Raw genomic sequence first — 144,179 nt, 5'->3', positions numbered from 1 at the left:
TCGGCCAATGCAATTTTATGCCAGAAAACGCAACACAATATTAGTTGTAATAAATTCTGTTCGCGAACGAACTTTATCAACTGTTGAGTTGTAACTCTTAATGATTGTTTACATCGAAGAATTGTTTGTGTTCGTCCGCAGGGACTGATCAAGAGATTCAGGCCCAAGGCCCAAAAGATTTTCCGGGCCCCCTTACAAAATATTTTGAAATTAAATTACTGAAGAGAATGCTCCATTGAACTGCATGATTCGAGAGAAACAAACTAAGGAAGTTTGAAAGCAGACAATTGAAGATTATTTTTCTAAGAGGAAGTTTACGTATCTATAAATTAAGGCAAAATATGAAAAAACAAAACAATGTTATGTTAAAATAAAAACAGTTGGGTGACCACAAACAATTGAAATCAGTGATTTTTGCTAAGTCTCTGATTGGCTAAATTATTTTTTATTGTAAGCTGTAATTATTTATTGTTTAGTACTTAAACCAACACAAAGCTAGCCCACCTTTCATTAGACTTATTACAAGTTCCTGAGGCCCCTCAAAAATTGTCGGCCCTGGGCCCGTGCCAATAAATCCAGGCAATAATCAGGCCCTGGTCGTCCTTCATCTACTAAAGGTTATTTATAATTTAGTAATTTTCAGTAAACTTTATAAATTTCAATGACAGTACATGAAACATGAAAATATTTGCAGTTTGAAATTTTTCTTTAAAAAGTATGTGATAGTTTACCTGGGAGTGTTTATGAGCTAAACTCTTCTAGTTAATCTCCCTTTTTTTGACGCAGATATCGAAACCGGAATTTATCCATTGAATTTCATTGTAAAGGATATTGAAATTTTTAAAACATTTTCAAAATAAATAATTTAAGTTTCAAATAGATATTCAATGTTTCAATAGTTTTAAATATGGATTTTTTTATTGCGAAGTTTATTATCTTTTACAATATCAGAAATCTACTCAAGAAATCTACTCATCTTCAAGAAATGTACTATGACGAAACTGTTTGTTTTCAAATGCAGAATCTCAGAGCGGATATGATTTTGAGATTGGTGGCTGGCTATTTTGTAATTGGAAATTGCACGCTTTGAAAGTTGGGAGTTTAAAGTTTGATCCTTACAGCAAATGACGCCAACAGTGTGGACATTCAGCAAGGTCCTATTTTTAATCTGCCACGGAGGAAAGTCCTCATGTTGATTGAAGTTTGGAGAGAGAGGGAAACCTGTGAGATTCATCCCTGTTTTGTGATTTTGTGTGGTGCACACATTATTGTTGCTGAACGTTCCATAAAAACTTTCATAAAAGGATTTAATGACTGCTTGGAAACATAATTTCAAGTAAATAAAGACTGAAACTGCATCAAATGGTTCACGAAAAAAAAGTTATGTAAAATAAAAATTATTAGTAGTCATAGTCATTATTAGAAGGAAAATATTTAAATTATTAGTAGTCATGAAAAAATTATATTATATAATAACAATAACGTAATTTTAACTTACAAGGGAAACTAGGGAAGTGTGACTCGCCAATTTTGAAATAAACTAGTGGGATGTATGCCTTGTGAGGAATAATTTCAGAGGGCAACATTCGTTTCGGCCCATAGAAGGTCCTGTGAGAGATAAAAAATAATTCCATGTATAGAAAAATCGGTATTTTATTACTTCAATGCAGACTAATAGTTATTGTAATTATCTCATACTCCAATTAATTTTGTGGTACTTTCACGTACTATATAATGCATATTTATTGTCAAAATGGATTTCGAAAATTTATATATCTGTAGTTTTTCAGAAAAACCTGTTAGGTTAATTTTAAAAAAAAAATTGACATCAAATTTTTTCTTCCAAAAAATTTTCCAAACTAATTGGAGTATGTAATTACAAAACAATTAATTAGTAATTAATTAATTAATTAATGATCGTATAATTGATTTGCTACTTTTGCTTTAATTTGTTAATAAGCAAATCAATTAATTAACCAATTAATTAATAATTGGAGTATGAGACAATTACAATAACTAATAGTCTGCATTGAAGTGATAAAAGACCGATTTTTCTACATATTGAATTATTTTTTATCTCTCACAGCACCGTCTATGGGCCGAAACGAATGTTGCCCCCTAAAATTATTCCTCATAAGGCATACATCCCAATAGTTTATTTCAAAATTGGCGAGTCACACTTCCCTAGTTTCCCTTGTTAGTGTTTTATCAAAAAGTTATCGACATTAATTTTGAAAAATGAAGGTAATTTATTGCATTTACATTGGGATAAAAATTATTTTATAGTATGTTTTGTTTTTAAATAAAATTATTATACTGTGAAATTGTTGTAATGTTTATCATAGATTTTTTTCAATAATGACTGTAGTGTGTAATTTCTTCTACAACTTCGAAATGAATTTTCAAAATTTTTAAAAATTTGATTAGTCAGTTATGATATTTGCATTGTTAAAATTTTATAAAATACAACGTTAGAAAATCTTATAGTAGATAGTGCTTGCGTATCTTGTAAACAGTTGAAAATATTTAAAATTTGGTTATTTTTAATCTTTTGACATGATATCGGAAACAATTTTCTTTTCACTCTGATTTTAAAATCCATCTCAAACTTCTGAGTATTTTTATTATCAACATTGTATTTATTATTTTAAATTTGGATATTTTCACATGATTATTCATTTGAAATTTGAGACAAAAAGTTTATGCTTTTTTATTCTTATCATGTTTGAAATAATATAAATTCAAAATAATTATAATCGTAAAAAGTGCTTTCGACTTATAGTTGACATAAATTCCTAATCAATTTAGAAAAGAATATTGCTTAAACTTTCATCTGGAAGGTCTTGTATATTCTTTGTGAAAACATGCATGATTGCATATTCTTTTTTAAAAAAGTTACATTTAAGACGATTGTCTTTAATGTTATGTTTGCTTTTACTATGTTCGTAGTGCATAAACTCTTAGCAGCGACATGCAAACAATGGAATTGATTGATTTTGAAAAAAAAAATTGTGATAGCAATGTTCTTAAAAAGTATCTGATAGTAGTCAAATTTGGATCATTTATTAAGGCAAGGATTATTTGGATCATTCATACAGAAGGCAACTTATAGTAAAAAAATATATTATGCTTTTTCGTCTCATTATTCTATGCAATTAAATGTTTGTGCTAATTTAATTTTGATAAAATACAATATTTAATACATTTTTTTGGTTTCAAAATTTAAATATTACCTAAATTTTTCCTAAAATTATTGGTTAGTACATAGTACCTATAACTAATATTAAAATCGTTAAAAATTTCTGATGCGCCAATGTAAAATTATTTTATGTTACAAAAAAGTATTTTTAAATTAAAATTCATAAAGGCTTTACTTGTTTCTCGCCCAGAAATTATTTCTACTTATTATTTTGGGTTTTGTTTCAAGTGTTGTATAAGTAAAAGTTTCGATTCTAAAAGGATAAAGTTACGTAAGTATTTTTCCATTTTAATATCAGTGAAAAAATTTAAGCAAGTAAGTAATTTGAATATTTTTAGATTTTCTTTATTGTCTCAATTATTACAAAAAATTACAATTAAAAAATTCGAGTTATAGTTTATTTTAATATTTTTGGAAATGAATGACATAGTTATATTTTAAAAGGAAAAAAAAAAGATAAATTTTCAATTCAAATGTAAATTTAACTTTGCAATTATGTAGTGTGGTTTTTTTTATTATATAAATTCAGAATATAAATAATGATTAATAATTGTGAAATTACAAATAGCTTAAATTAGAACTTTTATAAAATATGTTTTACAGACTAATAAATTCAATTGAAATTTTGATAAAATAGGATAATTTCTAAAAAAATTTAGGAATACATTTTAAAATTAAAGACTTGAAAATTATTAATATAAAATAATTGATAACTAAAATTATTGATATTTGTCACGAAACCCATTGTATGAAGACAAAAAAATATCAATAAAAGTTTTCATATAGTTTTATTTCTTAAATAAATTTGAAGTATTAAACAAAAAAATCAGCTGAACATAATATATATTTTGGAGGGAGGAAAATTGATGGTAGCAGAATTCGCTAATATCATTTTATTTAGTATTTCTGTATTGCAAAGTAAATAATATATGGAATGACATTATAAAACTATTGTTCTATCTTTTACTGCCTCACAGCAATACAGAAAATTAAATAAATTATTCTACTACCATTCAAATCTTCCTCTTGTTTATTCCAAAAATTAAAAAGCAACGCAAGATAATATCAGAAAATCAAAATCTAATATTATATAGCATCAAAACTAATGCAAAATGATATTACGGTGAACTCTGGATGATATTAGTCTGCATGGAATTGGATATTATGTAATGCAGAGCAGACAGCGACCTTTTGTATCTTTCTAATATCGGAAGTTGCGCAAAATAACTTTAGATTTTATTGACTTATGTTATCTTCTTCTTTCAAATCCCCACTTCTAGCCTAGCTAGACAAGGTCCATGATTTTGTTCACCTCCAAAAAATCTAAAACAAGTAAGGGTCCTTCTATAAGGTCTTGTTTCAAAACACAGAGGCAGTCCAGTAGATGTTCAGGGGATGACTGGGCCGAAGAGGTACAAAGGACAAAACACTTTTCTCCTCCAGAGTACCTCAGTGATTTCAGGTGTCCACAATGGAGAAGTGTGATGGCGGTTTGAGACTGACGGTCTTTATCAGCTGTCAAACAGCTATCCGGTCTGGTACCCTGCTGGCACTAATTGTGACTGGGTGTAGTGCGCCATGCTGATTTATTTTTGGCGTTAGAAATGGAGAAGAGCTCTGAGGAGGTAAGAGACGCTGGAGGCGCCGTGGCCTCAGCTGCACCTGCCTTGGCAAGACTATCTGCCATTTCATTGCCTAGTATATCTACGTGTGAGGGTATCCATTGTGCGTGAATTCGACTATATTCGGAGAGGTGTAAAAGTTTATAATGGATGTTCGTGCTAGTATTGTCCCTCACTTTGTGCCAGCTAGCCAAGTGCTGAACAGCACTTCCACTGTCGGTCATGGGTGAAAGCCCTTATATAGCAAGACGGAAAAGAGAAAAACCTGGTACGTAAAACATTTCATTCCAGCATTTTTTTCGAAAAAAATGAAATATCTGTAACTATCAAGATTTCTTTTATAATTCTGGCATATATATAAAACAGCTTCTTTTCCAAGATAAAGTAGATATTGTTGAAAAATTTAAAAAGAGAAAAAGTAAACTCCTCCCCAAAACTAGCTATAACTGAAATGGTTTTATTACCAGCCTTTCCTCTTTTCCGTCTCGCTTTCACCCCTGCTGTCGGTAAGGATCCAAATCTCTTTCGGAATTGAAAGAGACAGTATTGATGCAAGTCCATCATGAATGGCGATAAGCTTGCTCCTAAAAACGGAACAGTGGTCGGGATTCTTTTTCTGGATCCTAATTTCGCTCATATGAGTTTTGAGGAAGATTCCACTCCCGGTGGGATTGTCTTCGTCCTTGCTTCCATCCGTATATAATTGAACAGCCTCCGTTAGGAGAATGTAGATTACTCATCTTATCTAATATCAGGTACTACTTGGAAGTGACAATATTTTTCTTTAAAAAAAAAAAGCTTTGAAAATCATTGTCAATTCTTTTCGGATGAAAAGTTTGTAATTTCAATATTTTTGCTTTATTGAAAAAATGTTTTTAGTGCAAACATTTTCGTGACAATTAAAAAACAAGTCCGGCACAGGGTTGCCGTAATGTTACACGCTTTCCGGGTATGGATGTAAGTGTGTGTTCAGATATTCTAAGACCGCAATTAAATCAGCGACTTGAACTAAATAAAAATTTATCTAAGCAATTAGACTACACTAGCGAGGTTTTTGAAAGAAACTAAATTGGAAGCATTCCAACAGAGTGTAAATAAGTTGCAAACCGAAGATGAGGATTTAAGAAAAGAAACTAAATGAAAGTAAACAAGCAATACTCAAGACAAGTGTCGATGGTAGAAACATATATAGACATATCTTTATATAATATAAGAAGAGAGTGAAGTGATGACAAATAGCCGATGACAGAAGACCTACGGTTAGTGACGTGCAAAAACAGCCAATTAAAATTGAGAACGCATGTGTGTGAAAAAGTAATAATTTTTAATAATGCTGCTTGTTAAAATGTTACAACTAAAGTTACCAGCTATAGCTAAGCGGCGATTTTTATTTTATTTTGAGTGTGTCTAATGATGGTGTTATAGTATTCCATTGTTGTTCGTGCATTTCTATTGACCTAAAAATCACGAGGTAGGATCCAGTTCTTCCTCATTCATTTCAATATTGTTTTGGTTGTCATCAGCATAAACTTAACAAAAGTCGTAAAGGTATTGTTTCCCTTTAAATATTTTTGTATCCCTAATTTAAGGTTATTTCCCAGTACTGCTATTATTAGCGAAAATATTAAATTATGGTTGTGAACTCATCAAATCAAAATGCTAATTTAAAAAATTTTACTTTGAAAAATCACTTCTGTTCACCAAGAGATCTAAATGTTTATAATACTAATAGATATTAATATTTGGACGTGGGAAGTAGAGGCACAAGCGTAAGCAAACAGAATTGCTTTCAGTACATATATGTTAAGTGAGTAATTTTTATTAATTTAAGTGAATAAAAACTGTTTTCTGCCAAGAAAAGACAATTATTGCGAAGCATCATCGGGGTTGGTGAGCGGCAGCGAGCAGGGGGCTTAGCCCCCTAGTGTGTATATATATAGATAGTAAAATCAATATAAATCCATGGAAGTGGGCGTTACCTAACACCTACGCTCCGCCTGCTCACTGATCACTTCAATTGCTCATCGCTCTTACACAACTTTGGACATTATAGAGTAAGTCTGCTGCTTTCTTTACACTTTTACTTATTTTTCTGCGCAAGTTCAAAAGAATCCTCGCAATTCTATCACATATCATGCACAATTGTTTATTTAGTGTCAATACAGAAGTGTTTCCATAATTTTATACAACTCCAGAACTTAATACCAATTTTATGGTTAAAGAACTTTTAGCCTCTTAGCAATATGTGGTTAAATATTATTGATTTATTGCTTAAAATAATTTCAAATCAATAATACTCGTAAAAAAATTAAAATTTCATGAATTATTATTTAAGAAGCACGTTTTCTATCTTTCATTTTTTGATTTTCTAATTAAATATTACATTTCTCTTAAAAATTTAAATTCGTTCTTCAAACCTACCACTTTATTTTAAAATTAAATTATTATAGGTTTTAAAAAATTTTATTGACCAGTACATTCTTATCAAATCATGTTTTATCTTTATTTTTAATTTAAGTCTACAATCAATATTTCTAGTGTTAAGTCAATTTGTCATATTAAATTTCATTGTTTTATTATTTCACAAGCAAACGGCTTAATTTTTTTATGGTTACCACAATGTATTCGAATGAACTTCAATGTATGTCACAATTAAATATGTGCTAGTTAAAATATAGAAATTTAATTAGTGAAATATGTATCAATTTATGTTATTATTTATTTATGTCAACTTATGTATATATATGTCAAATTATGTTTATATTTATATATATCAACTTAGATTCGATGAATCAGATATTCAAATGTTATATTTACTCAAGCAAAGTGCTTGTTTTTCTATTAGCTACCACATCGACTGCTAAATTCAAAATGTTATTACTATAAATTTTCTGTAAATTTCTAGATGTATGGGATAGGGGCCGCTAAGTGGCCCAGGTGCCCAATTTTTGTAAATAAAGTAAGTAAGTAAGTAAGTACGTTCTCGTTCACATTTTTTGTATTTATTTGTATTAACACTTTCGCCAGTTTATAATTATACTGGTAGAAGTTATAATAAAACAATGAAATTTATGGAAGGAGATTCATTCCCTGCTTAACAACAACATAAACATATAATATAACAGGGGTTTCCAACTTACATGAGACCGGGGGCCGCAATTAAAACACCAGTCAAAATTTTATGTAGGACTCTTTTATGTTTGCAGGAACATTAAATAATACTGTCAGATTTTTATCAAGTTGTACAAAACAAACGTGTTGAATTACAAATTAAAATAAGAAGTAGATTTTTAAGCAACACAGATTTGAATGAATATTTTCTTGGATGCAAAACCTGAGAAAATTTTTTTTTGCACCGTTGGTATGTTAAATTTCACAGAAACAACGAAATTAGGTTTCTTATAAAAGAAAAGTATTTTAAGCCTATATAAATTTTTTACGAAATTGTCCGCAAAAATGACAGCTAATATATTTTAGTTCGCGGACAGCCAGTTGATAACCACTGATAAATAATTTATTCTATTTTGTTTGAAAACAACATAAAAATGCAACATCTTAAGATATATATCTCTACTTTATAGTTGATACAAGGATTGGGCTAAGAGCACCAAAAAGTGAAAAGAAAATTTTGGAACAAATATTCAATAAAGTTTTAGGACAAATTAAAGATTTATTGCCGAACATTTCTCCATTATTGCTCAGTCTCATTTTTAGCCTATGTCTGCGCTGCTGCCTTTATCTCACCCATCTGAAATTTTTGATGTGAAGGCAATGGAGTACGTAAATTGAGATAATCAGCGAATGGTTAAGCATAGACGTAAGGTAACGCCCACTTTTGATAGCTTTATCTTTGATTTCATGGTTTGTAAATTATATTCCGTTAGAGTGGGGATTTTGGGATCTCTGAAAAACCTTCTGGCATCAGTGATGATTTTATGCAGCATTTTGTTTTGCCAAATGTTAAGTTTTTTCCCGATGAATTAATAGAATCGCAGACAAAACAGACGAGGTGTATGCGACTATAGGACGGATCATTGAACTTTCATACGGAAGCTTTTTTAGTGTGAGGCTCGTTTAATGAGTATTGATTTGTAGAATACCGGCTATAGGGCTGTTAAATAAAATTAGAAATACCTTTGAAGCGATTCATTAACAATCATGAAGGAGTTACAACTCAACAGTTCAAAAAGTTTTTCTAGTTTTTTATCTTTTGCTAACCGAACTTACTTCCACTAATATTTTTTTGCGTTTTCTAGCATTAAATTGAATTGGTGAAAAATGATATTTTAAGGGATATTTTTATTTATTGTTTACTTTCATAAATAAATGTTTATTTATAAATAATATGTGGTGCCCTTTCGCATAAAAGTGGCACGGTACCAAAATTGATGAAGTAGATCATAATTTTTTAAAAGTTGGAATATCAAATTGAGCACTATTTAATCTTATATAATATTAGAAGACAGGATTCGGGAATCTCGCACGTCAGTATTACATAATACTTTCCCAATGTTATAACATCGTTTTGCTACCTGGGCATAATCGCTGCTGTGTGACTCATTTAAAAAAATGATCATGTGCCATGATGACTCAATGGATAAAGCAATCGCCTTCCAAAAAGGTGAACCGGGTTCGAATTCCAACGAGGGCTGGTCGATACAAATTCCGCACCCTGTTCGCACCGACTATGGTGCTGACGTAAAATATCCTCAGTAATAGACGTATCATGGGCTAGAGTCCCCTTGCCGTCAGGCTAACCATGGAAAGATTTCGTGTTTTTTCTCTCCATGTAACGCAAATGGGGAGTAATTCCATCAAAAAGTTCTACACGAAGACGAACTTCACCCATTACTTGATCTAGGAGTTCCCTTGTCTTCTGGATTGGGTTCAAAATTACAAGATTACGGAGTTAAACATTGGTAGTTGTCCACCCAAAAAATTGGGTCGGCCGTTCAGCAACGTTTATAAAATTAAAAATAAAAACGATCCTTGAAGGGTATATATTAAATATTTATACTCTTATTAAGGTATAAATACTCAAATGTGTGATTCCGGGTGAGTCGGTAGAAATGATATCGTATTTAAAATATTGAGATTTTAAAAACGACGTGAAAATTGTGGATTTGAAAGTGAGACAATTAACGACGGCATAGTTGTAAACTGAGTGCGTCAAAAAGTAATTAGTCAAATTTAAAATCCATGTGTCGTAATTGCATATTAAAAATATCGTTATTTGAAAAACTGTGCGAAGAGTCGTGCTAAAAGAAAAAATGATTACCTAGAAAATGGTTGGAAAATCAGGTAGGTGAATGATGGAATAGTGTGAATTAAACACATGAAAAAGGGATAACTCCAATTCGAAATTCAGGTGTCGAGAGATTAAATTAATCAAAATAACGATTAAAATAATTACTTAAAAATCGAAATTTAATATAACATGTTGAAACAGCCGAAAAATCGGTAGACAACTTCCCAAAAAACGAGGTGGATTTATAACAGAATTGTTTGCGAATTAAGTACGCCAAAAAATTATTACTCAAATATGAAATTTACGTGCCGTAATAACATAAGTAATCGGAATTTGGATGACCTTGTAAAAATGAAAATTAGCTAAAATAACTGCCGAGAAAACTATCAAAAAACGACGTCGAGTAACGACGGAATAACTGCGGGAATCACATGCATCAAAAAGTGATTACACAAATTCGAACTTTGGAAGATCAATATTATCGTACTAAAAATACCAAAGTCTAAAGAACCATGTAGAGATAAAAAAAAAGAAAAAAAAACTTGAATAATTATTGAAAAAAAATGATCGAAAAAATGAGCATTAACAATTATATCGCTTTTAATCTAGAGCGTTAAGAAATGATAGCTCAAATTTGAAATCCACGCGTCGTAATAACATCGTATTAAAACTTTAAGAATATAAAGAATCACTCGAAAGAGGTGAAGAAACGATCGAAAATATAGATCGTTAAAAACCACTAGCAATTTCGGCTAATGTGCTTCTCTTTAGCTAGCATTTGAATTTTTTTAAACTAGCAATTTGCTACTTGCCATGTCGAAGAAATTTCCCCCTAGTCAATTCTTAAAATTAATGAATTATTACAAACCTAAAATATTGTATTCAGCTGAAAAATCCTTTTCAGCAATTTCCAATTTAACAGTTGTCGATATTCCTTGCCAAACAATGACGGGACATTCCAGGTAGGCGAAAGGTTTGACCAAGCGTGGGCACGTTAAACTGTATTCAGTATTTTTCTCTTCTACTGTAACCGTAACTTCATTCGACATTATCTGTAAAATGCAAGCAACTTTTTATTGTTGAATCTAGTTTACCGTAATTGGAATCTGAGTACGTTAATGTAAAGAGAATAAGCTTTTACCCAAGAATTGCCGATGTCATCTTTCGTTATAACTTTGACGTCATATTCTCCTGGAACAGCGTAACGGCGTTTTGTTGTGAATCTAGTACTTGTGTTTTGGTCGTATGTCGATTTCGTACCATCTCCAAAATACACGTCAGCAATCCAATTACAGCTTGCTTCAACTTTGATTTCATACTCAATATAATCATCTGCAAAAGTAAATTATATTAACAATAATAAATTATTATTTCAAATATATTCTGCTTTTCTTATAAGACAACCTGGCATAAACTGCTGAGTTTTTTTTTTTTTAACTAAACAATAAAAACAAAAATCGAGTTTTGTAATAGCTTCTACATTATTTACTTGCGTTTAACCCTCTAACCGCCCTATATCGGCATTATTTTTTTAAATTTAATTCCATGAAATTAGCACGAAAAATTATCAAAAATAAGTCCTATAATAAATTTTTTTAAATTTTAATTGAAAAAATTATTGAAAAATTCTAAGAATATAAAACTAACAAAATCTTAAAATAGTATTAATTTTGTTTTTTAAGACGTTTTAAAGATTTGGAACAACATAGTGATAGGTCACACTTTCCCCAAAAGTAGCATTTTAGTACCAATTTATCCCTTAGCATTGTTTCCAAGTAAGTTATTTGTACGTTTTACGATTTTTTATTATATTAAAGTAGAATATGCAGAAATATCCCACTGTCTAGACGGAAACTGTTCTGCGTAAACCCCAAATCCCTTTCCATAAAAATTTTGAAAATATGGTTCATCACTGTAACAAGCGTGTAATTATCTACAAAGTTGATTTCTTAATGCAATTTTGAGGTAGGTACTTTATTTATGTCGCACTAGAGCTGCACTGTGGGCTATTGGCTAAGGTCTAGATCCCTGAGAATGATTCGAAGACATGCCATCACAATTTTGTAAGACCACTTTCTCAATTTAGACATAGATTTGAATAACAGAGAGAAAAGTTTCACCCAAACCCAAAACGGGATTAGAGTCCCGGATCATCCTGGTACGATCCCAACTTCCAGACAACCATACCGGCCAGTCGGCTTATGTCGTTACTTAATTTGTTGTCCATTCTTTTTTTCTAGTTTCTTCATTCTAGTAAATAACAATATCTCACAATGCATTGCGATGATGTTATGAGTTTCAGGAAATTTTTTCGGTATATATTTGAGAGGTCGCGTTTCGTCATTATTCGCGAGATTTCGTGGTGAAATGATTCTCAAAATTAACGAATCTAGGATTGCTAAATCGCAAAAATGGAGAGTTTTTATTTCTAAAAGTGCATTAACAAAAGTAAGATATTGACACATATGCGTCGTAAACTTTAGTTGATCTTTTTGGATAAAAATAGGATTTTGTAAAAGTGTAATGAATCGCTTTTTGATCTTAGCCAGTTCTTGAATATTGCGTAAAATCAAAATCTTACTATCAAATATTGTAATTACATATTTATATCAGAAGACACCTAAAATTTGATGGTCCAAGAAATTCCGAGAGGGCTCCAAAATTTGATACCTCCTTCTGCCCAAGCGGTTCCTTAATAGTATTACAAAAAGAAAAGAAAAAAGAAATTTTTTTTGTGGTCATTAAAAGACCATTTAACCTCCTAGTACGTATTTTGAAGGAGCGGTAAAGGGCATCATAATGAGTGTAGAGATCACAGGAACTTGATCTGCCGGGGATGATTCCAAGATATGGAATGGCTGTTCGTCTCCATTTCATTGGTTTAAATTATCTTGCTATTTGAAAGTTTTACAGCGGCCTAGGCCAATAGGCCCATACGCCAAATACAATGGAATACATTAAAAAGGTCAACATACCCTTATATATAAAATACAAAAAATATACCTAGAAGAATCGAGATGGCAACAGGCCATTTACATAAATTAACATAGTAATAAAATGTTTAAAAATATCAGGTCAACAGACCCTTATAGCCTTAAAAAATTGTCCTATTTTACACAGCATTTTGCCTTTGGCAAGGATAGCGACAGTTAGAGGAAGGTATAAAAAAATTATCTTGCTATGATGTTTTCGATTAAATGGTCAAAGTTTTCTAATAAATTTTGTCAAAAACTGCATCGGAATAGGACCGATATTGGCTGCTTCATCGTAGTTTAATGAATTGGCGAACTTACCGAGATCTCGCCAAGCTATTAAATTACGAGACACCTACTATTTTTTTAAGCCTATTTGAGAATTATTTTCGATAATAATTTTTTCGAAACATAATTGTAAAATAATTTACTAAATTAAATTATCGTTACAACTACGCATGAACGAAGTGTGAATATCTCGATCCTGATTGGTTGTTGAAGCGTGGCATTTGCTTACGTTAGCAACTATTCTTTCCATTTTATTTTGAAAGTAAGCCAAGCCCGTCAAGTATCAATTCTTTTAAGTGCCATATTCTGCATTCTTTCACAAAGATTTCAATTATCTCACTTTATACTTCTTACTTAACACAAAGACAGGCAAGAAGCCAAGTGGAATATAAACAAACTAATAATGCACCAAAGTTGCCAGGTGCATAAAAGAAAAATATATCACGGTTACTACAATACATAAACAAATAATAAATCTAAGCTAAGAAAAAACGTAGAAGATAAAAAATTATATTTCAACACATTCGATGTGCGATACGGCACTATATTTAATTAACTTCACGTGAATTAACATTCTAACTTGCGTGGAGAAGCTTAGCTTAACTTTAACGTGCCATTTTGCTTATAAGCGATCAGCCGACATCATAGGTCACATGTGCGGGTATCAATGATCTTCCTCTTGAAGTGAAAAGACCCTAATACCGTCCTAGGCCTCTATTCTGCTTTGGATTGTTGCTATTTATACTCAGTTTCCCATCCATGTTGAGAAGAGTGGGGTAAAACCTAGTAGTGGGGTAAAACTGAATACCTCGATTTTGGTGAAATTAGATCTGTTTTTTAGCGAACATGCTCAGACATTTTACTGGGTAAGAAACAGGGAAACAGGTAGATATCATATTGGCATATTGTTGTTGTTGAATTAATGGTATCTGTATAGATAAGTTTGTTTTCCTCTGTCAGCTCTCTAATATTCTTTTGTTTTTAAAATATCCTAAAAATGATAACAGAAAATAAAATATTTATTATTTTTTATTATTTCATTCAATAATATTTGAAAAATTTTGAAATTGCAAAGTATGAAATTTTTCGCATCATTTTAAAGAGCGTAATTTTTAAGGCAAAATCAAAAACTTGAGCGAAATCGGTCGAAAAGTTCCTGATAAATAAAAATTTGAAAATAAGACTTTTTCTTATCGTGATTTTATTTTTATTTTCACGAAAGTTAAAAATCAAAATCTTACCAGTCGTGAACACTTTATCTTCGACTGATAGTTCGACTCCTTTAACGGCTCCAGGTTGTTCCACTTCCAAAACGTAGATAATATCAGGATTGTCGGAACCACAATATTCTTCTGAATTTCCAGAACATGTTTTATTGCAAAAAGATAACTCCGCTGCAGTAAAACCTAATTATATAAAACCAAATAAATGAAAGTGGAAAAAAAAGGGAAAACAATGATAACTTTAACTATAGTTTGTCTGAAATAAGAACTCCTTTAGACATTTGTCTGGACCTGTGGCAGTGACTATGGTAATGGGGAATGACTATTTCTAGTAGGGGTGCTGGGTTACTGTTTTGGCGTGATTTCGGGTCGGGTCGGCGAGATAAAGAGAATCTCTTCGGTCTATTGTGTTCTAGATTGAAGCTACTCTCTTTAAAATGCGCCAGTCTTGTTTCCACACCACCAAACGGCCTCAGACTTTGTGGCGGGAGGAGCTTTCAGCTTATAGACAAACTATACCCGGTTGTCACACAATAAGATGCAATTTTATTATACTGGTGTGGTATCTTGGTTGACTTGGTAGTGGTAGACTTGGTTGATTATCTGTAGAACTACAGGACCGATTTTAATGAAATTTGATCTGTACATACATTGATGCAATACAAAACAAATAACCATTCAACTATTGTAATCGTGCATAACACTCGCTGGAGTCGGAAGGTATGAAACACTGGTTGCAGATTAAACAAAAAAAGATGAGTTACTAGGGGGTATTGTCCCCTCTTACAGATATGCAGGGCTTGCAGCGTGATTTCATACTTGAAATAAGGCAGTTTATCATTTCCTGTGACAATTGTCTTATGGCAATATCATACCTTCCGACTCCAAGGAGTGTTACGCACTATCATGGGTGTGTATTACAATTATTGAATGGTCATTTGTTTTGTATCGTAACAATGTACGTACATATCGAATTTCATTATAATCGGTCCAGTAGTTCTTGTTGTTGTTAATTTACGTCGCACTAGAGCTGCACAATGGGCTATTGGCGACGGTCTGGGAAACATCCCGGAGGATGATCCGAAGACGTGCCATCACGATTTTGATCCTCTGCGGAGGGGATGGCACCCCCGCTGCGGTAGCCCGACGACCTGCGCGCGAAGTCGAGCACTTTACGGTAGCACAGTTTAACGAGGACCCATACCGCACACCCTCGGTCCCTACGCAGACTGATCCAAGTGGTCACCCACCCGCACACTGACCGTAGCCAGTGATGCTTGACTTCGGTGATCTGCTGAGAACCGTGTCTTAACGATCAGTCCACTGCGGGACGTCCAGTAGTTCTAAAGATAATCGTCCTAGTCTGCAAATTCTCTCAATTTCTTACACCAGAGTAGTTCGAGGATTTACTTTAACTGTGTACTGCTTTAACTGTGAACTGCTTTAACTGTGAACTGCTTTAACTGTGTACTGCTTTAACTGTGAACTGCTTAAACTGTGAACTGCTTTAACTGTGAACTGCTTTAACTGTGAACTGCTTTAACTGTGAACTGCTTTAACTGTGTACTGCTTTAACTGTGAACTGCTTTAACTGTGTACTGCTTTAACTGTGAACTGCTTTAACTGTGAACTGCTTTAACTGTGAACTGCTTTAACTGTGAACTGCTTTAACTGTGAACTGCTTTAACTGTGAACTGCTTTAACTGTGAACTGCTTTAACTGTGTACTGCTTTAACTGTGAACTGCTTTAACTGTGTACTGCTTTAACTGTGAACTGCTTTAACTGTGAACTGCTTTAACTGTGTACTTCTTTAACTGTGAACTGCTTTAACTGTGAACTGCTTAAACTGTGAACTGCTTTAACTGTGAACTGCTTTAACTGTGAACTGCTTTAACTGTGAACTGCTTTAACTGTGTACTGCTTTAACTGTGAACTGCTTTAACTGTGTACTGCTTTAACTGTGAAGGCAAGAGATAATTTAACCCTGATAAGGTCATTTTTTTCTGGTAATGTTATATAAAAATATATTTTGGATTGAGATTATTGATTAAAAAAAAATTCAACTTGCCTATAACCTAAATCTAATTTATTTTTTAGACTTATTGTTACTATTTATTTATATGGTGTGAAGGTGGGTGGCGATTTTTCAAGAATTTTACCCATTGAAAGAAATCGAACATAAACTCGAACTTTTGTGTTAATAAATATCCGATTACTGATTTCTATGTTCATAGCCATAATTAAAATCGATGAGAAATGATCAAGAGAACGAATGCGTAACTTATCAGTGTTGATCTCTCTTCTTGACTCCACACGAGCCTTTACTGTTACCCACATTTATGCAAACAGAGCTCCCTGCATTGTTTTTCTTTTTTTTTTCTACCCTTCCTTTTTGTATTTCCTGAAGTTATCAGCAGATGGCAGCATGATCTAAGATGGGAAAATAGATTCCCATCGACTCTTAAAAATTAATGAAATTGATGGCCTTATTAAGGGTTAATTAACAAAACCAGACCAGATTCTTATATAGTTTACCCTTTTTTTTGTTGGTAGATTTGGATTCTTGATAGTCAAAATATGGGGGGTAGCCGTATCTGCAAAAAAAATCGTCTGAATAGTTTCGTTTGGAGAGCAGTGTTAAGTTGAACCCCTTAACGTTAATTTCACTTTTTGCGTATTTTGCCCTCTGTTTCATTTGTGAGAATCTAAAAATTTTTTGGTCATAAAAGCTTATATATTCAAAGAAAATTACATGCAAAAAAAGTTTTTTTATACAAATTTTTATTGTTTTAATAATTATATATATTTAAAACTGTAAAGCATGCAATTTTTTACACTCTCTTAAATTAAGTAATTGTGAATGACAAAATGCAAAATTTGAGAGAAATCGGCAATTCTTGGGATACAAAATTTTAATATTTTTATCTACTTAAAACTATTTGGTTGATTTTGCACAAATTTCGTATTTTTCTATTCATAATTATACAATTTAAAACGAATTTAAAAGTTTGAATATCTTGAATCGAATAGTTTGAATTTTTGTATATATTCAAAAATTTTCGAAGAAGAATTAATATTAAAAAAAAAAACTATTTTAAATAAAATTAATATTGGCTTAATGAATCTCATAATTATGTACCAAAACTTTTTGATTCGTCTAGGTAGTTCTAGAGATATGGTGAAATACAATATGTAAATAACATTAGAATATTCAAACTTCAACAGCTCTCCAGCACTAAATTATTGAGACCTTATTTCCAGTTTGTGGCTGCCCCCTTACCATATTTCAAGTTCAACAATCCAAATACAACGAAAAAAAGTGTCTTTATCCAGAGAAAGTACATTTTTGTGTCTGATTTCGTAACTTAAAATATTGCCTTCACTATTTCTGGTAAAGTCCTCCAACCATTGATATTGAATCTAATATGCGATTACTCGGTTATTAGATCATAAGTTATTTAGGTGCTCTGATTTTTATTTTGTAGAAGAATGTTACATTTATTTACAGTTTGGTTACTTTTAATAATTTTAGGAAATAATATTTAGTATATTCTTTAGTTTAAAAACGGTTCTTTTTATTTTGTTTCCTTTTTTTTCCGGCGGCAGACTTAGGGTAAAATCTCGTTTGTTGTTAAATTGAGTATACTTTGTGATCCAAAAATGCCCGACTATTTGAAAAATACATTAAAGAAAAAACGGAATGATTTTCTGTGCATGTTTTGTTATGCTTACGAGGAAATGTGTAAACAGACTTAATATTCTTGAGCCGCGATGGCTATGGGGATATAGCGTTCGCCTTTCAACCGGGTTCGAATCCCACCGATACGAATTCTGTATCCGGCTTGCACCGACCGCAGTGCTGACGTGAAACATCCTCAGTGGTAGACGGATCATGGGTAAGAGTCCCCTTTCTGTCAGGCTAACCGTGGAAGGTTAGCGTGACCTTTCTCCCCATGTAACGCAAATGCGGGTTAGCTCCATCAAAAAGTCCTCCTCGAAGGCAAATTTCTCCCGATATTCGATCCAGGAGTTCCCTTGTCTTCTGGATTGGGTTCAAAATTACAAGCCTACGGAGTTGAACATTAGTAGTCGTAAACCCATAAAATTGGGTCAGCTGAACGACTGTTATAAAATAAAATAAAACCATCCATATTTATACGATGAAAAATTTAGTTACTTAATAACGAAGCAGATATATATATCTGAAGCTTAAATGAACTTTTAAAATAACTAGATGTTCTTTTAGATTATGGATCTCTAGGATGATTATGGAGCTAGATTATGGATCTCTAGAATGTATGAGGTTGTTACTCCCTTCTAGATACCCCTTTTACACACTATCGGAGGTAACTAAAAACGAATAAACTATGAAAAATATTAAATTTCGGTTTTTGCTATATTTCAAATTAATCAAACCCCATTAAAATGGAAAAATTTTTTGTAATAAATATCTTTGACTTACTTGATGTATCATTTCCACATAAACAATATTCTCCAGAAAGTAATCCAACGTATGAGGATGCTGCTTCGGCGCAAAACCTTTTGCACGTATCTTGGGTTACCTGCTCAATGTCGTATCCTCCAGCTGAAGTTCGAAATTCCCTAGAATCGTGATTTAACCAATAACACGATGGTTCACCTATAAAATACAGCGTGGAATAATGTGGGACAGTTTTATTATAACATAAATTATTGTTAAATTCAATAAAGAATAAGCCATGACTTACCGTTATTGCATGAAATCTGAAAATAAAAGAAGTAAAAATCAATATTTATGTGCAGAAAAAGATTAAATTTGATTGGATCAAATTTTAATAATAACGTCAAAAATTAACTATAAAATTGATTGCAACTAACCTTTCTTATAATTCGATGCAACAAAGAGTCACCATAATTGAATTATTAAACATTTATTAAAATTAATAGCATGAAATATCAATAATAATTGACCTCAATCAACCTCACCCATCAAACCTCAATTATAAATCTTTGCTTATTGTAATAAACCTGAATTATAAATAACTGCATCCAACTTTGGCTATAACTGATTCATTTAAGCATTGCAAATAATATTTACCTTACATATATGAAAAGAACCAGTAAATAACGAAGTCGTTAACGTGAGGTTCAAAAAGATCTTAATAAAATGAAATAAAATAAATAAAAAAAAATAGTTATTACAAGACATACATTTGATGATTTTTAATTTCGATTTGGAATCTGAGTTTAAAAACGATAATTCAGAAAGTCATTCCCTTATGGTTTTACGTTTGAAAGTAGGAAGCTGGGTTTAAAACTGATAATGCAACAAGTCACTCATTCCTGGTTTTACGTTTGAATTTGGAAGCTGAGTTTAAAAACAATAATGTAACAGGCCATTCATATATAATTCTAAGTTTGAATGTGGAAGCTGGGTTTAAAAATAATAATGCAACAGGCTATTCATTTATAATTCTAAGTTTGAATTTGGAAGCTGAGTTTAAAAACGATAATGTAACAGGCCATTCATTTATAATTCTACGATGGAATGTGGAAGCTGAGTTTAAAAATAATAATGCAACAGGCCATTCATTTATAATTCTACATTGGAATGTGGAAGTTGAGTTTAAAAACGATAATTTAAAAAGCCATTTCTTTATGGTTCTACGTTTGAATTTGAAATTGGGTAGAAAACCGATAATGCAAAAGCAGGGCTAAAACAGCAGGGCATTTATGGTTTCATGCTTGAATTCGTTTATTTAGAGCAGCGGCAACCTGTATTTCGACAATTGTTGGTTTAGAGCAGCGATTCGTAAATGATGTTGATAGGAACTTTAGGGTTCCGTCGAAGAGTTAAGGGGTTCCACGAGTTAGTACTCTTTTATAACCAGTGACAAGTTTCGAAACCATTGTTTATAATTAGATCTAACCTATAATTCATAATTTATTGAATTTTACGGTTACATTTACGAAATTATTTCGTGCAAAATACCTAAGAAATAAAAATTGTGTTTTTTAAAGGAAAATATAATATTTCTAAAAACACTATATTGGACAAATTAGGAAAAAAAAAGCATTTCTAAAATATTTCATTAGTATTTCCTCTCTAGCTTTTCAAATCAAAATAACTAAACTCTTCAACGAAAAAGAGTGCTTTCATTCAAACCATTTTCAACGTTTATAAAGCTTCCATTTCGAAGAAAATCATAATTAAGCTTATTTTAATCAGTTTCAGTTTAGGTATATATCTCAATAGCAAATATGAAGCATAAAGACAACAGCATAACTGATTGACAAGCATAAAGACTATATGAAGCATAAAGACAACAAATTTAACTGTCGGACATAAAACCTAATTATAGAATATTAATGTTAAAACGTTGAAATCTTCATTCCTCTAATTAAATATTTAAAATATAGTCTTATAGGTTATAACGTTCATGGTTAGCTTAAACTTCACTCATAAGGATGGGGGTCTTTCGAACAGTGTTGCCAGATTAGGGGTCTTCCCCCTAAATTTAGGGGGATTTTTTTTAAAATCTTCAGTGGGTATTTTAGGGAAATTTGTTTTTAGGGGTTTGTTTCAGAGTTATTTGGGAATTTTACTAGTTTCATTTTAGTTACGTTCTAATATCAAATTTTATAACTGAATGTGTGAGATGGTAATATGAAAATCAATATGTTAAACCAAAACAAAAAGATTAAGATTTAATTTTAGAACTTAACTCCTTTGTTGAATGTGGTAAGTTATTACTTTGCTCGATCAACCTGAATTTGAATTCAAATTATTAAAAATTTTTAATGTGCATGGTTTAAAAATAATGCCAAAGGATAAAGAAAAAAAGAAGTACGTACAAAAGTACAAGAAAGATTGGGAACACGAAACGCAGTTTAAAGGTAAATTAATTGTACAATTGTTCATCCTTTTTTTTTTTAATTATCAGCACATTATTAATTTGTTGACAATAAAATATTAAAAAGTATTAAAGCAACGTTTTCTATACATTATTTAACTTTTGTTCTATTTTTTAATACTTATAAATTAAGTTGAAAATTTTGGATTTTTTTAAAAAATTTTAGGGGATTTTACAACGCTATATGGGGGTGAACTGTTACCGGCACCTGGCAACACTGCTTTCGAATGAAGGTGATTATTTAGGGTTTCGTAGTAGTACCGTAGGTTTCTGAAAAAAATTGGGAACCTCTGGAATTTTGCATTTTTCAATTTTATTTTATAACATTTTTTAGACCATCAACATCCTAGTCCTGATAAATGTTTCTTTTTTTTTTTTTAAGTCTTTTTTTATTTTCGTTTCCATTTGAACGCAAAAATAGGGTTGATATGTGCTACATTTAGGAATTTCTTGTTGATATGAACATGAAAGTAAGGCTAATTTCATCATTACTATTAATGAGTGAAGGTGGCTATTAAGAAGTATTTTTGATGCAGTAAGAGAAAACGGAACCTGGAGAATTCGTGACAACCATGAATTAAATTCAAAATACAAAGAACATAACACAATAAAATTAATCATGGTTTCTCAAGTAAAGTGGTTAGGACATATATTTCGATATAGCGATAAAAATCCTGTTAAAAAAACTCTTCCAAACACCAAAGGGAAAAAGAGGAAGACCGAGAATAATGTCGTTAGATAGAGTAGAGAAGTGGTTAAAAGACTTGATAGTTAATAGATGGAGAAATATAGCATCGAATAGTTCTAGATGGGGTAAACTGACTGAGACGAGCTTGGCCGGTAACCGGCTGTAGTGCCTAAGAAGAAGAGTAGTGAAGGTGGGCCACTATTCAAATAATAACTTTACGTGATAGTATGGAGTGAAAATTGTTCTGACTGATTTAATCTAACTAAACAAAGATAATAACTTACCTCACAGCACAAAATACTAATAAAAAACAGCTTAAACTTAAAACACCTCATTTTATTTTTTTTAAAAATCTTTCGAATATCTTGATTTAAATTTTTATATTTGCGCAATTCTGATGCCGCAAAAATTTGCCTCAGTCGAAGTCGAGTTCGGAAATTGCTAACAACTGCGAAAAATATGGAGTAAAACAATAGCGTGATAGCGAAGAAGAGAGCGTGATCGTTGTTCGCCTAATAAAATTTAATTTACTTAAAAGAATGGTGGATTGCCTCTCAATTTAATTTAAGTAATTGCCTTAGATACGAAGTTGTTGCAAACATACGAAGAAGACCCAGTCCTTTTATGGGCATACTAGTCTCACTTTTTATGTGAGTAGTAATTTCAGCTTATTAAGATATAAAGAAAGTAATGAAAATACAGGAAAGAGAAAAGCTTAAGACGGACGGTTATGGAACTGTCCTTTAACACTTACAGATCCAAAACTTTAATTATTAATTCTAAAAACTAAAAAGTAATCAAGTATAAATTTTTATTTCTAAAATTTAAGTATTTGGGAATTATCTCTGAAAAAGGTTATGGATTAAAACCGTTTCTTATTATTGTAGGCGGATTCTTATTGGTTAGGAAATCACGTGGTATGGTTCTTTAATTCGCAAAAAAAAATTATCGATTTCTTTGGTTATTATCAGCATGTAATAAATTAAAGTAATACATGTTTCGAATCGTAAAACATTTGTCGATTCCTCGTTTTGGACTTTTCACCAGTAATATTTTTTAATCATCTTTCATCCAAAGGTAAAGGTTTAAAACTAAAAGTGGAGTTCCTTCTTTATAAAGTAATCCTATAGGATAACACCTTATTAGGCATCAACTGTTTATGATAAATTTATTATAGTACCTAAAATTGTTATCGACAGTTTTAAACTTATCAAATAATAAATAATTTATAGTTATTTTTTCTTTTAAGCTTCATGCAAAGCAGTGTTTAGTCAGTATATAACATCAAAACGATGAGTACTAAGTTGTAAAACATTATTAGGACTTTTGCTAAATAATTTCTTAAGTTTTTATAGTAACTAATATTAAAAATGAATTTAAGAAATAAAATTGCACATAAAGTCACAATAGTAACCTTAGAGTCTGTTATATGAATATTTATTTAAACGATCTATCCTGAAAAAATAAAAATGACTAGCAGGCTTCGCCCCCTGCTCGCTGGTGCTCACCAACCCCCGGAACTGCTTTCGCAGTTCATTTCGGATTGCTTCGCAATCCGATGCTCGCTTTACTCGCTCATTGGATACGTTCTTAACGTCTAGCTTTTGTATACTTTTTTGAACACTGAAGTTCCGAAAACTTTTCACTGTAGAAAATTCTAAACCTGTACATTTCAATATTAATTTGAAATAGCAAGCAGTTCACATATTTTTCTTAATCACACTATTCTAAATTTCAGTTGTTGAGAAAAGTAACTGTTGTAAGTTTTGTTTTAAAGTCTTTCCCACAAAAGGGCTAAAGCCATGTGTTGTAAAACAATATGAAATAGTAGTCTGCCACTGAACGTCGGATGTAAAGCATCGGCTTCGCTAAAGAAAATTTTGTATTTTTAATTCTCTGAATGGCGCCACCCTAATATGGAATTTGTAAAATAAATGTATATATTTTTGATTGTTGATGAAGATCATCATTTTGCGTTTTCATCAGTGTTCAGAAGCAGAACAACTATAAGTTTTTTATTTTATCACAAAAATATAAAATGTATAAAAAACAAAGAGTAAGAAAATGAGTATAGTCATAGAAAAAGTTAAAATTATAATATAGTATTTATCAGTTAAAATAAAACTTTTTGTTTAAGTCATTGTTAACATATGATGCTACGTGCATAACTACGTGCTCTTGCGCGCCGAAGCCTATCAATTAAAACGTATTAGCGTTTTATATAACATGGATTAGCCATATGATGCTCACTACGTGCTCTTGCCCGCCGAATCCAATCAATTAAAATGAAAACTGTTGCCAGCGCGAGAAAAGAAATATCATCGGTTTTATTGATACATACATACGTACGTATTAGCGTTTTATATAATAAGATTGTGTTGCAATCGTACGGTTGGTGGGAGAAGCGGTAAGTCTTTTTAAATGGTGTTGAAGTTTAAATTATCACCGGAGAGCTTTTCATATCAGGATACAGCTTGAAATGCGTGTTTAAGAAAATAGACACAGTTCGAAATGTGTATTTAATAAAATGAATGTATCTGTAGATGAATGTTTATAAATTTAGAAAATGAACACAAATCGAAATGCGTGTTTAAAAAAATGCACGCATCTGGAAACGACTGTTGATAAATATGGACGCAGCTAGAAATATGTGTTTAATAAAATGAATACTGTCCGAAATGCGTGTTTTGGAAAATAAACACAGCCCCAAATGAATGCTTGAGAAAATGGATACAGTTCGAAATGTACAATCCGAAATGCGTGTTTAAGAAAACGGGCGAAGCTACGAATACGAATTTAAAAAAATTAACAACTTATTTAGAAAATGGACCTAGCATATGATTCCGCTTTTTAAACTTCTCTTATAAAAATTTTTCTTTTTTAAAAGAGTAAACTAATAGATTCAAATAAATTCATAGTGTCATGTTGTCCCGTTGTTGTTTGAATCACAGCAGCACATTTTTTTTTTTTTTTAAAAGAGTATAAGTCGACAGTTATTTTTGCAAGGTTGTCACGGGTTTTATAAATTATAGTAACGATATTAAATTAAAGTTAAACGAATTTATAATTTAGTGCTCTGGATACGAAGATATGTTTGAAAAGTTACATCTGCATCAGAAGTGTAATAGAAGACCGGGACTTTATTCCATGATGATTATGCTTAGTGTTTAAAAAAGTAAGTATAAGCACGAAATTCTTTTGTTCATTGTTAAATTTGGGATGAATATTGAAAAAATTCATTAATTTCAGATATATTTTTATTGTGGCGAAAAAATAAGTTCCTTAGAGTTGGCTTTTTCTTCTTCTTTTTGAAGAAAGTATAAAATGGGAAAGAACATTTTACAGGAGATGAATGGTACATAGAAAACATGTATTTTATTAACATTTATATTTTTATTTCGTTTTATACTTTAATTTTGGTGTGGTATATTTTAAAACATGGAGATATCAGAATATTTTGCTGTGAGCCACTGTCAACTATCTTTCTTTTATTTCGTGACATAATACCAGGGGCGGATCTGGAAATTTTTCCTGGGGAGGGGGGTCATAGACTCAGACCCACCCCACTATTAATTTTTTCCATAAAAAAATTTTTTTTTAAATATTTTTTTTGAAAAAAAAAATCCTGGGGTTTTTAATGCTAGTTTTCTTATTTATTTTTTTTCATAATGAACAATACATAAATAATTCAAGTATTCAAAATCCATAAATAATAAATGTAATGCATTTTTTAGAAACTTTGACAAATCTGTCAATGATTTTTTCAACATCCAAATCAATTTCTCGATGAATGTTTAATAACGCGAGTCCATTTAATTGTTCTTGATTTTGAGTTGCTCTAAGCAAAGTTTTGAGACGTCGAAGAGTTGAAAAGGAATGTTCTGCTGTTGCTGCACTAACTGGCAGAGTTATTAAAATTCTCAACAACATATTGATTGATGGGTACAAATCGATGTCACAGGCATTAATAATCTTGGAAAGATCGTTGGGCACTTCAAGTCCTGCTTCTGTTTCACGCTGCCATTTTGCTACCCAAAGACGAAATTCTGTTTCGACAACTTTTACGGAAGCTATTCAAGATTCTTATGAAACTCGGCAGTTTCACGAACGGTTATAAGATCTTCTTCTGTAACAGTTTGACGAGGTAAAAAGACTCCGATTATGACTCTTTTGGATTATGGTTCTTGAAGCAGTGAAGAACATAATTAGATGGAAAAAAAAAAGATTTTTTTTCGACCTACCTAGGTGTATATGCCCCCTTAAATAATTTTTAAAATATTTTATTTCTTTTGTAAACTATTAAAAAAATTATTATTTCTATTTTTTTTTCAATTTTTGGGGGGGGGGGGATCAAAATTTCTCAAATCCTCCGTCTAAATGAAAGACCTATCCAAGGAAACAGTCTTATAATCCAGCAAATTAGTGGATTAGTGTGAAAAAATACACAACCCGAGTAAGTGTACGGGCAAATTAAAAAAAAGTCAACAACAGCAGAACATTCCGTTTCAAAAACGATTGTCAATACGTATTTTGTGTGGCAAATTAGGTTTGTAATTTGTCAATATTTTTTTAAACTTGTCTATAAATCACAGTGTTGTATAGGATGGGTTTATTTTTACTTTTTTATTTAAAAACTGAAATCGTCTGTGGCGTGAAAAGTTGCATATTGGTATAAAATGCTTGTAAATTTTTTTTTGTAAATTCAAAATATATTTAGGGCTCATGCCAGGTCTTTGAAATTTCTCTAATTTTGTAAAATACATCATTTTTAATTTACTATTTTTATGTATTAAACTTTGCATCCACCTGCAATGAGAATAGTTGTATCGTAACAGCCTTTGTTTGGGAACAAAAAAATTATTACATCATATTACATTTATCACGTTTACCCGGCCTCCGAAACTTACGGAATTTTCATAGTTCTGAAGCATAATTTTTAAAAATCCAAGTAATTTTCAAAACCCTTTTTTTTCTACAATTACACTGCAGAATTTTTCAGGATTAAAATTAGAGTATAAAAGAGTAAAGCACGCGAGGACCATTGATGTACCATCTGCGTCAAAGCCATTCCCTTATTTTGACAAAATTACGGTAAAAAAAAATAAAATAAAGCAAAATAAATAAATAAAAAAAAGTATTTTTACGTACTGAACCTCACTAGTTGATTATATAGAAAGTATTGAAACAAAATTTGAAGATTCACTACAAAATGAAGAAAATTGTGATCGCCGTAAAGCTATCACAGGTTACCCATTGGCTGTTGTCTAATTTTTTTCTCCGGAAAAGTAACTTTATAGTGTTTTTATCTTGAACATCTTTAACTGTTAATCCTGAACTGCTCTGTACACTATTTCGCAGACATGTTTGAATGCAGCTCAGACACATTCTGCGTAAATTCTTTGGATGACTGAATAGACATTGAACAGTCAATCGAGATCAATATCAACATTTTTGGATTGGTACAATGGTGTTTGGAGATTGTAAGCTGCATCGTAAGCCCGTTTCGGATTAACAAGTTCATACATGAAATATGATTTGAAAGCTAGGCCTCTTTTCAATTTTACACGAATAGTAAATGAATCATTTATATTGCATGGAAGACAGTCTACGGTCTTGTGCAAGTTATTGGGTACTTAAACTATATAAAACATCCGAGGCCCTTTTACCATTCATCTTCATCTTTGTGGTACTTCGATGAAGTTGTGGAATGCAAATGAAGTAAAAAGTTATTGGGTACGTTGACAATGGATCCTTCTATCCCTAACTGGTGATCAACAACCAGTTCTCGTATTTGCATGAAAGGGGTTCGAGGTGTCACCATTCGCTCTTCGGCAGGGTTCAATTTTCTCAACCACTTTGGTACTTTTGTGAAGGACGGGCTTCATGCTTGCGTTTGCGGACGGCATCCTTTCGTTTTTCCGTTTGTGTTTAACGATTAAGGTACTCCCGTCTACGTTCTTCGGCTTTTTCAGCCTCGGTAAGTTTAGGTCTTGGCATCGTTTATTTTCTTGTCTTCATCTCTAACTTTTGGGATCGTGTCAATCAGTTTGGATCCTCTTTATGTGTGATATTCACCTGAATTAGTATTGAAAACAATCCAGTTTGAACAGTAGTTTGGAATTTCTGATTCTTAATTAAAACAATAATAACAAAAATATTGCTCAAATGATGAAATTCTCTTTTATTCACAACTCAAGAAGTATTGATGGGATCTCTCTGGTCCCATATCTCAAAAATAAACTCACCACCTTAATGCATAACAAAATTAAAAGTGAAAAAAAGAATTTTAAAAAAATTATCAAACAGCAGCTGTTGCCATAACAACGCATGCAATGACGACGCATGTGCACTGTTTACTATTACTCTTCAACACAGTTGAAAAGTGTGATAACATAAAAAAATAAGGTGAGCACGCCATCAAACCCAAAACAATACTTATTTTGCCAATGGGTAAAAAAAAACTAGAATTTATAGAAAGGAAGTAACTATAGCTTTACAAAACTCATGCCTAGAGATAGACTTACATACCAGTTTCGGTGGTACGCTACGCTTATTTGTACATACCTCGAACTGACACACTCAAACGAAAATTTTTGATCTGTCTTTTCATTGAATGACAAATGTATTTAACATTATTGAAGAAAAAAAGACAAAGCAATGTGTAGAGCAAAACAACTACTTTTTCTTACATTTTTTATTTACATAAATACTTAAAAATTTTAGTTTTCATTAATATTAAACAGGCAAATGAAATTGGTGATAGTATATATAACATTTTAAATGAGTAATATTTACTAATTTTTGAGAAAAAGTTAAATTTATGTCCAAACATTATAAATTTCTTTTGAAATGTGTGTTTAGAAGTTTTGTGAATAAGGGTTTTTTAGGTCACAAATAAAAAAAAAAACTAGAGTAAAAAACTAATTGAAAAACTAAATATTTTTAATAAGTAGAGAAGAAAAAAATGCATTTAAAACATACTAAGTTTTTTCAAAAAAGTGTCAAGAAAAATATTTTGAAATGTGTGTTTAGGAGTTTTGTGTGTAAAGATATTAGTTGAATTACGAACGAGCAATTATATGAGTGAATTAAACAGATACAAATCAAACATTCCACGCATAATATTAAATGAAAGAGGTGAAAATGCATCTAAAAATCATAAAGTTCTTTCGAAATATGACGAGGAATTTTGCTGTTAGTTATTTTAGTCGGTCGAGACTTCTTGCTTCCTTCTTTTGCAGAGTCATCTCTAACGTTAACTTTTTTCAGCAGATCTTTACTATTAAAATCCATATGTCCGTCAAAATAGAAATCATTGATGAATTCCACAAGTCTATCCACTTTGGCGGGAAACGCTGCAACTGTATCTGGTGCTATCTTTTTATCCTGATACATCTGAGGCGCTGGTTTCACTTTAGCATTTCCAGCTCCCACCCAAGATTTTACTTTCCCGATGAAAAAATCCAAGATTTCATACTCATTGCCTTGATTAGCAACATCGTGCTTGGCGCGTTCAAAAGACTGGATGATGATACTCAACATTATGTTTATTAGAACAACGGAGGTAGCCAAAGAAAAGGCAAAAAATGCTATAGGAGTCAAAATCGGTTGGGCAGCATACATTTCTTCATAGTCAAATTTCTTCAACATCAAACTAATGGTTGATTCGAGAGCATAGATAAGGGTAGAAAACTCTCGGATATACCTGCCAAGAAGAAGCCAAAAGAGAGCCACAAAAGCGAAGAACACCACCATCAAACAAACAGAGTAGCTTTGCAACTCTTTGGCGCATTCTCGCAACGTTCCACTAAGTATGCCTATGCGCTTGTTAAACCGCAACAGCTTCAGGAACTTGAGAGTAGAGATAGACATTACGATTCCAATTTGGTAGGAATACAGCTCATCAAGAAGTACCGCTTCCTGAAGCTTGACGTATCCGCTCCCTTCCGTTTCCGTGAAAATTCTAATTATCCCAGCTGTTACGAATATCTTATAGACATGATTCGCTATTCCCGTGTAAGACACGACAATGCTTATAACCTCCACTACGTTCCAATACTGGTGGAAGTACGCCAAGCCCTCTCGACTCAAACTCGCCACCTCTTTGACGGTGAAAAAAATCGTGCAGATAACAAAGATGATCTCCGCCGATAACTGAATCATACCAAACCCCGAGTGGTAATTCAACAGTCGAATGGGAGATATTTGATAATAAGGGATCACGCCACCTCCTGGTAGAAACTCTGCAACAATAGTCACAGAACAAAATAAATTAACCTGAGCATTGTAAATACCGAATTCAACAAAAACTGCTCTAGTATGCCTGTCAACCCAGCCCTCTTTCTCCAGTTTTTTCAGTTTTTCTTGTAACTGTGGGAGATCGCTATTGCTTCTTTTGCGAGTAACAAGTGCCACAACATACCCTCCGCCACCGTACCAGTCAAGTTGCCCCCAGAACGGATACCCTTTGAGCTGAGCGGCTGTCAAGTATTTGTACTCGTTCGGGACAGGTGTTTCAGTGGAGTTAACTTTAATCCAGTTTGTGGTGTACAAAGTACCATCTTCAAAAGCAACTTTTCCGTAGCCTGCACATTCGGGAGTGACTGTTTCCATTACAAAAGACACATCACAACTCTCTGAAAGAAAGAAAAACGACAGAAATTTAAATCAGCGATTTCTTCGTTCTAGGAGAAATTGAATAGAATATTAGCAGATTACATGTATATATTAGGGGGGCCGGAAAGTAATGTCGTTTCGGCGCATTATATATTCGTTAGTCTTAAAACATTAGCCATTTTTTTCGATCCATTTTCGACCCGGGATTGAAAGGTTGTTGCTAAAGAGGGTGAATACATTATTGATTAAAAATAAAATCTTGATAACAAATATCAAATGCCGTGAAACGACATTACTTTCCGGTCCCCTAATATATATATATATATAGACCTGGATGTTATGCTTACTATATACTCTTTAACACACTTTTTTTTTCATTTCTATGACGTGACTGGAGTGATTGGGCATTTAATGTTAAGGAGAAGTTTGAAGGATGCTCGTGTTAACAAAATATCGTGGCTTAATTTTAATAGGTCGTCACATTTTTGACAGTGCTGATTAAAATAAACATAACTTATGTTAAGGAAGAACACAACATATGATGAGTTTGGGCAATGTAATGATAAGCCACACTATTTCCAAAACTTGTTGATGGCAAGAAGCATCAAATTTAGAATTCTGAGTTGATCTTAGAATTAACATTCCAAATAATTAATAAGTGGCACGATATAGTTGTCGAACTTTTTATTTTATAACCGTTGTTGATCAGTCGTTGTTCAATATCGTAGCCTTTTAATTTTGAACCCATTGCAGAAGACAAGAGAGCCCCTGGATCTAGTATCGGGAAAAGTTTGCCTTTCTGGAGGATTTTTTGATGAAACTAACCTGTATTTGCGTGATATGGGGAGGAAAAACACGAAAACCTATCAAGGTTAGCCTGACGGCAAGGAAACTAATCCATGATCTTTCTACCACTGAGGATATTTTTTACGTCAGTACTATGATCAGCGCGAGCTGGGTGAAGAATTCATATTGACCGGCCAATTCCGGGATTCGAACCCGCGTGACCTCATTGGAGGTGAGCGCTCTTTCCTCTGAGCAACTTTTAAAAAACAATTTTCAAAAATAATTTAAACATATAAAAACACAATACAAAACTTTAAATAACTGTCTCTATCATCGGTTCCTAACCCATGAGTGGCATACAAGTAGAGTAGTGTAGCACTTAGCAGAAAGTCTAAGCAAAAATAAATAGTGTTGTCTTACACCAGTTTTTCGTGAATGATTCATCAATCCTAAAACTGCCCAGTACGAATCCACTCTCTCGTGGAGGACATATGTGACAGTTAAGTTAATGCAGCAATATTATATTCTTTATGAAAAAAGAAAAAAAAAACTTTTAAATTCAGTATTTACAGCATTTTTCACTAATTACTGACATATTTGTGCATGATATATGTTCATATTACTTATATAATAGGTGTCTGCTATTTGTCATTATATTTTTGTAATTAGATATTTAATAGTTAGTGGAAGTCGAAGTTTCCCCCCCTCCTACAAAATGGTTGATAAGCATGACTATAAAGGTGGGGAACTGCTGGTCTATAACATTACAAATAAACGATTCCTAAATAATCTGCCGGCATATGATTTAAACAATGAGTTCGAAGTGCAATGTTATAACTTACTTGGCTGTATTCTAACTTGTCTGAGGACAGCATAACCAATCTTCATATTGTTTCTATCATCCAAGTACAGCCTTAGGCCTAAGGGATCTCTTCCATTGTACCACTTTTGGGCAAACAATTCAGGTATCAAAGCATTGTGTGTCCAATTCCAAAAACGTTTTTCAGTATTCACCTGAAATATAATTTTAGATTTCATATCAGATCTTACTTTTAGCTCCAAAAAGTTATACTTTTAATCACCGAATTTTCTTTTCCGTTTTAGCAATGATGGCATTAGTTGCAAGGCCTTGTGCCGATTAGGTAATTTAGTGTATTAGAATTAATAAAATAATAACTAACTAGTATATAAAATATGCAAACTCGATTCAATCTTGAGGTACGATAGATAAAGGTTGACATAGTACTATCCCCACAATGATGACTTCCGGACGTGATGTGACACGCCTATTTCGATGGATGGTCACACTGAACACTTGACTTGCTATTTGTGACTGCGTCATCGTACTACTCGCGCTGTTGCTTCCCAGTCTCATTTACCCACAATGGGATTCTGCACACACTCAACTGCTTATAGCAACACAAGATAGACCACACACACACAACCGTGGTGAACTTGATACAGCTCTCACCACGAATGCACAAAATCCCGTGAACTTAACACAGCTTTCCCAGTCTTTCGCAAATACAGCAACTAGTGGTATCCGTCCATCGAATTCTATCCTTAATAAAATTCTGGTGGGGGTGGAGTATTGTGGCTTAACTACCACTTCAACTATTAAATATCAATTCACTAGTATATAAGATACATTAAAGCGATTTAAACTTGAGATACATTTATATTAATACTCCTCCACCAATTCTATAGAGTCAATAATTATATTAATATTTATAAAATAATTAGACATTCTAAGCCCAACTTACACTGAACAGTGACTTCGGAAACTACGGGTCCTGAAGACGAGGAAGCTTTAAATTTTTGGGTTATTTTTTACGAAAAGCGGGACCTTATTTCAGGGATGAGATTAGGGCCAAACGCAAAAAAGATGAATTTCCACGATAGTAAATTTTACGCAAGCGCAACCCTTTAATAATAAATTCCAGACAGTTTAAGGTAATAAATAATGTGCTAACATACAATTGTGTACTAATCTATTATTATAAAAACGATTACATTGATACTTAGCATTTAGTGAAGAATAAAAGTTACCAATTGAAAAAATAAAGCTGGAAATTATATTTTTCCTCAGTTCACATAAGAGACAATTACTACTTGAAAAACTACTTTAGCAAATTAAAACTACTGAGAATATAAATTAATATTTCATTTCTTTTAATAAATACTGTTATGTGATTTATAGCAAATATATCAGTAATATTACTTTTTAAATTATATTGGAAAAAAAAAACTTTAACAATGAACCGAATCATTATGTTCATATTATAGTCTAATCTAACTACAGCCCTCTGAAACCTATCAATAACAGTGAAGTAGAAATATATAGTAACTCCTTAACATACAAAAATTGCTATTTTAGTTTGAAAAATTACATGACAATCAGCAACTGTTTAGATAATTGTTTTTTATTTGATAAGAATTTTGCATTTTATAGCATAAATAACAGCAATTATAAATAAAATTTTGATGATGAGTTAATTAACTCTTTTTCCTCCAAATTTTTTTTAATTAAATCCCTTTTTAAGTGATTGCTTTTGTTTGCTATATCTTTTATGTTTGCTATATTTAGTCGTTAGTCCATCTTCAAACATCTTGTGACAATTCCTATTTTTTCTTCTTTGCAAGCACAGAATGTAAGTTTTGAATATATTCCCTTCCAGTTTCTCTGATGTTGTAACACTTACATATACTAATAATCGTCGTTAGAAAATGAACCTTTATAGTAACTAATTAAAAAAAAATATTTCCCGCAGTGAACTGATCGATAAGACACGGTTCCCAGCAGATCACCGAAGTCAAGCATCACTGGATGAGGTCAGCGTGCGGGTGGGTGACCACTTGGATCAGACTGCGTAGGGACCGAGGGTGTGCGGTATTGGTCCTCGTTAAACTGTGCTACCGTAAAGTGCTCGACTTCGCGCGCAGGTCGTCGGGCTACCGAAGCGGGGTGCCATCCCCTCCGCAGAGAATCAAAATTGTGATGGTATGTCTTCGGATCATCCTCCGGGATGTTTCCCAGACCGTCGCCAATAGCCCATTGTGCAGCTCTAGTGAGACGTAAATTAACAACAACAAAAAATTTACTTCTTACGATTTAATTGCGATAGTTGATCGCAAAAAAATTAAAATCGCTTTAAAATTGCGTGAATATGAATAACAATTATGGATTTTGAAATCACATGAATATGAAACTAGATATACGATTTTGAAAATGAGAAAATACAAACTGGGATATAGAATTTTTAAAACGCGTAAATACAAATCACGATTCATAATTTTTAGATAGCGTAAATACGAATCATGATGCGTAATTTTTAGATTGCATAAATAAGAATTATGATGCATAACTTTTAGAATTCGTGAATGCGTGAATGCGAATCCCAATCCTTATTTTAAAATCGCGTATAAATACGAAAATCAATGTTTGATATTATAAACCGCATGAGCAAATCAACACATTGAATTTTAAACTTGCGTGAATACGAATCGCTACATAGGTTTTTAAAAAGACGTAAATACGAATCACAATATCGGATTTTTAAATCTCGTAAATAAGAATCTCAACATACAATATTCAAATCGCGTGAATAAGAATCGTAACACGCAAATATGAAAAGCTATGTTTGATATTAAAATCGGGTGAATAAGAATCGAGATATTAGCAGATTCCAGGCTTGGGACCTCTAAAAGGCTTGTCAGAAGCAGCGTCGTTTGAACTATAAAAATCGGATCTATCTGGAGGGCGGGTAAAAAATTCGGAAAATCTTATCTGCTGCGTGTAAAAGGGGAGAAAATAGGTAAAATAAGTAAAAATGAGAAAGGATTGGTAGCTATGTTGTTTGAATTTTCTGCTTCTCTTTGAAAATCGGTGAATTTTCTGAAAAAGCGGAATACTTATAAAAAAGAAATGAAATTTTTAGAAAATCTGAATTTTTGATAAAAAAGCTGAAATTTAAGAGATAAAAGTGAAAAAAGCGGAAATCCGCTAAAAAGCGGAAAAATCTCATCCCTGTTATTTAAAAAATAATCTTCCATATATATATTATTCAGTGACAGTCCTCTGACAGCAATCTCAGCTGAAATCACCATAATAGATCTAAATTTGTCCTCACTTATTCTATTTCTTGCAATAGTATTTATCCTTTTTGTTTGTTTTTTTTATTAGCAAGAAGAGATTTTTTTATTCAATTTTTTCTTTCCAAAGTTAAATTTTGGCCACTTATATCAGATGGCAACTTATTTTTTTTGTTCGATAGAGAATTACGCGTCTTAGATGACGCTTAATGACTTTTTGATGATTTTAAATAAGCGGAAATACTGACTGAAAATAATAGAGGCAAACTATAAGTTAAGAGTCCAAAAAAAAATTATGTTTTTTCTTATGAGTAACAAAATCTCAGGTTGAATTCATTTTAACAAAGAAGCTAATTTATTAAACAATATTACTTCAGACAGAAGTACTCTTCTCCAGTGAGTTTTTTAAACAATAAATAATTGATAAATCAGTATTAATCGTTGTACAACAAACCAGGAAACCGTATATTAACACTATCACAATTAAAATAATGCTTTCTTTTAATATTAAACCTTGCTGCCCTTCTGTGTGACTTTTTGAATTAAGAAAAATTGGTTTTTAGAAATTCAACTCATCAAAAGATAGATTAACTATACTCAGAATTATTCGACATTTAAAATAACGCTATTGGTTGTAGAGAACCACAATCAAAGAATTTTCTTGAAGAATTTGTACACTTCATTTTTCTTATCACGATTATTATTGGCAGTATATGTTTCAGGCATATAAATAATTATAGGTGCACTTTTTAAAAATGCATATATATATATATGTGTGTGTGTGTGTGTGTGTGTGCGCTACGGTCAATGGAATAGTCGGTTATTATTAATACTGACCAATAGTAATAATAATTATAACCAAATAAATAATAGTCAATATTAATAACAACCAAATAAGTCTGTTAAAGTGAATAATTAAAGCGAATTTATCCCATTAACCGTTTATTATTAATAATAACCGATGAAATTTGGCCAATGTCATTCATTCACGTTTTAATTGGGGATGTTTCAGTATCGTGATCGGCCAAATTGATTTTAAACTGGAAAAGTGACCTTATGTTATAACAATATTTATTTGGACTATGGATGAGAGTGGACTATATAATCATTCATATAATGCTAATTATTTTTGTCCTATGAATACTTACATTATTAAATTCAAGATATAAGTCTCCAGGCTTAATGAATCCATTCACCAAAGCTTCTCTTAAATAGAAATTATTGGGGTCCCTGTTTCCATAACTCAGAATCATAATAACCCAAAAAAATAAAATGTAAGCCACTATTTCCTTGAGTACGCTGTACATTTTCACCTCCTTTTCTCGCTCCTTCCTAGCTTCTTCTAAAGCATTGAAATCCATTGGTTTATAAGACATATTTCTTTTCGTCTTGCTTTTAACTGAAAAAAATAAATAAATTTCAGTTATGCAAGTTTCAGAATGCCCAATGAATATAGAAATGTAATTTATAAAAAAACACAGTAAAAATCTGTTATAACAGAAAAGTCATAATATCAGAAGAAATTATCGTCAACGAAAGCTTTTCATTCGAAACAAATATGTATATTTAATATTTAGATAGAAATAAATGACTATAGGGTTGCCACTCATATCTGGAAAAATAATTCCCTGTATTTTCACTGTACACATTATACACAATATATTGAGAGGAAGCACACAATCCCTCTGTTCGTATATAAGTTATAGTAGGATAACTATACTAGTTTTAATTGCTGGAAAAACTTTGAGAAATAAGAAACTGCTCAAAACAAATACTGCTACAGTAAATGAAATAAGATTAGTATAGTTCAACTATCATCTTTACATATCCCATAGATTGTACTTTGAGAGATCAGCTTTTTTTAAAAGACAAAAATAAGAAATAAACTTCCCTGTATTTTCCCAGTTTGTAAAAAAAAATTCAAAACTCCCTGCATTTTCTCTGTTTGTATTTTAAATGATTTTTAAATTATATATATTTTTCGTCTTTTGCAACAACTATTTTTTTGTAAATAGACTGAATTACGTAGTTCATTACTTTATGAAAGGCAGAAATGTCTATGGAAATAATGTTTGAACAACAAATTTCCAATTTACAATTCATAGCAATTTAAGAATTCATAACTGAAATGAAGAATTCATAACTGAAAATTTTTCAATTTCAGGAGAAAAATTATAGCATGATAATAATTTTGTAAAACTTATGTGAAAGCTAAATCCATGAAATGAAAAAAAAAAAAAAATAAAGCCAATGGTTTGGGAATTGCTAGTTGAGAAAGAAAGGATGATAATAATGAAAATATTATAAAATTGTTTGAGTATACAACAACTAGCTGATTTATCACAAGAACAAATACACTTAAAATAAAAACACAATGCGAATTTATTAATCCAAGGAAACTATTTAAATGCCCATATCCTTCCATAGGTTAAGTTGTTCTATTTAACAATAAGTAATTTTATCAGATTGCTTACCGCATGGATCAAAAGCATATAGTTCTTTTAATATGCGAATATAAAGTAATAAATAAAAAGGAAACTTGTAACAGCCTGAAGGAAAATTTTGAAAGTGTCTCACATTCAAATAATAGATTTTGGTTGATTAGTTAAAAAGAATTATTACTATCGTGTAAGTATTCTTCATCAGCTTGGAGACGAGGATCTTCTTCATCTTCATCGGCATCATCTTCCTCATAAGCAAAAGACTGACATAGACAAGATATGACAATAGCCATAAGAAGAATCTATAGGAAAGAAAAAAAATGAATTAAAAAAACAAAGAAATCAAATTAATTAAATCCAGGTCAAAAGAAAACAAGACAAAACATTAACACTTTTGTATTTTTATCATGAAAAACAATACAAATCAAAAATAAAATGTAATATTCTCTTCTCCTATAGCTCAACAGCTCTTAGTAGGCAGTGGCTTTTTTTACAATTCCATACAACACTCTATTTTGACTTCACCTTCCACCTACGGATATTCATTATTTCCAAGTCGTCAATAACATCGTCCTTCCATCTTTTCTTTGGGCGACTTCTGAGCTTGGTTCCACTTTTTCAATATTTTTCTCAAATTGTAGGCTTGACCTAATTCTCTATTCACCTCTATCATTAATAAGTCCTATTGTTCTCCTCAGGACCTTATGTCCAAACACCAGCAGGTCATTTTCATCATTGTTCCTTAGTGTCCAAATGAAGATAGGAAACAGTTTGTGCCATTACATGAATTAAGCTGAACAACGTAAATAAAGCACAAATAATAGCACGCAAATGAACTCGCTATAGTTTTGTTTCTATAAACAAGACCCTTTAGTGTCAATATACAAAATGTAAGTGTCAGTCACGAAATGTCAGACACAAGATAAACTTAATACAACTCTCCCATAAAACAGATATGAAACAACTAGTGGTATTCGTTCATCAGATCTATCACAGATAAAATTCTGGTGGGGGTAGCGTGCGTGTCCACCACTACAATTATTTAATTCCGATTCACTATTATGTAAGAAAAGTTAACTATTTTATATGTTGGGGTAACTTTAAATAGATGAAAGTTGACATTATCGATAACTCCTTTCTCACAATAGGAAGAGCTGAACAAGATAATCAAATAGAAGAAAGAATATAAGAACCTGGTGCATGGTGGTTCGAAAAAAAAAAAAAAAAAAAACCCAAATGTACGACGACATATAAAAATTTAAAATAGATTTCAAAACATTAGAAAAGAAAGCGATGCTAAAAAAAATTAACTAAACCATTATAATTTTTCAAAATATGGAATGATTCCAAGAAGTTAACATAAGCAGCTGAAGCAGATTTCAGACATATCTTTCATTTTATTCAAGTTTAAGGAAAGCTACTACGGGAATTCTTTACTTTATCATCTATTTATATCAGCAACACGGCTCTTAAAGTTAGTGAAATTTAGTTTGTTTGCAAGGGAGTAAAGTATTTGTTAAGATCATAACAGAAGTATAATGTAACCACTTTCTAGTAAAAACTTTTAACATATTCTAAACGTTTATAAAAATATTAATCTAATCTGGTAGGTATAAAATTAAAAGAAATAATTTTTTCAGTTTTTTTATATGCTTTTATTTTATTCTTTATAACATGTCAATGTATTCACACCAAAAATTGTGTATGTTTTTATATTTGTGTTCCTCCATAAATTTCGAAATTTCTTATAATTCTGTCTCAACATAGGATCTTTTTTTTTTCCCTTGACAAACGTGCAACACTAGTTATTTAAAAAAAATGTGGATAAAGCACAAATAAAGTACAGAAATGGACATACTATAGTTTCGGTTCAATAAGCAAGAACTTTCTTTAGAGTCTAAACAAATTACTAACCATTAGGTGAAAGTCATTTGATTTCATTCAGACAGCCAGTTTAGTCATTCGAAGAGACATTCAAATAAGTCTTCACACTTTAAGTTTAGTCATTTGAATAAGACATTCAAATAAGCCTTTTCACATTCCGTTTGGTCATTCGAATAAGACATTCAAATAAGCCTTTACACATTCAGTTTAGTCATTCGAATAAGACATTCAAATAAGCCGTTACACATTAAGTTTAGTCATTCGAATAAGACATTCAAATAAGCCATTACACATTCAGTTTAGTCATTCGAATAAGACATTCAAATAAACCTTTACACATTCAGATTAGTCATTCGAATAAGACATTCAAATAAGCCATTACACATTAAGTTTAGTCATTCGAATAAGACATTCAAATAAGCCTTTTCACATTCCGTTTGGTCATTCGAATGAGACATTCAAGTAAGCCTTTAGACATTCAGCTTAGTCATTCGCATAAAACATTCAAATAAGCTTTTACACATTCAGTTTAGTCATTCAAACACCGTTTGCATTTGGTGTTTATATATTGAGGAAAGTTTTGTTTAGTACCGAAACTATAGCATGTCCATTTCTGTATTTTTATTTGGGCTTTATTTCATAATGTTTATTGCTTCAGTACACATAGGAATAAAATGCAGAAGAATAAGTGCAATAATTTAGCATACCTTTATAGGCTGAGTGATGAAAACTGATGAAAAAAATGCCACAATCAACGAAGTAAGCCATTTTGATGTCTTTTCATCTCCAAACTGAATTCCATACGCCCACATAAAAAATAGTGATGAACCAATGGACAAGATAACCATCAACCAACCGAAATAAACACACCACCATGGCAAAGAGAATTTTCTTTTGAGAGGACGAAACTGCGATTCGGTGTCATTTTTGACTGTCTTCTGTTTATTACTTGCAACACTTGAGGCAGCATTCTTTCTCTGCCATTCTCTTCCTGTTAAATAAAATAGAAAAAATTATATAATAAAATAAAATGTAGTTTATTTAATAAAAAAGTGAAAAACAATAATTTTTTGTACAAAAAAAATATATCTCCCACAATGCCGATCTAATATTTAATAAATCTTGTCTAATAGTACAAGATGGTATTTATGGATAACCCTTTAACGTTTTGAGCTTTCTTTTAAAAAGTACAAAAACTACTTAGAAAGCTGCTTGAAGCTTTTATTATTAGTTGCCAAATATAATTCCCTGCAAAAAAATTAAACAACTCCCCCCCCAAAAAATAATTTTGCGTACATGCAGCCTAAAAGAACTAGCTTAAATGCTCATATATCACAGTTTTTAATGCATTTTTTTTTTAAATTTTGAATCAGCAATTTTGTAATTAATATTAATATTCTCCAAAAGTTACAAAAGGTGGAAAAAGTAATTTTTTAATGAAAAATGTCCATATCTCCAAAAATATTTACTTCTGGATTACGAAATTTAATACAGTTACTGAAAAGATTGATTTGCTTGATTTTTTTGGATAGGGAGTTCAAAAATACTTAAAATTAAAAAATATCATATTAGATGAATTTCAAACCAAAATAGAAAGCTTTTCACGACAAATATTTTTGTAATTAAGACTGGGTTATGATTCTCAAATCGTCGTAGATAATTTCTTTTTGTTAAAAATCATAAATGCATGGGTATTGATTTGTAAATTATTTTACAATAAAATTATACTATCAATTATTTGTAAAGAAATGGCATACTTTGCTGTTTCAAAGCTTCTTCAACATGAGATGGGCGTAGAATTCGTGGGCGTGATTTTCGAAAAAAGAATATCATGATGAATGTTGGAGGAAATATCAGGAGATTGGTTACCACACCTACTGCAATCTAAAATATTTATTATCTTTCAGAATATTTAAAACTTTAGATAAAAGAAAAATAATATTTAAGTTGAAATATACATATTATACTAAATGTATCTGATATCATTAGCACAAATAAAAAAAATTTCAGACCTGTTCAAAGTCATATGACCCAAGGCTCATTATATGTTATTTTAGAATCCTTGTTAAGAGACAAATTAAAAAGTACACACATTAAGATAGTATGCATAAGCTAGTATTTAAACAAGTAAAAAGTAAAAACATTGACAAAATACTGAGGAATTACTACTGAGAAAAGCAGGACTGAAAACATTGAAACCTTCTTGATTACTTAAGAAAACAGAGAGGAAATGAAAGACAGGAAATGAAAAATGAAGTTTAAACTAGACAGTTACAGGATTTAATGTTTCCATTCCTCAGCCGTAATTCGTTAAGGTGAGTAGGATTTTGTTTTCCCTCAGTTTAAATACTAATTTACACCCTTAATATAATAACCCCGAACAATGCACTATAGTGAGTTCATTTTTGATACTGATTTTGAATTAAATACTAAAAGCAGTCACCACCCTGCAATATGAGCTACAATATTTTTTCTAAGCTAGCTTTAATGTCTCAGTGCAAGTTTCATTGCAATTCGAATTGTGATTTCTTTAGAATAACGAAGTTATAAAAAATGAAAAAAAAATTGCAACTTTTTGTTATGTGAAGTTTGCATAAAACATCCATGTTGTAGTATATTATAACAAAAAATTTGCAAAATAATTTATTAAAAAACATTAACTTAATTTTTTTTCTACATTTACTTACATTTTTCTTGAACTCTTTAAATAAATGTGATGGCATTTCTAAGAAACATATTAGGTTATATCATTAACAATTAAGTATGTTGTTGTTTCTAATGTCATTTGCCAATAACAGCAAGCCTGCTTGGTGAAACAAAGCTAATTTAAGGCAGAGAATCGAACATACGATCTCTGGGGCTGTAGTAGGAAGCTCTGACTACCATGGAAAAAAGATATCTCCCCCACAGTGTGAGTTAGGATGCATTATATAGTGGCTGACACAAAAAACTTTCTGTTAGCCAGTAACAAGAACTTTATTAGACATCATACCAACCTGTTCAGGACTCAAAGAGAGTGGTCCGAATTTGAAGGCCCCTGATGCAGGTTTGGCAGAAGTTCTTTCATAGTACATGGCATTGGTCAACATAGACAAGCAGAGGACAGCCATGCAGCAGGACACTCTCTGGACACGAGTGAAACGGCTTCGTGGGGGTCGGAGAAATATTGAGAACCACAAATGATTATCTGCCAACTTACGCTGAGAAGTAGTTGAAAACATGTGGGAAAATTCAGTTACTTGCTCCTTACCAGCAACAGGAATCAATCGATCAATCTAATAAAAAATATTGATAGTAACCAATTAGTTCCACCCATAATCAATTTGTAGACCATTCTAAAAATGCAAGCATCTTTCAAATAGCAAGCTAAATTACTTTTCTCGATGCATGAAATAAATAACATATTCAAGTATTCAAATGACCAAAAAAGAAGATACAAATCTTTAACATTTTCCAAATTTTCGAAATTAGGCGGTTAATAGTTTTATCATTTCTGTACAAATATATTTTTTAACAGATTCTAGAAAAATCAAGAAAATGTGAAACCGGAAAATAGGGCCTTGATATTATTTACCTTAAAAAATTATGAGTCTAAATTTTAACTTGCTGTTAAAAATTTGGATTCCTTCATTTGTATATTTCACCATTTTTGAAACCACTTCCTTAAATAAAATTATTTCGCTTTCATAATTGCATAAAAATAATCTTGCGTTATAAGCAAAAATTAATAATCATAAGCCATAAAAAGTTTTATTTAACGTTATGCTACTTAACTTTTAGTGCCAATATCTAATAATATAAACTAAAATTTAAGATTTAAATTAGATAAATAATATACCATTGAAAAAAACGCATTTACATTTGTGGAAATTATTAAATAAGTATTTATCAAAGATAAAGTAAGTTGTGTTCAAAATGTCATGCCCACATAATGCAACGAGCAAGCATAGCCTCAAACATAAATTGTCCACTTTCTAATAGTGAAATGACTCTTGAAACATACAAAAAGAATCACATGAAAGATGTCCACAATATAAATCATTAACTCTATGTATATTTGTTTAAATAATTATTTTCAGAGAAACACAAAGTTTGCTTCTAAAACAGCAACATATAGTATTCAAATGCTTAAAAGAACTTTTTTTCAAAAGATCTAGATAAATCATTGAATAGGACAATTTGTCAAATACCATTGAAAAGAATGTATCAAATGAAAACACTGCAATAGAAGATTCGTACTTACAATATTGTGAACGTATGTGTTTCAATTCATATTGTCAAAATTTACAATTGAGACAACAGAGTGGAGACTAATGATGCTTTTTAGGAGGCTTTTGTTTGTATTACAGACCGATTAGAAGAGACCGCTAAAATTACACGAATTTGAGGACGAATGTGGTCTTAGAAAAGAAGTCAACGCCATGTTTCCAATGTTCAAGGTGAATGGGCATTTATTATATTTTCATAAGGGAATACAAATTGATTCACTATACAAATTAACATTTGTGAATGATCCCCTAATAAGCCACATTGGAAAATCCAAATTGTCAGCACTTTATTAATCCATGAACTTAAAGCTTTATTTGATTGGTTTTTATGCATTTTGAGAAGTGCAAGACAGAAGATTATCATCAGTCTGTTTATTTTTGATTGAAAATATACAAAAAAAGGTAATGTTTTTAAAATATCCAAAAATAAAACATAAAAAAAGCATGAAATTGCAGATTTGAGGAAGAATCAGCCACAAAAAAATTGGAATACTTAATTTGGAATGTTTAAATGATCATTCAATTCTTAATTTGTTTAAATGATCATTCCTAAAGTTAATAACTGATATTCTTCAGTAATTTGACTGTACAGTTTATGACCATGCTAAAGTTTCTTGATTTTCACCAAGCTTCTTCTAATACCTACATAATGGATAGGTGTCCGTTCTTCATACTATGAAATATAAATTAGAACTAAAGTAGTTTTTAGTAACTTCTTATAATTCAATAAATTTGTATACATTATAAGCATTTATTGAAAAAATGTGAAGATTTAGAAGTTGAAGAACTATGAGACATGAGGCAAAATTTAGACACTATTACCATGCCATCGTCAAGCTCTACAGCAAACCACCTATTAATGAGAAACTCATATTTGAAGCCAGTTTGCACATCCCTGAATATTATTAACTGGCAGTACCAAGATGACCATTTCCCTGATCCAGAATTATCATGCCAAAGCCTCAGGTAGTTTAATTGACCAAGAGATCTGCAAATATGCAAAAAAAAAAATCATGTTTAATATGAAACATGCAATTTTACAACATAATTCATGTAATATTTCAATGTGTTGAAGTTTTTTTTAAAAACAATAATATATATATTTATATCTGTTCAAAAAATATGGGAGAAAAATGCATGAGATCAAAAATTTAATAATGTACTTCACTAAATATTTGCAAATAATTGAATGATTTACCCGTAGCACATTTTTTAGGCAAAGAATATACATAGGAAAAGGAGTCTAGCTTTCATTAACATAATGTAAGTCCCCCAGGGTTAGGTGTGGTCCCTGTGTATAAAGGAAAAAACAAAATTTAGGGGTTCTATAAACGGGGTTGCACCCTAATCTCCTCCTAATCAATACTGGCAATGGGGACGCATTGGGGTGAAGAAGTTTTTTTTTTATCGTTGGTTTGTTCGGTATTTTTACAGCATTGATAAACAGTACTGTACTTTTAGTTAAGAATTTTTCTTGAGGAGACATTTATATCATCCATGTTAATTAAATCTGCTAACACAGTTTGATATAGAAAGAAAGAATAAAATGGCAGTTGGCGGGAAACAGCCTGCCCAGCCATGTAGAGTTGTCTAACAATTCTGTTCACATGTGACGTACCTCCCGACTGACACTTAATTTCTTATGCGCATGCGCTGTTACTTAGTTCAAATGACACTATGCTAAATCTGAATATGTTGCTCAGACTGTAAGCTGCTTTTCTGGTATAGCATACTAAACCGAGCAGTTCCCCGCATTGGTTACATATTTCAAAAGCTGAACTTCTTCTCCTTTTTACATTCTTTGCCTTGGTGAGAGAAATGTTAACATCTAAAACAAGAACCCTCATTTTTTTTTTTTTTTTGCAGAGATTTTGATTTTTCAGATAAAAGTAGCTCAATTTAACAAACAGCTTTTTTACATTTTGGTGAGCAGATGGTGTTGTTGTCAGCAAAAATATTTTTGAAAAAACTTGCAGGAAATACACACCAAATTGAAAAAAAAGAAAGAAAAAAGATGCATATTATTTTGTTGAATGATGCCAAACTCCTGCTTTCTGCGGGTAAGACAAGTTTGCAGCTAATGTAGTTTTCCTAAAGCATTTCTATTTACTTGAGATGGAATACCGTTAGTTGGTTTTTAAAACTCAAAATTAATTATTTTAAAATAAAACCAATGTATTCTTTCCTGGAATTTACACTGCACTTGATAATTTGCAATTAACCTCCATCGGGCTGTATTTATATCACCGACAGATCGAACCACCGACGCTACTTGGCCAACACGATACTTTCATCGGCAGCTCATTTAAATAAAAAAAATCTTTGAGGGGAAAATTCCTTTTCAGAGTCTTCCTGAATTTTTTTTTTTTTTTTACCGAGGCTCAATATTTAAGTTCTTGAAAAAGCAAAAAAAAATATGCATAAATGATCATTTATATTTTTTCCGCCATATAAACTAATCAAATAGTAAGAGTATACTGGAACTGCAATGAAATGATCTATGAATGGTAATTCACTCCATATCACAAAATAATTTACAATGGGGACCGGAAAGTAATGTCGTTTCGGCGCATTAAATATTCGCTAGTCTTAGAAACCAATTCTTTTTTTTCCCGATCCATTTTCGATTTGGCATTGAAAGGTTGCTGAAAACGAAGGTGAATACAATATTGATCAAAAATAAAATCTTTATAAGAAATATCAAATGCACCGAAATGACATTACTTTCCGGTCCTCCTAATATTATAAAGTGAAAACACACAATAAACAATTACTTAACGGAAACGATTTTAAATACCTTGGGACAGACATGATGAAAACATCGATGGCTCCCCGTTGGAGAATAGGTCGTTTTTGGTCAGAAAAACACCGAACTTGGGTTTCTTCATCATCACCAGATAAGATAAAAAATACCTAATATTTGAGGGAAAAACAAGTTTACAATAAAGGAAAACAATTTAAAATAAAATAAAATACATATATAATGACATAAAATTAAAAAAACAATTGTGATCGCTTTATTTCGATCACTGGTTAGCCATTGGTCCGATAAACGCTACAACATTTCAATTCATGGGTTGCAAAACCTGTTTCAATTGATGTTTGTCCTCTTGCCGTCAGAATGGTTTACAAATACTGCCTATATACGTGTTTCAAAACGTCACAAAATACTTTTCCTTCGTCAATATTCATATTCATATTAAAATCACCGTCAAGACAATAAATATAAGATAATAATAAAAAGAATATAAAAATACTTTACTATACTATACTCAGGGGTCTGTTTAGAAGAAATTTGGGTCCGTTAACGGACTCTTCACAAAATATCTTTCCATAAAAACGGACCCTTCACAAAATAATTTATCTTTTAATCGGACCCCTCACAAATTTGCTTATCTTCATTACAGTTTTGTTTATCAATAAACCCTTCCCAGGAAAAGGGGGGGGGAAGACAGATGTAAACAAACTAGATTTTGTCTTCAGCAGAAGCTTCTTCCTTTATTCGTCCGAAATTAATATTCTGCATTCAGCAGTATTGGCTAAATACCAAATATTTGTATGTTGCATCTCTAATTTAGTAGTTGCAATTGCTGCTTAGTTTTTAAAATTTAATTTTTTTAATTATCATTTTACAGTGTTGAGCATAATCCTGTATGTCTACAATTTAAAAACTCTTTGAAAAAGTTTTTTTGCAATAACAGACCCTATTTGCACAAATTCACAAAAGCAGACCCTGGTTGAAAGAATGTGACTTAATGTTTATTTTATATTCACAAATTACGAGTAATTTTTTCACAATTTTACAAAACCGGACCTTTCACAAAATGTCTGGACAGACCCCTGATACTATAAATTATGTAAATACATAAAAAATGCCTGCTGGTGAAAATAAAAAGAAATAAAGTTTATAATAAGCTTATTTTCAAACCAATGCGGGCTAAAGAATACTATTACAATTTTTAAAAAAATATTATTTTAAGTTAATCTTGTATGACTTGACTGGTTTTATCGGTACTATACAAAACAAGGTCATCAGATAACAGAAGATTCTGTACTGCAGGATGTGAATACATGATGCAGTTTACAGCATCAAAACTGAGCCCTGTCAAGTCTTCCTGAAGGTGGGCAGTGGCATTTATTCTTTAAAAAAAACATCAGCGGGAGGTGAACTAGGAAATATATACCGGGCAGTTGAACTTAATTTTTTAAAAAAAAAAACATCAGTGCAGGGTATACCAAGTACTAACTCTATCCTTTGATCATTAAATAATAAACTTTGATTTCTTTAAAATAAATGTAAATTATTTAAAACAAAAATAATAAGTATAAAAAGTCATATAAACAGAACCTGCTTTGTGATTGGTTGAAATTTGCTTCGGTATAATAGCACACTGAAAGATGCAGTGGCTTAGGGGACAGATCGTTAGCTTCAAAATAAGGTGACTCCGATTCGAATCCCAGCGATGGCTGGTCGAAACGAATTCCACACCCAGGCGCACCAATCACAGTGCCAATGAAAAAAAAAATATCCTCAGTAGTTTTAGAGATCATGGGTTAGTGTCCCCTTGTCTCTAGGCTAACCGTGGGAGGATTTTGGTGGTTTTCCTCTCCATATAACTCAAATGCCGCTAGTTCCACTAAAAAGTCCTCCGCAAAATCAAATTTCTCCCAATATTTGATCCAGGAGTTCCCCTGTCATCTGGATTGGATTCAATATTACAGGGCTACGGAGTTGAACATAAGTAGTCATTAACTCAAAATTGGGTCGGCTATTCAATGACAGTTATAAAATAAAATAAAATAGCAAGATGAATTTTATTGAATGGACTGATCGATGTAATAGAAACTTCATGCAGAGAAATATTAAAAGCAAACAGCATTTTATTTGAAGCTTCAGCTTTCAACTCTTGTTGGTACAAAATGTATCATTATGAAAACGTTTTTAATCATGTACTTGCATTTGATTTAGTGCCAGCATTCCTTTGATGTCCGGTATACACGAGAATCTCATAAATATACCTATCCTCAGCCTCATTGTCTTCTAAAGGAGTGGCACCAATCTGCAAAGAAAAATAAAATGAACTTTTTCTCCAAATGCAAGATGTTCAATTAAAAAAATAAAAAAGTTTAAGTACAAATCTATAGAATCAAAACCTAACCAATAGGGGCTCACCAGCCACAGCATTAAGTGAAAACCCTATTGAAATCTAACAAATCACAATTATTGAGTACGTGCCATCATAATAACTAAATTCTTATACAGATTTTTTTAAATATATAATAAAAGCTATTCATGCAATACATTATATAGTTTGTCTAAAGTAAGAACTCCCCTAGTTATTCGTCTGAACCCAAGGCGGTGACTATGGCAACGCGAGGTATAACTATTTCAGCAAGGGGTGTGGGGTCATTGTTTAGGACTGGCTTTGGGTCGGGTTGGCATGAGAAAGGGGATCCTTTTCTTCGGTCTGTTGTGTTAGCCCTAAAGTGAAGAGAAACTACCCTCCCTGAAATGAGCTCTTCTTGTTTTCATAGCAACAGACCGCCTCATACTTTATGGCTGGGGGAGTTCTTACCGTAGACAAACTATAATTTTGAATAACATAAATAAAAACAGTACATAAGTATTTCTATTATGTATATGTAAAGTATTAATGCATACAGATAGATTACAGTATAACCTGATTGATGGTCAAAAAGAAAGTGAGAGAAATTGAAAGGAGATTATTAGACACCTTAGAAAAATTTCATTGTTTTAGTGCCACCTTCCTGAATAGTGATTTTGTGATTTGATAGTGATTTCCAATTGTGTTCATCTTCTTTCTCACTTAAATAAGTTTGAATTTATGACCACTAATGTGTCCATTTTTGTGGTTGGGATTTCAAAACTTTAGGCTAAGCGAGATGATTACTGAACACCCTATATGTAATATTAAAAGACTCTAATGAGACTTATAATATCGATTTATACTGTTAAATCTCTATCTTTAATCCAAAATCAAACTCTTTTTACTGTCTTTTTAATAATCCATTCCTTGTTGAAGATATTACTTAAATTCACATTTCTTGTAAATACCTATCTTAAAATTTCATCACTAAAAATGCTTGATTTAAATTATAAAATAATTCACTTAATACTTTATTAGATTTATTCTCTTTTTCTTGCACAATATTATGTCATTAGCAGATTTCTGCAAATCTTTTCCCAAATAATCCCCTCTACAAAACCAGGGGTCTGTTTAGAAGAAATTTGGGTCCGTTAACAGACCCTTCACAAAATATCTTTTCATAAAAATGGGCCCTTTACAAAATAATTTATCTTTTAATCGGATCCTTCACAAATTTGTTTATCTTCATTATTGTTTTGTTAATCGAATATACCCTTCCCAGAGAGGGGGGGGGAGAGAAAGACAGATGTCAACGAACTAAGTTTTGTCTTCCGCAGGCGCTTCTTCCTTTTTCGTTCGAAGTGAATATTCTGTGTTCAGCAGTATAGGCTAAATACCAAATATTTGCATGTTGCATCGCTAATTTAGTAGCTGCAATAGCTGTTTATTTTTTAAAATTTAATATTTTTAATTATAATTTTACAGTGTTGGGCATAATCTTGTGTCTTTACAATTTAAAAACTCATTGAAAAAGTTTTTTTGCAATAACAGGACCCTATTTGCACAAATTCACAAAAGCAGGACCCTGCTTGAAAAAATGTGACTTGACTTTTTTTTTTATATTCACAAATTACGAGTAATTTTTCTACAATTTTACAAAAACAGGACTTTTCACAAAATGTCTGGACAGAACCCTGAAAACATGAGCCGAGCACACAAAACGTGAGAATTATTCCTCTGATTTCACTAACAAAACATTTATCGAGACATTCTAAATTACATTTGATCAAAAGATCGAACTACTAGACTAGAACTCAATCTAAATGGTTCAAGGGAGTGACCTCAAATATGCTAATTTGTTTGCGTACACGATATTTTAAGTTACGAAACTAGTCACAAAAGGGCACTTTCTCCGAATAATAATATCTTTATTTCCGATGAGTTCAGATTTCTGACCTCTAAAATACAGATGGCAACCGCAATCAGGGAAAAAGGGTCCCAATAGTTTTGCAAGGAGAAAGGTTCAAAGATTGGACCCCTAAATATTCATTTTTCTTTTCCCCTATTTTGCAATATCTTGAGAATTTTTTAAATGAATTGAAGAATTTTTGCACACAATTATAAAACTCATTTATCCAAAGATAACTTTCTAAAAAAATTATTTGTGATTATTATTTATCATTATTTTATGTAATAATAATCGAAAAAGTTTTTAATTGTTTCAAATTTTTACATCACTTTAAAGAATATAATTTTAAATGGTAAAATACAAAATTGGCCAAATAGTGCCTGAAAAATTGAATAATAAAAGTCATATATTTAAAATTCAATTTTTCAGGAACTGTAAGTCACTCCGCTTTCTACATGGTATTTATAAGAAATCTAACAAGTTTCACCAAAAAATAAACTCCTCAATATGAAGAAGAAAAAAAAGATGAAAGGAAAGCAACAAAAATGGGTATGGTTTTGATCTAATATTAGATAGGGATTTAAAACCTCGTAAAGAGGTTTTTTGTATTATATTCTTCTTCAAGAGATGTGTGCAATTTGTGATGTCGAAAGTATCCACTTTCTTGACAAAGATTCTTCTCTGTATCTAAATTTATAATAAAGTATGAACTGTCGCTTGTTATAAATTTCAGTTTTAAAAGATTAAAATTTGCGTGGTGCGAAATTAGTTGGGCAAACTGGTAATAAACAAACTGTGATAATATTCATTTAGCAAGCATGCTGTGTTAAAAATGTATTTAAAAAATATAATCACCTACTGCAGCGTTTCCCAAAGTGTGGTACGCGTACCCTCAGGGGTACGGGAACAGTTTAGTGGGGGTACACATTCTAATGCGAAATATCTTGCAACAAACGAAAATTTCAAAAACTTTTATTTGAAAACAAAGCTAGCCATGAAAATTTACGATTACACACTTTTCTATTGGTTATTTTTTGCAGAGTTAATAGTTAATAATCAGTGGTGTCAACAGCCAGTTGTGATTTTTAACTTTTGTGAAATTTTTTTATAGTAAAAAACTCATTAATTTCTTTTATTAGTGATACTCAGCATTTCGAAAAATTTAGAAAGGGTACACAAAAGTCATAAGTTTGGGAAACACTGACATACGGATTCATGTTTACTATGACATTGTAGACAAACTAACAAAAAAGTTAATATTAAAATTTTAAATGATTTATTCACATAAAAAAAGTTTTTTTTTTATTAAAAAAATTGGATTGCTTAGAGCATTATTAAACAACTAAAAATACAATAGTAACATAAAATACTGATAGGTTAAAAGAATGCTGACAATTAAAGTTAAACCTTTTCCAAGTCTTTCCGATCTTTGAATCTTGCAAAAATGATCAGAACAATAAACGCAGAAAACATGACAATGATTGTGACGTATATTGCTATATTTTGATTGAATCCAGCATGTGCAAACACATAATTGAAATCTATTTGATTAGGTGTCACAAAAAATCCACTTCCAAACGACGTTAAGTGGTTACAGGCACAGCAAGTAACTCCCGATTCCACTTTACTAACCTAAAAGGAGAACAAAAAAAACATATTTTATATCAGAACACAAACCACAATTACATTGTGAAATTCAATAGAGAATCATTTTATTGTATTAACCCTAACTATTAGATATCTAAAACAGTTCTGCCACAGGGTGTTTGATGACTCAGCACTGGTATTGTGAACTTCAAATATTCGACTTGTATCTGTTCCAGTTGCAAAAAGGTTGTGCTATACTGCAATCAGATAATTCTTAAAGATAATGCCAGACCTCAATCTAGCAGGAGTTAAACATACCTTAAGGAAGTTTTACCAGGGGTCTGGATAGAAGAAATTTGGGTCCGTTAACGGACCCTTCACAAATTTGTTTATTTTCATTACTGTTTTGTTAATCGAATAAACCCTTCCCAGGGCAGAAAACATGAAAGATGGATGTAAACGAATTAAGTTTTGTCTTCGGCAGACGCTTCTTCCATTATTCGTCCGAAATGAATATTCTGCGTTCAGCAGTATAGGCTAAATACCAAATATTTGTATGTTGCATCTCTAATTTAGAAGCAGCAATTGCTGTTTATTTTTAAAAATTTAATTTTTTTTAATTATAATTTTACAGTACTGAGCATGATCTTGTATCTATTTACAATTTAAAAACTCATTGAAAAAGTTTTTTGCAATAACTGGACCCTATTTGCACAAATTCATAAAAGCAGGACCCTGGTTGAAAGAATGTGAGTAATTTTTTCACAATTTCACAAAAATCAGACCCTTCACAAAATGTCTGAACAGACCCTTGCTTACCTTATCATTGTTGTTTCTAATGAGACTTTGACAATCCAAGCTTGTCAGCCATTGGTAGTGAAAAATCAAGTCAAAAAGAAGCACCTTTCATTTGATAAGAGAGTAAAGCTAGGATGAAAGTACAACTTAGCTCAACTAAGTAGCACCACTCATTTGTGAGTTAACTTTCACAATTTAGACATAAATCTGAAGAAAAATGCTTTTTTCAATTCCCTATTCCCATGGTAATGCTCAATAACCAACCACAATTCTTTCAATTGCCTAGATTTTATGAGCATGTATAGCACTTGGTGGGTCTCAGCAGCTTTGAAAATTGAAATCTGGCACCTTTAAACCAAAGCTTAGTTACTCGGTTACCTTCATCCTAGTCGATTTCCAGATATTGCCTGCATCAGATTATCATCTGTTTTTGGACAGAGATTAAAAAGAGCAACAGTTATTGCTACACAAGTAAAAGGACAAGTTTTGGTTCGAATTTGACATATATGTAGAAATAACTTTCAGCTCGTAAGGGACCATTCAAATATTACATAAGCATATTTTTAGTAATTTTTCTCCCCATCTCCAATTGCTAACAAAATAATCAAATCACAAACTTGTTACCATGTTTATGTTAGAAGGTTGCATCTCCCCCAGTCCTGGTTTTTGCTTTAACTTTGACTTTTACTGTAGCAATAAAATTTTAAGATTAAATTCAAATAAAAGATATAACTTTTCATAAGTAATTCAGTCATTACAAGCATGTACACTGCAAGCACTCAGTGGGTCTCAGCAGTTTTTAAAATTGAAATCTGGCCCCTTCGAACTAAAGCATAGTTACTGGGCTATTACGGCTTCCATCCTTGTTAATTCCCAAACATTGCCTGCATCAGATTATGATCTGTTTTTGGACTGAGATAAAAAATAGCAACAGCTAAAAATTTTGAAAATAAGGAGATTTTAATGTTTTAATGTAAGTACTGCTCATACCCTTCCACCCCCCGGGTCAGCAAAAATAAATAAATCGCAAATCCCCTGTCAAGTACTTATGCAATATTTGAATGGGTTTCCATAAGAGTTTCAACAGCCTTCATGAAATTTTCATAGTAATGTACAAGTAATAAACGTTCAAGCATAATGCATATGTTTTAAAAAATAGGAATGAATACTTTTAATACATACGTCACATCCCCCAGTAATCCATTTCTCTTCGGCATCACTGAAGTGATAACAACCAATAGAGCCAATATTAATGGAATAATTAGTAGAAAATTGATTGGTCATGTTAACAACATTTAGCTGGTTCTTTTTTGGATTCTTAAAAAATTCGTTCGCACTTGTAGAGTTGCCCAATTGTCCAATGCCAATTGTTAGATTTTTTCCACTGCTGGTAATAATGTCTTTTCCAAAAAACGATGTAAATCCACCTAAAATTTTTTTTTTAAAGAATAACATATTAAAAAGAAATTTACTTAAAAAGATACTCATTGTTTGAAAAACTAATTAATTATAAGTGAAAAGAGATAGAAATGTACAGTTTGCAGTGTTCTGCTTGGAAAACTAATGAATTTATTCATATAAGGATAAAAAAAGTCTGCAAGTTTCTAAACAGATGGCGCTGCTGATTAGCAGCAATATGATACGGTCTAAGGACAAAATTAATATACACCCATTCAAATATTTTCAGTAGGAATATACTAAAAACATTCTTTTTTTACATAACGATACACTAAATGTTGTAGAAAATTACAAGAATTCTGCAATTACTATAAATTTCAAATCAAAATTTTAATATTAAAGGTATAAAAATTGTATGCTTATTATGAGTTAAAAATTGTTAAATAACCAGCGTTATCTTCTTCTTAGCAAATTAAAAGTTCTGGTAGTTCTTCAGATCCTAACATATACTACAAAAAGAATGTGCCTTTTGTTCATATGTATATATCATGTCACTTTATTTCCCTTCCTGATAACTTTATATAAAATCAACATTCTCTGTTATCAATTAAAAAATATTGTACTTAATTCCATGTTCCTGCAAAACTTGTTACAATTTGGAAAGTTGTTTATCATAGGGATTTTTGCTTTTCATTTCGCCAAGTACGGAGCTACGTAACGTAGTCTACAATGTGTTAGCAAAAACATTGTGCTAAAGATATTTAGCTTAAATCAAAATCATTGTTCAAAATAAAAGAAAAAGAGGTAGAGATGTCTATTTAAAAGTTTAGATTTTTTATTGCTATTTTAACATTAAATGTGTGTATTTGTTTATAACAGCAAACTTGTTGTAATGACAATTTTCTCAGCTATTCTGAATTGTTGTTATAGTGGGTTTTTACAGTATTTCACAAACAAACAATTTATATAGTCAAGAAAGATAATCTTAAACTCAATTTGTAAATCTAATTTTGTGTGACAATAACAGTAAGATCAATACATTAATAAATTTTTTATGTTTTCAAAATAAATAAATGATATTTAACTTTAAGTTGCTACAGCAGTGTCAGTAATTCAGTTTTTGATTAAAATGTCAAAATCATTGCAGCTTTCGATATTTTGATCTCACTTATCAGTATCTTTTTTTTTGTTGAGATAATGATACTGAAATTTAACTGAATATTAGTCATTATTTGATGTCAAGAAAATTTTTCCAAATTTATAAACACATTTATATTAAAAAAAAGGTACTTTTAAAATTTTTTATGAAAATAGAAAATACCTTGAATGTTTTGTATGCCATCATAATCCTGCAAAGATGGATAATCCCCATATTTATAGACCATAATTAAAGGAACATTAGGATAATCAGGTTCAATGGTCAGTGTAACAGACATTCCTTCTGCATCCACTAAAACAGAGTGGTACACTAGAACATCAGAGCTAGTGGGAAATTTAGGAACAACGTACTCCATTTTTGTGTCTTTATCATCGGAAGCGGAAACTGGAATACAAATGATAAATGGGTCTTTGGAGTCATTCACGGATAGTTTCGAGTGTCCATCCCGAGAAGTGATGTCCAGCTGAATTTCATTGGACGAATCACTCAAGTTGTTTGAATTCTCTGCATAGGATTCGAGGGGTTGGGTCCATCGCACAGCCTATGATTGAAACAGTGATAAAATTATTTCTGATTAGGGTAATTTTCTTAAAAAGAAAGAAATTAATTATGCTCAAGAGATACAATTCCAGTTTTCAGTTTTAAACTCAATCAAGAAAATAAGTGAATTCTTAGAATTAGTTGTGAGACAAACTGACTTTCAAGTTAATCTAAGTTTATTTGCTTACTTTTGTTCATAAAAAGCCCATTTATTATTGAAAGTTTTATCTCTCAAAAAGAGCAAGTAAATCAGATGCCAATGCTGAGAGCTGTCTGCATTCTGAAGCTAGCATGCTTAATTTTTACTGCTCATTCAGTGTTTATGAGGGAATATGAGCAATAAAATAAAATCCAACTTAAAAAAAAATATTTACCGAATGTCACAACATATGGCTGTAAAATAACAATTGTTATTTTACAGCCATATGTTGTGACATTCGGGAAATATTGAAATAATACCAATAAAATAACAATTGTTATTTTTTTGGTAGTTTCATTTTTAATTGTTATTTTATGCATTAACAGGGATGAGATTTTTCCGCTTTTTAGCGAATTTCCGCTTTTTTCACTTTTATCTCTTGAATTTCAGTTTTTTTTATCAAAAATTCAGATTTTTCTAAAAATTTCACTTTTTTTAATAAGTATTCCGCTTTTTCAGAAAATTCACCGATTTTCAAAGAGAAACAGAAAATTCAAACTACATAGCTAGCAATCCTTTCTAATTTTTATTTATTATAACCATTTTCTCCCCTTTTACTCGCAGCAGATAAGATTTTCCGAATTTTTTACCCGCCCTCCAGATCGATCCGATTTTTGTAGTTCAAACGACGCTGCTTCTGACAAGCCTTTTAGAGGTCCCAAGCCTGGAATCTGCTAATATCTCGATTCTTATTCACACGATTTTAATATCAAACATAGCTTTTCATATTTGCGTGTTGCGATTCTTATTCACGCGACTTGAATATTGTTCATTGCGATTCTCATTTACGAGATTTCAAAATCCGATATTGTGATTCGCATTTACGCCTTTTTAAAAACCTATATAGCGATTAATATTCACGCAAGTTTAAAATTAATGTCTTGATTTGCTCATGCGGTTTATAATATCAAACATTGATTTTCGTATTTATACGTGATTTTAAAATAAGGCATTGGGATTCGCATTCACGCATTCTAAAAATTATGCATCATAATTCTTATTTATGCAATCTAAAAATTACGCATCATGATTCGTATTTACGTGATCTAAAAATTATGAATCGTGATTTGTATTTACGCTTTTTAAAAATTCTATATCCCAGTTTGTATTTCCTCATTTTCGAAATCGTATATCTAGTTTCATATTCATGTGATTTCAAAATCCATAATTGTTATTCATATTTTTGCAATTTTAAGATCAACTATCGCGATTCTTGTAAGAAGTAAATATTTTTTTAAAATTAGTTACTATAAAGGTGACTGTTTTTCTAACGACGATTATTAGTATATGTAAGTGTTACAGCATCAGAGAAACTGGAAGGGAATATATTTAAAACTTACATTCTGTTCTTGCAAAGAAAAAAAAAATAGGATTTGTCACAAGATGTTTGAAGATGGACTAACGACTAAATATAGCAAACATAAAAGATATAGCAAACAAAAGCAATCACTTAAAAAGGGATTTAAATTTTTTTTTCTTCGGAAAAAGAGTTAATTAACTCATCATCAAAATTTTATTTATAATTGCTGTTATTTATGCTATAAAAGGCAATATTCTTATCAAATAGCAAACAATTATCTAAGCAGTTGCTGATTGTCATGTAATTTTTCAAACTGAAATAGCAATTTATGTATGTTAAGAAGTTACTATATATTTCTACTTCACTGTTATTGATATGTTTCAAAGGGCTCTAGTTAGATTAGACTATAATATGAACATAATGATTCGGTCCATTGTTAAAGTTTTTTTCCCAATATATTTAAAAAGTAATATTACTGATATATTTGCTATAAATCGCATAACAGTAGGGTGACCCGGGGTAATTCATGATCACTCTGTTTCTGGGGTAAATAATGATCACCTAAGTTATATTAAAAAAATTTTTTTTTTTTTTAAATTTGAGACACGGACAAGAATGCTTGTACACTTTACTAAAGTATAACTACATTTACTTAATAATAGCTTTTTGTTTTATCTAACAAAATAAGTATCTTTTAAACTGCTTTCTGTATTTTCAATTTCAAAGATGAGTTTCAAAATGTGCACATTTCTGCAAAGATCCCCCTCCTTCTCTTAATAATAAATATTTTGAGTTACTTTATATTTCTTTTATATAAAAATAGTGTAAGCTTTTGTTTAATTGTTTCACATCTACTGTAAACATTATAATTGATTATAGAAAACTGTATCAAATGTTGCCCCCTACAGATGGGGTAATTATTGATCACTGGGGTAATTCCTGATCACTGTCATTTCTTCTTATAAATAGTATATAAAATAGCTAATAAGTAGCCAATTGTCTTTTCTTAAATAACAGTTCATATTTATTAAGGGAAACAACTATAAAATATATTTTAACTATCATCACAAAATTTGTTTTTAACGGTATACAAGACTGTATTCTGATTTGCACCATTTCTGGTTTGTCATACCTTGCTTCTATCTTAATTTTATGTGTGTACATTGTTAGAATAATTTTTAAGTTTATAAATTAGCTTAGTAAAGATATGGTGAGAAATTATTTGCCTAAAAAGGATACTAAGCTTCTAGAAAGCAAAATTAGTTAATTTCTTTTAATGATTGAAAATGAAAATTTCAATGTGAGAGCTGCTGCCAAAGCTGTTGAGTTGACATACCTTACTTTACTTTACACTTTCACTTAATGAAGTTAAAAAATCCAGCAAAAGTAATCCATGAGGGAACTCTCTTATATTTCATCAGAACATGAGAATGAGTTGGCTGATTGCCTAAAATGCATGGCATGATGCAAAGATTTTTTGCAATTTAAAGTGTTAATCTTTCTTCTTGCTTTTAAATAAATAGTTTTATTAGCTGCTTAAGCATATCTTTTTGGTTTATTTGTTTGATCTTGATGTCTTATTTGTTAATTACCATTATATAATTATTTTTAAACAGCCCCTTTACAATAAAAACTGGTGATCAGTAATTACCCCAGAAGTGATCAGGAATTACCCCAGAAATGATCAAGACCAGGGGTAATTCCTGATCACTAAAAATTTAAAATCTTTTAAATTCTAATTAGATTTTCAAACAAAAGAAGGAGGCATAGGACTCATCTCATATAGCCTCAAACTTCCAGTAAATATTAAAATTCTATCTTGAATAGTTTCTTCACAAAATAGATGTTTGCATTTTTTGATCAAGAATTACCCCGGGTCACCCTATTTGTTAAGAGAAATGAAATATTAATGTATATTCTCAGCAGTTTTAATTTGCTAAACCAGGTAGTTTTTCAAGTAATAATTGTCTCTTTTGTGAACTGAGGAAAAATATAATTTCCAGCTTTATTTTTTCAATTGGTAATTTTTATTTTCACTAAATGTTAAGTAGCAATGTAATCATTTATATAATAATAGATTAGTACACAATTGTATGTCAACACATTATTTATTACCTTAAACTGTCTGGAATTTATTATTAAAGGGTTGCGCTTGCGTAAAATTTACTATCGTGGAAATTCAGCTTTTTTGCCTTTTGGCTAATCTCATCCCTGCATTAAGCTTCGTATAAGCGATCAACAAAAATTATTTTTTTTGGAAATTTACACACAGATTTCACAAAGTTAATGGATCTGATTATAAGCCAATCCCCTCCCTATAGCTTTTGGAAATATTCCTAATTGGAAATATAAGATACTTGACAGATTTAAGTGTTAATAAAAAAATTAAATCATATTTCATAACAGTCTTTCATTTTTCTTAAATTGATTTTAAGTGTTTTAAAAAAAACAACATAATTTTCAATGGTCCCACATTTTTTAGAACACAATTTAAATTTAATGAAATAATGACAAAAGGTCACCTGGATTCCAATAGCTGAGCCATTTTGCTGACATTCATTTTTCTGCAATGCTTTACACAGATCGGGAAGAATGATTGAAGATGAACCCTGTTGAATAACTTGGCCAGACAGTTCAGAGGCATAATTTCTTTAAAATAAAACCTGCTTTAAAAATTTATTCACCATAACTTAATTGTGACAATGAGATAAAAATTGCTGCATTTAAAGTAATTTTTTTTAAAAAAAAATACTATATAGCTATAAAATTTTAATAAAATACCTATAACACTTAAATAATTTTGTACATTTTAGTTTGATTCAAATTCACTTTTGCATGATTGATGAGTTTCATAGAAGAAAAAATAAGAGGAAAGCTTGAAATTGTTGTGTGGGGCATGAATGGAGATTGAATAGAGTTAGCATGTCTTATATACAAGTGAATTGATGTTTAATAATTGTAGTGGTAGTTATGCCACAATACTCCCTCACCAGAATTTTATCAGGGATATAATTCGATGAACGGATACCACTAGTTGCTGTATTTGTCAAAGACCGGGAGAACTGCATTAAGTTCACCTTGGGAGCTATATTAAGTTCATGGTTGTGTGTGGTCTCTCCTGAGTTGTGAATTGTGTAGTGATTGTGAATTGATATTTAATAATTGTGGTAGTTATGCCACGGTTGTAACAGCTTCAATTTAAGTCTATTATGAACATCTAAAGTTTCTTGTCTCCTTTGAGGTGAGCTTAAGCCGTCATTTTAAAATTTTCTGTAGTAGAGGATTATGCATATAAAGAGTACAATTTTGGACTTACACATAAAACCATTAATAACTTCAAAACTATTAGTTCTATCATTATGACTTAGCTTTCCTTTGATTTAGCATAAAATGATGCATAGGAAAAAATATCTTACTATGAAGCAATGTGAGTAACGTAAAAAGATTTCAGTTAAAAAAAATCTGTTCATTCATACTAAAATTTTTATAATTTACGAACTATTAGTCTCATAACAATAGGATATTGATCTTTCACTAGTATAAATTGCAATAATTAAGTTTCCCTCCATTTTGACTCCCTTTTTAAGCAGTAAATTCAAAATGGAGATTGAAGCTCAAACCAGAGAAGGGTCCAAACTCCAGATATTCATATACAAGGGCACACATTTTTAAACAGTTTCCAGCTTTCACCACATTCATTAACTTAGGCATAGGTCTAAAAGTGTACAGTGCGTCAAAAAGAAAAGAAAAGAAGGACCACTTTGAATAACTTTTGATCTAATGATCGGATCTTCACGTTCTAGGACTCAATCTTAATGGTTCGAGGGGGTGACCACAAATATGATAATTAATTAGTGCAAATGATATTTTAGGTTATGAAATCATACTCTAGAAACGCACTGTCTCAGAATAAACATAGCTTTTTTCAACAGGTTTGGATTTCTGACAACCAAAATATAGGGTCCCCGTTGTTTCATCAGGAGTGCGATCCAAAGTTAGAACCCCAATATGCTAATTTTACTTAGTGCTTATTCCACCTTATCTCGAGAACTTTTTAAGCAAATTGAATATTTTTTGCATACAATTATAAAATTCGTTCATCCAAAAATTTTTTGTTTTTCATTTTATTAAATAATAGCCGAAAAAATTTAGAATTGTAATGTATACAGTTTTTTACATCATTTTAAAATCAAAATCAAATGAATAGTTCTTGAGGAATCAAATTTTAGAAAGGTCGTATAGATAAAATTTGACTTTTCAGGAACTATTCAACAAACTTCACTCAAATTTTGTATTTTGCCATGTAAAATTACATATTTTAAAATAATGTAAAAAACTGTATATCTTACAATTCAAAATTTTTTCGACTATTATTAAATTAAATTAAATAATAAATATTAACTAAAATGTATTTTTTACATGGAATTATCTTTAGAAAAACGAACTTTATAATTGTGCGCAAAATTTTTTCAATTCGCTTTATAAGTTCTCGAGATATGGCGAAATACATACGAAGTAAAATTAACATTATGGGGACCAAACTTTGGATTGCTGTCCTGATCAAACTATGGGAACTATTATCTCCCAGATTGCGGCTACCCTTTATATTTTGGGGTCTGGAATTCGAATCCATTGAAAAAAAGGTAAGTTTATTCAGATAAAGTGCTTTCTTGCGCCTGATTTTGTAACTTAAAATATCGTCAGCACTAATTAATTATCATATTTGAGGTCCTCCCTTCAAACCTTTAAGATTGAGTCTTAGAATGTGAATATCCGATCATTAGGTCAAAAGTTATTCAGGATGAATCATTTTTTTTTCGGAGCACTGTACTTAATATTATATATTTTTAAAGTATAAAAATAACAAATAAAATTAAAAAAAAGAAGTGTCTACTTGATGAATGTTAATTGAAATCCAAGTTTGGACTCAGAGTAAAATGGATCTGGTCCGACCATTATTTCCTCAATGCACTTCTGCTGAATTTCTGATATCATTTCTTTTAGCTCAGACACCATTCCCTTAGTCTATAAAAAAAAGTTTAACATTTTAATGCATGGTTGACACTACAAAAAATTTCAAGACTGTACTTGTTTTTTGACAAATTAATGCAGTCTTGCGTTGTTACCGGAATTTTCAGAAATTTATAGCTCATTGACACCAAAATTTACCTTTCTTTGACAATGGCTCACTTATAAAATCAAGCGGTCAGTAAGCAGGTGGGTGACCACTTTGACGAGCCTGCGTAGGAACTGAGGGTGCGAAACTATATTGAAGTGCTCGACTTCGCGAACAAGTCATCGAGCAACAAAGCAGGGGAGCCATCAAAGTCCTCTGCAGAGGATCAAAATTGTGGTGGCATGTCTCCGGATCATCCCATTGTGTAGGTCGAGTGCGACGTAAATGAAGTACATACAGTACCTGTACCTACCTACTTATTAATCACTTCGCTATATTTTCTAAAAAAAATATTTTTCTTTATTTTATTAATTTATTTTCTACAAGTAAACAAAATAAAAATAATAGCTAACCTGGTGTATTTTTTTTACACTTTTCTCTGGTGTATTTTTTTACACTTCGAACTTTTTTTTCTTTCCATCATTATTTACTTTTATCTCCATTTAAAAAAAAAAAAAATTAAAGGAATCTTGATTTAACTTTGGCTAACATATCAACATGCTTAGGGGGTGGAATACAAAGTAAAGGCAGATTTAGATTCAGCTATAGTACAAATTTTGTTTACGCAAACAGACGTTGGAGTTCAATCAATCCCGTTTGTCAGGAGTTGAGGAGTAAGAAATGACAAAAGCAAGATAAATACAAGTCCTGACACCATTCTTTCATTGCAGTGTGACTCCATTACTTGATCATTTTGCAGTAATTGTTAAAAATGACAATGCTTTCATTAAAATGTATTATAATTTTTGTTTTTAACAGAAAATATGTTACATTTTTAAGGTAACAAAATTTAATGAAAAAAAATGGGAAGAAGATAGTACAGAACCCGTTATCCGGAAATCAGAAAACCGGAAAACCAAAAAACCGGAACGAAATTCGATAAATTTTCCCGCCATATTTAAAAAAAAATTTTTTTTTTCCTCATAAGATTTTTGGATTTTTCTTTCGTTTTTGAAAGATGTTTACCTTACCATCATTTTAGAAATAATCATTAGTGTATTACTTCATAGTTTTTTCTTTTTTTTAAGAATATTTCTAAAATTTTTTTTTTTTTAGTTGGGTTTAACAATAAAAAAAACGGCTCTTTGTGGCGATTCAGAGAACCGGAAAAATCAGTTATCCGGAATGGCGATGGTCCCGATTGTTCCGGATAATTGGTTCCCTACTGTACTAATTAATGGAATTTAGTCCATTGATTTTTCTCAAGACTGATTTCAATCCCCAGGACTGAAAAGTGGTACCCATGCAAATGAGTACCACTTTGCCACCATGCTAATGGTACTATACACAAGAAAGATTTATAAATATCCTATTCCATGGTAACAAATAGATAATTTTCAATTCCGTAAATTTTGCTCCATGTTGAATGGCTTCAAACAACAAATGACTCATTAAAAAAGTTTACTAAGATAAAACCAATTCAATCCCTCGCTAAACCATTTATTAATGTTTTATAATACATAGAGCACAAAAGTAATAACACAATTACTTACATTACTCATTTCACTATCTTTAATTTCGTCAACAAGCCTTTCTTTCAGTTTTTCTTTAACTTCTTCTCGATTTCCTTCAACTATGAAAAACATATATTATATACAAACAACAGGCAAATAAAATTAAGTTTTTCTGTAAAAGCAGTGAGGATTTTAGTTTTGTATGAAAGCAGTAATTATACCACATAAAAAAAAAATATATTTTCAGTACTAAAATTTCAAACAAGCTAATTTTTAATATTTGTATGTTATGGACACCGGTTTAAATAAAAGATATTGAACAGTTGATAAAATAGGCATGCAAAATCAATTTAGGTTATGTATACCAATATAGTATATATAGATAAATATAAATTATAAAGTTTGAAAAAAATGAAAAGATACTTTCAAATAGGTATGAATATAAGTAAAAATTTTTTTAAGGAAATAGTGAAAATTAATTATTTAGTTAGAAAGCACTCACTAAAATAAATGAAGTTGTTTGGTTCTGTAGAATTAAAATCCAGAAATTCTTCAGCAGCTCTCATTTCTGCAGGTAAAAATTTACCTCCCATGTTAGATTCAGCAAGAGTCTGAAATCAAATAAAATTAAATTTTATTTTTACTAGACATCTTATTTTAACCAATCAGCATAAATGTAAGATAAAATATACCTTAACATCTTTGTGTTTGAATGCAGTAAAGAATACTGGGAGCGACCACTCTCTGTTCCACAGTAAAATGGAGGTTGGTCCTTCTTAGGCGTTGATTCCATTGACTTCAAAATGTTATAGAAGGTACATGATTTTTCGCAAACGATTTTAATTTTAGTCAGTGTCATTTTCTTGGTGCGGAAATGCACCTCGTGCCCATATCAAAGTGTTCGTGGGTTCGTGTAGACCCCCCGTGTAGTAAATGGTGACTGGTGCACGTTAAATCTGTCGAGTCACAAAGTCCTCTATGTTCTCGTAACTAATCAATTCCTCTGGGGGTACTGATCCAGATGTTTCCTTGTCTCCTGGATTGTGTTTAAAATTACAAGGCTACAGAGTTGAACATTAGTAGTCGTTAACCCAAAATTGGGTCGGCTGTTTAACGACGGATATAGAAAATAAATATTAAGCTTTTGAGCCATGACGACTCAGCGGACAGAGCGCTCGCCTTCCAATGAGGTCAACCGGGTTCTAATCCCGTTTTAGACTGGTTAATATGAATTCCGCATCCGGTTTGCACAGATCTAGGTAAGTGTTAAAATATTTTCACCGGTAGACGGATTATGGCTTTGAGTCCCTTTGCCCTGTTTGAAGTTTTCGTGGTTTTCCTCTCCATGTGACGCAAATGTAGGTTAGTTCCATCAAAAAGTCTCCCAATACTTACCAATACCACGTAAGCAAAATTTCTCCCAATACTTGATCCAGGATTCCCTTGTCTCCTGGATTGGGTTCAAAATTACAATGCTACGGAGTTCAACATTTGCAGTCATAAACCCCCAAAAATTGGGTCGGCTGTTCAACGACGGTTATAAAATAAAATATTAAGCTTCTAAAATATATAACGTGAACAAACATAAATTCAAGAGAAATGCTTTCTGATAAAATAATTTAAAAATCCAAAGTCCATTCGGCATTAAATTTAAAATATTGGTATTATATGACCTATTTTCCACACAACAAAAAAAATCTATATTTGAAATGCCAAACATCAATGAAATGATATTTATAAAAGAAAATCAGCTTACATAAAAATAAATTGTAAGAATGAATCTCATATTAAAGTCGTGAACAATTTTGCCAACTATCATGAAGAGTTAATTTAAAGCAAGTTTTTCAAAAACATATATCAAATCCAGAAATTATCAAAAATAATCTTATAATTATTTTTTTTCCGGGAATTTAACAAAAGTTACGTGCATTGCGTCTATTTAATCTGATAACAATGATACTTACTCCAGTTAAAATATCAGCTAGGTTACCAAATTGAGAGAAAACAACTTTCAAATCCTCAGGATGTGTGACTTCAGTCTCATTGATGACACTATACATGTGCTCAATTCCAGTCATGATCTGCGCCTGAAATATAATTACCTAGTGTTAAGTAAGAGAAAAGATGGTGACAAAACTTGAATGTATATAACAAATATTTTTAGCAAAGTTAGAAAATCTATAATTAAGTCTAATAAAATCTTAAGTTTAGCTTTACAATATAATGAAAATAATACATATACTTAATAGTGATGATTCCGCCCGTAAATGTTATACAAAGTTCTCTCTAAGGATTTTTTGTGAAAAATCAAGGATCTTAACATTTTTTATATTAATTAATCATCAAATTAGCCGGCCAGGTGGCCGAGCGGTTAGCGTGCCTGACTGCGAAGCCATAGGCTGCGGGTTCGAATCCCGCTCTGGGCGTGGATGTTTCTCTCTCTCTTTGTGCTGTCCTCTGTTATGTGTATGATGCGTGAATGTGGCCCACCCTATAAACGGGTTTGTGGCAGTGTGGCGTGGGCAATGTTGCTCGCCTCCGTGACTTTGGTTCACAGGTGCCCACTGGGTAACGCGAAATGAGCAACAATTCTGGCATAGTATAGGCAAAGATTCAAATTCAGTGCCTGCCATTGGAAAAAAATAAAAAATAATCATCAAATTATAAAGGAGTTACTGTATGGAAAAGTAATTTTTTATTTTTCATAAGAAGCACATGATTTCATTATCTAGGAAGAAGTAGTTGTTGTCGAATGTCATTAGGGCAAGAGGTGTGTTTGTTCTTTTTTCTAGTGGCTCCATCTATGGCCGAGAATTCAACTTCCGCCACACCCACTTATTGGGTGAACCCATTCATACGTTCATCCACAGATCGTAAATTTGACCTGAACCAGAGAACGACCGATTTCTAATTCAGCACTAACAGAGGTATAATTTGTTATGGGAACATGGAGGAATTTGTGACCTGACAGATTTAATGTGCACCGGTAATCATTTATTACGTAAGGAGTCTTCGGTCGGCTGTATTCGAACCCCCGTTCTCACAAACGGGAGTTCAGCAATTAAAAGAAGTAACGATATGATTTAGAGACAAAATGTTTTTAACACTTTTTGTTTTAAATTATATTTTTAGGATTAAATTGCTTGAATCAACCAGCCATAGTGAAAATTAAGGACTTTTAACAACCCTCATGATTTTTATAGGAAGATTTAGGAGCTTTTAAGGATTGTTAGAACCCTTGTCTCCCAAGCAATTGATAGAATTGATTGAGATTGTTTCCCTGAATGATTTAAAAATAAGCTGATTAATAACTTTTTTTTTCCTATACAAATATTACAAAAGCTACAATAAAATTTTAGAAAACTGATAAAAAACCTGATTTTTGAATTGTGTTTGCAATATCACTCATTATACAAAAATGCCAAATCTACATTCTAAATTTTTTGTCCCCAGCAATGATTTTTCTATTGCAAAGCTTTTATTATAAAAAAAAAAAACATTCCGGCCTTACTGCATCCGTGTATGGGTCCAATAAATGTTTGTAAAATTTAAAGAGAAAATATGCATAGGATATCTTTACAGGGGTCTGTCCAGATATTTCGTGAAAGGTCCGTTTTTCGTAAAATTGTGAAAAATTACTCACATTATTTCAACCAGGGTCCGCTTTTTTGAATTTGCGCAAATAGGGTCCGGTTATTGCAAAAAACTTTTTCAAGGAGTTTTTAAATTGTTAATAGATACAAAATTACGCTCGGCACTGTAAAATTATAATATAAAAAATAAATTTTCAAAAATAAACAGCAATTGCTGCTTCTAAATTAGAGATGCAACATACAAATATTTGGTATTTAGCCTATACTGCTGAATGCAGAATATTCATTTCGGACGAATAATGGAAGAATCGTCTGCGGAAGACAAAACTTAATTCGTTTACATGCATCTTTCTTGTTTTCTGCCCTGGGAAGGGTTTATTCGATTAACAAAACAATAATGAAGATAAACAAATTTGTGAAGGGTCCGATTAAAAGAAAAATAATTTTGTGAAAGGTCCGCTTTTAAGTTAAAATATTTTGTGAAGGGTCCGTTTTTATGAAAAGATATTTTTTGAAGGGTCCGTTAATGGACCCAAATTTCTTCTAAACAGACCCCTGCTTTAAATAATTGTTTTTGTTGCAAAACACACTATCTGGTTTCAAATTGCAAATTAGTGAATGTAACAAATTTATAACCACAAACATGGATCAATGGTGGCATAGGGGATAGTACCTTCGCTTCCAATGAGGTGACAAAGATTCGATGATCCTGGCTCACACCAAGCACTGTGCTGAGGCAATGAGGCAAAATATCCTCAGCGGCAGATTGATCATGAGCTAGAAACCCTTTGCGGTCGGGCTAACTCTGGGAGGTTTTTGCAATTTTCCACTCTATGTAATGCTAATACAGGTTTGTTCTATCAAAAGTCTTCAACAAAGACTAGTTTGTTCCAAAGCTTGACCCAGAAGTTCTCTTGTCCTTTGGATAGGGTTCAAAATTGCAAGGATGTGAACATTGATAGTCGTAAACTCAGAATTATGTCGGCTGTTCAATGCCGTTTAAAAAATAAAATGAGCAATATTAGTTGACGTATTAAATTACATAGTTGTCCATTTTAAAGAGAAATACAAGTGGTAGCAAAATGGTTCAATGAATATTTGACAATAATTTCTAAAATAAAAGTCATTACCTTTCCAGTTGCATCTGTGGGTCCGATTTCAGACACTGCACTCAAAGCACCACCAAAAATTTCAGCATCTGCCAAACTTTCCATAGGTAGCCGCAATAATCTGAATATTTCTCTATCTTTTTCCTACAAACACCAATTAATACATGAGCTAAATATAACACACTCATGAAAACAGATTGTATACTTGATACAAGAATTAAGCATATTAAAAAAATAATATGTTTTGCAAAAAATATTTTTCTTTAGATGGTTGTTGTTGAAATAAATAGCTGAAAATTAATTCTTAGTATGATAAAAAAGTAAATAATCACTAAAACAGTATAAAAATACTACAAATTTATACAGAAAACTGAAAGGCATATACCTACATAATAGATAAAATAGTTTCAATATAATTTTTTATTTATTGTTTTTTGTTATCATTCCTGGTGGCTTTATGTTATATTAGATTAAGCAAAACACGTTTTTAGAAGATTACATCATCAAATAAAGATTTGGCATATTTGTCTGGTATAGTACTTTTGCTAACTCATGATAATCAACAATTACCGTAGTTAAGAAATTTTTTCGGTAATTATCCCTTTTGGAATGCTGTTAAAAATATATCACCACAATACATATATTAGATACCTAATAATCAAAATTACCTTTACTAATAATTTTGATGCCTCTTAAAACAGCACCTATTACCACCATACCAGTAGTACCTACTATCAAAATGAATTAAGCACCATTGGCATTAGTAATTACACAGAGATTTTTTATGGTTCCCAGAAAAAAATAAGAACCTTCTCTCCATTAATTATGCTTCTTATAACATTTGTTTTTATTTTGAATTCAATTGCCATTGATTATAAATTGCTTAGTTTTAGTAAGACATATTTCAAAAGCATAACTATAAACAAAATAAGCATATGGTTTCAGAAAACAATAGGAATACTAATTTGGTAACATAGTCCTCACATGCTACTACATTCACGTTAATCTATGAGTTTATAACACAATTCATTTTAACAAGTGAAAAATAATTAAACCTTAAAGAATGCAAAATAAACTCCTTTTTTTAATAAATACAATTGTCTACAGTTTAATTTGAAACAATGGCTAATGCTTAACCAATGAGAAAATTCGTTTTTCAAATGGTCTAATTGAAATTTTTAAAAGAATTGTAGTATCCAGAGCAAATATTCCTTCTTTCACTAGCTACTCAAACTTCAAGATGATAGCACAAACAGTTCATGATTTATAAGAGTAACAGACTGGCACAAACTATTCATTTTATTAATATAGATTGAAGCACAGCTATGGAATTTGTTGTCACAATGTTCAAATCTGGCCTCAGATTTTTCTGAGAGCCCGACTCAAACCTATACTCGATTAAAACTTTAATCAAATCCCAGGAAAACTTATATTATTACTAAGCCAATGTTATTTTCTGAAGTTTTTTTAAGTGTGATTGAAATTAAATGTGTTTTTATTTAAACATCAAGAGACACATAATTACACATCAAGAAATAAATTTTAATAAATATATTTCAGGAAAAAATTGAAATTGGATAGACTCTTTGTAGAAAAAGAAATAGATATCAAAATCTCATGGACACTAGTACATATAAAAACATTAGATTGCCAGAAAATTTGTGTACTAGAAAATTAACATGATAGATACATCAAAATCATTTGCATAAAGTTGTTTGTCAAATCGCCATATAAATTTGGATTTATAATTTGTGAATTCAAAATTAATTTATTAAAATTTTATAATTTTAATTTGATATCAAAATTGAAATTTTTATGAGCAGCGATGCCAGCTGCTCCAGATTCGACAAAATATTTTAAGCAACAAGAGATAATAACAAACTAAAATTTGCAGATTTTTGGTTAATTTCATAATTTTTTTTTAAAAGGCTCAACACAGCTTAACTATAACAAAGTATTTGAATTATTTAGAAGTAGTGGCGAGTAAAAACACTATAAATTTAATTTACTAAATCTAGAATCATACATTAAAAGACTACCACTTGAAAACATTTATCTGCTGTTCAGAGTAAGTTAGCATTTCTGCATCTGTATAGCATTTTCGATGTAATTCTATAAAATATTTAGATTGAAAATAAATTCTTTTCTTATTAAAGCAAAATAAATAAAGAACATAAAATGAAGAAAACTATTTTTTTAAAGTTTTTCATACCTAAAATTTAAAAAAAAAAAAAAAAACTAATTTTGATTTACCAAAGATGGGTTAAACAGAAAAGATTTTAGTTAATACAAATAATTAGTTTTACTTAAATTGTTTATTTACAGCAGAAAAAAAAAGAGAAGTAGAGATAACTAAAAAAAAATTACTAAAGCTTCTTTATCCATTTGAAGGTCAAGTTTTTCTTGCAAATCATCATAAATTTCTTCTCTTGCTTGAGATGTAAAGTAACTGTTGTCTATGCCTTCAAGCTCCAAGTATTCTTGCCATCTTAAATCAACATCTTTCTCACTGACTTCATCTTCGAGAGAGAGAAAAACAAATTCTTTTATCTTCAAATAAACTTGTGATATGACCACCTCAAGTACACATGGTGTTCTGTAACTACCGCCTTTAATATAGATTTTAAATAATCATATCAAAAGTGAGGTCAACAAGCAAACACATTAGGGGTTGGAAGTTAGTACTTAAAAGGAAAAAGACAATATTAAAATGGGAAAAATCAATATTGAGAAAAATTGTTGAAACTTGTTTGATTAAACTAAAAGAAGATTAAAGGTGATTATTATAAACACAAGCTTTAATGGGTGTTGATATTTTACACTTATCATCCTCCTTAGATTTGACGGTTTTCAATAGTTTTGTTTTTTCGCATGTAAAATATTAGTTTCTGATCTCGATACAGAAAACTTTATTGACATTATTTTTGACAAAGATTATAAAATATTTATTAAAGGCATTGAGAATGAAACACTCTGAAAATGAACAAATTGAGACCAGAAAGAGATAAGCCACACTTTTCTCAAAAGACGACTTTTTTACCTGAAATAGTTACTTAGCATTCTTTCCAGATAGGTACTTCACAAGTTTCCAGAATTTGCATCACATAGCAGAAAAATACAAAGAAACATCTTGCGACATAGAAATCACTCTTACGCGTATTTTCAAAATCTATAAGTAAACTCTGTCCTGAACGACTTGAAAATATGATTAATGATACATAAATATAATCTTTATAAAATCTTTTACAAAGATTTTTCTATGACAAATACATATTAATGGTGGATATTACGAAACACCCTGTTCTTTTTTAACAATCCATTATAACAATCAACATCAAATGCCTTATCATGTTTAATTAATAAGAAATTGAATTTTCAAATGAAATAAATTCTCACAAAAAATATTAATTTAATTAGAATTCAAGCAAAGTTATTAGAAAAATAAACAATTTTTGGAGTAAATAAATTGAAGTGATTTTAATAAGGAATAAAACTAATAAAATTAATATAAAATGACATAATTAAATATTGGAATATAATATCGAATTGTAAAATCATATTAAAAATGTTATTATCTAAATGTAAGATCATTTAAATATGAATCAAATTAAAGCATAAAAAATAATAACTACATAGGTTAATGTAATTTGTTCATCAACTGAATAGAACTAGTGATACAATGTTGAAGATTACTCAGAGCACACTAGATGACAGAGCTTTGCTTATGCTTGCAATGGTAATAATTACGTGTTAAACAACTATTGCAGAGCAATCATAAACAATAATCATCAATTACAATTATAATTTTGAAAAAATTCTATTTATAGTAAATTGAACAGTCATCAGTTCAAATTAATTCAGACTAGCAAGGTTCTACGGCATAGATAGATAAAAATGAAACAAAGTTAAATGATAATTAAACGTTTTGACATACCAAATCTGTCATTTACACCTTTGCGGTTTCTGTATTCCATTAAGATTGAATTCTTGGCAATAACCATTTGAGATGCCAGTGACATTTTGCCTTCAGCAAGACTTCTTTCGAAAGGTCTCTTTGATTCATATTCTTCAAGTTCTTCTTCAGTGGGTAATGTTGTCTGAAATAAGTTCATGATAAAAAAAAACATTTATTTCAATAAACCTTTTTAGATTAGATACAATCAATAAACAATGAGACAGAGGCGATTAAACCAAAGCTATATAATTTAGAAAAATAGTATAGGCCATAAATGTAGGTGCTGGTGGGATAAAGAGAATTATTTTTTACTTTTCAGTCCCTCTGTGGCATTACTTGCCATGTAAGCAATGATAAAAGAATGGAAACTGATCATTTCATTCTGAAAGTTCCCTAGACAAGAAGGGTCAGTTCTCCCTCACAACACAATAACGGGTCACCATATTTTCAAGACAAGTTGGTACCCATCAGGGAAGTATAAGCTTTAATTTTTTTTATTCTTCTTCTTCAGGAGCGCAACAGCCCTTTGCAGGCCTTGGCTGCCTCAACAGCACGCAATTTTTTTTTATTAGATTACGATAAAAGAGTCTAAGAAGAGAAGAAATATAGTAAAACTCCTACCTCACATCACACCACTATAGCCAAGTACTTAATTACCCATTTTTCAGTGCTCTATCAATTGAATGAAATTCCAATTATGTATACTATTTTTATAATCTGTAAATATACATTTTGTTAGCTGCATAAGAATAAACAGTCAAAAATTAATAAATACATAGAAGCATAAAAAAAGATTGCTAACCACTTTCAATTTTTATTGAACAAATAAAACATTGAACAAACAAAAAAAATTATAAAAAAGAAAACACATAGGCACATCTCCAAATTGTAGTAATTTTGCTAGAAATAAAATAACGTCAAATACAAATGGTAAAAAAGAATAATAAATAGATAACAAGAAATATAGAGACTTATTTTAAAATATTTTGAATGGTGTAGAGTTTTTATCCTTAAAGAAGAAAATGAAAGAAAGCTAAATATTTGTTACTTAGTTAAAAATTCATACTTTGTGTATCTATTCAATCGTTATGATGTAATATGAAGTTCAAAAAAGTCATTTCAATCTTTTGAAAAAAGATATGTAATAGAGGGGAACTTTGAAAATTCTTACTTCTAAAAATCAGAAAATTCTCTAAATCTAGACAATTTTTGTTAAATTCATGATGAGAAAAAAATTAGACAAATCAATTTAATAAATGCTTAAAACGCAGAAGTTGCTTGTTGCAATAATTTATTAATAAATTTATTTCAAAGAGCTGTTGAAATGTAACTGTTGAAAAACAATCGACAAGACTAGGAGAATTTAAAACGAAATTGGTGTGAATCAAAGGCGAAAGTACAGATATTGTAATAATATTGTGCTATAGCGCAATTACTGATGAAAAATGACCGATAAGGCCATGTGAATTCAAAATGAAGTTGTTAAAAATACAGAGCCGAATAAAAACACAAATAGCAACTCAAATGCATGATTAAAAATGTCATTGTTGAAAAAAACTACATTGTAATATTTTTTTTAATTAAAAATATGTTTTTTTTTTAAAAAAAATAAAGAGATCAATAACATGGAGTGCTACATAAAAATTCAAAACCGAACGAATTTAGGATAGAATCAAACATGTCCAATAGTGAATACTTAATTGCTGGATTTCAAATTCGTGAATTATAATAATACCTAATTAAAAATATCAGGATTTTAAAAATCATGCAAAAATGCCTAAAACACTGTGTTGTTGGATGTACTGAACGTCAAGACCATGAAAAATTCATAATTCATTTGATTCAAATCAAGTACTTAAACAAAGGAAGAAAAAATAATCAATAACAGATTTTAAAATACGCAGATTTAAAATTCATATAACATTAAAATAATGAAATTTAAAGCGCCACACAGAAATTCATTAAAAAAAAATACGAAAAACAACATGGGCTTTAGATTAAATCACACTTATTTTTTATAGTTTTGGAACTGTAACTTTTATGCTCTCAGGGGTATGGAAAATAATCTTCCATACCCCTGAGAAATCTAGATTTTCAAGATACTAAACATTACTAAACATGTAGTACTAAACATGTAGTACTAAACATTTCATCATCTTTTAAAAGAAAGTTTAAAGTGTTGTTTCACCTAAATTAAGCAGTATTTGCAAATGGTATTACTTCACAAAAAATTTTTATGATTAAAAAATATTTTTCTTCTGAAAATATTAAAATTCAGATTATGGCAATAATTACTTAATATAAATGCATATAGATATTACATAAAACACATAATTATGTAATTAATAAATAAAAATTATATTTGATGTAAAGAACTTCGAGGATTTATAAGCTTTCAACTTTCAAGAACAATTTTATCAAAATGCTAAATTAGTTCAGATTATTAAAAAAAGAACGATAAAATATAAGCTTGAATTTTAAAAATAATTTAAAATCAACTTATTGTCAGTGAATATTTTAACTTAATTAAAGTTAAAACTTTTTCAATTATTCTAGATCTGTATAAAACTGAATATACTTACAGAAAAGTTTGCAATACTATATGTGGTAGTTGCTTTGAATTGATCACTAACTGTACATAAAACTTCGAGATCTCCATACGGTAAAACAACATCAACAATCTGCTTCTCTCCATACAAAATACGAAGTAGTTCCTCTCCAACTCTTACTAAATACAAAGAGAAATAGTTTGAAATTTACAAACATAGAAATTCAATTAAAAAAAATATCAATACAACATAGAATGCTATTAATAAACACAGCAGAATTTATTTAAGCTAAATAAATAGTAATATTATGTTTAAAAGCTAAATGCTAGAAATAATAAACCATCAAAATAAAATAAATTCAATGGAATGGTAAATATATAGGGTGTTCCAAAAATACGGACGGTTTGAAAAATCAATAAAAATATGATAACAGACAGAAATGTAACCAGGCATTTTTTTTGCACAAATGAGTGAAGTGAATTACAAAGTTTGCTAACTTATGATCCACATATTATTACATATTTGTTAACATATGTTAACGAAGAAATTCTATAAAATAATGATTTTTAAGGAATCACAATTTGCTAATGGTGCAATCAGGAGACAAAATTAATACGCACTACAGCAAATAATTCTGCAAAAAAAAAAAAATTTTTTTTTTAAATTTTCCTAATTAGTAGCCAATTAGGAATTAGTACTTAATTAGCACCTAATAAGACATGATCTGTAAGTAATTTTAATATTTTAAAATTGAAAGCTTAAAAACCATTTCAGCAAATGCAGTATACTTTAAAAGAACAAATTTAAATTATCCAAGCAGAGCCAGAAGGAACTCCATTTTCATCTGTTCTAACCTTTAAGTATGAGAGTGGAAAAGCAATAAAAAGTCTGAAAAACATATCATGAGAAAATGAAAAAAAAAATAAAAAATAAAAAAAAAGCTAGTATAACTATTTTGCACAAAAAGAAAACATTTAAATTATTTACATATTTATTTAAAGTAATTTTTTAGTATACATGTACATTGACAGATCGAAAAACTATTAAGCTTTAAATAAAAATTATAATTAAAGGAAATAAAGTACTCATAAAGTAAAACAATGAAATAATGTGGAAATATTGAATAAAAATAGATACTTAATATAGCATTTTTTTATAATTTTCTTTCTTCTAAAATTTGGTATGTTGGAAATTCCGCCAAAATTGGGAAGAATCTCATGCTTGAACCCCATAATATGAGGAATAAAATATTAAAATGTGAATTAATAATAAAAGAAAGAGTTTGTTTCGCTCCTATAACTCAAGAGGCATTGCATTAAAATCCAAAAATTTGGACATCAAGAGAGCAACTCGCCATTTAACCAGATTTTCAAAATTGCTTAAAAATTCTAATTATCTTTTAACTATAAAATGTTAAAACTGGTTTCCAGTGCAAAAAAAAGACAATCATTTTTTCTTTTAACAGTTTTACATTTTTTAATACAAAAATTTCAAAAATCACCTTTCTCAAAACTTCTTTCTGGTACAGTTTAAAGTGCCAAAATCTAAGAATCTATTACATACTTGAAATTAAAATAGTTTCAAAAATATGGAGTGATCTTTTTTTTCTTACAGAGGTGCAAACTTTTTAAATTAGCATTCAGTAATCAGAAGTATAATAAAACATACATATTTACAATTACAGTATTTAAATTATTGTAATTTTGAGGTGTATATAAAACTTAATTCTATACAGTTTTATCATGATAAAATTACACATGAATTAACTCATAAATAAAAAATGTCATACTTAATAATAGGTGCAAACTTTTTAAATTAACATTCAGTAATCAGAAGTACAATAAAACATAGATATTGACAGTTAGTGTATATGGAATTCACATTATTGTAATTTTGAGGTGAATATAAAATTTAATTCTATATAGTTATATAATAATAAAATTATGCATGAATTAACTCATAAATAAAAAACTTCATACTTAATAGTTATTTTAAGTTAAAAATGATACAACACTAAATTTTATACTTCATAATAAAATTGAATGGATAACTTGGAATCAATGTTTTAGTCTTTAGTTAAATTAGAACTAGTCATTCCTTATGGTTTTTTTTAATTTTTTATTATCATTCTGCGATGAGATCCCAAAAAGTTTTGCTCACAGCATTTCAGACTTGAGTTTATGCTCTTTCCCTTGGGTAAGAAGATAAAGTTTCAGAATTTTAACTTTTTAGAAGGGAGGAATGTGATTTTTTACTTCACAATTCTATCAAGTCGTTTGTTACTTTATTAATTGTTTTAAGAATTTTTTTTAAGGAGTAGGAAAAACTAATCGCAGATTGGTTATTAAAATAAGGTTTAATAACTCTTAAACAGATTATTACAGAAATTCACAAAATCTAATTCTATAAATAAAATATTTTTTTGAGGAATAAAAATATTTTTTATTCCTCAATTGTAAATTCTTAACCTAGACTATGGAATCGTAATATTCAGGGGTGAATTATAATAGTTGGCACTCCTGTTCTCTCTTAAAAAAAAGAATGGGTAAAACATCAATTATGTGATTTATTTAAATTTTTTAATGTAAGCAAAAAGTTATGTTGTCTTGTACTCTGAATACAGTAAAGGAATAATAACATTTAAACAACTTTTAGCTTTGCTCTTTTTTGTAATGACATTGTACCATTTACTTTGAAAGTTTCTATGTTAAAAAGAAATTTTAAAAGAAGGAACTAAAAAATTAATAAACTTTTATCCATTTAAGATTAATTACAGTCTAAAATATTTTGATTTCTTTGATTAATAATTACAATTACTTAAATAGCACTTTAATTATGTTGCATTAGAGCTGCATGGTTGGCTATTTTCAACGGTGTGGGAGATCATCCCAGAGGATGGTCTGAAGACATGCCATCACAATTTTGATCTTCTGAAAAAGGAGTGCCTCCCCAGCTTCAGAAACCAAACGACTTGAGTGCAAAGTTCAGCAGTGTATGGTAGAACGGTTTAAGGAGGACTGATACCACATGTACTTGGTCTTTTCGCAAGCTGATCAAAGTGGTCACCCACCTGCTCACTGAGTGCTGCCAGTGATGCTTGATTTCAGAGATAATGAAGTCAACTTGACTTTTATAAACGTTTCAAAGTTTCTAGATCTTTTGGTTCTAAAGAATTTTCTGATGCATTTTAAAATATATAAGTACATATTATATTTTTCCAAGGGTGCAGAAAATTCTAAAAGCCTAATATTTCATAATAACGAATTTTTTTTAAAATTTTTTTTTATTTATTGGAATCTTTAAACTAACAGCAACTTTTTCTAGTGACAATAGCTGTTTCAAAAGATTTTTGGAATGTAAAATTTATATATTGCTTAAATATTTTTATAATAATATTTTCTTTAAAAAACAAAAAAAATATTTAATTTGACACAATTTTTGAATAAACGGCAAAACTTCCATAAAGAAACACATATTTTTTTAAAATAAAGAATTTTGTAGCATGTTTTTTTAATTAGATGCAAAATTTTTCCAGGCCTGCCTAAATTTTATCGGAATGTCGTTTGCACTATGGGACACATTATGCGCCCCTGCATTTCTCTTTTTTTCAATTAAGAGTTATAAAAAAATTTTTTTTACTCGTATGTAATAATCAGCCAGTAATACACAAATCATAAAAGGAATAATAAGTAATATTCATGCTTACCATAAATACTATAATCTGTAATATTATGTTGATTTTTATCAATCCAACCTGAGAATTTGACTGAAAACATGTCAAGTAAAGCTTTACCAGACGTAGCATTAATTTCACATTTTCCATTTTCAGGTGGATCGTTAAGTGTCAAAAATATAGATGATATACCAGGAGTCATATTTGGTCTGATGCCAGTAGCTTTCACTGAAAATGTCCTGTAGCTTGAGAAAGTATGGTACAAACTTTGGTTCAGCCCAATTCTATCATAATCAACTGAAAAAAAAAAGATATTAAGTACTATATGCTCAATGAACATATCATTTGAGAATTGCATTGCTTGAAAATTTTGGGAAGTCAAAAGAGGAGTTTGAACATTGAAAATAACGATGTAAGTAGTTTTTTTCTTTTCTTGAAATAATATTGTAATGCCATAGTGCAAAAATCATGAATGAAATAACATACTTTTAAATGTTCTTTTGTTTGGTCAAAATGTGCACAAGAAATAGATTGGAACTAAATTAATAATCCTCTATGATTTCGGTTGAAACGTTTCTTTTATCTGGTTTTGAAAAAACCTCACATTTTTATATGCCAAAGTGAAACTTTTACATGCTCATACATTTATTTCGGAAACATACGCATGTACATATTATTCTGTTAAAAATTGACATTAGCAAAGCTCTATATCAGCAGAAACATTTTTATTTCAAGTTTAAGTACAATATATAATACAGAAGCATTAAACCCACAACTAAACACTAATATATTAAGTATTATTAAAACAGAATCATTAAACACAACTAAACGTCAATATAAAGCATCATTAATACAAAAGCATTGAACCAAACTAAATGTCACTATATTAAGCATTGTTAATACAGAAGCATTAAACTCAACTAAACGTCAATATATTAAGTATTATTAACACAGAAACACTAAACCCAACTAAATGTTAATATGTTACGTGTTATTAAAACAGAAGCATTAAACCCAACTAAGCATTGGAGTTATTTTGCATAGCTGATTGGTTTTAGAAGAACAAGCATTGGAATAATTACAGAGCATTATTTTTAACGAAGTAGTATTATCAGAAATATTAAATATCATTGGCTTTTCATACAATAGAGCCAATATTCGAATGCAGTAGATGGATCCAAAATTAAAAGGTTGTACTAAATTTATGCTCATTTACATTTTAAATTATCAATCATCTCTGTAAAGAAGCTGCATCCCAATTGAGTTTCTATTCGATTCATCACAGTGGATTCTTCACTATAGGTAGATTTGATTAAATAATTACATGCTGAGCAGGCATGTAAGAATAAAAAATGTATGCCATATTGGAACATTTGCATGACCTTGATCGTGTGGAACAATCAAATGTTCAACCCCTGTTGCGTACCAATATTGAGATAGATACTACGCTGCAGTTCTCCACCAGGTGAAGCTTTAAACCGTCTTATCTTGTACTGTACAGCCACTTTACTAAACCTAGACAGCATTTAAAATCATACAGCTGAAGATTTTAGAGACAAAAAAATACTCCAAAAGATATATAAAGCTTTATTTATTTAAATATAATTATTATATAACTTGATTAATAACCTACTTAAATAAAAGTTAAATATAAGTTAATCAAATTGGTAACATTACAACTACCAAAAATAAAGAAATAATAATAAATAAAAAGGTGGTAACGCACAAAGTTTTGAATTTGTTAATGAAACATTTGCAATCAAAAAGTATTGATTAAAATCAGCAACAAATAATTGCTTAATTTTACTCAATCATAATGGGACAATTTGAGCTGTTTGAAATTTTTATGTTAATTTGAAGGACACACCAAATCTTATTAGTACAATGTCTTATTGGTATTAAATAATGATTAAATGCAAAATATGAAACTGATTCCTAATTTTTATAGATATAATCGAGTGAACAAGAAAAGTTTTATCAATTTCAACAAGATTCCCACTTAATTAAAAGAAAAAAGTGATTTCCTTGTTTTCCAAGAAAATTTCAATGAAATTCCATATTTCCTTTCTGCTCCATCAATACTTGACAATACTCCATCCTGAACATATAATTTTTTTTCATTCAATAAGTATTGAAATTTAAATTTAATTTCATGACACACAAAAAAATAAAATTATGAACAAAAGCAATACTCATAATTTAAAAAATTGAAAACGCAATGTATTATAGTTTTTTAAAAAGCTACATCAGTCATACAGTCAGTCACCATATATCTTACTTGCAACCTCGAACAAGTATTAATTTATAGAGAAAACTTAATTTTCAAATGCATATTGAACTATAAATGTGATTTTACTTTAAAAAAAAAACTTAAATGCAACTTGGTAAAAAAAAAAGATTATTTATCATAAATTAATATTCTAATTTTCATAAATTTAAAAACATTTAGTATATTGTAAAAGAATTTTGTCAAAAAATAAACGCTAGATTTATTTACTTTAAATCTCTATGACTACTTATTGATATTATAAATTTTGAAATTCCAGGCTTTTTGCAAGATTTTTCCAGGTTTTGGCAAAAAATTGCATTATACATTAACTCTTTCCAAAAATATATTTTCTGATAATTTTAGGTTTTCTTCTAAAAGTGAGAATTTTATTAAAAAAATGAAACCATATACAGCAAACAATATTTTTAATGGTATTTAAAAGATAAAAATTCGAAAACAACAAACTAATGGTATGTTCCTCCCAATTTTCCAATTGTGTAAATTTTAGTGAGTCTAAATCAATCGCAGTAACTTCCCATTCGTAGTTTAGATCGCCATCACCACAGTCTTCTATGCATTCCACTTTCAATGGAATGAATGAATTGGAATTTATGAACATACCCTTCTCTCTGGGAAAGCAACCAATCTGTTTTTCACACCTGAAATGAAAACAAAAACAATTATTTTATATTTTACACAAGAAAAATAAGTTTTGTTATAAAATTTTAGATGAACATTGGGTAATTTGAACAAAAACTTCACCAAAGAATGGATTACTTGAACAAAATGCTTCCTGAACAGGGGTCTGTTTCGAAGAAATTTGGGTCCGTTAATGGACCCTTCACAAAATATCTTTTCATAAAAATGGACCCTTCACAAAATATTTTAACTTAAAAACGGACCCTTCACAAAATAACTTATCTTTTAATCGGACCCTTCACAAATTTGTTTATCTTCATTATTGTTTTGTTAATCGAATAAACTCTTTCCAGGAAGGGGGGGGGGAGAAAGACAGATGTAAGTAAACTAAATTCTGTCTTCGGCAGACACTTCTTCCTTTATTTGTCCAAAATGAATATTCTGGGTTCAGCAGTATAGGCTAAATACCAAATATTTATATGTTGCATCGCTAATTTAGTAGCTGCAATTGCTGTTTATTTTTAAAAATTTAATTTTTTTAATTATAATTTTACAGTTTTAAGCATACTCTTGTATGTCTTTACAATTTAAAAATTTCTTGAAAAAGTTTTTTTGAAATAACAGACCCTATTTGCACTAATTCACAGAAGCAGACCCTGGTTGAAAGAATGTGACTTAACATCTATTTTATATTCACAAATTACGAGTAATTTTTTCACAATTTTACAAAAACGGACCTTTCACAAAATGTCTGGACAGACCCCTGCTGAACAATGGCTCATGGGTCAGAATTTATATAAAACAATGGCTACTTTGACAAAATTTCCTCTAAAGAATGGATCATGTGACAAAAATTTCTATGGAAGACTTCAGAGTGTTCTTGCATTAGTTACTTATTGGTAAATTCTCATTTGTATTCTACCATTTTTTGGAATTAAAAAGTAAAAAAAATATTTTTTTTGTTAAACACAAATATTCCCTGAATAATGGATTCAGGGATTTTTTAAATAAAGAAATATTAAAAAACTACCTATCCAAATTAGCTTAGTAATCATTCAGAATGAAAAATAAAAATAAAATTTTAATGAATGCAAGATAGTACGCTCAAAATAATGATAAATAGGTGCTTTTTGAAAAATAAAAACTGCCTACACCAGTCCTCCTCTCCCTTCATTCAGAATCACACGTTTTACGTTTATTTATTTTTTTAAAAATAAAACTTAATCATAGCCACTTTACCTTCTTTTTAAAAAGTTATCTTTAGCAATGATACTATTGTACAACAGGTTAGTAATTTTCCAGATGAGGAAAAAGTGGCAAAATAAATAAATAAACACAGTCTAAAAAAATAAAAAAAATTTCCCCTCATTTTGAATTTTTTTATAATAAAAGAAAATAACATTCACTATATTAAAAAGAAAGGTATACTACTGATGATATTGATTTTAATTTTTTTATAATAAAAGAAAATAACATTCACTATATTAAAAAGAAAGGTATACTACTGATGATATTGATTTTAATTTTTTTATAATAAAAGAAAATAACATTCACTATATTAAAAAGAAAGGTATACTACTGATGATAATGATTTTATGTTTGTATCAGTTATGATTATTACTGTACATTTTCTGGAACGCTTGTTCTACCATTATTAGATGTACAATATGCAGCTCAATATCATACTATGAACATTTTTGAAGATATTTAAAAATACAGATTATGTTTTAAAATGTTAACATCCATGATTCCAATAGCATCCATAAGCACAATAATTAACAGTTGCAGGGGTGATTGTGAGCCCAAGTCGAAATTCCGGAAAATTTCTTGAGTAAGAATTTTTTTTTTTTTTAAATCGGAAAATTAGAAAAAAAAATTAAACAAGGTTTTTTCCTTTTTCTCAATACTTCTTAGTCAGGGTGCGTGGTCAAATTATTCAACAAAAAATAAGCACCTTTTAAGCACTCAAAAAATATTTTTAAGCACTTTAAAAAATATCATAACTAGGCAGGGTTGGAAAGTTTTTGACAATCGACGGTTTTATCTTGTTTTAACCGTTATGTCAAAAAAAAAGGTTTCGGCATTGTTTTTGACAATTGTCCAAAATTATGAAATTTTGAATCATATAAAACGAATAGCGTTTTCATACGCCACGGAGTGACTATACGCCGAAATAGATTGGGGTTGAATTAATTATGAAAACGTTGAATAGAACAATGTGAACCGCGTCTTTTTGCATAATTCGAAGCGAAAATCTAATTTTGAAAAAGGGAAAATTAAGCACTTTTTAAAAACTCCCAATGAAAAAAGCACATTTCAGGGCTTTTAAGAAACGAAAATCGAAAATAAGCACCTTGAAGCACTTTTTAAAAACGCTACGCACCCTGTTAGTTTACTTAAAATATATTTAAAATTGTACACATACCTATACCATTTACACATACCAATGATGACTTGGAGAAGTAATTGAAATTTACCAAGATGTCTTTCTTTGTTGAGTTTATGATTATAATAACTATTTACTGATAAAAAAATGAATATTAATCTTGAATATAAGCTGATAAAATATCTAGCTCTCCCTTACAAACAAATAAAATGAGTTTTTAAGTTCCACCTTTGAAAATTTGATTTCCGGAAACCTTTGTGATCAATGATTTTTTTAGACGTCTTAAGCTTCGATCTCCGGAAACTTCCGGATCACGGTTAGCGAAAAATCCGGAAATCCGGATTTTTTCCTGAGCACAATCAGCCCTGCAGTTGAAAATTAAGAGTCTCAAGAAATATAGAAAATAAGATGATGAATTTACTCACATAACTATTATACTAGGAAGTTTTTCTTTTACAACTTTCACAAATAAACGGCTTTCAGTGGCTCTTGTATCTTTTTTAATTACTCCCAGAATTTCATAGATTGCATCCCATGTCCAAAAACTACTGGTACTGAGTTCATAATCATTAGAAGCCAGATCCATTAAACCTAAACATTTTCATTCTTAATTTTTTTATACTAACAAAGAACAATACTTGAAATAGATTAATGAATGAATGAAGTTGAAGGCAAAATCAGAGAAACATTTCGTGCCTTAAAAACTTTTAAAAACCTTTGAATCCAACTATTCTTTTTTTGGGAAGATTATCTTAACTTAGTTTTTACAATCTTATGAACAAATTTAGTTTTTAATATTTTTAATGTAAAACTTTTAGCTCTTACTGGTTTGAAAACATTTTGAGTTAACTTTCCAGCAGCAGGCATGGAATCAGCAGCATAATCATTTTGGAGCAGCAAATATGTGTTTTTGGAGCATAATAAATTTGGTTCTTGGAGCAGATTAGAGCAAAAACCCTCTTTGGATTTAAAAACATATAAAGCATGTAAAATTGAGCACATAAATTACAATTTTATATAATCTCTAACAAAGCTTGGAATAAATGCATTATTAAGTAAATAAAAAAATGCAATGGAAACAGAACAAAGAATTACTTAAATAAACAAGGAATTACTTTTTTGTACTTTATTTCCATAGGCTTATGTACTTTATTTCCATAGGCATCATATTTAGAAAAATATGCATATAACAGAAATATGACAATATGTGAATAAAATTCTTATTTTAAATTAAACTTATTTACCACCACCAATAATGAAAACATAAATATAAAGTCGTAAATACAGAGTTAAATCTAGAAAAGGATTGCCTTGTTTGTCATTTTTTTGTTCATTACCAAATGGTTTTGAAAATTACAATATCTTTAACATGATGTTACTATGATATTTATAAAGGCTTCAGTAATTATGCGTGCAATAAATTAAAGCACATTTGTCAACTGAAGCTCTTTTGTTAATAAGAAGTAACATTTATTGTTATTTACAAATGTAGTCTAATATGACTGCCATCTTGATGCTCAAGTTATTGTATATTAAGATTGAAGGACAAAATTTTTGCTCCTATAGGTGATTTTTAATACTATAAAAAATAAAACTTATAGCTGTGTATTCTGATAAGCATAAACACAAAATTCTTTTAACATTCCGAACAGTGCATGAGATGTTATGGGGCTCTAAATGCAATCTATCACTTAATGCATGCTCTGTATATTAAGGCTGTTTTACGAAGACTACGTCGTAATATGAAATGATACTTTTTTTGAAAATAATATGCTATTTTTATAACTGCCATAGCTGCCAACATGGATAGAATAAAATCCAGTAGATTTTATGAAAATATATAAATTTCATGATAATTGTTGCATAATGTAATAAATATTTTACACATAGGGAATTTTATAGTCATCAAAATAGAAAAACTGCTATATTTTCCAGTTACGATTAACATTAAACATACTTGAAATGTTATCGATTATGTTAACTCACAATTTTGAATATTAATAGGCATTTAATTAATCAAAGATAGTAAAAAGATTTTTTTAATTAATTTAAAAAGAGAGCTCAGAATAAAAATAAACTGAACTTTTTAGAACAAAAAAAAGTTTTAAACTGATTTATATAAATGAGGTTCACTTTCTTATGTATTAGTAATACTTTTAAATATTTAATCAAGTAAGTAATAATCTGTAAAAAAATTCTATTTCAATAGGGATTTTTTTTAGAGAATTTACTCAATTTTAGGGAATTTTCTAAAATGTACAAAAACCAGGAGAATTTTAATTAAACCAGTAGACCAGGAGAAACTGGCAAAATCCAGTAGAGTTGGCACCCATGAATTGCTGTGAATTTGCAACTGTTACTCATGACTGTTACGTCAAGACTAACCTATCTAAAACCAGGGTTCGTTATTTTTTTGATTTAAACCGTTTTTTTTTTTTTATTTAAATCAGATTTTTTTGATTTTTTTTCAAACACATTGTAAGAACTTTAGTTTATGATTAAGAGTAGTTTATAAATGTTTAATCAAAATTAAATTCATATGAAAGCAATATTATAACAATATTTTAGAAGCTCTAACTTATTAATATAATTTTTCATTATAATACATAGCTTTGAATGCATAGCAACCATTTTGAAACAAATGCATAATTGAAATTTGAAGACTAGATGAAATAGAGAATTTAATGAAAGGGGTCTGTCTAGGTTTTTCTGAGAGGTATTTATTTTGTGAAAGTTTAGACATAATTTGTGAAAATTAAGAATAACATTAAAAAATCAACACAAAAATATGGATTTATTCGTTTCTTGCGAAACACAAAAATAAAATTTTAAAAAAAAGTATTTTGTGAAACTATCGTTTTTCCTAAAGTTGAATTTGTGAAGGTTCCCTAAGCAGTAGCAAATTTGGCTTGGGCAGACTCTTTAACAATTAAATTTAAGTATCAATTAGCAAACCATAATTTTAATTTAAAATTGTGTTTTTTTTTCTCTTGATTTTTAATATGACAAAATAAATGTAACAGATTGTTCTTATAAATGTAGTCACTCATCAATATTTTTATATTAAAATATTCATTTTTAATTCTATATCAAAATAGACCAGCTAAAAAAATTTTTAAAAAAATCTATGCACTCATTGGAATTTTTTTTCACAAAATTTCTTTATAGAAAATCTGATAATATCAAAGATACTGTAAACATATTATGAGAAAAAAAATACCAGTTACCAGTTAATAACTCTACTGCCTCAAATAGACTTTGAAAGGGACGAATGACACTATATCAGGAAAAAATATTTGAATTCATTATCCTTTTTTTTCTTTCTTTTTTTGGCATATTAGGGTATAATTCTTTTTAATATAACCCCAAGCTTTAGAAATATAAATTTTTCTCCAATAAAATATAATGTACATTTTAATATCATGCTGTTTCAATGAAAAAGTGGAATTTTAATTAAGATTATTCGCATTTTTTTTTCGAAATTCCTGTCTATTAATCACTTTGTTCAGCTATGCAAGTCTATATTAAGACAATATTAAATGCGTACTTTAATTTGCACTTTCAATCTCAAGAATCAAAAGATTTTTAAAAATGTAATTTCAAATGTGTTGGAATTTAACACACACCAAGAAAGAAAGTAAGTTCGTTAACTAAAATTAATTAACGCAGCAATTTATTTAAAATAAATTTTAAAACTAAGAAAAGAAAATAATAAAAGCATCAATAATTTAAAACATTGTTTCTTAACTTTTAAAATCAATATATATATTTAAAAAAAATCAGTTGATTTAAATCAATGATTTTTTTAAAAAAATCATTTGATTTAAATCATGATTTAAATCAAGCTGATTTAAATCAACTAACCCTGTCTAAAACCAGAGCTGTCAGCGCTTGTTTTGAAAATGGCGCAAAACGTCAATATGGAGAAATTTTGTGAAAATGAAAAGTGTTTGTGGTCTAATTTTTTAATATTTATAAACTAGCTCGAATGCTGCAAAAACTGATAATAAGGCAGTGATTTTGATAGTTTTCATCTAGGTGAAAAATGTTGCGGAATTGGCGAATTCAAATTAAGTTTAATGACTTTTAAAATATTTAATTTATGTGTCTGTTCTAAAGCCAAGATCATTCTTTCCATCAAGATTATATACATAGTTTAAAATTATCCCATTGCTTCAAGTGTAAGGCACTTAAACTATGGCTTTTTTAAATTTTCTTTAGGGACAGAGCTTCGGGAAAAAAAAGCGTTAAGAAAATATGCTAAATTTTATTACCTGGACCTTTACCAAAGCAGCCACCTTTGTAGTCTTCATCACTTATTGTAGATCTGTCTTCAATTGGCTTTGAAGGATTTTCAGATTCATATTCATGCTTTCCCGTTTCAGTTAAGGATTCACTGGTATCAAATCGAGAACAAAACCAAGTAATTTCAAAATTCTAAAATAAAAATAAAGAAATGACACACTTTTAAAGTTTAAAAATCATAATTTTCAATATTTGAATTTTATTTCCTATTTTCATTCCTGAAACATTTGATAAGATATCTATTTAAAATGTTAAATTATTTAAACAGGGTGCATAGCCAGGGTGCTCTCAACAAAAAATAAGCACCTTTTAAGTACTCAAAAAATATTTTCCAAGCACTATATACATTAACAAAACGCAAAATAATTTTAAAAGACTTTACCTGATCATGATGAAATAACTAGTTTCTGACAAAGAACTTTTTTCTTGATTATATTAGCCATTATAAAATGATCAAGAGATTTTTAGGTTTGATATCTGAGGGTGGAAAATGAAGCCTGAAATTGAGAATACCTTGCAAAATGCAGCAGAGTTGCACATGAGAGTGCAACAATCTCGCCGAAACCATCTCATAATACGTGGTGAAAATCGAAAAGACAGAATTCTCCTTTTCGAAAGAAAGAATTCTACTTTTCGAACCAATGAAAAAAGCACCTTTAAGGGCTTTTAAAAAACTAAAATAAGCACTTTTTAAAATCGCTACGCACCCTGTTAAATAATCTATATATTTCAATTAAAAAATTAAATATCTTTTTTTTTTGTTTTTAAAAATGTAATTTAAAAAAAAATTTATTTAAATTAAAAAAATGAAAATTTATAAATGTAATAAAAAATATTAAATAGTTATCAAACTTTTTAGAAAAGAAAATTAAAGACAAATTTATATTGATCCAGATGCGGCAGAAGGTGGACAGCCCATCATTACACTGCGAATACACACATGCTAAGAATTTTTTGTTAGTTTAAAAAGTGAATGAACTGAAACTTCAAAGAGGCATATTTTTTCCCTAAGGGCAAATCTGGTGGTTAACTTGTACTGTATCCAAGGTATTGAGTAATGCTTTTTAATTTAAGCATAACTTTGTTTTCAAAGGCACTTTTGAGATACGTACTTACCTTGTTAGCAGGGAAAACTGTAATGAAGATTTGTACTGCCAGGAAAGTTTAAGCTACAGTTTTTACAGAAATAAGTTCCACAAGTGGTTTGTAATAAGTTTATATATTTTATTATAAAATTTCAAAAAATAAAATAAATCATTAAAATACTGACAAAATTGTAGTAATGCATAAATATCACGTAGAATGTACGAGATTGAGTTATCGATTTCGAATTCTCTTCTAATAACTCCTTAGTAAATTCAAAATGCAAAAAAATAAACAAAACACCCTAAATAACTTTTTATCTAATGGTCGGATTTTTGAATTTTAGGACTCCATCTTCGAGAGGTTGACTGCAAATATGCTAATTAATATGTGCAGACAATATTTTAAATTAGAAAAATAGACACAAAAACGTACTTTCTTCATATAAACATACTTTTATTTTGACCGATTTTTATTCCTTATCCCAAACATTAAGGGGTGGCCGCAATTTGGGAAAGATGGTCACAAGTTTGGATCACTTAATGTAAATTTTGCTTTCTGCACATTTCATCATATCTCAAGAACTTTTTAAGAGAGTAGAAAATTTTTTGCAGACATTTATAAAATTCGTTTATCCCAAAATAATTCCATGCAAAAAGTAATTATTAATCACTGTTTAATAGTTTTTATAATTTTATTTAATACTGGTCAGTCTATTTTGAATTGTAAGGTATAAAGTTTTTTACATCATCTTAAAGAGTGTAATTTTATACGGTAAAAGGCAAAATATTAATAAAATTTGTCATATAGTTTGTTAGATATTGAATTAGAAATATCTGACCTTTTTAAAATTCAATTTTCCAAAAACGTAACATTTTGCCATAAAAAAATTTCTAATCTTTAAAAAAATTTTATATCTTACAATTCTAAACTTTTTCAATCATTACTAAATAAAATAATAAAAAGTTATTAAAAATTTTATTTTTATTACCTTTGGATAAATGAATTTTATAATTGTTTGCGCAATTGCGTTTTATAATTTTTGATTTCTTAGTGGATGAAGGTACTAAGTTGACTATCTGTGAGTGTTTTATGAGTGGAAGAAGGTTTTAAGTGCAATTTGCAAACATATTTCCATATCAACCATTGAAAACATTTTATTTTTTGCAGCATATTAAAATGCTAAGTCACAAACAGTTCATATGCGTGTCTAAGAGATATAGATATCACTGTATGGAAGCAGGCAGACAAGAAAACAAGAAATAAAGACAAAGCGTAACTTTCATTTTCTAAACGAAACTAATCTCAGTGGAGCTACAGCCCATGGTGGGCCAAGGTCTACTAAGCCCAATCCAGTTTTTATTGGACAGGAACAGGAACATTTCTAAGGTACAGGAGCAATCTGTTCTAAGTGTTAAGTCTCTAAGTATACTTTGTATGTATACTAAGTATACTTTGTAATGGTAGTATACTAAGTATACTACCATTCAGCTGTCAGGCATCCTTTATTTTCCATTGACAACATATAATACTAATTAACACATATGCAACTCAAATAATAATTATGCAAACATGTAACTCAGAACATTCATCCACTTGGGCTTTAATGCACTAAAGTATTGTAATAAATTTTAAGCATTTATTAAAACAAAGCATACTCTTTCTTCTGGGTAATCAGGGTCTTGACTATAAATAGTTGGTTCAAGATGCAATGTTTGACCAAAACTACGAAGAACAAAAGAAGCACCACCTTTTATCAGCATTGGTATAAGAGGAGTAGGAATTATCTCAAGATATGTAAATACACTTCGTCTTCCGAGAACAGTATGATTATCAAACGATATCTCAAAGTTTTTGTAATCAGTTTCATTATCCTCCACTTCATCTGAAAAAAAAACATATAAATGAGCAGACAAACATTTAAGAAAAGAATCTAATTTTTAATCATCTATATATATATTTCTCTCGTGTAGCATGACAAACTCGGATATTTCTTTATCTATTGGCAACATTATAGTTATTATTGATTTTGTTAGGTTGTCTTAAATAATAATTTAAGTAGTGTTGAATAAATTATACGTGAAGCATTTATTTAGAATAGTTTTGTTATTCTATAGAATTAAAAACTCATTAAATTATTTAGATTTGTTTTTGATCTTTTTTAAAATGTCTAGAAAGTTTAAATATAAACAGAACCATCATGCTTCATACCAATTATTGGTGACAAAGTTTGCCTTTATTGAGCAAAAGAATATATATAGAGAGATATATGTAATATAAAACGCTTAAACTAATCTTTTTATGTTATTCCTTTATTTAAATCTTCTTCATTTATTATTCAAAATTAAATGCCTTCTCACACTTTAACATCCACAACCTGTCTTTTAATCTATTTTTAGTTTAATATGCATAAATTAACATTTTCGATTTTTCCTGAACCGTGAGAAAGACTTTTTACCTCGACCAATTTAATAGACCAATTTTAATTACACAGATTACCCTTATTCCCTAAGACATAACATATAACAGATTTTTTTTCCCAAGATTTTTCCGAATTTTTATCCGGGGCTACTTTGATATATGTGTCACTTGGATATTCATTCTCTGATTATGAAGGTTAAATAAAATTAATTTACTTCTCTTTTTAAATTCCATGCCTGTTTGTCCTGCTCACCCATCATTTTACAGATATATATATAAAGAAAAATAATAATAAAAATAACAAGAAACCACAAAAAAAAATTTCCGAAAAAAGGAGAAATTTTTTTAAATAATCGGTATACTAAAGGATATAATCTTTTCATCAGCTCACACGATTATATCCGCAAAAAATAGCTCTTTTTTGCGGATATAATCGTGTTAGCTGACGTAAAGATTATATATTTCATTTTCTGTATTTTTTAAAATTTTTTAGCCTTTTTCGGAATTTTTCCCCCGGTTTCTTGTTTTTTTTTATTATTATTTTTCTACTCTCCTTTTTTCATTGTTCTGTAATTTTCCTCAGGTTTTCTCTATATTTTGAACTTATTTTATGAGTTCCATTTACTTGCAGCTTATGCGCAATAAATAAAACTTACTGTTTTTCTTAATTTTCTTCGGGTTTTTTTGTATTTATTTATTATGCTATATACATTCACACACATATATATATATATATATATTAATAATAGGAAATTAAACTTACCATAAACTGTTATTGTATATTTCAATTTATATAAACCAATAGGTAAGGATCGTTTGGAAATTCTCAATGCTGAGCAATTGTGAGTTTTCAAATCACTGATATCTATTTCTTCTTCTTCACCATTTTCATTTATTTGATAAGCACTCCACAACTGAGAGGCTAAATAAGATTTGCTACTTCTAAAAATGGCTGTAGTTTCACACCTAAATGAATGGCCTCTAAAATGCTATAAGAAAAAGTTAAATATCATTGATTTAGAAATATGTGAGTCCCAAAATTAAGTAATGTATAAAAGAAAAGAGGAATCAAATATTATGTAAGAACCTAAATCGGCAGACAGGGTTTTTTATTCTATTTACTTAATTTTTTTTTGTTTTTTGCTGACCAGTGATGATTTTTTTTACGTGTGAGTAGTATATCCATTGAATACATATGTAATATATTAAAACAACTTAATTAAAAAAAATTTTTCAGGGGGTGGGGTGAATTTCAAATTTGGAATTCAAATTGAATTTTGGAATTTTTTTTTAAAGAGTTCAAGAGCTTTGAACACTAAAAGAAAATATAAAAGGACAAAATTTTACAAAATGAATTAAAATGCAAATTTTACTTAATGCAAAACAACATTTTTTATTTAAATTTAATCCTAAAATTAGAATACTAGAGTAAAAATTATAAAGCAAAAACCACGGGTAGGGTTGCGGCCTTTTTATGTAAATAGTAATATAATTCAGCCCACCCCTTGTTGACTTTTTTAAATCTCGCCAAGTTGGCGAGTATTACTTGGATCAACATTGTTTTTTTTTTATTAAATAAACAATATAAATTATTATAAATTTATTAAAATATTTTTAATAAAATAAAAATAATTAATAAATAAAACCCTGAAATATCTTCCAGAAACCTAGTTTGATGAGATTTCGAAAAATCGTCGGGGGACTATTCTAAGATCCACCTTGGGAGGGGGATAGCGATTTATTTATATTGACTGATAAAAAAGAAAGAGTCCTAAATATGCTTTATAATATTTGAATGGCCCTTAACTTTTATCAGGAGCATGACTTAGTTCTTAAACCGGAACATAATTTTCTAACAATTAAAGAATTTTTAAAATTTAAATTAGAAAATTTTTAAATTACGGAATTTTTAAATTTTGTATTAAAGAATATTCTAGAAAGATACATACTTAAAAAAGATTAAGGGGGAAGGGCACGGGACATCAGAAAAAAATTCTCTGACTTTATTGAATTTCTCTGATTTTTGAACCTGATGGCATAAATTTTATTATTAAATTTTCAGTTATGCTTTATCATTATTACATAAAACTTATACATATCATTTAGGTTGGAAAAAAAATGTTTTTCTTAAAAAATCCTCATTTTTTTTGAAAAATATGAAATTTTTAGTTGCCTCAAATATACATTTATTCATTTTCCCTGACTCTGGGTATTTTAGTAAAATTTCCTGATTTTTTCAAATTAATATACAGTGGGTGATCGGTTAACGAACACTTTCACGAAAGTTTTTTGTGTTCGGATAACGAACACATATTCGGATAACGAACACTTTCAAAAAAGATTTTTTGAGTTCGGACAACGAACACATATTCGGATAATGAACAAAACGAATTCTAACGAACTCTACTCGGCCAGAAGAAAAATTAATATTAAACATTTATTATCATTTTGCATACAAAATAATATCACTGATAGGTGAAATGTTTAAAGCATACTTAGTGTTAATAATTTCTAAATGAAACTTGAATTAACAATGAATTTAAAGGTCATTCAATAATTATTATTATGAGAAGCTGAAGGAGTAACGAAAATCACATCTGCAACGCAAAGAAGTGCCATCCATGATAAAATGGAGAAGTTAATTTAGTTTGGATAAATGAACGGGAAATGAAACGAGATGTAACTAGTATGCCTATCATTCAAGAGAAGGCTAGAGAAATTGAAAGAGCAAACTCCAGGTTCGTCGTCCGAGGAGTTAGAATTCAAAGCTACGGCTGACTGGTTTACAAAGTTTAAAAGAAGGTCTGGAATTAAACATGTATTAATGCGTGGTGAGTCTGCTAGTGAAGATAAAGAAGCAGCTGAGAAGTACTGTCTCAAATTTCAAGAATTCATTGAAACAGAAGGGTATCGTCCACAACAAATATTTAATTGTGATGAAACCTGTTCGTTTTGGAAGCGCATGCCAAACCGTACCTACATCACGAAAGATGAGAAAAGTGTTCTTGGGCATAAACCTATGAAAGACCGGTTGACGTTACTTTTGGGAGCTAACGCTAGTGGTGATATGAAGCTTAAACCACTTCTCGTTTATCACTCTGAGAATCCCAGAGCATTAAAAACAAATTCCATAATTAAGAGCAAATTGCCAGTAATGTGGAGATCGAATCAGAGGGCATGAGTCATGCAGTATCTTTTCAAAGAATGGCTATTTAAAGTTTGTACCCCGAGCATCAAGAACTACCTTGATGCCAATGACTTGCCGTTGAAAGCACTGCTGGTATTGGACAATGCACCAGGCCACCCAAAGGATCTTGAAGATAATTTGTTGACAGACTTTCCCTGACTGACAGTTCAGTTTTTACCTCCGAATACGACTTCTTCAGCCGATGGATCAGGAGGTTACTGCGGCTTTCAAGAAATTGTACACTCGCGCGCTGTTTCGTCGGTGTTTTGAAGCAAGCCAATTCTCCTCAACACTGACTTTAAAAAAGTTTTGGAAAGAAAAATTTGACATTCTTGAAGCTATTCGTATCATTCAAAAGGCGTGATCAGAAGTCACACAGCGACAGTTGATTTCTGCTTGGCGGAAGCTGTGTCCATCCTTCGTTCAAGGAGACGGAGGTGATCAGGGAGACACCCCTGAAATTATGAATGAAATCTTGACAACTGCTAGAGATCTGGAAGGGGAGGTGAATGAGGGTGACATAGAAGAGCTCATAATGGGACATGAAGGTGAACTGACGGCAGAAGAACTCCAAGAAATTTTGAATGAAGAACACCAAGAAACACAGCGAAATGTGTCTCCTTCTGAACAAGAGGAAACGAAAGAGGATCCATGCCAACATCTGCCATTAAAGATCTTTTGAAAAAGTGAGAGGATGTCAGAGCAATGGTCTTAGAATGGCACCCAAACCAAGCTGATGTCAGTTGGGTTGGAGATCTTTACAATGACAATGCTATTAATTACTTCCGGAACATCCTGAAAAAGAGAGAAAAGCAATCGACATTGGACCTGTTCTTCAATGCCCCATAAGCAAAAAGTGAAAAGGACTGATTAATATGTAAGACTATATGTATGTATTATTTTTAAAAAAACTTACTAAGAAATCATAAATTTTTTTAAATGTAATTTTTAGGGTCTCCAGAACGAATTAATCGATTCACATAAAAGTCTATGGTGATTCGATGATCGGTTAACGAACAATTCGGATAGCGAACATAGTCTTGGAACGGATTATGTTCGTTAACCGATCACCCACTGTAATTTCTTGATTTTTTTGCTCTGTGACCATGCTGTATAATTAAAATATCAAATGGTAGAACGCTGATTATCCAGTTCAATCGGGACCAAACCCAATCCAGACAACAAAAATTCTGGATATTTGGACAGCTTAAAAAAACAGCAATGAGAATATTTTTACGTAACTTCCCCTCATATTTTCCCAGGCTTAGGTTTTTAAATTGTAGTAGTGCCTATTATAGCATATTACAAATAGCATGCTAAAAAGTTTTAATTTTCTAAAATTTTATTAGAAACCTGTTCCTTTATTAGAAAATACTTCCCACCCACCTTGAAGCTGGGTAGAAAGAAAGCAAGATTCTTTTCGAGGTCATGGAAGATCAAAAGAACCATTTTTTGAACCCTTTCAGATATTCTGAAAATTAAAAAGTATTTTCGTTATTTTCCATTCTGAAGAAGCTGGGAAAAACACATAGTCCTTGAGTGGTCTGCATAATTGGACAATCTAATACACCAACTTTCGGATAATCAGCGCTCTACAGTATTAACATCCTATAAGTCAAATGTGAAAAAGCAATGATAGGATATAATAGCATTATACACGTAAATAGCTTTATGAAGCTTAGATGTTAGACTGGTAATAAACAATATGTGCCTATAAAACAATCAATGTAATATGAAATTATTACAAAAATGATAGGAAAATTAAGAAAAAAAGAATGAATTTTCTAAAAATACATGTTAGGAAATGAAACATAATTTTTTTTTTTAATAAAAAATTATAAAGAATCGAACTACCTCAATAGGACGTTCTTTGTCTGTAGAGTTTTTATCGATCCAAAGTAAAGGATTCTCATATTCTCCGTCAGACACAGAAATAGTTGTTTCTTTCTTGAGTCTACTAACTGAGTTAAAGACATCTACAGATGCTGGGAAATCTCCACCAAAAGCATACTCATACAAAATGCTAAAATTGGAATTCACAATCAGGAAAGGATAAACAAATTTAAAAATAATAAAAATAATTCTAAATAATGATATTTATATTTAGAAATGAAATTTAAAATTGGTAAATGAAACTTAGATTAAGTAAACGAAAAATATGTGAGGTAATTAAATTTTCAAGTCTGGTTGAATTGGGTTAAATGTAAAGTACTATGTCAAACTTAAAAGAGATCATGAGTTTAAAGTAATAAAAATAAATAACGTTACTAACTGTTTATTTTCGTTTAAAAAAGAAATAAAGAATTAGATTACTAGAGTGCTACAGAGTTCAGAAACTTAAGTTTACTTGATGAAGGACTCTATTAGGAATCTTATAATGCTAAATAAAAAAAATTAAATCAATAAATACGTTAAAGTAATAAATAAGTAAAACTAATAAATATGTAGTTAAATACTAGCAACATTATTTCGTAATCAATCAGAAAATACACCAGGGAACTGAGAATCGATGAAGAACTTAAAAATTTTTAAGAAAAAAATAATATTTAAGAACTCAAAATTAAAACCAAACACATTTTCAGGATCTTAAAAAGTTTTATGAACTTTAAAAGAATGTATCTGCATGAACCAGGACAATTAGAACAAAAAGTTCTAATGCAAAAAGAAAACCGAAAAAGAATGAGAGGCCTCAAAAGCATAGATCTATTGTAGAACATGAATCCGCCAAGAAGTTAAATTGTTAAGAATTTTTCTATCCATTAAAGTTTGCTTGTTTTGTAGAATAACTGGGTATTAAATTACTGTATTATAAAAATATTCTTCAAATCCATATCAAATTAAGTATGTTTTATTAAATAATAATAAATTATAAGAGTGTGTAAAATGGAAGGAAAAATGTCTGTATAACATAGTTAATTTAACTACAAGAAGTTTCATTGGTGACTCATTTCTATAGATTGACTCTTTTAGTCTTCTTACTTAAATTAATGCAAAAATTAAACAATAAACAGAAGAGTGGATCATGTTGATGATTTAAATTTTTAAAAGATGTGTTTACATGAATATGGTATACTCCTCTTAGGGTATTAAACTGATAATACCAGGCTGAAAATTAAAATTAATAACTTTAAAAAAATACACAGTAATAACATAATACGACGGTTTCAGAATTATGAAGGAGTCTTAAGTAAATGAAACCTTTTAGCACTAATATTGCTAAATATAACAGCAGAAAAAGTTTCTTTGAAAAGTACAAACTTATTTGAAGATTTTGATTCCATGTTGCATAAAGAAAAATTAACGAAGATTTGAGAGACATTATATTTAGCACTATAAGTAAAAAAATTAATTAAATATATTTAATATAAAAAATATAAGCAGTTTTGAAGAAGTTAAATACACAAACCTGATTGTAGAATCATCTTTCCACTCTGCCTTTTTAACATCTCTCCGTTTCCTAAAGAAATTAAAAAGAAGATAGACCCCTAAATACATGAAGGGTTATAGCTAAGATGTGCATAATGACATGAATGGATTAACCAATGAAGAATCGTGAAATTCTAAAAAAGTTGCGGCGACTCAACTTAATCATGACTGTTACGATCGAGAACTTGAACTTTACATTCGCCAAAACAATCTAAGCTGTCTCTGTAGAATGATGTACTGTGCTAATTTATATTCCTCTTCCTTATATACTTTAATATTTCGACTGCTAACGGCAACACAGGAGCGACCACGGCCGAGACTTAATACAGCTCTCACGATCAGCACACAAAAGTACGGTGATCTTAATACAGCTCTTCCGGATTCTCACGAAACAGCAATGAATCGATTGATTGATTGAATGTGGGGTTTAGTGGTACAAGGTCCAAAAAAGGACATACTGCGCCAAACACACGGTTTTAAAAACAGATTAAGAGGTTAAGTAAAGCACACGTATAAAATCAGATAAGATAGTGAAAATTCTAAAACAATGTTGTAAAGTTACATACATTAAAATCAATAAAACTGCATGTCAATAAAACGGTAAATTTACTAATCAAATGCAAATCAATAAAACAGCAAATTTACTAAAACACTAAATAGTATAAAACAATTATATACAACTTAAAATTCCAATAGCGCATAAAAATGCAAAGATGTTAGGATGGTGATTTTTATCTAACAAGTCTTTTATATATAAAATCGTGCTTCCAAAGAAGGTAAGGCGTTGTTGGTTAAAACATGGGCAAGCGATTAAAATATGATGAATTGAAAGTGAAACGTTACAAGCATCGCATCGAGGAGGCGGTTCTCCGAACAGCAAGTGAAGATGAGTCAGCCGAGTAAACAGCAATGAATCAACTAGTGGTATCCATTCATCGAATTCTATCACAGCTATAATTCTGGTGCGGGAGTACTGTAGTGTATCTACCACTAACAAAAATACAATTCCAACATCACTAGTATATAAGGTATGTTAACTTGATTATATGTTGGGGTACCAATTCATAGATGAAGGTTGACATGGTCGATGCCTCACAAATACATACTAAAACATGAGTACTGAATTGATCTTGGGCTGCAGGAATCAGAAAGGCTCGTTTCATACATCTTTTTGTGAGTCGTAAAGGGAGAATCACATGATCAAGGTTCTAATCTTTTAATAGAGTTAATTGAAGGATCATGCAGCACGACAGTGATGAAGGTGGAAGTTTCAATGGGTTCAAATTGTAACAAATGATATTGTCCTAAGTTCAGACATTCCCATACCCAAGTTTTTTGTAAAGACATGTAATAAATTAGTGCTTCTATATATTTTCAGGGTATCTATGTGCAACATTTTGGATTTTCAAATTCATGACTTTTCACGGCTAATTCCTAGAATTTTTCATGACTTAACAAAGTTACTATTTTCTCCCACAAAAACACAACAATAAATTTAGAAAAGCATTATAATAACATTAATTGAAATGATAGGTATAACCAAAACTTTGCATCTTCATACTTATAGATTTTAAATTTAAAAAACAGACCAAAGAAAGAGTTGAAGCAAAAAAATAGCTGAAAAAAATACAAAAGCAAATAAATTCTTTTCCCCTTTCTCTGCAGAATTATACTATAATGATACTTTTCTTGTTCATCGGAAAGGAAAGAAATACTCCTGATTCTTCTGTTCTCATTTCAGAATTAAAAAAAATCAACAATGACAGGCTTGCTTCAGCTAGAATTTTAAAGTGATAAAATAAAAATAATAACAAAAATTCTGAAATCACAGAAGTTTAAAAGATAATTCACTCCAGAAATGATGTGTTTTCCTTCATTTTTTGAAAGAACACCATAATTTTTAAAGAACATGATAAAAACATTTTATATTTTAATAAAATATGACTGTGAGTGGAGATTTTATGACAAATTCAGATATTCGGAACACCATGAAATTGGGGGGTGGGGGGTTGAGGTAAATTCCATTTTAAAAATTATATTTCTATAACATTGAATTTCTATAACATATACCTATAACATATATTTCCATAACATAAAATTATATAACATGATTTTTTTTAAAAAAAACTAGTTAAAATCATGACATTTCATGACAAATTTTGTTCAATACCAAAATTCATGACTTCTCATGCCTTTCCAGGTGCCCAGATACCTTATATTTTCTTTAAATAGTTACACGTAAATTTTATTAAAAAATCCGCAAAATTTTGACCTGCAATGATTTTCTACATTTCCTCTAAGTAAATATTAACACATGAAAAATTATAAATGAATGGTGAAAAAGTAAATTAAAACTAAACAAGATTTAGTGTTACAAATAAAACGGTAGCAAATTTTAGGCAACAAATTTACCTTGCTGAAGACTTTTTAACGAAATTAAAGCTTCTTTCTTCATAATATAAAGTACAAATATCTTCGTTTCCAAATGCTACTAGTTTTGCCTCATCTCCTCCGTCAAACATAATGCAAGAATAGTCATCCAAGTTCGTTAAGGTTATTGTAAACTCCACAATTTCATCCACTTCAGTGGCATTTGTGCTAGCAGTGAACTCAAAATCTGATATGCTAGCGAGGATTCTTATAAGTAACGTAACTGAATTGCTCTGCTCTTTAACTTCAGAGTTCCAAGCTACAAAAGAAATTTTCCATTCTCCAATCTAAACAAAAATAAGCATAAACAAACAAATCAATATAAATCACAAAAGGCAAAATTTAATTAATAAGCAACGATAAAATAACAAACTAAATCAGATCAAATTATGGCATCATAAGACTTTAATTAGGTAATAGGTTCCAAAATTTACATCAACAAACAAAAAGATGTCATTAACTAACTATCTGCCTCATCATGCGGTAATTATTATTTTTTTTTACATTTAAAAGTAACCCTTTCTGAGACATTTTAAAATAAAAAAACATTACCTTAGAAAAAGAATAAGATATAACAGACTCGCTTGAATTTTCCTTGTAACTTTCATCTTCAAATTTTATTTCATAAACATTGACATGACCTACAAAAATATTGAAAGAAATGAAATCACCTTTTATGGAATATAAACATCATTCTCATTTGATTTACATCAATATTTTTATATTTCACAAATAATTAGGTAGATGTTTCAAGCTCTTGAGATTTGACTTAAACTAAAATTATTTCTCTAATGTTTGCTTGTCCATAAATGATAAACATAATTGTAAACAAAATATTGCAAACATTAAAAAAACAGCCAAAAAAGAAGAAGTCTTCATAGCTCACAATCATTCCAGAAGAGAACTTTCTAAACTATATGTATTCGCAGCCTAAATAAGCTCAAAATATAATTTATTCCTGCTAATTTTTATTTAAAATTACCTCCTGAATCTGAATATGAGTCCTGTTTAAACTTTATCTCCCACAATTTTTTTGAGGAGTGGGAGAAGTTCCTATGTTTATCAAATTTTTTGTGGCCATGAGTAATATTTGAAGGGTAAGAAAAAAGATTTTATTATATAATAAATTTAAATAAGAACAATATTGTAATAGAAATACAATAAAATTTTCTCCCCATCTACCTCTTCAAAAGAAAGTTAACACAAAATTATAATTTTTCTTATGCAAATCAAATTTATGGTAATAAAATTATGAAAAATGATAAATAAAGGTCGAAAGGAAAAGGGGTTCTTATTTGAATTCTGGTATTTTTGCATAAGAATCAGCTGGAATGGTGTTGGGATTGGTTTTCATGCAATGCAGTGTGATTAAATCATTATTTTAATACTATAACGTAAAGTTTATTTAAAGGAGATGCAATTACATAATTTTTGATTTTCTGACTCCTTAAAATGTGCATTAAACCATTTTAACCAAAAGCAATTTTTTGTCTCTGAAAGAAAATCATTTTCATCATATATTAAGATCTGAATGATTATATAATTTCAATTTAATTTGCATGCTTTGCAGATCTTTTAGCTCACTTTCAAATTGAAAATTATTTATGTCTCAAACTAAAAGTAACAGTATAAATTAATAAAATTGTTATCAATTTATGTAGCTACCATTAGTATGAGTCATAAATAGTAACACTTGCTCATAAATTAATAACTTTTATTTGTAAAATATTTTCGAATTTCAGAAAATCAATATTATTACAAAGACATCTTTAAGCAACAAATAGTTTTTCAGGCTATAAATAATTACCGGTTATGTTATTTTCGAAATAAATTGTACAATCTAAAGGAGCGTCAGTTTTGCCCCTTCCTTTCAGTTCAATTTTATCCACAGGATATGAGCCAGATGCAACATAAAAAGGAGTAACAGATAAATTACCCAGCCCTTCATATACATTGACCTGAAATGAAAGTTTTCTTTAATTGAAAGAATAAAAAAATATTTATTTTTTTTTAAAATCACTTTTAACAGTGACAAGTTATTCATCATTAGTAAGGGATTGAGATATAAAAAAAATATTTTTAATTTACTGAAATGCACAGGTTAATTTTCATTTAATAAATTAGGATTGGAATAATTGAGTATTAACTGGATTGAGATTAATTTAACTTAATCCAATTTAAATTACTAGTAAAAATAAATAAATCATTATTTTGCTAATAGTAGCAATTATTAATTTATACAAATGTTTGCTTAAATATGAATTAAATTGGCTTAAATATACTAATTATCAATAATTAATTCTTGGTAAAAACTGTTAATGTTGTAAAATTTTGTTTATTTTAAGAACCTTACACCAAAGTTCTTATAATTATTGCTTAAATAATACAAATGACAGTTAATTTGAATTTTGGATAATTTGAGATAAATTTTCATTCTTAGTTGAGCTTAAATTAAAAGGGATCAAACACATAACTTATAACACAGAATAATATTTTCAAATAATATATTTAAATTGAATACATTAAAAATATTTTCAATTAAAACCTTTAATAATTACTAAATATATGTTCAATACACATTAAACAAGATTCAAAATACAACAGAAAATGATATTCATAAAGAAATATTATTTTCCCATGAAAATAAAACTTTTAATTTAAAACTAATAAAACAAAAAAAAAATTAATAATTTAGAAAAGTTAAGTTTCAATTCTAAATTTATATATTAATATGAAAAAAGCAAATTTTCTCTGAAATTAAAATAACATAAAAAAATTACTCTACTTTTACACATTTTCTTAGAAAAGAGAGACATTAGATATAAAGAATAATTTGCATTTTAAATTAAGAAACAATTCTATGCTTAGAAGTAAAAAAATAAAGCAAGAATCAAAAATATTTTGATAATTATTTTACCGCAATTTCAAAAGCCTCCCAATCCAAATGATTTGAAATATTGACGGACACAGTGAAATTCCCTCCATTTTCATAACAATGAGAAAAATATGTCTTCCATTCATTCGATGATTCAGACTCTATGTCAACTGCATCTTCGACAACATTATCTCCATATTCAACCACAAATGATGCAGGAACTGGTAAATTACTTCCAAAATATTTCAACTCAAACTGAATGTCTCCTAAAGAAACAAAAATAAAATTATCAGTTTAATATGAAGATAAAAAAGAACAATTATAAATTATGAGAGTAATTTTTTGTGATATTAAATTTTATTAAAACCAATGTTTAAAATAGCAAATAGTAATTTTTTCCCCTTTAAACCTGTATGTGTTTTGGTGTCATAATGGTATATATTCATTAGTAAATATAAATTGTAGGGGATAGCAGCATGATCATTAACAATAGATTTTTTGTTTTTGATCAATGGTGCTCCAGGTGCTCTCCAGGTGCACATATGAAATAACGAAATCATCAAAAACAAAAACTCTATTGTTAATGATCTTGCTGCTAGACCATATTTGTTTAACATTGGGGAATCATTAATTTTTTAAAATATTCTTTTATTTTAATATTTTACTATTAACATTTTTATCTCTTTAGTATGACACAAACTGAATTGTATTATGTCATCTCGGTCTTACCATTTTCTACCATTTATCCAACTGATGGAGGTGTACCAATATGACACCAAGACACACATTAGCTTAGAGAATTTTTTTTTTACCATTTGTGATTGAAGCATTTCATCCTGAATTTCTGTCTGAGTAATGCCTGGTTTGAATCCCTGTGCTTTATATTAGGAATTTGTATGGTTTTCAATACCCTTTTCATTATCAATGCAATTCTTATGACACAGAAATATATATTAATAAGAAGAATCAATAGATATGACACAGGATTAATTATGACACGGTGAAAAACCCTGAAAAATCGATATCAAGATAATTCATATACCATGTTTCATATTTAACATGATTTTTTGAGCTGGCATTTATAATTAAATTATCAACTAATGAAGAATGTCACACCTTTATAGTAACTAATTCAAGAAAAAACTTACTTCTTACAAGAATCGCACTATTGAATTTTAAAATCGCGCGAATATGAATCGCGATATTGAATTTTAAATTCATGTGAATATGAATCACAATATTGAATTTTAAAAACGCAAACATATACAAATTACGATATTGGATTTTTAAATTCCGATAATATGAATCAAAACGCAAAATTTTTAAATCGGGTAAATATGAATCCCACTGCGTAGTTTTTAAATCACGTATAAATACGAAAATCGATGTGTGATATTACAACCGCATGAATACGAAACGCGTCATTGAATTTTAAATTCGCGTGAACATGAATCGCGACATTGGATTTTCAAAATGCGTAGATACAAACTTACAAAACACAATGTATGATTTTTCAATCACGTGAATATGAATCACAACACGTAACCTTTAAATCAGATGAATACCAAAATTCATGTTTGATATTAAAATCGAGTGAATAAGATTCGCGATATTGGATTTTAAAAACGCAAACATACACAAATTACGATATTGGATTTTTAAATTCCGTAAATATGAATCAAAACGCAAAATTTTTAGATCGGGTAAATATGAATTCCACTGCGTAGTTTTTAAATCACGTATAAATACGAAAATCGATGTGTGATATTACAACCGCATGAATACGAAATGCGTCATTGAATTTTAAATTCGCGTGAACATGAATCGCGACATTGGATTTTCAAAATGCGTAGATACAAATTTACAAAACACAATCAGGGATGAGATTGGCCAAAAGGCAAAAAAGCTGAATTTCCACGATAGTAAATTTTACGCAAGCGCAGCCCTTTAATAATAAATTCCAGACAGTTTAAGGTAATAAATAATGTGTTGACATACAATTGCTTACTAATCTATTATTATAAAAACGACTACATTGATACTTAACATTTAGTGAAAATAAAAATTACCAATTGAAAAAATAAAGCTGGAAATTATATTTTTCCTCAGTTCACATATTACTTGAAAAACTACTTGGTTTAGCAAATTAAAACTACTGAGAATATACATTAATATTTCATTTCTTTTAATAAATACTGTTATGTGATTTATAGCAAATATATCAGTAATATTACTTTTTAAATTATATTGGGAAAAAAAAACTTTAACAATGAACCAAATCATTATGTTCATGTTATAGTCTAATCTAACTACAGCCCTTTGAAACATATCAATAACAGTGAAGTAGAAATATATAGTAACTCCTTAACATACAAAAATTGGTATTTTAGTTTGAAAAATTACATGACAATCAGCAACTGTTTAGATAATTGTTTTTTATTTGATAAGAATTTTGCATTTTATAGCATAAATAACAACAATTACAAATAAAATTTTGATAATGAGTTAACTCTTTTAACTATTAACTCTTTTTCCAACAAAAAAAAATTTAATTGAATCCCTTTTTAAGTTATTGCTTTTGTTTCCTATATCTTTTATGTTTGCTATATTTAGTCGTTAGTCCATTTTCAAACATTTTGTGACAAATCCTATTTTTTCTTCTTTGCTAGCACAGAATGTAAGTTTTGAATATATTCCCTTCCAGTTTCTCTGATGTTGTAACACTTACATAGACATACTAATAATCGTCGTTAGAAAAACAGTCACTTTTATAGTAACTAATTTTTTAAAAAAATGTACTTCTTACAAGAAGCGCGAGAGTTGATCTTAAAATTGTGTGAATATGAATAACAATTATGGATTTCGAAATCACATAAATATGAAACTAGATATACGATTTTGAAAATGAGAAAATACAAACTGGGATATAGAATTTTTAAAACGCGTAAATACAAATCCCGATTCATAATTTTTAGATCGCGTAAATACGAATCATGATGCGTAATTTTTAGATTGCATAAATAAGAATTATGATGCATAATTTTTAGAATGCGTGAATGCGAATCCCAATGCCTTATTTTAAAATCACGTATAAATGAAAATCAATGTTTGATATTATAAACAGCATGAGCAAATCAAGACATTGAATTTTAAACTTGCGGGAATACGAATCGCTTCATAGGTTTTTAAAAAGGCGTAAATACGAAGCACGACGTACAATATTCAAATCGCATGAATAAGAATCTCAACACGCAAATATGAAAAGCTATGTTTGATATTAAAATCGTGTGAATAAGAATCGAGATATTAGCAGACTTCGGGCTTGGGACCTCTAAATGGCTTGTCAGAAACAGCGTCGTTTGAACTACAAAAATCGGATCTATCTGGAGGGCGGGTAAAAAATTCGGAAAATCTTATCTGCTGCGAGTAAAAGGGGAGAAAATAGCTAAAATAAGTAAAAATGAGAGAGGATTGGTAGCTATGTAGTTTGAATTTTGTGTTTCTCTTTGAAAATGGGTGAGTTTTCTGAAAAAGCGGAATACTTATAAAAAAAAGTGAAATTTTTAGAAAAATCTGAATTTTTGATAAAAAAAGCTGAAATTCAAGAGATAAAAGTGAAAAAAGCGGAAAAATCTCATCCCTGCACAATGTATGATTTTTCAATCACGTGAATATGAATCACAACACGTAACTTTTAAATCAGATGAATACCAAAATTCATGTTTTATATTAAAATCGCGTGAATAAGAATTGCAATATTATCAGCTTCCAAAGCAACCAAAAAATCCCCCAACCAAAAAGAATCAAATTGGCGATGAATCACGTGTATGTAAACGTCTCGTTAACGGGGTGGAGGGGGGAGTTTTAAAATTTCGTCGGATTCTAAGTTATTGATTTGCAGAAGTTTGAGAATATGCTGAATTCTATGAATATTAGGGTGAAAATCACAGGGACTGCTTTTAGACCGGGAAGAATGATATGAAAAATCCAGAATTCCGAGGTACACTCAGAATACAATCACCCCTGATGACAGTTTAACAAGAAAAGGGCCAGTTCAAGACCACACAACTTGTAAAATAATTATTAGGGAATCAATAAAACTCAGTTTTGAATAATACAGAAATTTTTAAGTTGGCAAATAATGCATAAAAACATGTAATAATTACATGAACGAAATAAGTCAAGAACTTATTTTATAAGACTTAACACTCAACTTAACAACTTATAGCAGTGAGAACTATTTTAAACACTCAACAAATACAATATATTACATATTAGATGTGAAAATTTAAGTTCAATATTAAAGATACTACAGCATAAGATTCAATAGATTATTATTGAAAAAAAAATATGTGTACCAGAAAATCAACTACACAATACTGAGCTAAGAGCAAACTATTAAAGATACTTCAAAATATATATGCAGTTGGTGATATACCTGGAGGTGTAGATTTTGGAGAGTTAGAAGTTAAGGACCAATTTCTACTAATAGGCCAGAAACAATTGAAATCTTTAGAATCATATTCTGTGTTCCATAAGTTAGTTAAATTGACACCAAGACTATAACTTCCAGCTGAATTGCATGAGATATTTTTCCATAACCCTGACTCAGTTATAGGCTCTAAAATATAATAAACAAACACTGTTACCATTTTGTAAGCATAGTAATTAAAATTTCAAAACATTAAAAGAAACTAGATTTCGAAAAGGGAAAACAAAACAATAAAACAACATAAATATATAAAGTTATGTATCGAGAATAAAATCTAAAACTTTTTCATAACTAATGTATGCAAAATAAAATTTAAATTGTTCCAAAATTCGATCTTTTTTTAAAAAAAAAACCTTAGCTTTTTTTATTTTAAATATTTTACAAAGAAGTATAATGATGAATATCTTTTATTTACTATGTGAAAAAAATTAAATTGTAAACTAATTGTTATTATTAGACATTAAAAAAACCATTGTCTCTTGAAAATTGCAGGCCAAAGTCATTTTTTTAAAAGAAGAATAAGTAATTCAACAAATATACAATCTAGATAAAATTGCCAAAAATATATATACTATACAAACTTGCATACATAAAAGCACAATTTATAGCCATACCCTATTACCATTATTATTATCATAACACGCACAATTTATAAAATTAAAAAAAAAACAACAGAATAATAAGAATTAAAGAATATGAGAAGTCGATCAAATAAATCAATTTAACTAAATTAACAACACCAAGCTGGTACTATTATAACTGGAATAAAATATTTGAAGAAAATGTAAATAATATATAATGGACTAGGACTCCATTGAAGCAGCACACAAACAATTGAAGAATACAATAAAATAAAGAATATGATAAAATGAAGAACGAAATAAAAGGATGGAAGCTACCATGCATGTCAGTGCATTCTATCCTTTTAATGCATTCTTCATTTAATTAATTTTGTGTGTGTTTTGGTGGCGTGTGCTATTTCAGTGAATGTTTGATCCGATACATCTTATTTACATTTTCTTTAAAAAATTTTACCCTACGCCAGACTTGGGTATGTCCACCATTAGTCTATGACAGGCAGCCGAATACAGTTCATAAACACGAATAAAATGATTAAAATTCTTTACAGAATTTACAGCTAGTACGTCAGTAAGTCCAGGACTTAAGTGGTTAATGCTCATGTCAGAACCAGTCAGGCGGAGTGGGCGAATCGGACAGTCCGCCAATTCAATTTTATGAAGGTGCTTCCTAAGGTAATCATGTCCGGTCAGTATCCTGAAGTTAGCCATACCCACCCAGCTGGGCAGATCATATGGTATGGGATTATCCAGCAAGGAATCCCAGATCTTCCCACTGGATAGATTGGTAATAATTTCATGATATCTGTAATAATTCTTTTAATACTATGGTAACTGGCAGGGATATCTGGCTGAGGAAGGTTAGATCAAAACTTAGCAAGCAAATCAGAAAATTCTATTTCTAACAGGCATAATTGAAGAGATAGCCCTGATGGTGGTATGTGAATCAATAAAAATCGTAATGTTTTGTTCCTCTCTTTCGGCGATCTGAGTTAATGCCATGTGAACAGCATCCACTTAAATTTGTACAACGCTTACCAACGGCTCAGCTGAGGTTAAAATACTTGGAGTAAACACTAGCATTTGTATGAGCCGCAGTAGCTGAACCGTCAGTGTACACATGTAGACAGTGCTGTTCAGGGAAAAAAAAAAAAATTTAATATATATTCAGAGTTCTCCCTAGGAATAAAAAAGGAAGCTTCCTCACAGAAAAGGGCACTGATTTAACACCGTAAAAATTTATAAAAATGCCTAATATTTTGTATTAACTGAATTTGATCCTGAGCAATTTTTAAATTATCCTCTTATACTATTCTATGTACATATTTCAAAAAGTAGTTCTCCCATATTTTCAAAACAAGAGAAAAATCCATAATTTATAAAAAATAATTAAAAGGATGATAAAAACAATATCCAAGCATAAATTTTTTTCAAAAAAGTAAAAGAAAAAAAAAAACAATTTTGATTCATAAACCTAATCATTTTCTTTTTTTTAATAAACCTAATCATTTGAAAGCTTTTTTTCTATAATTTAAACTGAAAATTATGAAAAATTAAACATTTAAAGCAGCATTTTTAAAAAAAAAAATTTTTTTTTTTAAAAAATTAGGTTAATTAATATACCTCTTGAAAAAAAGAGAAACTTATACAAATTAAAACAGTTGTGAATAATCCTAAAAAAGTAAATATTTGTAATAGTATAATCAGAATTAAACCCATAAACACAGATAATTTTATCAATTATTACTTAAACAGTGCCTTATTATGTTTTTTTTTTTTAAAGTGGAATATGAGTAAAAAGGCTATGTTTTTAATGAATGGCAGCCTATTTTTACAAAAAGGGTGCATTTATAGGGAACAAAGGGCAGATAGAGCGGGCCCCCTATCTAAAAACGCTAAGGGAGAACACTGCAGACATATAAATTGCCAAGAAAAAAGCAGATTTTTTCAATTCAGCATGTAAATTTAATATTTAGAAAATTTGGAGACATTAACTTACCATTTAAAAATTGGTACTCTGTTGCATCATAATAGATCCAATAAGCATCGATGTTGCTTCCAATATAATACAGAAGAATAGTTACATTTTCTCCCACTAGAACATCCTCATAACTGATTGTCAAAGAAAGATTAGTAATTGGAATTTGAACCGAAATATCCTTATTCTCCAGGTCATTAGAAAACAAATTTTCTACAATCACAGATACCGAATATGTTCCAGTCTGAAAATTATTGTAAAACATATATAATATTGAACACATTATTTAACTTTTGAGAGTAACAAGTTAAATTATATTTCAAAAAATAAAAAGTATTGTTAGTTTAATAGCTACATTGTATTATTACAAAAAAAAATAATGTGCTGCAAAATACATACAAGGATTTTTTACATAAATTATGTATATTTTTCCGATTGAATAATAATATATCATTGTATCTATGAAATATTATTTTTCTTCCAATGCTCACCTGGAGAATGAGCTTTTGTCAATTTAGGCATCTGAAGGGCAGATTTGTAGGCCACTCTTTCAGGGGCACTATATTAGGAGGGCCAACGTTACTCTCACAGTAAGGACCGATAGTACAAAGAATGAAAGAACATCCATACCTTGCTCGGGATTCAAACCCAGAACCTTTCTGATGCAAGGCCAGTTCCCGGATCCTTACACAGGCCAGTCGGCGACATCAGATGGTACTCAATGTATCAGTCATTTTAATGAAAGGGTTATTATAATGAGGGATCATACAAAAAAGTGTAGACTGTATATTAATCAATCATTAAGAACAATAACGCCAATGTTTTGAATATGCACAAATTTGAGATGGTATGAAACAAAAAGAGTTTAGTCACATGTATAGCAATATCAACGTTTACTATATTTACTAGTTTTTGAATAGTAATTAGATTAAATGTTTTAATTGAGGATATTAGACAATTGAGGAGACTGTAGTATTGTGTAGGACAGACAGGGCGAATTGGGAAAAGAAACAACTCTAATAGTGTCCATGTAATAAGCTGTAAGAAAAATAAGATTCTTAGATTAGCTGCGGCAATGAGCCTCGGAGAATCTTCAAGTATAGGTTCCGAAAGTGGTTCCTACAGAACCTGGTGCTTTTGACTGCTGCTTGGAGTCCATAGAAAATAAAATTTAATTTAGAGGTGCGTGATCAAATTTAGGAGAAATTCAAAGCAATAACATATAAATTATATTAAAAAATCACTAAAAACATTAAAGCAATGCTCGAAAAACAATTTTACAATACTCACATCATTGTACGTAATTGGCATGTGCAACTCCTCTTCCTCAACGATTATCACTCTTAGGTGATGTAAAACTCCTAAATACTCATCCTCCTCATCCTTCAATCTATCTGCAATCTCTTCGGAAGTACAATTTCTGTAAGAGAGTCGAAAATTGCCAACAGACTTGAAGCCAAATATGTATCCTGGTAATATCTCTGGTCCAATAGTGTCAGGATATAATTTATGAGTAAAACCAGAATCAGGGACATCAACATCAAGTTCATGAACAACCTCGTAATTTGAGTGGAAAGACAAGTTGGTTGCACACGAAGGCAAAGAGTCAGGATCCACACACCGTGAGATGAGGGAGCAGAGAGAAGATCCCTCATCGCAACTTCGGATGTTCCAAGAGTTGCAGGATGATCCACAATCTAAAGAATCTTCACAATAATCTCCAGAGTCACATGTTGGTTTTAAGACCTGTGCAAAGAAGATATTTTTTTTAAAAAAATTTGATTATTTAAAACTTGAAAGATAATAATTTTTTTTTTTTAAATAGTAGAACTCCAGCATGAATTAGTGAGATCTAGACACAATCTGGATAATTGAATACTTAGGCACTTTTGACTTTTAAGTTAAACAGGCAAATAAATTAATTCACAGGGAGGATGGAATTTAAATATCATGAAATGTTTAAAGCATATAAACACTATATGCTTTCAATTTTATAATAATTTTGAACTTACTGATGATTTCTTATCACTTAAAATCTATTTCACGATGTGCCGCATCATGAAATATAACTTTATATTATCTCTCCATTTTTCTAAAAACTGAAGAACTAAGAAGAAGTTCTGTTGGATAACTAGAGTTTAAATAATTTGAGTTCTACTGTTATTATTATTTCGTTAAAGAAAGTACCTGATTGCTTACTTGGAATTTTATTTGTATAAATGTAATAATGCAGTAGAACCATTTTTATTTCACAAAATAACTGGTGACTAGCCAACAAGCACATAGTTTATCTTAGAGTCTGTGAAAAAGAAATGGATTTTCAAAAAGAAGTCCTGTACCAATGACCATACTGACAGTACTTACATTGTTACATGTTACTTTAACTTGTTTCCTAAAAAGAAGAAATCACTTACTAACATTTGTTTCAAAATTGGTGAAAAGATTCTTCACGCTGTAGACCCTTCCTGGTGATGCTAAAGGTAACATACAATTTCCACAATGCAGGCAAGAGTTATATAAGACGCTGATGTCTGCATTTAGCAACATTAAAATTTTTAAACGTGTATCTTTTTCGTATCAGTGGTAAATAAGTAGTTATCACTATAAAAGTTTGAACTCTTGTATAAGAATTGACGTTGCATCATTTCGGTTTCAAAATACAGAAAGAAAAAAAAAGTAATTTCTTAACTTATAAACTTAATAAAAATGTTTGAGAATAAATAGCAAAAAGTTAAGTACTCTAGCAACAACCAATTGTCATCCAAAAAAATTATAGAAGTTAAGGCTCCACAATCTAAAAACCAACAGCATTGTAGTCAATCACTTTTTGGTACCCCCATCTGTCTTAAGCTGAATGGGTTTCAAGGTGCCACTAGGCATACAGAACTGTGGTTTTTAGAGTGAAATATTCTGCACACCCACTAGAAATTTATAGTCAATAAAACTACTTTATTGATCAAATGATTGCACATTATGCGACTAAAAGCTGTATTTACATTACAAATATGAATTAATAAATTGCAAAAATACATTACGCAATAATAAGTAAAATAAATAAATATGTAAAATAAATAAATAAATATTAATTCATTCATATTTATAATGGTTAATTCATATTTTTCTCATCGTATGACAGTTTTATATTTAATAAGCATAACAGTTTTATATATAGTAAAATTTAAAAAAAAAATTTATATAGCTTTGTGGCTGTATATTTTCAATCTACAGTAGATAAGGAAAAAAAATGAAAATGTCAAAGGAGTAACAATAAACACTAAACTATGTATAAAATTTCAGCTGCATAAAAAAATAGCAATAGACTTTTTCAGTATAATTAGGAAAGCCTTCTACAATATCTAAACAATTAAGCAATGAATGAAAAAAGGCAGAGCTTCATGCATTACGCTTAGCATTCAGAGTGAATGCACATCATAACATACGATATAATTATAAAAATGAAATAAAAATGAATCTAAAAGTTATTATTGACAATCAGTAAACAAGTTATACAAACGTAAAAAATAAATGTTCCTTTTTGTTGAGCATGAAGTTGGAAGCCTATGATGTTGCTTTTAGCTTTAACTTCTGATGTAGCTAAGAGAACAATTTTGTCAGAAAGATCTTGATCTTCAATTGAGAATGAATCAATAGGAATAGGTTGCCCAAGAGCCATATAAAATGGATCTGAAATTATAACAACAGAAATTATATAGGGTGACCCGGGGTAATTCACGATCACTCTGTTTCTGGGGTAAATAATGATCACCTAAGTTTTACTTTAAAAAAATTATTTTTTTTAAAATTTAAGACATGGACAAGAATGCTTGTACACCTTACTAAAGTATAACTACATTTACTTAATAATAATTTTTTGTTTAATCTTACAAAATAAATATCTTTTAAACTGCTTTCTGTATTTTCCATTTCAAAGATGGGTTTCAAAATGTGCACATTTCTGCAAAGTCCTTCTCTTAATAATAAATATTTTGAGTCACTTTCTTTTTCTTTGATATAAAAGTAGTGTAAGCTTTTGTTTAATTGTTTCACATCTACTGTAAACATTATAATTGATTATAGGAAACTATATCAAATGTTGAACCCTACAGATGGGGTAATTATTGATCACTGGGGTAATTCCTGATCATTGTCATTTCTTCTAATAAATAATATATAAAATAGCTTATAAATACCTAATTGTCTTTTCTTAAATAACAGTTCATATTTATTAAGTGGAGCAACTATAAAATATATTTTAACTGTCATCACAAAATTTGTTTTTAACTGTATACAAGACTGTATTCCGATTTGCACCATTTCTGGTTTATTTTACCTTGCTTCTATCTTAATTTTATGTGTGTACATCGTTAGAATAATTTTTAAGTTTATAAATTAGCCTAGTATAAATATGGTGAGAAATTATAAGCCTAAATAGGATACTAAGCTTCTAGAAAACAAAATTAATGAATTTCTTTTAATGATTGAAAATGAAAATTTCAGTGTGAGAGCTGCTGCCTGAGCTGTTGACATACCTTACTTAACTTTACACTTTCCTTTAATGAAGTTAAAAATTCCAGCAAAAGTAACCCATGTGGGAACTCTCTTATATTTCAGAAGACCATGAGGATGAGTTGGCTGATTGCCTAAAATGTATGGCACGATGCAAAGATTTTTGAAAATTTAAAATGTTAATCGTTCTTCTTGCTTTTAAATAAATCATTTTATTAGCTTCGTAAACATATCTTTTTGGTTTATTTGTTTGATCTTGATGTCTTATTTGTTAATTACCATTATATAATTATTTTTAAACAGACTCTTTACAATAAAAACTGGTGATCAGTAATTACCCCAGAAGTGATCAGGAATTACCCCAGAAATGATCAAGATCAGGGGTAATTCCTGATCACTAAAAATTTAAAATCTTTTAAATTCTTATTAGATTTTCAAACAAAAGAAGGTGGCATTGGACTCATCTCATATAGCCTCAAACTTCCAGTAAATATTAAATTTCTATTTTGAATAGTTTTTTCACAAAATAGATGTTTGCGTTTTTCGATCAGGAATTACCCCAGGTCACCCTACTATCCAAAGTAGAAGACTAAAACTAAAACACCTTTATCGAGGCATGCAGAAGTGTTAAAGATGCCTGAGATTAACTCCTCAATTAGATCTTTTAATAAAAAATGTTACTATGCGGGCTAAAAAAAAAATTTGAAGAAAAAAATTTAGAAAAGTTCAAAATTACAAAAATCTAAAGTCATACTACACTCAAATGTAACTGAAATAATTCTAAGAAAACTGGTAAAAAATATATTTATTGATATCCTTATATAAAAAAAATAGAGAAAATATTAACATTTTTATTATTTTCGTATTTTAGAATTAGTTTCAATAATAATTCCTTAATTTTTAAATGATTCCAGCTAAGCACAACTGTGTTTTGTTATTTGAAATACAGATCATCATGTAAAGTGGCTGATTATTTTTAGGTCAATTTCACTTTATTTTATTCTGCAGAATAATTATTTCGTTTCTGATTATTCGTTTTAATTATTTGGTTGACGTCATCCACTTAAATCAATTTCCATCTGCATAGTGACTGCTTATTTTCAAGTGAAACTGATAATTTTCCTATTATTTCATATCTTTGAAATTAGTTATTAGTTTCAATGATTTATACATTTTTATACCTTAATATATGTAAGCAAATATATGTGACATCATTTTCAATCCAAATCTTATCTATACAAGTAAAATGACTAATTGAGTACTGTTTAATTTTAATTCTTGAACATTGTCATGGTTACTGATTATTTTCAATTGGAAATTACATTTTTCTTATTCCTTCATATTACTGCGTTGTAATTAGGTATTATTTTAAATATTTATTTATTTTTCTTTTTTTTTAAAGAAAAAGTTTGGGCAAAAGTTTGTGTGCTATGTGTTTTCTAATCTAAATCCACATGCTTGTTTAACTTGTTTGTTTTTCCTGGGTGTGTGCAATTTAGTTAAGAGATAAATTTAAGTATTAGCATTTTGCTAAAGCCTTTCAGACCATTTTGGTTTTTTTAAGGGAATTTTTAAGCTTAACTTTCTCATGAAACAGCTTGATCCCTTCTATAAAATATTTTTTACATCAAAATTGAAACAAGGAATAAATTAACAACAAGGAATTAACAAGCACAAAAAGCACTTTATGAACGTTGGTGGCAACCTTAATGAATTGTCTTGGTTTTGGCTATATAAAATTTCAGAAAACCCATTAATAAATTAATTTATTATTTACATTCAAATATACATTATTTATCACAAGAACTTTTTTGATAATCATCAAAAGAAATAATTTAAAAAAAAAGAAACATTTTAACTTTTGTCTTGGGAAATGTCTACAATAATTTCTCATTTGTTGAGTTGAAAAGGAAAGCGGATATACTGAAAACTTGTTTTGATGATGACATTTGAGTTTTAAATCATATTAATCAATGAAGTTCGAAACACTCATAAAAATGCTGAATTTAATAGCGAATACCTGGAACATCATAATAAGAATCATCATCATCAGTATCTGTATCGGATTGAAATTTCATGGACAGAAATGACCCCCGAAAGAAAGTCAAAGTACAGTTAGTCTCAGAAGCTGGCAGCACAACAACAGGACATTTGAGTTCATAGAGGACGTAACTATCAACAACAGTAATGGTAACATCCTCAGCAGTAATCTAAAAAAAAAAAATAAAGGATAAAAAAAACTGAAAAATAATATTAAAAAAAAATACTAAACTAAACAACTTTTCAAAATAAAGTACTATGTATTAAAAAATAAATACCATCAAACATACTGTTGGGAAGGGGAAGCTTGGACTCTATATTTAATGGTTTTAATACTAAAACTATTTCAACCCATTGCTCTAGAAAAATTTATAAGTAGGAATAATATAGCAAGATAGGAAAAAAAAATTAAAAAACATGAGAAATTAAAAAAAAAAATTTTTATAGAAAAAATTTTCTTGTATCCAATACATAATATTTTCATATATAAAATTATATAAATGTCTATAAAAATGATATCAACTGATATAATTCTATGTAAAAATAAATTAACCAATTATGAATGATAAAGCTATTTTAAATAAATAAACAATTACGTTTAAATCAATATAAACAATTCTGAATATAAACAATTTAATTTTTTATCATAAAAATTAGTTAGCTTTAAAAGATGAGAAGTGGTTTGTTTATTTAAGATGCTTGTTTCTTCTACAATAACTTTTTTTTCTTCTAATTTAACTTTTCACGCTAAAAATAAATCATTAATAGTATCGTTTTTAGTGCACTTTGACAGTAACATGAGGTTATATCATCAAAAAGAGCTCGTTAAATAACAGCCTCATACAAATATTTGAATGCATTTTAATCTACTTATTTGTTTTATGAAATTTTTTGTTTTGATAATTTTTTGTGTTTCCTTATTTGACCTTTTCTGCATTTGGTGTAAATGTCTGCCTGGTTGCTGGGAGAGATTTTAATGGTCTCTCCTAAAGGCTTTCTTCAAATCAAAGTCGATGCAAAAAATTCCGTGCTTCCCAAAAGTGGTTACTACATAGAGGTGGTCTCTACATAGAGGTGGTTGCTACATACAGGTGGTCTTTCTTGGAAGTTTCACTGCAGCAATAATGTGCTGCAGTCTGTGATATGAGTACAAATGTTTGAATTGGAATAATCTGATATGTAGAAAAAAATATTGTTTTATAATTTTTCAAAGACAACAAGGCCATTTGTTAAGAAAAATTGTTAATAAAAAGTTTGCAATTCAGTTACAATAAATGTCATTGTTTATGACTAGAAAGTAGCAAAACCTGTGCTCCTCCTTTCATTTTCTCCAATGAATTTTTGAAATTCTCAGTCATTTTTTGGACATTAAAATATCTTATGCAAACGACATGGCTCAGAGAAGAGTCGAACTATAGATAAGTTAACCATAAGAGCCATGAGAGATTAAGTGTCCTCTGAGTAAGGTTCAAAATTACAAGCTACAAGATCATTGAGAGCTAAGCATTGACAATGTGAACAGGTCCTTTGTCACATATAACAAAATTAATAAAACCATTATATTTTTTGCTTAATGGAAGAAAAACCAAATTTAATGTTTGAGAAAAAAATTATATAATTGACTAAAAGTTATTCTAACTTATATCCAAGAAAAAACTAAAAACAAATTTTCAAGGAATAGAAATAATATTGCATTTCATAAATCAGTGACATTGAATAAGCAATAAAGACAGGGTATCTGCTACATTTTAGATTTTCAAATTCATGACTTTTCATGACTTAACGAAGTTACTATTTTCTCCGACAAAAACACAACAATAAATTAAAAAAAGCATTATAATAATATTCACTGAAATGATAGGTATAACCAAAACTGTTATATTCTGCATCTTCATATTTATAGATTTTAAATTTAAAAAACAGAGTAAAGAAAGAGTTGAAGCAATAAAACAGCTGAAAAAAATACAAAAGCAATTAATTATTTTTCTTTCTTTCTGCAGAATTACATTCTAAAGACACTTTTCTTGTTCATCGTAAAGGAAAGAAATACTCCTGATTTTTCTGTTCTCATTTCGGAATAAAAATTTTTGTCAGTGACTGGCTTGCTTCAGCTAAAATTTTAAATTGATAAAATAAAAAAATAAAAATAATAATAAAAACTCTGAAATCATAGAAGTTTAAAGGATAATTCACTCTCGAAATGATCCATTTTCTTTCATTTTAAAAAGAACACCATAATTTTTAAAGAACGTGATAAAAACATTTTATATTTTAATAAAACATGACTGTGAGTGGGGATCTTATTACACATTCAGACATTCGAACAATAGGGGGAGGGGTAAAATCCATTTTGAAAATTAGATTTTTCGTCGACTTAATTCCATGACTTTTTTTAAAAAAATAGTTAAAATCATGACATTTCATGACAAATTTTGTTCACATAAATTAAATTATAATAAAACATGACTGTGAGTGGGGATCTTATTACACATTCAGACATTCGAACAATAGGGGGAGGGGTAAAATCCATTTTGAAAATTAGATTTTTCGTCGACTTAATTCCATGACTTTTTTTAAAAAAATAGTTAAAATCATGACATTTCATGACAAATTTTGTTCAATACCGAAATTCATGACTTTCCAGGTGCGCGGATACCCTGTAAAGAACTTGTTTCAATATTTTTCCAAGACAATCAGCAGTTAAAGCAGTACACAATATCTTGGGCATACTATCATCTTAACAATATACTTTTGTAACATTTCTTTTTTTAAACATGTTATTAACATTCTAACAATAACATGTACAAACAAATTGAAACAAAAAAAACTATGACAGAATTTTATACAACACAAAGTCATTAAACATATTACAAAATTGTGAAGCCTAATTTGGTAGTAATACATTTCAAACCAGAAATAAAAATTACTTAACGAATTGGTTGGTAAAATGGTGACTAAATTAATTTTTTCTCGTAAAAAAAAAAAAAAAGTGCTTTGTGCAAACACTGATCTTTTAAGTAAATAAATAAATATAATAGATTCACATTTATTTTTAGTACAAATTTATGATTTCATTTTAATTTATAAATCTTATTCCCAGTGGCTGAAGAAAAGCAATTTATATTAATCTAGGTTTCAAGTGATGAAGATCAAAATGACAGTAATTTATTTAAAACAATCATGAATTATGAGAATAAATGCTTCAAAAATTTAAATAAATAATATTGTAACAAATCAATTATAAAAATATCAGCCTACCCAACTCCTACCATCTAAGCTTCGCAAAGATGCTTGAACTTTATAGTCACTGGGTACCATGTAATTCTTAGAAAAAGTATGTGTCGAGCTGTTATTCCCATTAATAGTTTGAGTAACACCATCTCCAAAATCTATTTTCATTTCCCATGAAGTGCTGGCAAGAACATCAACTGTAATTGTTGCAACGTCATCTAAAATAACAACAATAATAACTGTATTTCAAGATAGTGAAGTGTACTAGGCATCCTAAAAACAATTGATATTTGATTAAAAATAAAAAGTGATTGAAATAAGAGTTTGCTGCATTCTACTTGGAAAAGCAGACCATTCATCCTGACCAAAATACAAATTTTAGTCATTAATCTTGACCACAAATGGCATTGCTAACTGAAAAAAAAAAAAAAAAAAACCAAATAACCACTTGCATACCACTTTATCACCATATGTGACACAGTCTAAGAATAAATATTGCAAATACTTGCACCAATATCTAAAATGGGATATACTGACTTGCAGCAGAAGACATTGATTTATAGTTTATTAGTAAAACTTGATATTTTTAGACATTTAATGCTAGTTAAGTATTAAATCTCCAGCTACTATCTAGTTATTACAAGAACTTTCCCCAACTGAAAGAGGTTGTGCTGCTATGGAAACAAAAGAAAAAACATTTCTAATGAGGGAGAATTGAAAAATTGACAAGTTAGTCCTGACCTAAACCAAAGCAACTAGTAAGTGATCTATTTCTATTACCTCAATAATTGCTAGCAAGCAACTGATCAACTTTAGGATCTGAAGTAGTTCTTGTGATAGTCGAACAGTTATATGAAATACAACAAAATGCTGGAGTAATATTTTTAAAACTATTCAAAGCTTGAGGATAATATACTCTGGTTGAAAATAATTTTGTTGATTAAAAAGAACTTTTAATTTTAACTCTTTCATCGCAACAACGATGCGTTTTTGTTCTACCCTCTGAATTTCCCCACAGCACTAAAACTGAAATGTGCAAATTCCTTTAAAACTTGTTTACTTTACTTTAAAAAATAATAATCAATTGCAATCAATAACCATATTCACTGATACAAAAATAGAGCACAGCCAATATTCCTGGCAGACGAATTATCTTGTCCGTCGCAATGAAAGTTAGATATAAAGGTCATAGAAAAACCTTCTGAACTTTTTATTTCGATTTAAAAAAATAAGTAATAACTTTATGAATTAATATGATTATTCTATAATGCTATGCTGAGATGATAATAAAAATTATTATTATCTGAGATGATAATAAAAATTATTATCTGAGATGATAATAAAAATTATTATTATCTGAGATGATAATAAAAATTATTTGAAATTATAATTTATCAAATCAACAAGTTCGAAAATAGTAATCTGAGACAAACTAAAACCACTAAAATAAATAACTTTGATAATATTACCTAGATTATATGTGCTACTTTCTACAGTAATTGTTGCATTGTCAATACTTCCAAAAATATAGGATTCCATAACAAAAATTAAATCTGGATCAAAAGAACCACAAATCTCGTCAGTGTTGACGCATGAGGCTTCACACAGTGATAGATCTACTCCATCAAATTCTAGATAATAAAATGAAACAAATATCTACATTAGAGTGGCTTCAATGATTTAAATTTTAAAAAATTAAATCAGCAATTTAAATCATGAACCATTTTAAATAATTGATTTAAATCAATAAAGTAAAAAAATCAATGCTTCAATGATTTAAATCACTTAAGTAAAAAAAAAAAATAACATTAATAATAAAAAAAATAAAGATTAAAAAAAAAGATAATATGATACATTCCAAAAGAGAATTAATAGTGTAGGCAAAGAAGAATCGTCACAAAATAATAGCAAAAATTATTAACCATACTAATTATTAAGCAAGAAAAAAACTGCAGACTTTTTTTAAGTATAGATTGATTGAAAAGAAGTTAGAGTATCAGTTAAAAGTAAAGTAATCAAGAATCACTGTAAAGTATCAGCTTAAACAAAATTATGAAATATTCTAATATAAAAATCATTCAACATCCTTTCGTAAATAGGATTTTTTCCCCTTCAAATTTAGATAAGTTTTTTCAGTTCAGTTGAAAAAAGGAAAAAAAAAAGACAGTCAATTACAGATTATAAGTCAAAGCAGATGACACATTAACCACAGATATATAAGTGAATTATGTATATACAACAGAATCGTTGAACTTATTCTTCTACATTTGTTTTACATGTTAAAACACATCATCTTTAAATGAAATTGACGGGACTTAAAAAACATTTGGCAAGGAAGAATTCAAAAGTATAATATTTTGTATCAAGTAAAATATTCTCTTGGGCAAAATTTTATTCAAAGCAGATATTTGGGCTGGGCTAGGCTGGTTGGTAGGGCACATGCCCAAGAGGTCATGGGTTCGATCCCTGCCTGCCGAAGACTCCCTGTGCAGTAAATGATGACCGATGCATGTTAAATCAGTTGAGTCACTAAGTCCTCAATGCTCCCTTGTCTTCTGGATTGGTTAAAAATTACAAGGCTATGGAGTTGAACATTAGTAGTCGTAGAACAGCCGACCCAAAAACTGGGTCGGCTATTCAAAGAGGGATATAAATGTATTTTTTTTAAAAAATTAAAAAGCAGATATTTAGTATTTATAGTTTTAAATTATCCATTAAAGTTTTTACACATAAAATCCACAACAATACATAAATTGGGGAGAAGAACACAGTTTTCAGTAGTATAAATTTTTAAAAGTAAGAATAATGAAAAATTTACCTGATGTATCATTTCCACAAATGCAATACAAACCAAAAACTAAACCAGCAAAGTCATAGAATGATTCAGCGCATAAGAATCTACATGAATCTTGAGATAGGTCATCAGGAAAATAATTTCCAGGAGATTCTCGAAAATGCAAAGAATTATAGTTTTGTCGCATACATGTTGGGAAAGCTAGGCAGCAACAATAAAACAAAATAATGAAAAAGAAATTATTATTTGCAAATATTACTTAAAAGAAGAAAGAATAATTTTGTTTCCTTTACTGCAAATAGCTAATCATAGTTAATTCAAAAGATAAATTATAAAACCAATTATAATAGGATATCAATTATCAGGTCTAGTGAAGTGAGAAGGAAGGCTGTTAAACAAAATTCCTCTTTCTAGCCTTTCTCTCATTTACAGAAAACTCCTGATTATCCACGCTTCACTTTATTTCACAATGATAAACAATATAGCATTTAGATTTGAAAATAAATTCATAGAGATGGAACCATTTTAAGAGTTTTGAGAACATTTGTGGCAACAATTTTACCTCGGCCCCAGTTGTTCCAAAATTGTCTCGATATGGGTCCTACAAGAACATGCACAGAGAGACCAATATTGGGATGTCTAGATTTTTTAATATTGGTCCTAGAATGGTCTAGATAGGGCTACATTGGCTAAATGATGGATACAAAATATCAGGCGAGTCTGACAATTCTATGTAAAACCGATATTTGTTATAAAGTGGCCGTACAACATCGGGTGAATCGGAAAATTCTATAAAGGGCCAATATCGGAAAAATATAGGCGCTTTGAACCCGTACTGAGTCAAGATTCATGAATATTTGCCCAAGTTATTTTGCTGCTAGTGATACTAGCATAACATTCATGTTCCAGGGGTCTGTCTAGGTTTTTCTACGAGGTACCTATTTTGTGAAAATTTAGACATAATTTGTGACAATTAAAAATTATATTGAAAAATCAACACAAAAATATGGTAAAAATATAAATTTATCGTTTCTTACGAGACTCAAGAATAAAATTTTAAGATAAAGTATTTTGTGAAGGTCCCACTGAACGGTAGTAAATTTGGTTTGGACAGACCCCTGTGTTCACAATGAATCAAATAATGGGTCTACATATTAGCATTGCAGCTTCAAGTGCAATATTTAAGTAAAAATGACCATTGAAAAGGTGGCGAGGCATTCATAAAAAACAAGACATGAATTATGATTTACAATTGTCGAACTACAAAAGCAGAATGAAGTTCAAATTTCAATGAATAGATTCAGCACCCATCAAAGAAGTTTCTTCTTCTGGATTGTTTGTTATTATTCAAAGCAATGATATATTGATATCAAGTAAAGAAATTTAGTTCTTCCCAACTTGCTTTCATATGATGAATTATATTCAGTCATTTATTTCGTCAACAAGTAACACATTCTTAAAACTCTTTTCAGTTATAAAATTAATAACTAACGAATGAGGATGGTCCCCACACAACATTTATACCCCTGAAAGAAAAAGAATGAAACAGGGTCTTGAAATATTTATAGGCCATTAGCATGATTTCAAAATCGTAGTCAGTTATTTATTTTTAGTTTTGTTACTGATAAGAGTTTCTAAAAATCATGTATGCCCAGTAACTCTTTATAAGAACTAATTCACGTGTTTCGAACATTGTTTCGTGCCTTCTTTTTCCATTAGCGTATGAACCCCCCAAGTTAAAAGTCTGCTTGTGCCTGTTTTATTTCAGCCTCTTGCTTTCCAAAACTAAGAAACAAAAAGTTGGCAGGCTTTTTTCATACTGAAATTTTTAAAAAAAATTTATAAGAAAACTGCTAACAGTAGATATTGAAATGTATAATTTATATTTAAAAAAAATTTGACGATGAGTGTCAAATAATAAATATTGAAATATAATAGATATTGTAGTGAAATATGCCTTTTTTGAACAATTAAAAGATTTAAAAAATAAAAAAGCTGTGTAAGTACAATGAGTTATGAAATTCATTAAAAAAGCATAATTTGGAAACTTATTGTTATTACGACTTATCTAATATAATAATGAGCCCAAAAATGCAATAGCTACTTACCTTCACTGGTATGAACCTAAAAAATAAATGGAAATATTCAGGTTATAAAATTAAAATCAATTTTGTTCAATTTTTGAAAACATGGCATGTGATTAAAATTACTAAAACTTTTAAAAATTATCAATATTGAGCAGATCAACTACAAAAAACATTTTTCCTTTTTTGTTATCCTTCAACTTATTAGGCCATAAACGGGGTTCGATATAAGGTATACTTCAATATTTTTGGCAAAAGAATCTTCAAACAGATGTTTTAAATGTTAAGCAATTTAAATTAAACCAATATAATATAACTTGGCAAATTGAACTTTTTTGATGCAATTTAACATTATTTCTTGCAAATACTGGAATAAATAATATTCACTTTATTTATTATATTAAAAATGTTCACACAAATTAAGAAAGTATAGTTCTAACAATATATTGTTTTATTACGTATTCCACATTGAATTGAAATGTAAAGAAAATAAAAGTTTTCAGTTTTTTTTTTTTTAAATTCAGAATAAAAAATTTGAAATTTATACTTGGAAAAATCAATTGTATTTGGTAAAGAGCGAATGAATTTTTTTTTTCTTACATATGTGCAGTTTTTAAGAAATATTGAAAAATATTTTTAGGAAAAAAGTAAACTGAGTCAAAATTTATTAAAAAATAATAATTTATTAACCAAGATATGAAATTTACATTTTTAAAAAATATTTAATGTACACTACACAAGCACAATACATAAAGCTTAAAATTAAACTTAACACATAATGTTAAGAATTTTCAAATCAGTTTAATTCTCTATAACCAATATTAATTTACAAAAATCTTACATATAAAATAATACCAAAAAATTAAAGAAAACTAAGCTTACGAAGGGGCACACAGAAATTTTCCTAAGAGGGTGAAACTAGGGAAAATACTCATTCAAATGCTTAAAAAATAGTTTATACACGTTTTTTTTCTTCATATTTCTGAAAAACATTTTAACAAGTCAGCGTCAAATATATTCACAAGCAAATTCAATTTAATTTTCAATTATTTTTTAATTTACAATATTAGGACAAAATTCAAAATTGTAATAACAGTTAAATTTTAAGACATACTTGAGATTGTCTTATAAGAAGAAATAAAAGGAAAATTGGAAATTTTATAATCTAAAAAATTAATAACAGCTAAAAAAATTTTTTTTAAAAAATTTGTTGTATTTTTAGGAGGATACAAATGAACCTTCCTTGTGGGTGCCCATAAAACTTAAGAGGAGTTAAGAAAATTTGTCACGAGATATGAATATATTTTATATATTTATATGTTATATAATTTATATATGTAATACATTTTATATGTTACATATTTTATTAAAAATAAATTTTCATATTTATTTAACGAAGATACATTTCATGAAAAGTCATTACAGTAAAAAAGAAGAAAGAAATTTGTAGTTAACATCATTACATAAAAAGAAAAAATATGTTCTCTAATAGTTATTTTTTAAATGTAAGCATATAATATCAGTACTCAAATTTAAAGGTTATCCATTGGTCTGAGACAACTCAAATTTGCTTAAGACCACAATAAAATAATTATCAATGGTTTCCCAGACCTGCATTTGATATTAAGGAATACTAAATAGTTGCTGTTTTCTTTCTTCTGTACTTTAGCCTGAACTGCGGAAACCATGCTTACATAATATTTGAACGGCCCTAAACTATCAAAAATATGCTTACGTAATCATTGCAGAAAATTTTAAGTGAAAAATACAGGTCAGAACACTCCTTTCATGATTTAATATTTTGGAGAATTATCACATTGCTAGCTAGATTTTAAGACTTATAATTTTTAATTTAAAGAGTCTTAAAAAATACTTATTTTGAATTTGCTTCAAATTTTGCACAACTTTTGTAAATATTAATGCAAACATCGACAATATTACTACAATATAATTCATTAACAAAGCATCTATATGTCTTATTTTTTTTAAAAAAAAATTGTGAATGTTCAGTATATTTTCTAATGTATGACATTCAAACATTTAATTTTGCTAACATTTAAATTAACTTAATGTATTTAAATTAATATTCAATTTGTTACAAGTTCTCAACATTTTTCAACAATGTTTGTTTTCTTATCAAAAAGATTTAACTTTTTTTTTAAATTAACCAAATATGTAAATAAAAAATTATTTTTCGATATAAATTCTGAAAAAAAAAAAGGTGAAAGGTGTTTACACTAGTTAAAAAATTGCGAGAGGATGCCATTACATTAAAAGTATAGTAATAAAATAAATTAAAAGTGATAATAAAAGTTTGGCAGTATGTAAAATTTGGCATTGTTGGCGTAAAACAAACTTTCCCTTCACGTATAATAAAACAAAATTTACAAATTATTACATACTGAAAACAATTATTATAAAAATATAGACTTCTTAAAAGATTAAACTAAAAAAATTAAAAGAATTACTTAAGATTAAATTTGTAAAAATTAAGTATTAAATTTGTATAAACTATTTTACACTGAAATAAATAACGAGGGAAATTACAAAATTTATAAAAAGGTTTTAAAATAAACATCAAATGATAGAAACAATAGCAAATGATTTAAAAGTAAATTTTAAAAAAAAAAATGCTGTATGTACATATTTCTCATTACTTTCAAGTTTAAGTGCAGAGAAAATTTAAAAAACCAATAGATCACAGTTTAATTTGGGGGTTCATTTTCAACACCCAAGACACAACATCACTTAATTTTTTCATTTTAAAATAATCAGCAATATTAAGAAAAGTTTTCAAAGTTTGTCCAAAATCATCTATAGGCAGAAGCGTACTAAAACGTCCGGCACAGGAACAAAACCTCGACATGTTTCTATCTTTAACCATCCTGCATTTCATACACTGTAAGTCTTGGATAACATGAGCCATAGACTTCTTCTGAATGCACTCAATCATCATAGACTCTATTTCTTTTGTATCGTATATGGAATTGCAGATGCTGCATCTCCACACTGGGATTCCTGCAAAACCACTATTATCAACTTGCTCTCGGCATAAATCTATGTTTTCACAAGTGCTGCATGTTTTGCAAATTACTTCAGTTAACACGAAGGAGAGGCATGGATCTTTCCATTCCGCTTCATCGCTGAATTCTTTCACTCCGACGATCCTCAAGAGGTCCCTGCGAACTTTAAGAACAACATCACTCAATTTGTTGTCTAAAGACAACACTTTACAAACAGCTTTAGTAAATTCCAAAGCAGGACTAGTCATTTTCAAGTGAGATCCAGGCAAAACTGGAAAGACATTCTCTCCATTAGGACCTAATTCAGAAGGAAACTTCTTTTTGATTTTTTCAACTAATATATACAATGTATGAGCAAGATCACTTCTAACATACTTGGCTAAATCATCTGTGAAGTTCTCATAATTATCTTCAGTTTCAAGAGGCTGACTAGGCTCATCAGGATTCACAATTTCTTCCGAGTGTTTTTGATAATAATCAAACGCTGTTTGAATATAATTGTCAAGAACATCGTAGAAAGTGTCTTTTATGTTAGCAACTGCAGGCAAAAACTTAGCTAAATTGAATCGTAAAGGCAATTCCCGGTTGTCATTTTCATCTTGTTCACCCTGATCACCGCCATTGAGATTGTCTAAATTTTTTACTTTAACTCCACCATAATTTACAGTATCCAGCCATAATAAATATTCCCAACAGGTTTCCACTTCTAATTTCACACCGTGGAAAAGTTCTTTGTTGCGAATACATTCATTTACATATCTGGCATAAGACACAGCATCAATAACAGACTTACGCTTTGTACAAATGATAATTCTAGTACAGGATGCATAGATAACAATAGCTCCTAGTTTTTGATATTCAAACAAAAGTTGGGTGAACATTTTCTTCATCAGGTTACTAAGAATTTGTTTAATTGCTGGCTCATATAAAAGTGACTGAGGGGATCGAAGCCAACGATATAAGTTGACTATTTGATTGTCAGCAAATACATTCCTGTAATGAAGTACTTCACGTACCCACCCAACAACCATACCTCGCAGCACACGAAAAGCTCCGGCACATAGAGCACTTTCATCGTAAATTCCAACGTTTGATGTAGCCCCACTACCGGACATCATTTCAGCTAATGAGGAAGATGTACCAGTATCAAAAGCAATGCTGGCACTAGTTCCTTCCAGTTCAACCAAATTCTGAGCTTGTAGAACAGTTGAAACTGCCATGGTATCAAGGAGAATTTCCACACTCACATTGGGATAAACACCGGGATTACAAACCTCTGCAATGACAGTTTCAGATTCAGCTAACAGACGATTATCATCAGCTTCTTTACCGCCCAAATCGGGACGCTCAGTTGGCGAGCACCACAGAATGAAATTTTGCTTATGTAACTGCCGAGCGAAAAAGACATCAGTGGCAAATAAGGAGGCATCTTGTGGCAAATTACCGACAGGTACATGGAAATAACGGCATTGCTCAAGTAACACTGCAATTGCAGAATCAACATTCATAAAGTGTCCCATCATAGTTTTTGATCCAATTCTTTGCCAATCCATAACTTGATAAAGTGTATCATTGTCGTGAATATGAAGTGATATCAGAGGAAATTCAGTAAAACTTGGCATTAACGAACTTATATCTTGAGAAGATATAGGCGATTGAATCACAACAGCCGTTGGTCCATGTTTCTCATCTTTGTACATCATTAAATATTTTTGCAAACCTTTATAAACAACTTTAATATCCTTTTCTGCATGAACTTCAAATGAATAGTCAGGGTCTGGAAGATATTTGCTGTCAGTTCCAGATGACAATTTGGAATTTCGTTCAGAAGCAAACAAATTGTTTAAATTTGGCATTTGATTTGTTCGAACAGTATCCAAGACATACACCACAACCTTTTTCAATGGTGGAAAAAAGAAACCAAACATGGCTTTTTGACCACTTGAATGATGATATAAATACAAAAGTTTCAAAGTACCTGGTTCTATGTAATTATATTGAGCAACTGATCTCAACTCTAAGTGTTTCAGATTATAAATGTCATTATCAGATGCTGCATATTGTTTCACAAATTTACGATTCACTGTGCATATACAGCCAAGCTCCACCAATGCTCGAAAAATAAGGGGAACTTGGGTTTCATACACTCCTTCAACATGTGGCAAAGATAATTCAGCTAATATATCATTACAATGCTGTTGATATACTTCCTCTTCTATAGTATATTCATACAAATTGTGAACTGGATGAGATCTGGGAAGAATACGATTTACTTTCTTCCACAAGGCACTTTCTCCAGTTTTAGGAACACGCTGATTGACATAAAATATTCGAGGTATATTCAACTTTATACTATGTAAATCATTTTCAATTAGAACCCACAGTTTATAAATTCCATAATGACCAGTTTCAGCAACTTGAATGATTTGCCAAGGACTATCCAAAACAGTCTTTTTAGCTTTTCTCAAGAATTGACCAATTCCCGATATGTTTTTATTTCCAGTTTGTCTAAGTGGAGCAGAATTTACCACTCTTCCAGATTCAGAACTTTTGGCTTTTCTTTGAGCCAACTGAAAAGCCCACTTTTTCTTCTGATAAATATACCATGTAACAAGTTCTTCTTTAGTTTTTCCAAATTTTGGAGGTGCACCTAGGACTTCCCGCCAAGATTGGGCTAGCTCTGAATCACTAAACATATTTTTCTGTTTAGACGATTTCCCACCTTTTGCATCACGAGAAGCTTTTCTTTTATTACAAACAGGAATTACAGTTTTACTAGTTGAAGGAAGACATTGATCTTCAACATCAAGAATAGGTGATTCTTCTGCTTCCTCCGGAAAAGTCTTTTCTTTGTGAGAAAATATTTCAGTGATCTTCTTCTGTTTCAAACTATCATTTTTTTCCAATAACCGTTTGTGAAGCCAGTCAGGATGTGCAACACGTGGAACAGGGTTGGGAACTTGTTGCAAAGCAGCAGGTATAGTAATGATTTTTTGAATGGCACTACTAAACCTCTCAATGTAATATTCCCAATCTAATATAGTACGAATATCAAAATCTGCTAACCCCGGAGACTTAAGCCATTTTCTCAGGTAATGTTTTTTAATGCTTGGTTCAGCTTGAAAAATTGCCAAAGGTATTGCCCGTTCAGTAACAGGACAGCCTTCTGGTTTCTTAGAGATGATGAAACGACAACTTAGTCCAGCATCTTTCACCATTTGATCACCAAGAAATTCAGCTAATCGCTTAGCTGTGCTGATGGATGTAGATTTTTGACTACCATATTCTTCTAGCTTACGAGACATACTCCTGTTTTCAGATATCAAATCAAAGAGTTCCTTATCGGGCATATTGGATGCTTTAGAATAGAGAACATCAAGCCAATAATCAGCTACTTTTGCTACAGATGCATAACATTCAGTAAGTGTCTTTCCCTTTAAAAATGCATCAAAAACAGATGACTGAAATATTTTGATAAGCTGCAATTCACCCCTCCTTTTCACTTCAAAACCTTTGAGTTCTGCAAGGGAACCATCAAAGTTGAAAACAGCATATCGTTTTTTCAGTTTCTTTCCCTCTTCTTTCGAAGCTGGTAATACCATGGCCAAATAAGGTCCATCAACTTCAAAGAAAATAGAGTTTTCATTGCGTATTTCGTATACTCGATTCACAGGATCCACCAGTTCATGATACTGATCGTTAGTATTGTGATCTTTAACCATAACATTTAACATAGCTCCAGGGTATGAAATATGCAACTTTGGCTTTTTGGGATTGGTAGTTTTGATAACAAAATTTTCTGGGAAAGAAGATGGAAGGATGCACCAAATTCCATCAGTGTCCAACTCAAGAGGTCTACCTATCTGTTCAACAATTTCTCTAGCTTTAGTAATTATGCCTGCTCCGGTGTGACACACAATACCAGCCATTTCCATACTGTACCAACGGGCTCCTCTTCTCATTACATACCCATAAAAAGAGTTTAAAATGCATTTATGAGCCAATTGCAAGGAATCATACAAAACTTCCAGAGTTTTGGATGATTTAATAGCAGATGCATCACCAGCAGCAACAGCTTCGGCCACTTTCTTCTTCGCAACTTTTAAGAGCCCTTTAAACTCATATCGACGATCTCTAAAAGCTCGAACAGTGTCAACATAGAACGAGTTTTCTTTCTGACAAATGGTGGAGTCCCGGATTTCAATTCGAGTCACATGAGTCTTTTTATAAGCTTTCCTACAGTATTCTGTTAAACGTTTTTTTTCTACAGAAGCCTGTTCTTCTTTGTTGAGTTCATGAAAAGCCACAGGCTTGCCACCTGCTTCTGAAGAAGGGAAAGTTTCAGTCTCAAGCTGTTGTTGAATACGCTGAAATTCACCTCTGGAAGCAGGCATACATTCACCACGCCAAGTCCATGGCATTATTCTTTGGCATCTAGCACCAGGTTTATTAAAGTCACAGGCTGCACAGGTTGTTTCATCAACCATAGCAGATGGCTGAAGACGATTTGTCAAAATTATGTTAGGATACATAGCACCTACATCCAAATGATAAATTAGTGGATTTTCTAACCTTGATGGACAATCTCGAAGATTACGTAACTTTTCAACAATTTCATTGGTCACTTCCTCTAAATTAAGAACTTGATCAATTGGAACATTTTCTTCCACTTCAATTGAAAATTTAAGCGTCCTTTCGACATCTTTCATCAACTTTTGAAGAGCTTCTGGCACGAGTCTGAATCTACACGGCAAATTGGCTCTAAACACGCCAGCTTCGAGAGATTCAACGTGACCACCAACATATGTCTCTTGATCTAGAACATGTCCATCTTCAGTCAGTTTGTTCAATACACTCTCTTGTTTGTTGGGGAAAATGATATTTGCGTGATAGGCTTTTACCATCAATAATGATTCACATAAAGTACCAGAACCTTTTCTTAAAACCTCATCAGGTTCCATTGGGATAATAGTACATAAAGCAAATATGAAAGGATGCACATATTTCATATACAAATAATATGTTGCTACAGCATCAGAAACTGAATAGCTGGCTAATACTTGAGGTTGCTCAGCAGCCATACGACACATGTCTTCAGGATCTAGTTCAACTGGATCATATCTTAGTTTTGCTTTTGCCACAGCTTTCAAGTTTTGACTGCCGACAGGTAAATAACTATCTCTCTTTACCCAATGAAGGCAATCAAGATGAGCACAAGGTCTAGATAGATAAAATCCATCTCTACTCTGTGAAAAGCCAATTTCTTTCAGCATATTAAGCTGGTACACAGCAGCTCTAGCTTCAACGAATTTAAAATCGAAATTGTCTCCGTTATATGTGACAAATACAAGAGGCTTTACTTCTAGAATATGATCAAAAAACTTCTGAATCAAAGCTTCTTCGTTTGCTTCATTGAATACAATGAAGTTACCTTCAAATTCTGGTTTAGGAGTATACTCAAAATCATCAACATCAGATGACACAATTTCACGATTAGTGATAAGAAATCCTTGCCCATCTATCATATATGATATCATCATAATTTGATCAGTAGCTACATCAGGGAATTTGAGAGGGAGTTTTGTTGTTTCAATATCATAGGCAAGAACAGTTATATCAACAGGTTGTAGAAGCTCTTCACAAAGCCTTATTTCATTAGGAAGATTTCCACAACCTTTAACAAAATACCAATGGCCAACAAATATTTTTAAGTCAATTGATACCCTGACATGAAACGGGACATCATATTCTCTAATGTCAATAATACTATCAATCTGTTCAAACATTTTCTTTGACGTTCCTGTCTCCGGATGTTTGTTTAATATTTCATTAAATGATTTCGAGTTTTTAACCTTTTCCTTATTCTTCCTAACATGAGGCATAATATCTTTACGAACTTTAGTCAAATCATTTATAGCAGAAAACATAAGCTTCACAAACTTTCCTTTCAAACCAGATAAATGATTAGACAATTCAAGATCTTCTTTCTGGACGATTTCAACTTTACTAATAAGACCACCATACTTTCGAGTTAAATAAGAAGCAACTTCTTGTTCGGCACCTTTGACCGTTGCTACATAAAAATAAGGTTTGTATGGTAAAGTTGCTTTGAATCTTGAACCATCATCTTCAACAAAATAGAAATCAACAGCGCTGATAAGTCTCTTATCTTCATCTAAAATCTCAGTCGAGTGCATGTTATAAAGCCATGCTTTACGCTCAACACCTTCTTTATAGCGATCAAAACCGAATTTTGAGTCAATTTCATCATTAAATAAGGACTGCTGTAGCCGTCTCTCGCTGTTATCTTCTTGTTTTCCGACAGATTCTCCGCCAGAATTCAGAGGATCAGCTTTATAACGACCAGTATTCATATAAACCATGATGAATAACTATAGGACTACTAGTTCTTAATTGGCGATTGTCCTTTTATACATTTTTTTAACGAGAAAATATTTCAAAAACATAAATTACAGGAACCAAAAGTAAATCACTTAATATGCTACTTGAATTTTCGCAACAAAAACATTTACTTTACTCGGTTGCAGTTGACGGAATTTCCCGCTCTATTGCAAATTTCATTAATGAATGTACTCAGCTCTACGTCATAAGTCACGTGAGTTAGATCTAAATAATTCCACATAGCTGTTTTGAACTGAAAACGAAACTAGAACAAAAATTCATTTATAATTTAACGCATTTTACTGTATTTAGATAAAATAAAAAACGTAAGAATTATCATCTTAGGCTAACTGCAGTGTAAAATTTTTAGTTCGCTTTATATTTACAATTGCTAAATTTTCTGTAACGAATAAAAAGAATTAATAAGTTATTTTCATTTACTTTTGTTTTCAAGAAGAAATGTTGTGAAAGATTCTGACACTTTATTAGAAGATAATTCCCTAACTAAATAAGATAAAAACTTTATTTTATTCACGAATAAAGCCAGAAAAGAGAAAAATATTAATATATAGTATCGCATAAATGGATTTGCGACCCTTTCAATTATATAATGAAGAACATTCTTAAAAGGAATAGAAGCACATAAACTTATTCTATGTTCAAAAGAAAGAGAAAAAAGGTTCTTCATAGAACTGAAGTAATTCTATGACTTGGAAATTTTATAATAATGGAAAGAGAAATAAGAAATCATGTAAAAAAGCAGCTAAAAACTGTAATTTCAAAAGAAAATTGTGCAGCACAGCAGAAATTCCACAAGAAAATTGAAAACAATAGCAAATTGCAAACAAAGAAGAAAACAATGAAAATTATGAAAAATAAAATAATGGCAAACGCATAGCTGACGTACATCAGGGGGTACCAGCCCCGGAAATCATAAAAATACAAAACCTTTTCTATCGAGAGAGAACGACAAATGTCTAAAATTTGCTCTTCCTGTACCCATAAGGTTTTGCAAGAAGTTTAAGGAAAGAGAAAAAAGAAATTCAAAATGCAATTAGTTTATGTATTTTACTTTTGTGTTTTGTTTTTGTATTATATGTTGTATTGTATTTCCTATTCTCTTTTTCTTTCTTCCTGGACTTCTTGCAAAACCTTTGGGGTACAGAGAAAGCAAATTTTAGACGTTTGTCGTGCTCTCTCGATAGAAAATGTTTTGCATTTTATGACTTCTGGGGCTGGTGCCCCCTGACGACGTCAGCTTCACTTGTCACTATTATATTTTTCTTTTTTCTCGCAATTTTCATTGTTTTCTTCTTTGTTTGTAATTTGCTAAAAAAATTTTTAAAATTATTTGCGTTTTAACTGGTTTTTTTTTTATTCATATTTATTCCCCCCCCCCCCCCGCCACCTTCAGCAAATTGTTGCACTGCTTACTATTTACCGTAAAACTTCAAATTTTTCGAAATTTCAAAACTTATTTAGCTAAATATCAATTTAATTAATTAACTTAGCACTCATCTTCCGAAAACATTCCCTAGGACCTCCCAAATGCGTCCCTTTCTTCCGAAGGAAGACGCGGATAAATAAAGGAACGCCGTGGGAAATTCCATTCTAACATTCCTACGGACAACGATACGTAGGAAGTCCTTCGGAAACATCGCCTACGGATATTCCTCCACCGGTCATCCGCAAGAAATCTATCCTATGGATTTTGCTCCCTCGTTATTCCATAGGAGCATCATAATTGATCTCATTCGTTCACCACTCCGACTTACGATTACTGGATGCTTGGCAAAGCTCTACGTATTAGAAATGAGTTTTGTGATCAACGTTCAATTGGGATTTGGGTTCTGTTGGATTTTCATTAGCAAGTAAGTATAAATATTAATTCTTACATTTTTAATATGATAAGATAAATCTTTAAATTCTTTGAAAAAACAGCAACAACGTCTTTTAATTAAAAATAAATATAAAATTATGGACAATTTTCGCATTTTGAGTGTTTGAAGTTCGATGTTCCATTGATTTAGGATTAGAATATCAGACCGCCATATTAACGTGTCATCCACCACAAGTGGAATCTTTCGCTAACTTTGGCTACTTATTTTAATATTTTTTCGAGCTCATTCTTGGTCAAAAACATTTTGTTGCAAACGCCTATGTGATTATCTATCGGAATTTATTAAGTTTCTAATTTCCGGTGGTGTGGTACTTTTATTATTTGTATCTTTTCAAAATATGTCGCGATTGGGTATAGGTTTTCGCTATGTTAAATTTTGCCGCTTGTTAACGCTGACTTTGTACACTTTATTAAAGTCTGAAAATATAAGAAAGATAATTGGTTTGCAAAGGTATGAATAAAAGTAAAAATATTTAAAAAAAATAGGGCTGGCAAAAGCATAAATAAAATAAAAGAAGCATATAAAAAGATAAATTTAAAAAAATAAAAGCAGACGATAAAATTAGAACACCAGAAAGTTGTTCATTTTTTAAAATTAGTTTTGTGTGGAATTTAGGTTCTCATCTATCCCGCTACGGGTAAGTTTCCTTATATCCCGTTACGGGTTTTTCTTGTTGTTTTATTATCTTTTCACTATCCCGTTACGGGTACTTTATATTCGTTACTGTATGTGTTGTGGTGTGAAATAAACGTTCTTTTTAATAAAACATAGAACTGTTTCTTAATATAGCTTGATACGTTACAACTTTAATTAATATCTTGCAGTTTATAATTTTATCTAAAATTTTTATATTTCTTTTTCCCAACTGTTTCTGATGAAACGACATCTTGCTTTTTATTTTATACCCTCCCTCTGATTTTATATAAATTTTTAAAGTCACATAACTTTTCCATTATTAATGGAGTTCTATTCCCCATAACAATTTGTAAACAATCTCATGATGAAAAACGCAGTTAAGTGCTTATCATTAAACCAGATCCATCATTTCTTTAATAATTAAAATTTTTTAATTCTTTTAACTTTTTCGGTGACAATTTCATTTTATTGCTGTCATATATCAATATCAAAGTCAGTGTTTACATTCTCATTAGTTTTTGATTTTAATTCCACTTAGGTTATTGCAATGCTTTTTAAACAGCGAACGTGTTAAAAAGAATTTAAACTTGGTGAATAAACAATTGTTGAAGTAATAAAATTTATATACACATTCAAATCCTATTATATTTTATTTAGAGATACAGTTATTTTTAAAAATTCAATAAATACAAATACAATAGCTTGGTTTTTTACTATCCTCTATTAAGAAATAATGTAAATACTCTGCTCTTTATCCCATTTTGAATTTTAGTCGTATTTTGTAATTACAGTGGCTATTAAAAATGTATAAAAAATCTTTTTGCACAGATATTAAATAATTTTTTCTTTAATAATGAGTAATTTCATTTTGTTTTCCAGATATCTGATCTGCGAAAAATAGGAGGAAATACTGTACCAAATATAATATATCGTCTCCTCCAACATATAATCACCCCACAGCTAGCTGCTAATTTCAGTTATTTTGGCACCAACAAAAAACGACCATTTGCTGAATTGGAACTATGCAGTGTTTTAGCAGGTATTTAATTCTAATGTAGTATTTCGTTTTAATACCTTTAAAATATAATTATTTATACTTTTATTTATTTTTCTAATTTTCTGCTGTTTTAACTATCAATAAGAAGCAGTTTTATTGAGAAAAAAGCTATATGAATGCTACAAGCTGATTAGTTAGTCAGTGAAAGGGATGTATGTATTTAAACCTTTTTTGAAATGTTTTATTTAAAAACCTTTCTAGTTAATATTTACAATGTAAATACAAAAAAGTTTTAAAAATTCTGAAAAATTAAATATAAAAAATTCATCCTGAAGATGTATCTTATCACCCTTATTAAATTAATAATAAAAAGATAAAGCCTCTTGTCTTCTAAATTTACACTTTCCTATGATTTTAAGAATGGTGTCTAAATCTTATGTTTTTCAGGATTAGAAAAAACATTTAAAACCTTATGAGCTACTTCTCACATCTTCAGTTTGTTTTTCCTAATAGAGCTTATAGTAGCTACATATTTCATCAAAATATTAATTTGAAAGTTCCATCAGGCTTCCCACGCACCTTAAAAAGACCTTATTTGAAGGAGAGAAGATTAAGGGCCCATAAAAAGGCCTTAATTTTATATTGAAGCCTTATAAAGGCCTTATGTTTATTTTTCAAATTCTTAAATTATAACTGCATTTCTTTTCAAACGTCAAAAAAAAGCTGAAAATCACATCGCTGAAAGTTAGTAAACATTTCTAATTTCAACATGGGGCAAAGCATTCCTTCTGTGGCGACTGAACCTGGAAATCAGTGAAGAATCAGAAAATTCAGAAAAATTTGTGAAGATATCACAAAAACCTAGAAATGTCTTCACCAAACCTGGAAATTTGCAATAAATTCCGCGAAATCAGAACTTCTCAATTCTTGTGGGACAACATGACAGAAAAAAGTTTGACTGCCAGGCGAATTGTGTTTGCCAGTTTAACTGTTCAAGGTAAGCAAGTGACTTCATAATCAGCAAGCAGTTAATTCTGAGTATCCGAAATTCACCTGGGAGGTAGGTGGAAGATAAAGAAAAAAGGCACCAACAGGAGAAAGAAGACTTCGGCAAAGGAAAAAGGGAAGCCGAAAGTCAAATGGAGGAACTAAATGCAAAAAAAAAGTAATATTTTAGATGAAGCTCAGGAGGAGTCTCTGAAAATAGATGAAGAAATTACTAGCTTCAGTCTATTAAAAACAAAACTATAAATTTTCACCTGTGAGATCTCAAGCTCCCAAAATTATGGGAATTTTTATTTATTTTTTTTTCTAATCAAGGAGGGATATTTTAAAGGAAAGGTATTACGTTATTGTGAATTCTTGTACCCAGACTTTTTTTTAAATATTGTTTTATATTTATAAAAAACATTAAATGCAAAAATTTCAAGTAAAATTCAGCGCTTAATATGCAGCTTAAATACCATTCGAAATTAATAAAAAAAAATACATATAAATTTTTCCAGTGTATAAAAAACAAATATAAAGTTTTTATTCTACCTCTCAGTAGTTCTTTTTTCCTTTCAATTGTAATTAAAATAAAAAATTTCTGTTTTTATATTTTAGATGTTGTACGAATTCATCACAGCGATATTACGAATGCTAACATGAAGGAACCCATCCAGAGTTGGCTGCGCCATGGTAAAGAGAAATGTAGCAAACTGTAAAAAAATTTTAAAAAAACTTTCTTAATTTTAATAAATTTAAAAAAATATTTCTAATTAACATTTGTTTTGTGTTTTTTTTCCAATTTAAGCTTTTATTTTTATCCTAGAGTGAAAGTTAATGCAATGTTTACTGTGATATCTAAAGTTTATCTTTAAAAAGTAACATATTGGTGAAGTAGAGTTTCAAATACTAAAAAAATTATCAATTGACATATAAATGCTTTCAGTTGGAAAACAGGACTTAGAAGTGATTACTGGTATGAATTTATTCCTCTTTGAACTTTTTTATATTTTTAATCCTAGAGTAAATTAAAGAACATTTTAGATATTGCAGTAAACATTACGTTAAGTTTAATTTTCGAAAAGTAACAATTACTTAAAATGAATAACATATGTCATAAGTGACAATAAATGTCACTTTTGTATATTAAAAAAAATTTTAAGCAACATGTACGCAAATTTTTTTTTAACTGTCAGCAGCTCTATATTAAACGCAATATTCTTCATTTGAAATTTCCGTTAACTAATAAAATAAGTTGCAATGCACATTGTTTTTATTAAATATGTTATATGCAGTGTTTTTCATGCTAATGAATTAAGTTTCCAATTGAGAATCATTGTTTTTAGTAGAAGTTTGCTGCTACAATTTTTGTAGCAGTAATTTTCAAGTTTTCTTTTTCAATTTAAAAATCTATTTTTAAATAAAATATTTAAAGACAATAAGACTGAGGAGGTATGTAATGAAAATAATCAAAAATTCAATATTATTTCACTTGAGCATCAGTGTTACAAATGGGCTATAATTTGAAATTTATCAAAAGAAATATAACTAAAAAGCTATATTAACTTGTATAGCCGGAGTACGGATTTACTAAAAATTTTGCCCTGTGGAAACTTCCTCAGTACTTCCTTAGGAGAATGCCCGAGGAAAGCCGTCGGAAAGTATGTGACCTTGAAACTTCCTAACCGTTCTTCCTCGGCTGCTCCAATGGAGTGACTTTCGGGAAGCCCGTCGGAGGGACTGAGGAATTGAAAGGTGCGGACATTTTGCATTACTGAGGAGCTCCGCGGGAGGAATTCTGGAAAAGTCGGGATCTCCGGGGGAGGGTGAGCGATTCCTCCGTGGGAGCTACTACGGAAGAATTTTTGCTATATGGGTTATAATAATATTGTATCACGGTGTTAGTGTTCTTCAATTGTCTGCTTCTTAATCACATCTTGAACATTTGTTGCGTTTTTCAGGTAGGTTATGAATGGTTATGAATAAGAAAAGTTTTCTTTTTTTATTTTTGTTTTTGTTTTTTACTCATGTAAAATTTTTACAGAAAAATAACTATCATAGCAAAGCTTTAAAAAAAATCAAAGGGTGGTAGCTTAGAAAAAAAAGAGCACTTGTATTACGATAAAATGAAGCGTAATCTGCCAGCTACATCTGAAAAAAAATTTCAACACGACCCGCATACGAGTATATAACACATAAACACACATTCTTGGCTACAAACAAAAACGGAGTTTTAACCTTTTTCACATTAATAGAGTTCTACTTTTTTGCGTTCATATGGGCAAGATAATCTACGTGGCTCGGGGAGATCACTCAGGTTCCAGATTTGTATTCATTTACGGAATGCAGGAATTGAATTGATCAATTTGTTTTCCTGATATTTTATTAAAATATTGTTTTATTTCGCTGAACTGAAAAGCTGTGAGAGGCATAATACATATCTAGAAATAAAATTTTGTTTGTGCTAATTAAAGAGACGTTTAATTAATCAAAAAAATCGATTGTGGAAAGTTTTTTCCATGTATGGAAACGTATTTAAAATTTTTGAAGTCTTAAGCTAGAGGAATATGTCATTTTCCCTGCCAAGGGCCAAAGGAAGGATCAATCTCATCACCTGTGATTTTTTTTCGAATGCAAATGAAAGCATCTGTTTACATGAATGAACATTTTTCTTAACAAAATGTATAAATATTGCGGTTTTTTGTAAGAACATTTCAATATGCAAGTCGCAAAGATGAGAACGATTACCTGGATTTAAAAAAATAATCAGTTGCGCAAAAAAAAAAAGAAAAAAGAAAGAAAATTCTTAAAGAATATAAACTGCGTGGCTCAATGAGAAGAAATAAAGCCGAAGTAATCATACTCGTTAATGAGATCTACAACAGTTCAAATAGGGAATGATTGTTCTTTTATTTTTATACATTTTGGTAACAAATTTTATAAACATTGTAGATTTATGTAAGAACATTTCAACATGTAAGTCGTAACAAAGAGAGCGATTACATGGATTTGATAAATAATCATCTGTATAAGAAACGAAATTTCTTTAAAAAATATAAACTGTGTGACTCGGGAAAAAGAAATAAAGGCGAAGTAATCATACTCGTTAACGAGATCTTCAACAGTTCAAATAGGGAATGATTGTTCTTTTATTTTTATACATTTTGGTAACAAATTTTATAAACATTGTAGATTTATGTAAGAACATTTCAGCATGTAAGTCGTAACAAAGAAAACGATTACCTGGATTTGATAAATAATCATCTGTATAAGAAACGAAATTTCTTTAAAGAATTCTTATTGTGTGACTCAATAAGAAGAAATAGGGGCAAAGTAATCATACTCGTTAACGAGATCTTCAACAGTTCAAATAGGGAATGATTGTTCTTTTATTTTTATACATTTTGGTAACAAATTTTATAAACATTGTAGATTTATGTAAGAACATTTCAGCATGTAAGTCGTAACAAAGAAAACGATTACCTGGATTTGATAAATAATCATCTGTATAAGAAACGAAATTTCTTTAAAGAATTCTTATTGTGTGACTCAATAAGAAGAAATAAGGGCAAAGTAATCATACTCGTTAACGAGATCTTCAACAGTTCAAATAGGGAATGATTGTTCTTTTATTTTTATACATTTTGGTAACAAATTTTATAAACATTGCAGATTTATGTAAGAACATTTCAGCATGTAAGTCGTAACAAAGAAAACGATTACCTGGATTTGATAAATAATCATCTGTATAAGAAACGAAATTTCTTTAAAGAATTCTTAT

General features: G+C 30.0%; 2 protein-coding genes and 1 long non-coding RNA gene across 3 annotated transcripts; 1 reads left to right on the top strand and 2 right to left on the bottom strand.

The window, feature by feature from the left end:
• Positions 1 to 28,794: 28,794 nt before the first annotated feature.
• Positions 28,795 to 121,802, bottom strand: LOC122269722 (uncharacterized). The gene is made up of 40 exons (XM_087152335.1): positions 121,602 to 121,802; positions 118,324 to 118,513; positions 115,312 to 115,481; positions 113,088 to 113,543; positions 111,819 to 112,041; positions 109,188 to 109,370; positions 104,792 to 105,015; positions 103,682 to 103,832; positions 102,427 to 102,515; positions 101,857 to 102,161; positions 99,425 to 99,475; positions 97,873 to 98,041; positions 93,595 to 93,820; positions 92,069 to 92,295; positions 89,297 to 89,459; positions 85,448 to 85,613; positions 82,463 to 82,656; positions 79,762 to 80,025; positions 76,089 to 76,234; positions 73,486 to 73,648; positions 71,919 to 72,070; positions 69,573 to 69,695; positions 66,814 to 66,936; positions 65,352 to 65,460; positions 64,889 to 64,968; positions 63,114 to 63,244; positions 60,742 to 60,868; positions 56,343 to 56,721; positions 54,806 to 55,050; positions 52,646 to 52,870; positions 49,180 to 49,281; positions 47,019 to 47,134; positions 45,044 to 45,209; positions 42,950 to 43,228; positions 41,711 to 41,837; positions 40,661 to 40,944; positions 38,251 to 38,371; positions 36,777 to 37,027; positions 32,379 to 32,550; positions 28,795 to 30,770 (listed from the first exon to the last, which is right to left on the bottom strand). The coding sequence occupies exons 1-40, from the start codon at positions 121,740 to 121,742 to the stop codon at positions 29,284 to 29,286; spliced, it is 8,700 nt and encodes a 2,899-aa protein (XP_087008461.1). The 5' UTR covers positions 121,743 to 121,802; the 3' UTR covers positions 28,795 to 29,283.
• Positions 121,803 to 127,115: 5,313 nt separating this feature from the next.
• PolE1 (DNA polymerase epsilon catalytic subunit 1) lies at positions 127,116 to 136,065 on the bottom strand. The gene has a single exon (XM_016049202.4). It carries the CDS (start codon positions 135,856 to 135,858, stop codon positions 129,151 to 129,153), a length of 6,708 nt encoding a protein of 2,235 aa, XP_015904688.3. The 5' UTR covers positions 135,859 to 136,065; the 3' UTR covers positions 127,116 to 129,150.
• A 2,200-nt stretch (positions 136,066 to 138,265) lies between these two features.
• LOC147804327 (uncharacterized) lies at positions 138,266 to 141,167 on the top strand. The gene is made up of 3 exons (XR_015428966.1): positions 138,266 to 138,415; positions 139,294 to 139,453; positions 141,017 to 141,167. It is a non-coding gene; the product is annotated as an uncharacterized LOC147804327 (long non-coding RNA).
• Positions 141,168 to 144,179: the final 3,012 nt, after the last annotated feature.

This window comes from Parasteatoda tepidariorum, chromosome 9, assembly GCF_982258835.1.
Source record: "Parasteatoda tepidariorum strain Cologne lab strain chromosome 9, Ptep-v5.0, whole genome shotgun sequence".
NCBI classification, from domain to species: Eukaryota; Metazoa; Arthropoda; class Arachnida; order Araneae; family Theridiidae; genus Parasteatoda; species Parasteatoda tepidariorum.
Note: the sequence above shows the minus strand (reverse complement) of the source record. Positions and strands in the feature narration are given on the sequence as shown.

Bases quoted from the DNA above. Each gene is read 5' to 3' on its own strand.
- LOC122269722 (XM_087152335.1), bottom strand. From the start codon at position 121,742: ATGAAAATAGATTTTGGAGATGGTGTTACTCAAACTATTAATGGGAAT. The intron at 118,514-121,601 runs GTAGGCTGATAT...TTTTTTTTTTAG, and splicing joins GCTTAGATGGTAGGAGTTGG to ATTACTGCTGAGGATGTTAC. The intron at 45,210-47,018 runs GTATTTAAAATC...GCATATTTGCAG, and splicing joins TTCATCATGTCTGTCCCAAG to ATCTCTTGGTCAATTAAACT.
- PolE1 (XM_016049202.4), bottom strand. From the start codon at position 135,858: ATGGTTTATATGAATACTGGTCGTTATAAAGCTGATCCTCTGAATTCT.